This window comes from Triticum urartu, chromosome 4A (assembly GCF_056163025.1).
Source record: "Triticum urartu cultivar PI428250 chromosome 4A, HENAU_Tu73, whole genome shotgun sequence".
NCBI classification, from domain to species: Eukaryota; Viridiplantae; Streptophyta; class Magnoliopsida; order Poales; family Poaceae; genus Triticum; species Triticum urartu.
Genome location: NC_141876.1, coordinates 366,826,164 through 366,970,342, shown reverse-complemented (window position 1 = coordinate 366,970,342; position 144,179 = coordinate 366,826,164).

Sequence of the window (144,179 nt, the reverse complement as noted above, 5' to 3'; positions counted from 1 at the left end):
TAATAGAAGATCTGACAGTTAACCAAACCAAGCATGCTTAACAACTTGGAAATATTTCACCCTGAATAATTGAACATCACATTTGCAGAATTGAACCAAGCAGTTAATTGAACACCACATTGCACGACATATAGAACATATACACTATAGCAGAAGATTGCATGGTAAAAGTAGACAACACAATTCATTAGAATTTGTTAAGTAAAGGCAGTAGCTAGCAAACTGAACATGGGTCCTCATAGTGAGCTAATAAGACAAGCTACTCCTCATTGTCGGAGATATCGATGACGATTGGCTCCTTGGACATGGAAGAGGGCGAGGCCTCCGCATCGTGGGTGCCCTCATTGTAGTGGTGAGTTGCCTAAGCCGCTCCGGGCACCAACCTACTAGCTCTCGAGATGAGTTAAGCACGTGCATGCTAAGGAAACACCTCATAGTCTTCATCGAAGGCATCGACAGTGGCCTCGAGAAAATGCCACGAACTGTTGTTTAAAGCAGCCAACCGCGTCGCGGCGTCGGTGCGCGAGGTGTCAACGGTGGCCTCGACGGCGAGGTGCTCCTCCAAGATCTGGGGGTCGGCACGAATGGCAGGTGCACCATGCCTTCATCCACGCGTGCGGCCGCGATTTGCTTCTCCGCTGCCAAATGCTCCTTGAGGTCCTGGCTATACTGCGTGCAACATGGCTTAGGCCGGTGCTTATTTGGTGGAGGGGTCGGTGATTTGGGTGGAAGGTTTCATGCTCGCGCCGGCGGACAGGGCATGTGGGATGTGGAAGGAGGAGGAGGATGGGGCCGAGTGTCGGGTGTGGATTACCTTCCTGGATAGGCGAGGCCGAGCAGCGTGAAGGAGGGTCGCCGGCGAAGTGGCAGCGGCGCTGCAAGCAAGGAGTGAAGGTTTCAACTTGGACAGGAAGGCCGAAATAGGGGAAATGTGGCTTTTGGTAAGGGGGGCGGGGAGGTAGATATTTCCATGGAAGCCAAAAATTTGGAATCGCTTCAGCCAAAAAACAGGCGCGTAAAGTGTCATCAGACACGGTCCCTTATTCAGACACGGTCCAAAGATATTTTGTGCTGCATCTCACACGATTGGTTATAATAAAATGTGTGGGATCAACTTGATTTTTCGTCTTGATTTGAATTACATAATGGGGTCACAGCGGCCATGGACGGTGTTTCAATTGCTATAACTTTTATCTGCAGTGAACATGCAACTATAGGTGTGTCGTCAAAAAAATTGGAATTATTCAGGGTTCGTTTGGACATTTTTATGCATTAAGTGAGTTCTCAATGCATTTATGTGCATAATTCAAATTTGAACTACATGCACATGCTCCAGTGCATATAAATTGGTTGAAAAATCAAATCTTTCTCCTCGGGTGCATGCTTAGGTCCCATGCAAGAAATGGGAATGAATGTCAAACACCCTGCCACCGTCACTCGGCCGCAAACATTGAGATGCCTGGTTTTTAAATTCTAGTAAATCCAAAACTCGTCTGAAATTCATGAAACTTGGCATGCTATCATGGAGCGGCATCAACATGCCGTGGTACACATTTTGTCCCATATGGGGCAGGTTTGGGTATATGCTTCTCACAAACTGGAGCTTCTCACAACAAGCATGATGGTTTTTGGTAGGGAACGCCCCACCTTTGGGGACGAAACGATATCCATTGCCTGTTATTGCTTTCAAATTTTTTCCTCATGTCAACATAGAACAACATGAGTGCTGTGTGAATTTTTGTGATTTTTTGGGGTTCGTTTGGACATTTTTATGCATTATCCGAGTTTTCAATGCATTTATGTGCATAATTCAAATTCGAACTACATGCGCATGCTCCACTGCATATAAATTGGTTGAAAAATCAAATCTATGTCCTTGGGTGCATGCTTAGGTCCCATGAAAGAAATGAGAATGAATTTCAAACACCCGGGCACTTTTGATTGCCGGCAAAACATTGAGATGCCTGGTTTTTAAATTCTAGTAAATCCAAAACTCGTCTGGAATTCATGAAACTTAGCATGCTATCAAGGAGCGGCATCAACATGTCGTGGTAAATTTTTTATCCCATTTGGGGCAGGTTTGGGTATATGCTTCTCACAAACCGGAGCTTCTCACAACAAGCATGATAGTTTTCGTTAGGGAACGCCCCACCGTTGGGAACGAAACGATATCCATTGCCTCTTATTGCTTTCAATTTTTTTCTCGTGTCAACATAGAACAATAGTAGTGTTGTGTGAATGCTTGTGATTTTTCGGGGTTTGTTTGGACATTATTATGCATTATCTGAGTTTTCAACGCATTTATGTGCATAATTCAAATTTGAACTACATGCACATGCTCCAGTGCATATAAATTGGTTGAAAAATCAAATATGTGTCTTTGGGTGCATGCTTAGGTCCCATGCAAGAAATGGGAATGAATTTCAAACACCAGGTCACTGTTGATTGCCGGCAAAACATTGAGATGCCTGGTTTTTAAATTCTAGTAAATCCAAAACTCGTCAGAAATTCATGAAACTTGGCATGCTATCATGGAGCGGCATCAACTTGCCGTGGTAGAATTTGTGTCCCATTTGGGGCAAGTTTGGGTATATGCTTCTCACAACAAGCATGATGGTTTTCGGTAGGGAACGCCCCACCTTTGGGGATGAAACGATATCCATTCCCTCTTATTGCTTTCAATTTTTTTCTTGTGTCAACATAGAACAACAGGAGTGTTGTGTGAATTTTTGTGATTTTATTGCGTTCGTTTCGACATTTTTATGCATTATCTGAGTTTGAAATGCATTTATGTGCATAATTCAAATTTGAACTACATGCGCATGCTCCAGTGCATATAAATTGGTTGAAAAATCAAATTTGTGTCCTTGGGTGCATGCTTAGGTCCCATGCAAGAAATAGGAATGAATTTCAAAAACCAGGGCACCGTTGCTTGCCGGCAAAACATTGAGATGCCTGGTTTTTAAATTCTAGTAAATCCAAAAGTCATCTGAAATTCATGAAACTTGGCATGCTATCATGCAGCGGCATCAACATGTCGTGGTAAAAATTGTGTCCCATTTGGGGCAGGTTTGGGTATATGCTTCTCACAAACCGGAGCTTCTCACAACAAGCATGATGGTTTTCGGTAGGGAATGCCCCACCTTTGGGGACGAAATGATATCCATTGACTCTTATTGCTTTCAAATTTTTTATCGTGTCAACATAGAACAACAGTAGTGTTGTGTGAATGTTTGTGATTTTTCGGGGTTCATTTGGACATTATTATGCATTATCTGAGTTTTCAATGCATTTATTTGCATAATTCAAATTTGAACTACATGCACATGCTCCAGTGCATATAAATTGGTTGAAAAATCAGATCTGTGTCCTTGGGTGCATGCTTAGGTCCCATGCAAGAAATAGGAATGAATTTCAAAAACCAGGGCACCGTTGCTTGCCGGCAAAACATTGAGATGCCTGGTTTTTAAATTCTAGTAAATCCAAAAGTCATCTGAAATTCATGAAACTTGGCATGCTAGCATCGAGCGGCATCAACATGCCGTGGTAAAAATTGTGTCCCATTTGGGGCAGGTTTGGGTATATGCTTCTCACAAACCGGAGCTTCTCACAACAAGCATGATGGTTTTCGGTAGGGAATGCCCCACCTTTGGGGACGAAATGATATCCATTGACTCTTATTGCTTTCAAATTTTTTCCCATGTCAACATAGAACAGTAGTAGTGTTGTGTGAATGTTTGTGATTTTTCGGGGTTCGTTTGGACATTATTATGCATTATCTGAGTTTTCAATGCATTTATGTGCATAATTCAAATTTGAACTACATGCACATGCTCCAGTGCATATAAATTGGTTGAAAAATCAAATCTGTGTCCTCGGGTGCATGCAAGAAATGGGAATGAATTTCAAACACCAGGGCACCGTCGATTGCTGGCAAAACATTGAGATACTTTGTTTTAAAAATGTAGTAAATCGAAAACTCGTCTGAAATTCATGAAACTTGGCATGTTATCATGGAAGGGCACCTGACATGCTGTGGTATTTTTCGTGTCCATTTTGTGAGAAGGCGCACTCGAATAATGATAGCTAACAAAGGCATTTTGAAAAAAATAGCTGCCACTTTAATATCTCAAACATTTGTATAATTCAAACCGTGTGCGTTCGGTTAACCATTCATGTGACGCCACATGTCTTGGTTCTAATGGCTATAGTAGGTGCCGTGTGGATAGCTGCTTGACTGAACAGGAGGCGTGCGAGTGCAGTCTGGTGCGCAGGCTCACCAGGAAGCGTACAAGCTGTTTAACACTGGATCTATGCATCTCTTCAACGCAAACGGTTCAGATTATGGTATGCAAATTAAAGCCAGAATTTGGCGCTAAGCCCAAGAGACACTGTGATTTGTCAAAATATGCAGCTAAAAATTAATAGTTCTCACCGGGATTAAGCATAGATTTCATTCATACAAGAAATTAAGCAGTCGTTCTCACCGGGAAGCGAGACAGCCTTGGACTGCTGCCCGCCTCGCTCCCACTGGTCTATATTAATGGCGCCGCCGAGCGGCCGCACCCCCCATCCTCGCCACACACACAATTCCTCTCTCTCTCTGCCCGCATCCTCGACGCCGCTCTGAGTCCTCAAATCCGTCAGTGTATGAGGATGCCGCCAAAGCACCCCATCGGAGGGAGTGGCGACGCCGGGGCTGCTGAAGCATCGGAGCACGGCGTGAATATGGAGACAGAGGTTTCCGTCTGCGCCGACGAGGTGGAGAACGAGGCTGCCAACAAGCGGAGGCAGGTCATGAAAGAACCACAAGCGACTCCAGCAGGCCTAGACTTCATCAAAAACCTCCTCGATGATATGTTGATAGCCATCATATCCCTCCTCCGAATCAAATATCCGGTGACGACAGCCGCCCTTTCCCGACGGTGGCACACCCTATGGCTCTGCACACCTGTCGACCTCCTCGATGCCCACAAGCTCTGCCATGGCTATTGCCAAAGTTTGGACGCGTTCTCCCTGATCCTCGGCAATCACGATGGACCAATCAAAGGCCTTACCGTGGACAAGTTCCGTTCTAATGGCAAGGAACGAGCCAAGCTTGACGAGTGGTTCCAATCCCGCGCCATAGATCAGCTCGATAAGCTAAGTTATAATGAAGGGCATATGCGCTTGCTGCCAACGTCCGCGCTCCGCTTCACGCCCATGCTGCGCCTTGCCAAGTTCATGAACAGCCATCCCCCCTTAATGACGCGCCCGCTCTTTTTCTACCATGACTGAAGCACCTCGAGCTCGTCGCCGTCCGCATCTGAAAGGATGACATGGAGCGCCTGCTCCGCGGCTATACTGCACTCGAGTTCCTTCGTCTTCAGGCGATGAATTGGTCGAGTACCTTGCACATCACCTCTAGGACTCTCCGGACTATTTATGTGTGTTGCTGGTGCTGCAATGAGAGATCACAAAAGGTGGACCACAATATGGTCATCCAGGACACACCTTCACTTGAGAGATTACTTGTACTTGATCAACAAGGTCCAACAAGAAGCAATGTCATTTCTGTGCCAAAATTGAAAGTGGTGGGCTACTCGTCTGTCAAATACTACAAAATTCAGGTACAGTAGTCACCTTATATACCTCTCCTTCTTGATGTCAATGTTATTTCTAGTTTTGAAGATGTATGTTCGTCTGTCATCCAGCGAAGCTTCACTCAGACTCTGGGCATAGTGAAGGTCTTGGCACTGGAATCTGTCGTCCCCAACCTGGACCAAGTTTTCAGTTGCCTGAGATGCTTTCCGTGCTTGAAGAAGCTATATATCGAGATGATGTTCCTTTCCTGTTAAATGTTAACCATAAGGGCGTTCAATTTTTTGCACCTTTTCTCAAGTTTACAATGACAATGTACTACGATTTTTGAAGGAATTTTCGAGGATTTAAGGGCATACACCACCACCCCATATTGGTTGCTTCATTCATATGGCTACAAGTATTTCTCCTTTGGATTCATCTGTACTTGTTTTCTTAGGGAATTTTCATCCAATCCAACCTCTTGTGAAGAAGGCTACATGTTTCTAGATTGTAATAAAATGCCCATGTTAATCATGCCAGATCAAAGATGGCACATTGGTACATTTTACAAATCCAGCAAACCAAATGGGCGTAGAGCAGTGTTCAAAACTGCATGTAGGCACTAACAGGTTCTCTTATTTTGTAGTGCATATTAGGCCCGGTGGAAGATGTTTATAACGACAATCACATCGAAATCCTGGATCTGCATCTCTCAAATATTAGTTTGAACTCCTACTGAGGGACCCCACTGGAGATTACACTCGCCAGGTTCTTTCTTGCCAGAGCAAAGGTGTTGAGGGTACTGAGATTGAACATGCATTTAATTAGGAAAGATCAACAGTATGATTATCAGAGCCGACAGGTACTTTGGAATGGAAGTGCTATTGGGGAACGTAGCATAAATTCAAAATTTTCCTATGTGTCACCAAGATCAATCTATGGAGTCATCTAGCAACGAGGGAGGAGTGGATCTACATACCCTTGTAGATCGTGCGCGGAAGCGTTCAAGAGAACGGGGTTGATGAAGGCGTACTCGACGTGATCCAAATCACCGGAGATCCTAGCGCCGAACGGACGGCACCTCCGCGTTCAACACACGTACGGAGCAGTGACGTCTCATCCTTCTTGATCCAGCAAGGGGGGAGGAGAGGTTGAGGAAGATGGCTCCAGCAGCAGCACGACGGCGTGGTGGTGATGGAGCTGCAGTACTCCGGCAGGGCTTCGCCAAGCTCTATGGAGGAGGAGGAGGTGTTGGAGAGGGAGAGGGAGGCACCAAGGCGTGGGTTGAGAGGCCCTCCTTCCCCCACTATATATAGGGAGTCCAAGGGGGGGGGCACCGGCCCTAGGAGATCCAATCTCCTAGGGGGGTGCGGCCAAGGGAGGAATCCCTCCTCCCCAAGGCACCTAGGAGGTGCCTTCCCCCTTTGGGACTCTTCCCTTCCTTGAACCCTAGGCGCATGGGCCTCTTGGGGCTGGTGCCCTTGGCCCATATAGGCCAAGGCACACCCCCTACAGCCCATGTGGCCCCCCGGGGTAGGTGGCCCCACCCGGTGGACCCCCGGGACCCTTCCGGTGGTGCCGGTACAATATCGGTGGCCCCGAAACTTGTCCCGATGCCCGAAATAGCACTTCCTATATATAATTCTTTACCTCCGGACCATTTCGGAACTCCTCGTGACGTCCGGGATCTCATCCAGGACTCCGAACAACATTCAGGTTACTGCATATACATATCCCTACAACCCTAGCATCACCGAACTTTAAGTGTGTAGACCCTACGGGTTCGGGAGACAAGCAGACATGACCGAGACGTCCTCCGGTCAATAACCAACAGCGGGATCTGGATACCCATGTTGGCTCCCACATGTTCCACGATGATCTCATCGGATGAACCACGATGTCAAGGACTTAATCAATCCCGTATGCAATTCCCTTTGTCTATCGGTACGATACTTGCCCGAGATTCGATCGTCGGTATCCCGATACCTTGTTCAATCTCGTTACCGGCAAGTCTCTTTACTCGTTTCATAACACATCATCCCGTGATCAACTCCTTGATCACATTGTGCACATTATGATGATGTCCTACCGAGTGGGCCCAGAGATACCTCTCCGTTTACACGGAGTGACAAATCCCAGTCTCGATTCGTGCCAACCCAACAGACACTTTCGGAGATACCTGTAGTGCACCTTTATAGCCACCCAGTTACATTGTGACGTTTGGCACACCCAAAGCACTCCTACGGTATCCGAGAGTTGCACAATCTCATGGTCTAAGGAAATGATACTTGACATTAGAAAAGCTTCAGCATACGAACTACATGATCTTGTGCTAGGCTTAGGATTGGGTCTTTGTCCATCACATCATTCTCCTAATGATGTGATCCCGTTATCAATGACATCCAATGTCCATGGTCAGGAAACCGTAACCATCTATTGATCAACGAGCTAGTCAACTAGAGGCTTACTAGGGACATGGTGTTGTCTATGTATCCACACATGTATCTGAGTTTCCTATCAATACAATTCCAGCATGGATAATAAACGATTATCATGAACAAGGAAATATAATAATAACTAATTTATTATTGCCTCTAGGGCATATTTCCAACAGTCTCCCACTTGCAGTAGAGTCAATAATCCAGTTCACATCGATATGTGATTAACACTCAAGGTCACATCCCCATGTGACTAACACCCAAAGAGTTTACTAGAGTCAATAATCTAGTTCACATTACCATGTGATTAACACTCGATGAGTTCTGGGTTTGAACATGTTATGCTTGTGAGAGATGTTATAGTCAACGGGTCTGAATCTTTCAGATCCGTATGTACTTCGCAAATCTCTATGTCATCTTGTAGATGCAGCTACTACGCTATATTTGGAGCCATTTCAAATAAATGTTCTACTTGGAGCTATTCTAAATTGTTGCTCCATTATACGTATCCGGTATCTCTACTCAGAGCTATCCGGATAGGTGTTAAGCTTGCATCGACGTAACTCTTTACGTCAAACTCTTTATCACCTCCATAACCGAGAAACATATCCTTATTCCTCTAAGGATAATTTAGACCGCTATCTGGTGATCTACTCCTAGATTACCTTTGTACCCTCTTGCCAGATATGTGGCAAGGCACACATCAGGTGCGGTACTCAGCATGGCATACCGTATAGAGCCTATGACAAAAGCATAGGGGACGACCTTCGTCCTTCCTCTTTCTTCTGCCGTGGTCGAGCCTTAAGTCTTAACTTCATACCTTACAACTCAGGCAAGAACTCCTTCTTTGACTGATCCATCTTGAACACCTTTAAGATCATGTCAAGGTATGTATTCATTTGAAAGTACCATTAAGCGTTTTGATCTATCCTTATAGATCTTGATGCTCAATGTTCAAGTAGCTTAATCCAGGCTTTCCATTGAAAAACACTTTCCAAATAACCCTATATGCTTTCCAGAAATTCTACGTCATTTCTGATCAACAATATGTCAACAACATATATTCATCAGAAATTCTATAGTGCTCCCACTCACTTCTTTGGAAATACAAGTTTCTCATAAACTTTGTATAAACCCAAAATCTTTGATCATCATCAAAGCATACATTCCAACTCCGAGATGCTTACTCCAGTCCCTAGAAGGATTGCTGGAGCTTTGCATACTTATTAGCATCTTTCAGGATTGACAAAACCTTCCGGTTTGTATCACATACAACCTTTCCTCAAAAAAATGTCGAGGAAACAATGTTTTTTGACATCCTATCTGCAAGATTTCATAAATAATGCAGTAATCGCTAATATAATTCCAACAGACTCTCAGCATCGCTACGAGTGAAAAAATCTCATCATAGTCAACTCCTTGAACTTGTCGAAAACATCTTAACGACAAGTCAAGCTTTCTTAATGGTGATACCTACCATCATTGTCCGTCTTCCTTTTAAAATCCATATGTACCTAACAGCCTTACGACCATCAAGTAGTCCTCCCAAAGTCTACACTTTGTTTTCATATATGGATCCTCTCTCGGGTTATATGGCCTCGAGCCATTTTGGAATCCAGGCCCACCATCGCTTCTCCATAGCTCGTAGGTTCATTGTTGTCCAGCAACATGACTTCCAAGACAGGATTACGTACCACTCTGAAGTAGTACGCATCCTTGTCATCCCACGAGGTTTGGTAGTGACTTGATCTGAAGTTTCATGATCACTATCATAAGCTTCCACTTCAATTGGTGTAGGTGCCATAGGAACAACTCCCTGTGCCCTGTCACACACTAGTTAAAGAGACGGTTCAATAACCTCATCAAGTCTCCACCATCCTCCCACTCAATTCTTTCGAGAGAAACTTTTCCTCGAGAAAGGACCCGATTCTAGAAACAATCCCTTATTGCTTTCGAATCTGAGACAGGAGGTATACCCAACTGTTTTGGGTGTCCTATGAAGATGCATTTATCCGCTTTGGGTTCGAGCTTATCAGCCTGAAACTTTTTCACATAAGCGTCGCAGCCCCAAACTTTTAAGAAATGACAGCTTAGGTTTCCCTAAACCATAGTTCATACGGTGTCATCTCATCGGAATTACGTGGTGCCCCTTTTAAAGTGAATGTGGTTGTCTCTAATGCCTAACCCATAAACTATTGTGGTAATTCGATAAGAGACATCATGGTATGCATCATATCCAATAGTGTGCAGTTATGATGTTCGGACACACCATCACACTATGGTGTTCCAGGCTGTATTAGTTGTGAAACAATTTCCACAACGTCTTAATTCTGTGCCAAACTCGTAATTCAGATATTCATCTCTATGATCATATCATAGATCTTTTATCCTCTTGTCACGACGATCTTTCAACTTCACCCTGAAATTACTTGAACCTTTCAATAATTCAGACTCGTGATTTATCAAGTAAATATACTCAACATCTACTCAAATCATCTGTGAAGTAAGAACATAACGATATCCACTACATGCCTCAGCACTCATTGGATTGCACACATCAAAATGTATTACTTCCAACAAGTTGCTTTCTAGTTCCATTTTACTGAAAACGAGGCTTTCAGTCATCTTGCCCATGTGGTATGATTTGCATGTCTCAAGTGATTCAAAATCAAGTGAGTCCAAACGGTCCATTTGCATGGAGTTTCTTCATGCATATACACCAATAGACATGGTTCGCACGCCTCAAACTTTTCAAAAATGAGTGAGTCCAAAGATCCATCAACATGGAGCCTCTTCATGCGTTTTATACCGATATGACTTAAGTGGCAGTGCCACAAGTAGGTGGTACTATCATTACTATCTTATATCTTTTGGTATGAACATGTGTATCACTATGATCGAGATTCAATGAACCATTCATTTTAGGTGCAAGACCATTGAAGGTATTATTCAAATAAACAGAGTAACCGTTATTCTCCTTAAATGAATAACCGTATTGCGATAGATATAATCCAATCATGTCTATGCTCAACGCAAACACCAATCTCGATGGTAGAGGGAGTGTGCGATGCTTGATCATATCAACATTGGAAATACTTCCAACACATATCGTCAGCTCACCTTTAGCTAGTCTCCGTTTATTCCATAGCTTTTATTTCGAGTTACTAACACTTAGCAACTGAACCGGTATCTAATACCCTGGTGCTACTAGGAGTACTAGTAAAGTACACATTAACACAATGTATATCCAATATACTTCTATCGACCTTGCCAGCCTTCTCATCTACCAAGTATCTAGGGTAATTCTGCTCCAGTGGCTGTCCCCCTTATTACAGAAGCACTTAGTCTCGGGTTTGGGTTCAACCTTGGGTTTCTTCACTAGAGCAGCAGCTGAATTGCCGTCTCATGAAGTATCCCTTCATGCCCTTGCCCTTGTTGAAACTAGTGGTTTCACCAACCATCAACAATTGATGCTCCTTGATTTCTACTTTTGTGATGTCAAACATCACGAATATCTCAAGGATCATCATATATGTCCCTGATATATTATAGTTCATCACGAAGCTCAAGCAGCTTGGTGGTAATGACTTTGGAGAACCATCACTATTTCATCTGGAAGATCAACTCCCACTCGATTCAAGCGAATGTTGTACTCAGACAATCTGAGCACAAGCTCAACAATTGAGCTTTTCTCCTTAGTTTGCAGGCTAAGAAAATCGTCGGAGGTCTTATACCTCTTGACGTGGGCACGAGCCTGAAATCCCAATTTCAGCCCTCGAAACATCTCATATGTTTCGTGACGTTTCAAAACCGTCTTCGGTGCCTCAACTCTAAGCCTTTTAACTGAACTATCACGTAGTTATCAAAATGTGTATGTCAGATGTTCGCAACATCCATAGACAACGTTCAAGGTTCAGCACACTGAGCGGTGCATTAAGGACATAAGCCTTCTATGAAGCAATGAGGACAAACCTCAGTTTACGGACCTAGTCCGCATAATTGCTACTATCAACTTTCAACTAAAATTTCTCTAGGAACAGAACTAAAGCGCGAGCTACGACATAATTTGCGAAGACCTTCTGACTATGTTCAGGATAATTAAGTTCATCTTGTGAACTCCCACTCAGATAGACATCCCTCTAGTCATCTAAGTGATTACATGATCCGAGTCAACTAGGCCGTGTCCGATCATCACGTGAGACGGACTAGTCATCATCGGTGAACATCTTCATGTTGATCGTATCTACCATATGACTCATGCTCGACCTTTCGGTCTCTTGTGTTCCGAGGCCATGTCTGTACATGCTAGGCTCGTCAAGTCAACCTAAGTGTTTCGCGTGTGTAAATCTGTCTTACACCCGCTGTATGTGAACGTTAGAATCTAACACCCGATCATCACGTGGTGCTTCGAAACAACGAACTGTCGCAATGGTGCACAGTTAGGGGGAACACTTTCTTGAAATTATTATGAGGGATCATCTTATTTACTACCGTCGTTCTAAGTAAACAAGATGCATAAACATGATAAACATCACATGCAATCAAATAGTGACATGATATGGCCATCATCACTTTGCTCCTCTTGATCTCCATCTTCGGGGCTCCATGATCATCATCGTCACCGGCATGACACCATGATCTCCATCATCATGATCTCTATCATCGTGTCTTCATGAAGTTGTCTCGTCAACTATTACTTCTACTACTACAGCTAACGATTAGCAATAAAGTAAAGTAATTACATGACGTTTATGTTGACACGCAGGTCATAAATAAATTAAGACAACTCCTATGGCTCCTACCGGTTGTCATACTCATCGACATGCAAGTCGTGATTCCTACTACAAGAACATGATCAATCTCATACATCACATATATCATTCATCACATCCTTTTGGCCATATAACATCACATAGCATACCCTGCAAAAACAAGTTAGACGTCCTCTAATTGTTGTTTGCATGTTTTACGTGGCTGCTATGGGTTTCTAGCAAGAACGTTTCTTACCTACGTAAAGACCACAACGTGATATGCCAATTGCTATTTACCCTTCATAAGGACCCTTTTCATCGAATCCGATCCGACTAAAGTGGGAGAGACTGGCACCCGCTAGCCACCTTATGCAACTAGTGCATGTCAGTCGGTGGAACCTGTCTCACGTAAGAGTACGTGTAAGGTCGGTCCGGGCCGCTTCATCCCACAATACCGCCGAATCAAGATTGGACTAGTAACGGTAAGCATATTGAACAAAATCAACGCCCACAACTACTTTGTGTTCTACTCGTGCATAGAAACTACGCATAGACCTAGCTCATGATGCCACTGTTGGGGAACGTAGCATAAATTCAAAATTTTCCTACGTGTCACCAAGATCAATCTATGGAGTCATCTAGCGATGAGGGAGGAGTGTATCTACATACCCTTGTAGATCGCGCGCGGAAGCGTTCAAGAGAACGGGGTTGATGAAGGCGTACTCGACGTGATCCAAATCACCGGAGATCCTAGCGCCGAACGGACGGCACCTCCGCGTTCAACACACGTACGGAGCAGTGACGTCTCCTCCTTCTTGATCCAGCAAGGGGGGAGGAGAGGTTGAGGAAGATGGCTCCAGCAGCAGCACGACGGCGTGGTGGTGATGGAGCTGCAGTACTCCGGCAGGGCTTCGCCAAGCTCTATGGAGGAGGAGGAGGAGGTGTTGGAGAGGGAGAGGGAGGCACCAAGGCGTGGGTTGAGAGGCCCTCCTTCCCCCACTATATATAGGGAGTCCAAGGGGGGGGGGCGCCGGCCCTAGGAGATCCAATCTCCTAGGGGGTGCGGCCAAGGGAGGAATCCCTCCTCCCCAAGGCACCTAGGAGGTGCCTTCCCCCTTTGGGACTCTTCCCTTCCTTGAACCCTAGGCGCATGGGCCTCTTGGGGCTGGTGCCCTTGGCCCATATAGGCCAAGGCGCACCCCCTATAGCCCATGTGGCCCCCCGGGGCAGGTGGCCCCACCCGGTGGACCCCCGGGACTCTTCCGGTGGTCCCGGTACAATACCGGTGACCCCGAAACTTGTCCCGATACCCGAAATAGCACTTCCTATATATAATTATTTACCTCCGGACCATTCCAGAACTCCTCGTGACGTCCGGGATCTCATCCGGGACTCCGAAAAACATTCGGGTTACTGCATATACATATCCCTACAACCCTAGCGTCACCGAACCTTAAGTGTGTAGACCCAACGGGTTCGGGAGACAAGCAGACATGACCGAGACGTCCTCTGGTCAATAACCAACAGCGGGATCTGGATACCCATGTTGGCTCCCACATGTTCCACGATGATCTCATCAGATGAACCATGATGTCAAGGACTTAATCAATCCCGTATGCAATTCCCTTTGACTATCGGTACGATACTTGCCCGAGATTCGATCGTCGGTATCCCGATACCTTGTTCAATCTCGTTACCGGCAAGTCTCTTTACTTGTTTCGTAACACATCATCCCGTGATCAACTCCTTGATCACATTGTGCACATTATGATGATGTCCTACCGAGTGGGCCCAGAGATACCTCTCCGTTTACACGGAGTGACAAATCCCAGTCTCGATTCGTGCCAACCCAACAGACACTTTCGGAGATACCTGTAGTGCACCTTTATAGCCACCCAGTTACATTGTGACGTTTGGCACACCCAAAGCACTCCTACGGTATCCGGGAGTTGCACAATCTCATGGTTACTTGACATTAGAAAAGCTTCAGCATACGAACTACATGATCTTGTGCTAGGCTTAGGATTGGGTCTTTGTCCATCACATCATTCTCCTAATGATGTGATCCCGTTATCAACGACATCCAATGTCCGTGGTTAGGAAACCATAACCATCTATTGATCAACGAGCTAGTCAACTAGAGGCTTACTAGGGACATGGTGTTGTCTATGTATCCACACATGTATCTAAGTTTCCTATCAATACAATTCCAGCATGGATAATAAACGATTATCATGAACAAGGAAATATAATAATAACTAATTTATTATTGCCTCTAGGGCATATTTCCAACAAGTGCCTCCAAAAATGCCAAACTTCGTATTGGAAGAGCATATGGCAAAGCAATTGGAAGTTATTGTGTCAAACCCATACATGACTTGTCAGCGGCTGATCCCTTTTCAGAAATGATGCAGCTTGCAATGTTTGAATTTGGGCGTTGTAATCTTTGAATTTGAACCTTGCAATATTTATGGTATTTGTTATATTGAACCGTTTTGTTCTCTTGTCTCAACGCAAACACTTCATCCGGGTGAATCGCATGTCGTACATCGCACACACCTTGATCTGGCTGACCGTTTCTTTTGTGTTGCCTAATCACAAACAGTTCATCCGAGTGAACTGTATGTTGTACATCGCACAAACCTTGATCTGGCTGACCGTTTCTTTTGTGTTGGATAATCACAAACAGTTCATCCGAGTGAACCGTATGCTGTACATCGCGAACACCTTCATCTGGCTGCCTATTTGTTTTGTTCCTCCTCATCGAAAATGGTTAATTGAACTGAACCGTATGCCCTGAATCACACACGCAACTAAAATCAAAACCGTGTTTGATCCATCCATCATCGCAAAAGTTTTGCACCTTTTTTGACGGGTTTTTTACACCACTGTTTGCGATTATTGCATGATGTCTACTACACAACCCTCTTCTTGTAGACGTTGTTGGGCCTCCAAGTGCAGAGGTTTGTAGGACAGTAGAAATTTTTCCTCAAGTGGATGACCTAAGGTTTATCAATCCGTGGGAGGTGTAGGATGAAGATGGTCTCTCTCAAACAACCCTGCAACCAAATAACAAAGAGTCTCTTGTGTCTCCAACACACCCAATACAATGGTAAATTGTATAGGTGCACTAGCTCGGCGAAGAGATGGTATACAAGTGCAATATGGATGGTAGATATAAGTTTTTGTAATCTGAAAATATAAAAACAGCAAGGTAAATAATGATAAAAGAGAGCGAAAACGGCATTGCAATGCTAGGAAACAAGGCCTAGGGTTCATACTTTCACTAGTGAAAGTTCTCTCAACAATAATAACATAATTGGATCATATAACTATCCCTCAACATGCAACAAAGAGTCACTCCAAAGTCACTAATAGCGGAGAACAAACGAAGAGATTGTTGTAGGGTATTAAACCACCTCCAAGTTATTCTTTCTGATCGATGTGTTCAAGAGTCCATAGTAAAATAACACGAAGCTATTCTTTCTGTTCGATCTATCCTAGAGTTCGTACTAGAATCACACCTTAAGACACAAATCAACAAAAACCCTAAGGTCACCTAGATACTCTAATGTCACCTCAAGTATCCGTGGGTATGAATATACAATATGCATCACAAAATCTCAGATTCATCTATTCAACCAACACAAAGAACTTCAAAGAGTGCCCCAAAGATTCTACCGAAGAGTCAAGACGAAAATGTGTGCCAAACCCTATGCATAAGTTCACGAGGTCACAGAACTCGCAAGTTGATCACCAAAATATTCATCAAGTAGATCATGTGGATATCCCATTGTCACCACAGATATGCACATGTAAGACATACATCAAGTGTTCTCAAATCCTTAAAGACTCAATTCGATAAGATAACTTCGAAGGGAAAACTCAATCCATTACAAGAGAGTAGAGGGGGATAAACATCATAAGATCCAACTATAATAGAAAAGCCCGTGATACATCAAGATCATGTCGAATCAAGAACACGAGAGAGAGAGAGAGATCAAACACATAGCTACTGGTACATACCCTTAGCCTCGAGGGTGAACTACTCCCTCCTCATCATGGAGAGCGCCGGGATGATGAATATGGCCACCGGAGAGGGATTCCCCTCCTCCGGCAGGGTGCCGGAACATGTCTAGATTGGTTTTCAGTGGCTACGGAGGCTTGCGGCGGCGGAATTCCCGATCTAGGTTATTTTCTCAAGGTTTCTGTATTTATAGGAATTTTTGGTGTCGGGAACATGTCAGGGGGGTCCCCGAGTTATCCGCGAGATAGGGCGGCGTGCCCGACGGGGGGGGGGGGGGGGGTAGGGCGCGCCCCCACCCTTGTGGACGGCCCGGGACTCTTCTGGCCGAACTCTTTTACTTCGGGGGCTTCTTTTGGTCCATAAAAAATCATCAAAAATTGGCACGTCAATTGGACTCCGTTTGGTATTCCTTTTCTGTAAAACTCAAAAACAAGGGGAAAAATAGAAACTGACACTGGGCACTAGGTTAATAGGTTAGTCCCAAAAATCATATAAAATAGCATATAAATGCATATAAAACATCCTAGATGGATAATATAGTAGCATGGAACTATCAAAAATTATAGATACGTTGGAGACGTATCAAGCATCCCCAAGCTTAATTCATGCTCGTCCTCGAGTAGGTAAATGATAAAAACAATTTTTTTGATGTGGAATGCTACCTAACATATTCATCAACGTAATCGTCTCTATTGTGGCAAGAATATTCAGATCCATAAGATTCAATACAAAAGTTTAATATTGACATAACAATAATAATACTTCAAGCATACTAACCAAGCAATTATGTCCTCTCAAAATAACATAGCCAAATAAAGCTCATCCCTACAAAATCATATAGTTCGGCCATGCTTCATTTTTGTCACACAAAATGCTCCCATCATGCACAACCCCGATGACAAGCCTAGCAATTGTTTCATACATTAGTATTCTCAAACTTTTTCAACTTTCACACAATATATGAGCGCGAGCCATGGACATAGCACTATGGGTGAAATAGAGTATGATGATGGAGGTTGTGTGGAGAAGACAAAAAAAGGAGAAAGTCTCACATCGACGCGGCTAATCAACGGGCTATGGAGATGCCCATCAATTGATGTCAATGCGAGGAGTAGGGATTGCCATGCAACGGATGCACTAGAGCTATAAATGTATGAAAGCTCAACAAAAGAAACTAAGTGGGTGTGCATCCAACTTGCTTTCTCACGAAGACCTAGGGCATTTTGAGGAAGCCCGTCAATGGAATATGCAAGCCAAGTTCTATAATGAAAAATTCCCACTAGTATATGAAAGTGACAATATAGGAGACTCTATATCATGAATATCATGGTGCTACTTTGAAGCACAAGTGTGGTAAAAGGATAGTAGCATTGCCCCTTCTCTCTTTTTTCTCTCATTGTTTTGTTTTTGTTTTGTTTGGGCCTTCTCTTTTTTTATGGCCTCTTTTTTTCTCGTCCGGAATCTCATCCCGACTTATGGGGGAATCATAGTCTCCATCATCCTTTCCTCACGTGGGACAATGCTCTAATAATGATGATCATCACACTTTTATTTACTTATATCTCAAGAATTACAACTCGATACTTAAACCAAAATATGACTCTATGTGAATTCCTGCGACGGTGTACCGGGATATGCAATGATTCTAGAGTGACATGTATGAAAAATGAATGGTGGCCTTGCCACAAATACGATGTCAACTACATGATCATGCAAGGCAATATGACAATGATGAAGCGTGTCATAATAAACGGAACAGTGGAAAGTTGCGTGGCAATATATCTCAGAATGGCTATGGAAATGCCATAATAGGTAGGTATGGTGGATGTTTTGAGGAACATATAAGGAGGCTTATGTGTGATAGAGTGTATCATATCACGGGGTTTGGATGCACCGGGGAAGTTTGCACCAACCCTTGAGGTGAGAAAGGGCAATGCACTGTACCGAAGAGGCTAGCAATGATGGAAGGGTCAGAGTGCGTATAATCCATGGACTCAACATTAGTCATAAAGAACTCACATACTTATTGCAAAAATCTACGTGTCATCAAACCCAAAGCACTACGCGCATGCTCCTAGGGGGGTAGATTGGTAGGAAAAGACCATCGCTCATCCCCGACCGCCACTCATAAGGAAAACAATCAAAGAACACCTCATGCTTCAAAGTTGTCGCACAACGGTTACCATACGTGCATACTACAGGACTTGCCAACCTCAACACAAGTATTTATCAATTTCACAATTACTCAACTAGCACGACTCTAATATAACCATATTTATATCTCAAAACAATTATCAAGTATGAAACTTCTCATAGTATTTAATGCACTCTATTATAAAGTTTTTATTATATCCCTCTTGGATGCCCATCATATTAGGACTACATTCATAACCAAAGCAAACTACCATGTTGTTTAGAGACTCTGAAAATAATATAAGTGAAGCATGAGAGTTCATCTATTTCTTCAAAATAAAACCACCGCCGTGCTCTAAAAAGATATAAGTGAAGCACTAGAGGAAACGACAAACTACTCCGAAAGATATAAATGAAGATCAATGAGTAGTTGAATAATTATGCAACTATGTGAAGACTCTCTAATATTTAATAATTTCATATCTTAGTATAATTCAAACATCAAGCAAAACAAAATAAAATAAAATGACGCTCCAAGCCAAACACATATCATGTGGTGAATAAAAACATAGCCTCAAGTAAAGTTACCGATGAACGAAGATGGAAGAGGGGATGCCTTCGGGGGCATCCCCAAGCTTAGGCTCTTGGTTGTCCTCGAATATTACCTTGGGGTACCTTGGGCATCCCCAATATTAGGCTCTCGCCACTCCTTATTCTGTAGTCCATCGAATCTTTACCCAAAACTTGAAAACTTCACAACACAAAACTTAACAGAAAACTCGTAAGCTCCGTTAGTATAAGAAAATAAACCACCACTTAGGTTACTGTTGTGAACTCATTCTAAATTCATATTGGTGTAGTATCTATTGTATTCCAATTTCTCTATGGTTCATTCCCTCCATTACTACTCATAGATTCATCAAAATAAGCAAACAACACATAGAAAACAGAATCTGTCAAAAACAGAACAGTCTGTAGCAATCTGGAGGTTTCGAATACTTCTGTACCTCCACAAATTCTGAAAAATTAGGAAGACCGGGAAAATTTGTATATTGATCTACTGCAGTTGGAATTGGTATTTTATCACTCACTAGTAAAAAATGAAAATTATTCTCATGAGTGCATACTTTCTGTTTTTTTCCAGCAAGATCAAACAACAATCACTCAAGAAGATCCTAAAGGCTTTTCTTGGCACAAACACTAATTAAAACATAAAAACACATATAAGCATAGGCTAGATAGATTATTTATTACTAAATAGGAGCAAAAGGCAAAGAACAAAAATAAAATTGGGTTGCCTCCCAACAAGCGCTATCGTTTAAAGCCCCTAGCTAGGCATGATAATTTCAATGATGCTCACATAAAAGATAAGAATTGAAACATAAAGAGAGCATGATGAAGAATATGAATAGCACATTTAAGTCTAACCCACTTCCTATGCATAGGGATTTTTTGAGCAAACAATTTATGGGAACTGTAATCAACTAGCATAGGAAGGCAAAACAAGCATAACTTTAAAACTTTAAGCACATAGAGAGGAAACTTGATATTATTGCAATTCCTACAAGCATATATTACTCCCTCATAATAAATTTCAGTAGCATCATGAATGAATTCAACAATATAACCATCACATAAAGCATTCTTTTCATGATCTACAAGCATAGAATTTTTATTACTCTCCACATAAGAAAAATTCTTCTCATTCGGAATAGTGGGAGTATCATAAGAAACTCGAATACTATTAATTGTTTCCACATTAAAAGAGTAATGTTCAGAAAAAGGGTAATCATAATCATGACAAGTTTTTTAAATATAATCATCACTACTTTTTATAACATAAGTATCATCACAATAATCATCATAAGTAGCAACTTTGTTCTCATCATAATCAATTGAAACCTCTTCAAAGATAGTGGAATCATTACTAAATAAAGTCATGACCTCTCCAAATCCACTTTTATAATTATCACAATAAGATTCAACATCCTACAAAATAGTGGGATCATTACTTCCTAAAGTTGACACTCTTCCAAACCCACTATCATCAATATAATCATCATAAATAGGAGGCATGCTATCATCATAATAAATTTGCTCATCAAAACTTGTGGGAATAAAAATATCATATTCATTAAACATAGCACCCCCAAGCTTGGGACAAACATTAATTGCAGAAAATAAATTGTCAAACATGTCATTGTCATCAAACATAGCATCCCCAAGCTTGGGCCTTTTCATATCATAAGAATAATCACTCTCATCATTAATAGTATGGATAGCACCAATAGTATAGCAATTATCATCATCACAATGAGTAATAGGAGAAACATCATTTGGGATGGATACCTTTTTACCTCTTCTTCTCCATATTTTCTTTTTCTTCTTCACATTATGTGTGGGTTTAATCCTCTTTTTGGATCTCCTTATTAATGAGATTGGTTGAATAGAAGGCTCCTCCTTGTTACCTGATTCATCATAAGAAATAATAGGAGCATATTGGGAAGTCTCTTCCCTTTCATTAGTAATCTCTTCATCTTCTATTTGTTTTCTTGTCTTTATGTAATTGGAAATATAAGGATTTTCAATGCAATTCACCGCACAATACATATAAATTTCCTCTAGATCAAAATCAAGAACTTTATCAAGGACAAATTCTGGAAGATCCTTAGTTATACATTTCATTTCTTCGTAACCCACAAGCAAACTAAGTTCATTATGATGTGCAAGGGAAATCAAGTCATCACAATTTTTGGACACGATTCGATCATGAAATTTTTTGCATTGGACATTTAAATGACCACGTTCATTGCAAAGTTCACAAGGATGGCTAAGAAAATTTGAATTTTCAGCACAAACATCCATCCTTTCCTGCCACCATTTAGTTTCTAAATACTCATGCCTCTTGCAAAATCTATCTTCCCTATTTGGTGTATACTTGCAAACTCTATGCACTCCATAAAAATTGAGATGCTTATAAGAGACATTTTCATCATGACTAGTGCAATCATCATTAGTACTATGGATATTCAAAGAGTTCCTACTAACAACATTGCAATCAAGCTCATCATTCAAAGATTTAGTGCCAAACATCTTAATGCATTCTTCTTGTAGCATTTTGGCACAATTATCGGAATCCTTATTTTCACGAAAGACATTAAAAAGATGAAGCATATGAGGCACCCTCAATTCCATTTTTTGTAGTTTTCTTTTATAGACTAAACTAGTGATGAAACAAGAAACAAAAAGATTCGATTGCAAGATCTAAAGATATACCTTCAAGCGCTAATCTCCCCGGCAACGGCGCCAGAAAAGCGCTTGATGTCTACTACACAACCTTATTCTTGTAGACGTTGTTGGGCCTCCAAGTGTAGAGGTTTCTAGGACAGCAGAAAATTTCCCTCAAGTGGATGACCTAAGGTTTATCAATCTGTGGGAGGCGTAGGATGAAGATGGTCTCTCTCAAACAACCCCGGAACCAAATAACAAAGAGTCTCTTGTGTCCCCAACACACCCAATACAATGGTAAATTGTATATGTGCACTAGTTCGGCGAAGAGATGGTGATACAAGTGCAATATGGATGGTAGATATAAGTTTTTTAATCTGAAAATATAAAAACAGCAAGGTAACTAATTATAAAAGTGAGCGAAAATGGTATTGCAATGCTAGGAAACAAGGCCTAGGGTTCATACTTTCACTAGTGCAAGTTCTCTCAACAATAATAACATAATTGGATCATATAACTATCCCTCAACATGCAACAAAGAGTAACTCCAAAGTCACTAATAGCGGAGAACAAACGAAGAGATATTGTAGGGTATGAAACCACCTCAAAGTCATTCTTTCTAATCGATCTATTCAAGAGTCCTTAGTAAAATAACACGAAGATATTATTTCCGTTCAATCTATCCTAGAGTTCGTACTAGAATAACACCTTAATACACAAGTCAATCAAAACCCTGATGTCACCTAGATACTCCAATGTCACCTCAAGTATCCGTGGGTATGATTATACAATATGCATCATACAATCTCAGATTCATCTATTCAGCCAACACAAAGAACTTCAAAGAGTGCCCCAAAGTTTCTATCGGAGAGTCAAGACGGAAACGTATGCCAACCCCTATGCATAAGTTCACGAGGTCACGGAACTCGCAAGTTGATCACCAAAACATACATCAAGTGGATCACATGAATATCCCATTGTCGCCACAGATAAGCACATGCAAGATATACATCAAGTGTTCTCAAATCCTTAAAGACTCAATCTGATAAGATAACTTCAAAGGGAAAACTCAATCCATTACAAGAGAATAGAGGGGGAGAAACATCATAATATCCAACTATAATAGCAAAGCTTGCGATACATCAAGATCGTGTCGAATCAAGAACACGGGAGAGAGAGATCAAACACATAGCTACTGGTACATGCCCTCAGCCCCGAGGGTGAACTACTCCCTCCTCATCATGGAGAGCATCGGAATGATGAATATGGCCACCGGAGAGGGATTTCCCCCCTCTGGCAGGGTGCCGGAACGGATCTAGATTGGTTTTCGGTGGCTACAGAGGCTTGTGGCGGCGGAACTCATGATCTAGGTTATTTTCTGGAGGTTTCTGTATTTATAGGAATTTTTGGCGTCGGGAACAAGTCAGGGGATCCCCGAGTCATCCACAAGATAGGGCGGCGCGCCCGAGGGGTAGGGCGTGCCCCCACCCTCGTGGACAGCCCGGGACTCTTCTGGCCCAACTCTTTTACTCCGAGGTCTTCTTTTGGTCCATAAAAAATCATCAAAAATTGGCACGTCAATTGGACTCCGTTTAGTATTCCTTTTCTGTAAAACTCAAAACAAGGAAAAAAATAGAAATTGGCACTGGGCACTAGGTTAATAGGTTACTGCCAAAAATCATATAAAGTAGCATGTAAATGCATATAAAACATCCTAGATGGATAATATAATAGCATGGAACAATCAAAAATTATAGATACGTTGGAGACGTATCATTGCATCGCACACAGTTTCGTCGAAGGGTCTCCGATCGTAGTGTCGCGTTAGCAGCATCCTGTAGTAGTGTATATCCATCGTATCATCTCTTGTGTCAAACATTGTTCCCACATATACACAATTGCTATGTTGGTTTGAGCATTTCGGATAGTGGCCATATCATATCATACCAAAAGAAAGCTTGTAAGCAAAAGAGGAGATACTAAAGAGCTTGTAAGCAAGAGCCATAGCATCATACTACATTGCATAACAATGTGCCATCATTGATCATCCTAGATCATTGTGAGTATAACATTGGGAACCATACATACATAGCATACTTGGGATGGAAAGTCGGTACGTGCTGTCTCTCATAGGCTATGAACAAGTTTGTATCTGCCTATTGAGCAATCGTGCTAGCGTCTCTCTAGTGTTGTGCAATAAGAGCATTTTTCGTGGATTCCTCATTTTGAGCTCAGTTCTTGGTTGCACGACCCCCCTTATTGATCAGTGTGTGCGTTTCCATGTGCCATTCATTGCTATTAGTCTACTTGTTTCACTTGCAAATTTGTGAATCTTACTCAACATTATCAATATATTGGACTAACATTTGCTTGAATTTTGTCCCACTTCTCCTAACCAAGCCACTCGATAAGCTTTACTTTGTAGGTGTGAGTGAACAAGTCGAGTACCAATTCCACTATTCTCTCAGTTCACATTGAGTGAAACGGGATACACCCTCAAATTTGGGGAAAAGGTAGCTTGGTATTGTTTATCTCATTTCCTACTCACATTTGCTCAAGTCTTGTGATGGATAGGCAATGCACATCATCTTCAGTCTCCGACCGCATAGAGCGACTAGCCATCGACATACGACACTTCGAAGCAAGGAAAAGGGACTACCTCGACAACAAGTTGGACGCCCACATGGATGACATCCGACACATGTTGGCCCACTACAAGTCTTATTCCCCTTCATCATCTTCAAGGCGGAGATTCTCAAGTCGTGAATATTCGGAGTGGCCATCCAATGCAAGTACCACGCGGCACCGTCATCATCTTCGTGATGACCACCAAGACACCTGCAAGCCACATGTGCATGACGACGAAGAGGGCCATCAACTACAAGTTCAAGCACGAAAACATCACCACCAAGAGGAAGCTACGACTACCACCACCACTTCGGCATCTTCGCCAAGTGTTATCAAGGCATCTTTGCCAATGGGCGTACGACATCCTCGCCTACTTCCCACAAGTAGGCCTACATAGACATCATCAAGTCCAAGGCGCCCACCTACAAGTGAGAGCGAAACTTCCATTTTCGAAAGCCCCTCAAGAAAGATGACCGAGCATGGGAAATTCCCTTATATCATGGACACAAGCTATGAGGTGCCACATCATATGGGCCTCATACAAGATGACGACAAGACGGTCGAACAAGGGCCATCCCCTTTGACCATGGCGAAAATCGTGAACCTCTTCGACAACATGAAGATGACACCCAAGTGGGACTCATACTCCGAGTCAAGCTATGAGACCACATGTGAGGCCGTCTCTCTAGTCTCTGAGAGTGGTTATTTATCACATCCTATGGCATTCCTCTTTGGAGGCGTTATGGAAGACGAGGTTGAGCATGGTGACATTTGCACCTACATATCTTTGACACCCACATATGACGAGATGCCCCAATTTCCATGTGAGGAGAGCCACCAGCCCATGAGTGATATGAGTGACTCCACCATATGTGACATTGAGTGTATTTCCTATGAGTGGATGAGTTTGGCCACCACTATCCCCACACACGAGAGCATGCCACACATCCTATGTGAGATTGAGAGCCATTTGAGTGACTCCACCAACCATATGAGTGAGAGCATCCTAGCGGGAGTGAGTGAGACACAACACTTAGTGAGTGACGTAGTTGAGAGGGCACGTGAGACCACTATGATTTCTAACGACTTAACCTCTACTCCGAGTATGTTTTCTTCTTTGTTGCTAGATCTCCTAAAAGACGAATTGCCAATCCTCGACGAGTCCATACCTCCAACGGACAAACAGATGGCCATAGTGGAAGATGATGCACCACCCACATGGTTCCATTATGATGACGATGACCACAAATTAGTCTTCACCACCTCATGAACACCACATGAGTGGAATGAAAAAGGTAAAATAGGTGATGGTGCTTCTCTTGTCCCAGTAGTGCACTATCTTCACATCGATTGCTTGCATGATGATGGTCACCTTATGGATTCACCACATACTATGTCTTCTACATGCTTAGATGTGCCACATATTTATGATGAATATGATGAGCATGTTGAATTTCCTAGTTGTGATGTTATCCTCCATAGGATATCATGTGAAAATTCTTTTGATCACGTCATGTTTGATAATCCGTTAAACTTGTCATATGTTATGAGTGAGATCTCCCATATTGCATCATTACAATCTCAACATAGTACCTATGCATGCCCCATAAAAATAAATCCCATTTGCACTTATGGCATAGATGAAAATATGATGGTTATTGGATTTTGCTTCTCTTGCGATGATATTGCTAAACTACCTTTGCAAAATTTGTGCAAGTCATCCCATATGCCATGCCATGATCCTGAATGTAGTTCGCATGAGTCCATCCCTTGTGTGCCCCATATGCATACCATTCATGACAATGCTCTAGAAATTACTAGGGATATACCTAATACTTTGTGTCTTTCTACTTGTGAGCTGCGTTGGGATTTCCCGGAAGAGGAGGGGATGATGTAGTACAATAGAGATAAGTATTTCCCTAAGTTAAGAACCAGGGTTATCAGTCCAGTAGGAGAATCACGCAACACCTTGTTAGTAGTACCTACACACAAAATAACAAATACTTGCACCCAACACAAACAAGGGTTTGTCAACCCCTTGATGATTACTTGCGAGATTAAATTTTGCAGTGATAGATAGATAGATAAAACACAAAATAAAATAATTAAAAAAATCGCAGCAAGGTATTTTTGGATAGTATATGTCCCTTTTTGTCACTGGGATTGAGCACTGCAAGATCAAACCCATCACAAAGCACCTGTCCGATTGCAAGAAAAATCAATCTAGTTGGCTCAATAGATGGGAGAGAAATACAAAGCTATAATAATCATCCATAAAAGAGTTCAGAGAGGACTCAAATAATATTCATGGATAATATGATCATATACTCACATTTCATCGGTTCCCAACAAAGACACCACAAGAAGTGATTACATCGAATAGAAATCCAAGAACATCAAGGAGAACATTTTATTAAAGATCAGAGAGAGAGAGAGAGAGAGAGGGAGCCATCTAGCTACTAACTATGGACCCGTAGGTCTGTGGTAAACTACTCACACATCAACGTAAGGGCAGCAAGGTTGATGTAGAGCCCATCCGTGATTGATTCCCCCTCTGGCAGAGTGCCGAAAAAGGACTCCAGATAGGATCTCGCTGAGGGAGTCCTGGATTACGGGGTCCTCGGGTGTCCGAGCTATTTGATATGGGCCGGACTGATGGGCTGTGAAGATGCAAGCAGAAGACTTCCCCCTGGTGTCCGGGTAGGACTCCCCTATGCGTGGATGGCAAGATTGGTGTCCAGATATGTTATTTCCTTCCCTTACAAACCGACTCTGCACAACCCTAGGTCCCTCCGGTGTGTATATAAACCGGAGGGTTTAGTCCATAGAGGCTATCAGAATTCTCATAGGCTAGATAGCTAGGGTTTAGCCATTACGGTCTTGAGGTAGATCAAATCTTGTAACCCCTATACTCATCAAATACAATCAAAAATGACGTAGGGTTTTACCTCCATTAACTAGGCCCGAACCTGGGTAAACATTGTGTCCCACTTGTCCCCTGTTACGCACGATCCTCAAACGCATAGTTCGGGACCTCCTACCCGAGATCGGCCGGTTTTGACACCGACAATGGTGCTTTCATTGAGAGTTCCACTGTGTCGTCAACAGTAGGATCGATGACTTGACTTGTCGTCGGCGACCATGTCGTCAACAGTAGGATCGATGACTCGACTTGTCGTCGGCGACCATGTTGTTCCCTGGTTAGCTCTTTGTGTTTGGCGGCTTCACTCTATGTGCCAATTCAACTGGTCACCTCAAGCAGATCGACTGCTATGCCCCTAGGCATCAGATTAGGTTCGGAAGCTTGAATTACATCGCTGATATCCGAGGAGACTTGATCTTCGAAGGATTCTCGGCCTCGGCCGCAGCTCCTCATCTACATGAAGGAAGCCCGTCGGATCCACCATCACATTCCGCTCAGGGATCGACTCTCGTACCCACCCTGACCTTAAATCCAGGGCGGTCCACTTTGTCCAAAGACAAGAGAACAAACCTCGCCGGACTCTCCCCTTTTACGGAGTTACCTGCCGGAGACCCCAAGGTGACCATGCTGTCGGCAGGCCCGGAGTCCAACGGGACTCTCCCTGTCATCGGGAAGCCGAACTCATCTCTATATGTCAACTCCGCACTCTCGAGGTTTACATCTATCGAGCCCGATCAAGAGGTGATTACAGGACCCAGCTCCACAAATCCTTAGTCACATGTCCAGCTTTCACTCCTAAACGAGGCGCTGGAACTAATGGGATCTCTCGCTGACGGTGTCCTGGACTAGGTGGTACTCACCATGTCGTCTCCTGACCAGCTGGTTCAGGCCGAGGACCCCCATGAAGGTTCACTTATGGGCCACTTTGGGCAGCCCATGCCGCATACAAGGAGAATTCCACAAGACTTCGCACCCAAGACAAGGACCTCTCTAAACCCTAGGCCTCTATTGTGTTATAGAAACCGAGGCCAGGCTAGTCAATAGGACATCTCATATTCATTAGATCAATCTCGTGGTAGATACATGTACTCTGTACTACACCCCATATGAATACAATCAAAAGCAGGACATAGGGTTTTACCTCCATCAAGAGGGCCCGAACCTGGGTAAAATCCCGTGTCCATGTTACCATCACTCCAAGATGCCTAGCTTAGGACCCCTACTACGAGATATGCCGGATATAGAACCGACATTGGTGCTTTCACTAAGATCCTGCTGGCGGTCGCCACGGTGCGATGGGAATTCGGATTGTCTCCGGCACGATCTACGCATCGGAGCCGAGCTTTATTGTCGATGTCGGCATCTTTGTCGCCAGCTCGACTGGTCACCTCGGTTGGACCGAGGACCGCACTCCACGTTAGATCGTCAATATCAAACGGATACTTTCATCATAATAAGCTCCAATCTCAACCGAGATAATGGAAAAGTCGTCCATGGAGCCTGGGGGCTCATTGTCAACATTGCCCTTGTGTGATCGCACAGTTTTTTATGTACTTCAGACTTGTTATTGCTGCCACCGTCTCCTCGAGAGTCGATTTGACGAACCCTTTGATGCAATTGCACGGAATTAAGGATACAACAACCCTGTAAAATTTCGTCGCCTTCCGATGGAGGAATCTTCCGCGATCTATGACAAACCTGAGGCATGTCGAGTCTGGACTGGAATCTAGACGAGTTTAGGGCGTGGTCTCCAGAGCCTAGCTCAGAGGCTATTTGTAATATCCAACCATTCATATTCTGTGGAATTTCGATATCTACCACCTCTCAAAATTTCAGCTCGATCCGACCGTTCAAACACCGGAAACATTTCGATTAGTGCATCACTTTTCGTATCTATTTGATGCGCGAATACAAATCCGACCTAAGTTCATCTTTCTTCGTGAATGGGATATTGGACAACCTTTTTGGAAGAATCTCTTTCTAGGGTATTGTGTTTTGTTTCCGAATACATGCTCACAAATTTTACTCCTTTTCAGAGGTTATCTTCACCGTCGCGCCGGTGTCAAACCAACCCTTGCTCCACGTCTGCCGGCCTGTGCTAGACAAATTGTCACTTCATCAAGCCGAGCCCAACCTTATCGGATCATCAGCTCAGCAAGCCGAACAAGAGTTCGGCATCGCGAAGGCTAAATCATCACCAACACCATCGCCCCACGGATCGCATGGGTCAGGCGCGCCGACATCGCCGCTCGGTCACTTCATCAATCCGGTATTGATCGCGTCACATGTTATGACCAGTGTCGGCATGGCCGAGCCATGGCTTCTTCAAACCGATGTCTGCCACGCCGAACCGCTTCAACACCTCGACTGGCACGGCGGCCGCAACGTCACCTTACCGACCTGCTCTGTCACCTCGGCTGGACCGGGAGGTTCGCCATCTCTTCATCAACCTACTCTAAAGACTTCAGTGTCACTAGCCGACCAGCTTCGTCATGTTAGCTGGACCGGGGGCTTCGCCTTGCCGCGTCCCAGCCGAGCATGCGCACACAACATCAAGCTAGTGCTGACACTAGTACTATTACTCGATGCAAATCCATGAACGCCCGCGTGCGTCTCTTTGGATTGCTACAACAAATAAACCAGGTGCTATTATTCCAATTTTTTTTTGCTTTCATGGGCTTATTTTTCCTGAGGAATATTACTCTGGTTTGTTCCATCCTCCGTACATAGGACTGTCAAATGCTGGTCGCATTAATGATGGTTGCCTGATGGTTCGGTCAGTTTCCCGTCGCTAATTCAGCGAACGCCGCATCGGGAACTAGGACCGCCCTACGAATTCAGCCTTTGCCATGCCGACGCCCCGCATCGACATTTGCTTCGACGCCAGGCCACATCCCTTTAAAAATTAATTTGCATAAATTTTAATTATGCGAGGATTTTTGATATATTTATATTATTATTGTTTGGACTACACTATCCGGTAATCAACTTCGACTGCGTCACGTGGTCACGTCAGCAAGCCGACGTCGTTATCCCAATCGGCATAAATCGGCTCGCGTGATCACCTTGTTGGTCGAATTGCCATACCGGCATGTTTGGTTTCCTCGGAGACTTTGGCATCGCTGAGAGAGTTGTACCTCATCGAGTGTTTGGCACACGGGCCATATTTCTTTTATTACTCACTTTGCATAAATTATTAATTATGCAACGTTTTTTTAATTTATTATTATTACTATTATCTTTGGATTGCACTATTTTCTGTGCACAGGTAAATGATTCGGGTTGGGCAGCGCTGTGACCTCGGCATACCAACGTACCACGCCACCTCGGCTGGACCGGTGGCTTTGTCATCACTTCATTAAACCACGTAGGGGACTTTGGCGTCATACTGCCGGCCTACTCCGTCGCCTCGGTCGGATTGGGTGTTCCACCTTGCCACATTGGCAGTGCTATGTCACCACTTCGGAATGCCGAGCTCTTTGCTCTGCCACATCGGGACCAACTTCGGGGCTGGGACCTCGTCCCACCGTAAGCTCGGGCTGCGCATCAACACCGAGCTCATTAACCAGCTAAGTCGCTTTCATGCTTAGTTTTTTTAATTCTTGTTTGGTTCGACCAAACTTTATATTTATGTTAGACAAAAAAATTAGTTTGTTAAAAATTTTAGTTGTTAAAAACACTTCCTTTACCCAAGTTAACTAGGGGCTCTTAAATTTGTATGAGCCATTCTATAATAATTGTTTTCTTCCTAGTAGTTGCAAAGTCTTTTTCTACCACTCCTTTCTCGGCTCGAGTGTGTGGTCAATAGACGGATAGCCTGTTTTCTCTCTAATATCGCTCGAGTTTAGTTCGCTAAACCGGCCGAACGAGCAGTGCTCCACCTTCGGGAGAGGAGGTTGCAGCCGTAGGCTGACCCGCTTGATGTCTTGAGATTGGATGTGTCTTATTAATGCATGACAGAAGCACAAAAATAAGACCAATTTTCGAATTGGCACCATATGACTTGATTTAGTTCGGGCGTAAAGTTTTTACTGAAGTTTTTGGTTTTCCAAGCCTATGTCACTTTCAAACTATTTGTGTGTTTCCAGCATAAGTCTCGTAGTGCAACACCGGACACCCTTAGAGATTCGGCAAAAACTCTCTCGTATATTGCTATATATTCATCTGTTTCGAATTGTGTCTTCCGTCAATAGTTGGGTTGTCCGGCTCCTGTGCTTGCCTTCTATGTTTCGCTTTGTTCGGCTAGCTGTGCAAAGGGAGAACCACTGCGATTGTGCTTGCAGCTCGAATGGTTAAGCACCTCAGTGGGGAAAGCCAAAAACTGACTATCACAATGGGCGTAAACTGGTCAGCAATCGGATGACGATGTCAAACTATAGATCGATACCGATTACTCCATGTTAAACGATGGGCCTTTCATAACATTGGCCGAAGTGTTAATGGCTAGACTTCAGTCGGTGCCGAACACTAACCGGGGGCTCGTAGCTAGCTTCCCCGGTTTAAAGCTCCTATGACCAAGTGAAAGTTATAAAGCCCGCATATCTGATTACCTTGTTTCCGCTAACACAACCGCCTCCGGGCACCGAGACGTCGGCTAAGTGTTATATTGTTACTGCAGAAACACCTTGCGTAGTGATACGTCTCCAACATATCTATAATTTTTGATTGTTCCATGCTATTATATTATCTGTTTTGGATGTTCAATGGGCTTTAATATCCTCTTTTATATTATTTTTGGGACTAACCTATTAACCGGAGGCCCAGTGCCAGTTTCTGTTTTTGCCTATTTTAGAGTTTCGCAGAAAATGAATACCAAACAGAATCCAAACGGAATAAACCTTCGCGATGATCTTTCTTGGACCGAAAGCAAACCAGGAGACTTGGAGTTGAAGTCTGGAACGCCAGAAGGCGACCACGAGGCAGGAGGGCGTGCCCAGGGGGGTAGGCGTGCCCCCACCCTCGTGGGACCCTTGTAGCTTCACCGACGTACTTATTTCGCCTATATATACTCTTATACCCTAGATTGATCGCAGAGAGCCACGAAACCACTTTCCACTGCCGCAACCTTCTGTACCCGTGAGATCCCATCTTGGGGCCTCTTCCGGCGATCTGCCGGAGGGGGAATCGATCATGGAGGGCTTCTACATCAACACCATAGCCTCTCCGATGAAGCGTGAGTAGTTTACCACAAACTATCGAGTCCATAGTTATTAGCTAGATGGCTTCTTCTCTCTGTTTATTCTCAATACAAAGTTCTCCTCGATGTTCTTGGAGATCTATTCGATGTAATACTCTTTTGCGGTGTGTTTGCCGAGGTCCGATGAATTGTGGGATTATGAACAAGATTATCTATGAATATTATTTGGTTCTTCTCTGAATTCTTATATGCATGCTTTGATATCTTTGCAAGTCTCTTCCAATTATCAGTTTAGTTTTTCCTACTAGATTGATCTTTCTTGCAATGGGAGAAGTGCTTAGCTTTGGGTTCAATCTTGTGGTGTCCTTTCCCACTGACAGTATGGGCAACAAGGCACATATTGTATTGTTTCCATCGAGGATAAAAAGATGGGGTTTATATCATGTTGTTGGAGTTTATCCCTCTACATCATGTCATCTTGCTTAATGTGTTACTCTGTTCTTATGAACTTAATACTCTAGATGCATACTGGATAGCGGTCGATGTGTGGAGTAATAGTAGTAGATACAGAATCGTTTCGATCTACTTGACACGGACGTGATGCCTATATTCATGATCATTGCCTTAGATATTGTCATAACTATGCGCTTTTCTATCAATTGCTCGGCCGTAATTTCTTCACCCACCGTAATACATGCTATCTTGAGAGAAGCCACTAGTGAAACCTATGGCCCCCGGGTCTCTTTCTTATTATATTGCATCTCTTTTATTTACATCGCATCTCGTTTACTATTTTGCAATCTTTACTTTCCAATCTATACAATAAAAATACCAAAAATATTTATTTTACTATCTTTATCAGATCTCACTTTTGCGAGTGACCATGAAGGGATTGACAACCCCTTTATGGCGTTGGTTGCAAGGTTCTTGATTTTTTGTGCAGGTACTAGATGACTTGTGCGTTGTCTCCTACTAGATTGATACCTTGGTTCTCAAAACTGAGGGAAATACTTACGCTACTTTGCTGCATCACCCTTTCCTCTTCAAGGAAAAACCAACGCATGCTCAAGAGGTAGCACGTAGTATCTACAAAGGGGTAGAAGCCGACGATGGGCCACTTTCAACTGATAAACAATCGCAACAGAGTCAAAATAAACATATATCATCAGTGTTTGTATTCAGTATACAAGCGTTGCCTTCTATAATTATCATTATAAAGCCATAAATATGCATCAATTTGACTTAAGATTTTGGCCAAGCTAGGTTGCGTGGCTCCTGTGCTTACCCCTACATTCCTGATTGTTCGGCTAGGCGGTAAAGGGAGCACCTCTGTGATTGTTACTATCGGGTCATCCGAGTTAGTACCTCAAACTGGGTCAAGCCGAAAGCTAGCGATCTTAAAGGAATTGGTCGGCAACGGCGGAAGTGAAAATTTAGGTTCACTAAAGACCACATAGTTCGGGAAATTTCCCCAAACTAAATCCTCAATATTTTTCTCCCACATTGATCGGAGGTGAGGTTTCATGATCATGGTCGGTAGGACAACCCAAAAGAAAGGAACGATAGCGGGACTATTTTCTTTGGAAGATGTTTTTTACATTACATAGTAATATAACATTCTCTCCGCATAAATTTATTTATAAAACCATATGGTCGGATTACCTTGTTTGTTGTAAATCTTTGCCCTCATAAAGGCTTTATAAAGTGCGACAAACACTCCTCGGCTACTGGCCGAGGAGGTTGAAGCCGATGGTCAGTCAACAAATTTTTGTACAATGCAGATTCGAGCATTAATAATGTAGAGTACGTGGATACGTAGAATAATTACACATAATTTGTGATTTTACTCCGGATATCGATCCTTAATTTGGCCACCCATGCCCACATTAAGGCTCGGGGGCTATTCGGCTTCAGGCTTATCATTTACTAATATTAAAGGGGAACATTGATCCCCTGATCTGGTGTGTTGCCACCCGACCAGTGTCTCGAGGGCTACTGCATTGCCTATTCAATACAGAAAATTCAAAGTGCTAAGTGTTCGACTTGACCAAACTATGGGCAAACGCGTCTTTGGACAACTATAGGTACCCTCTAGGACTTATCTGGCATCAAGCTAATATATTACAGTGACTTCTCAAAATCCTCTCTCAAGGGACCGTTCGCCAATCACTATTTCCTCTAATATATTACACCGTGTTTCTATTCCGAAGTATGCTGCCGAGCTTGGAATTGATCCTCAGGCCGATTTCATGAATCGACTTGAGTCTCAGGGGCTACTGGGGTCAGCGGTTTGATTTTATCCTTCAGGTGCACCCTGGATAATAGGCCAATACGCACCTTGAGGGCTACTGGCTATACATCTCGTCAGAGAATACATTGCAAAAATCAGAATTAAATTCATATAAATCAGCCTATGGCCGAGGTGGTGCACCACGTCGGATACAGTCCGGCGTTGGAGCCCAGATACAGTACAATGTTGGTGCTCAACTGCAAAAGATACCTCGGAAGTAGTCCGGCATAAAGTTCGGTTGTAAGTGGCTGGCTCCATAGAGGGCATCTCAGACATTAAGCTCGGTTCTACCCTTTTAACTTTTTCAAGACCGAGGTAATCTATGACACTTCGCAATAGTCTGACATTGGAGCTCGGATACATTCCGGCATTGGAGCTCGGAAGCGGTCCAGCGTTGGTGCTCGGCTGAAAAAGATATCTCGGATGCAGTCCAACGTTGGAGCTTGGACGCAGGAGGACACCGCCACATGGGAACAACTTCAAACCCGAGGTGTGGCATAAAAAACAAGGCATTGCTAAAGGCCGAAAACTTAAAGGGGCTCCTCGGATACCCGACATGTAGACTCTTCGGATTCTCTTTGGTGATCCTCAAGATCAAAGATGTGAAGATCTGTTGAACCAGTTTTCAAGACCGACGACCGAAGATGAAGAACAGTTCGGAAGAATCTAGGAGAATCCCCAACTTGAAGACCGGTCCAGGGGGCTACTGACGGTGTCCTGGACTAGGGGGGTACTCACCATGTCGTCTCCCGACCAGCTAGATCGGGCCGAGGAACCCCATGGCGGTTCACTTATGGGCCACTTTGGGCAGCCCATGCCGCATACAAGGAGGATTCCACAAGACTTGGCGCCCAAGATAAGGACTCCTCTAAACCCTAGGCCTCTGGTGTGTTATATAAACCGAGGCCAGGCTACTCAATAGAACATCTCATATTCATTAGATCAATCTCGTGGTAGATACATGTGCTCTGTACTACATCCCATATGAATACAATCAAAATCAAGACGTGGGGTTTTACCTCCATCAAGAGGGCCCGAACCTGGGTAAAATCCCATGTCCATGTTACCATCGCTGCAAGACGCCTAGCTTAGGACCCCTACTACGAGATATGCCAGATATAGAACCAACACTCGCCATCATGGAAGTGCCACTTACAAACTACGCCCAACCCGAACTAGGGGCTGAGAGCGGGGAATTTTGTGTCCCACCCACCACCCACTTAATAGCCACTGTTAAGGACCTAACCGACATGCTAGACGACGCCTCCGAAGACATAGATGGTATGGACGACGATGCCAGAGCCGAACAAGGCCAAAACCCGCCCATCACTGGGCGTTGGATGGCCACTTCTACCTACGACGTGTACATGGTGGATACACCCGAGAAGAAGGACGGCGATGGCACTCAAGATCCGATTAAGGACAAGCCCGTCGAGGCGCCACCTAAACACCGACGTCAGCGGCGCCACTCACGATCTTGTCGTGAAAAGGATAGAAATACTGGCACCGAAGGTAACAACACCCCGGATGACGTCGAAGACCCCGACCACCCCGTCGAGCCTGCGTCCGAGTAGGATGAGTGGGAAGAGGGACAGGTCAACCCCGACGAACTCGCTGATCATGAGGATTCAGAAGATAGTAATTATCTACTGGCCTCCAAAGAGGACGTTAGCCTCAGCAACGAAGATTTCATCGTGCGAGAGGAACCCCTCGAACAAGAACGCTTCAAGCGATAGCTTATCGCCATTGCAAGGAGCCTGAAAAAGAAACAACAACAGCTTCAAGTCGAACAAGATACGCTCAATGCTAGATAGACCAAGGTTCTGGCCGAAGAATACGGCCTTGAGCGCCCAACAAAGAGCTACCCAAAATGCAAGCTACGACCACAATTCGACGACGAGGCCCTTGAGCCAAATCCATCGAGATACCACCATGTAGATGAACCAGACCGACCACCACGTGGATGGGACAAAACGACTAATTATGCTGAATACCAGCCCGCATCACCCCGCCGTAGAGGCAAAGAGGCATCAGAACCGGGTTACGCATATAACTTACGTCAGGACCTGGACAATAGAGCCGACCATACCAGATGAATCTACGGATCAAGGGACTTTCTCCGACACAAGACAATCATAACCAAGTTCGGGCCGAAAACCAAATACGGACATCATCCGAACTCCGTCGTGATGTGGCCTGATATAGAGGCGCCGCACACCCCATGTGCTTTACTGATGATGTAATGCAGCACCAGTTTCCAGAAGGGTTTAAACCCATAAACATTGAGGCATACGATGGAACTACAGATCTCGCTGTATGGATTGAAGATTTTCTTCTCCACATTCACATGGCCCATGGCGATGATCTCCACGCCATCAAATACCTTCCCCTAAAGCTAAAAGGACTAGCACAGCACTGGCTGAATAGCCTCCCGGAGAGCTCCATTGGTAGTTGAGAGGACTTGGATGATGCTTTGCAAGATAACTTTCAAGGCACATATGTCCGGCCACTGGACGCTGACGACCTCAGTCACATAGTCCAGCAACCTAGAGAGTCAGCCCGCAAACTCTGGACTCAGCTTTAATTAAAAAGAACCAAATTGTTTACTGTCCGGGCACCGAAGCCTTAGCGGCCTTTAAGCACATCATCTGTGGCGAATGGCTCGCCCGACACCTCGGTCAAGAAAAGCCAAAAACTATGGTAGCTCTTACAGCACTTATGACCCGCTTTTGCATGGGAGAAGACAACTGATTGGCTCGTAGAAGCAATAGCACCAGCGACCCCGGCACCTCTGAGGCCAGGGATGGCAATGGAAGGCCACGACGTAACAAAAACAAGCATCAAAACAATAACGAAGAAATCAAGGATACGGCGGTAAACGCCGGATTTGTGGCTCGAAACCCGGTCAGCGGAAGAAGCTATTCAAAGGAAATAGATATGGTCCATCCGACTTGGAAAAAATACTAGATAGGCCTTCCTGGATTCATGGCACCCCTGACAAGCCTGCCAACCACTCCAACAGAAACTGATAGGTTTTTAAATAGGCCGGTAAATAAATACCGAACACAAAGGGAAAGGTCCTCAAAGCGAGGACGATGATGAGCCCCGCTCTCCGAACACAGGGGGGCAGAAGAAGTTCCCCCCGAGGTGAAAACAGTGAACATGAAATATGTTACACACATCCCAAAGAGGGAGCACAAGCGCGCACTAAGGGAAGTCTACGCCGTAGAGCCTGTTGAGGGAGTCCTGGACTAAGGGGTCCTCGGGCGTCCGACCTGTTGGATATGGGCCAGACTGATGGGCTCTGAAGATATGAAGACCGAAGACTCTACCCGTGTCCGGATGGGACTCTCCTTGGCATGGGAGGCAAGCTTGGTGAATAAATATGAATATTCCTTTCTTTGTATCCGGCCTTGTGTAACCCTAGATCCCTCCTGTGCTTATATAAACCGAAGGGCTAGGTCCGTAGATACCCTCGAATAATCATAGCCAGACTAGACTTTTAGGGTTTAGTCATTACAATCTCGTGGTAGATCAACTCTTGTAATACTCATATTCATCAAGATCAATCAAGCAGGACGTAGGGTATTACCTCCATAGAGAGGGCCCGAACCTAGGTAAATCATTGTGTCCCCCGTCTCCTGTTACCATCGATCCTAGACGCACAGTTGGGGACCCCCTACCCGAGATCGGCCGGTTTTGACACCGACATTGGTGCTTTCATTGAGAGTTCCACTGTGACGTTGATGACAGGATCGATGGCTCGCCTTGTTCACAAGGACAATATCACCGCCAGAGGAGCACTAGCCCCGGGCCAAACCCTCCGGCTGGGCGGCTTCACCATGACCGCCCGTTCGGTTGTTGAGCCGACGATGACCTCTCAGGTCATCGAAAATCCCCTTCGTATCGACTCCGAACACTCCAAGCAGATGGATCCAGTGGAGCTTTCATCTTTAAACGAGCTCCTAGATCACATCTCCACCCTGGGGGTCGCCACAGATTACGATCGAATTGGGCTTAAACCCGATGAGAGAGAAATAAAATCTCCATCGATCACCCACCAGATAGCGATAGTCGAGGAGCGAGACGACAACTCTTCATCCATACTAAGGACGGACTATGTTCGGATCTCCGGCTTCGAAGAGCCGGACAGCCACCTGCGAGAAGATGCATCCTGCCCTCTGAACATAGAATCGGACGATCGGCCTAAGAAATTAGTGGATATCCTGGAGCCCGATCTGTTAAGTCCGGAAGTCCTTTAGACTCCGGATCCAAAATTGGGCCAGGGTTTAGATTTAAAACCACCCACCCACCCAAATATAAGCGCTCTCATGAGCATACAACAACAGTCTCAGGAAACGGTCCACCACTTCTGGGCCAGATTCCTTCTTATCAAAGACAAGATTAAAGATTGTGGTGACGAGGAAGCGATCTCAGCGTTCCGCAACAAATTGCATGGACAAAGGAATCCTCAACGCTATCAACCGTCGTTGCATACTACAGTTCGCTGACTTGGCAACTATCGTACAGAAGTATAGCGCAATGGAAAGCGTCTGGAAAACTCAGGCAGCCCGTTGGGAACCGTCGGTACACACTCAGTCCCTCATTCAGGCGAAGAGGGCGCGCCCTTGTAACACGTCCGGTCCAATAGTAAAGAAATATAAGTGCAGTACGAGGCGTGGAACCGTTCTGGAAGGATGGCTTGATGGGCCATGCAAAATACATGCAACACCGAATAACATACCAACACATAGCCTTAGAGCATGTTGGATACTCCGGCAAGTGGCCAAGAGCGGCGAGGATATCCTCACCAAGAATACCCTAGAACAACACTCCCAAGAAGACGACGACCCCAAAGTATTGACGGTCTTCGAGACATTTGCCTCAAACAATAGGCGCAAAAGGGCACTCCGCAAACTCGCCGAAGTCTGTCAAATAGAAGCAATAAACCCTTGGAATGACACGTCTATAACTTTCAATGTCGGTGACGAACCAAAATACAGGACAGTCCGAGCACCAGCCGCTGATACGTCTCCAACATATCTATAATTTTTGATTGTTCCATGCTATTATATATTCTGTTTTGGATGTTTAATGGGCTTATTTATACACTTTTATATTATTTTTGGGACAAACCTATTAACCGGAGGCCCAGCCCAAATTGTTGTTTTTTTTTGCCTATTTTAGTGTTTCGTAGAAAAATAATATCAAACGGAGTCCAAACGGAACGAAACCTTTGGGAGTGTGATTTTAAGAACAAACGTGATCTAGAGGACTTGGAGTGGACGTCAAGCAACCAATGAGGAAGGCACGAGGCAGGGGGCGTGCCCTCCACCCCCGTGGGCCTCTCGTGGCTCCACCGACCTACTTCTTCCTCATATATATACCTACATACCCTGAAAACATCAGAGGGCACCATGAAAACCTAATTCCACCGCCGCAACCTTCTATACCCTTGAGATCCCATCTGGGGCCTTTTTTGGCGCTCCGCCGGAGGGGGCATGGATCATGGAGGGCTTCTACATCAACACCATAGCCTCTCCGATGATGTGTGAGTAGTTTACCTCAGACCTTCGGGTCCATAGTTATTAGCTAGATGGGTTCTTCTCTCTCTTTGGATCTCAATACAAAGTTCTCCTCGATTCTCTTGAAGATCTACTCGATGTAACTCTTTTTGCGGTGTGTTTGTCGAGATTCGATGAATTGTGGGTTTATGATCAAGATTCTCTATGAACAATATTTGAATCTTCTCTGAATTCTTTTATGTATGATCGGTTATCTTTGCAAGTCTCTTTGAATTATCAGTTTGGTTTGGCCTACTAGATTGATCTTTCTTGCAATGGGAAAAGTGCTTAGCTTTGGGTTCAATCTCGCGGTGCTCGATCCCAGTTACAGTAGGGGAAACGACATGTATTGTATTGTTGCCATCGAGGATAAAAATATGGGGTTTATACCATATTGCATGAGTTTATCCCTCTACATCATGTCATCTTACTTAAAGCGTTACTCCGTTCTTATGAACTTAATACTCTAGATGCATGCTGGATAGCGGTCGATGTGTGGAGTAATAGTAGTAGATGTAGGCAGGATTCGGTCTACTTGTCACGCACGTGATGCCTATATACATGATCATACCTAGATATTCTCATAACTATGCTCAATTCTATCAATTGCTCGACAGTAATTTGTTTACCCACCATAATACTTATGCTATCTTGAGAGAAGCCACTAGTGAAACCTATGCCCCCTAGGTCTATTTTCCATCATACAAGTTTCCAATCTATTTTATTTTGCAATCTTTACTTTCAATTTATATCATAAAAATACCAAAAATATTTATCTTATTATTATTATCTCTATCAGTTCTCACTCTTGCAAGTGGCCGTGAAGGGATTGACAACCCCTTTATCGCGTTGGATGCGAGGTTCTTATTTGTTTGTGTAGGTACTAGGTGACTCGTGCGTGGTCTCCTACTGGTTTGATACCTTGGTTCTCAAAAACTGAGGGAAATACTTAAGCTGCTTTGCTGCATCACCCTTTCCTCTTCAAGGAAAAACCAACGCATGCTCAAGAGGTAGCATCCGCCTTGGTCCTCAGTCCAATAATGGACGACTTTCGGCTCACCAAGGTTCTCATGGACGGCGGCAGCGGACTAAACCTCATCTACGAAGATACAGTCCGCAAATTGGAAATAGACAGGAGCCGCATCGAGCAAAGCAGCACGACCTTCCGAGGAATCATTCCCAGTCAGGAGGCACGATGTGCAGGAAAAATAACACTCGACGTGGTATTCAGCACGCCGGAGAATTACCGGTCAGAAGAAATAACCTTCCAAGTGGCCCCCTTCAAAGCGGATATCACGCCCTCTTGGGGCGAGAGGCATTTACATGCTTCCAAGTCGTACCTCATTACAGGTACATGAATCTTAAGATGCCCGGGCCCAACGGCATAATCACTGTCTCCAGTGATCCGGACATAGCACTCCACGCCGAAAATAAAACCGCATCCCTGGCCCTTGAGGCATTATCTGAAGCCCTCGCGGCCGAAGAATTAACCGCACTGCGCTCCATGGCGGACAGAGACGATGTAATCTTAGACAAACGCCCAAATCCACCTCCTTCAAGACAGTGGAAGAAATAGTCAAATTCTAGGTCCATCCAACGGACCCCAATAAGACAGCATCTATTGGGGCATAGCTAGACCCAACGATCGACGCTGCGCTACGGGATTTTCTTCGCGAAAATTGGGATATATTCACCTGGCACCCCTCTGACATGCCAAGAATCCCACGCGAGCTGGCCGAACACAGCCTCAACATATTAAAGGGATACAAACCGGTCAAACAAACACTGTGGCGCTTTTCCGAACCCAAACGCCAAGCCATGGGAGAGGAGCTAGCCAAGCTAATCGAGGCCGGATCCATTAGAGAAATAAAACATCCAAACTGGCTGGCAAACCTGGTGATGGTACCAAAGAAGGATAAATCCTGGCGCCTGTGCATCGATTTTAAAGACCTCAATAAGCCTTGTCCTAAGGATCCCTTCCCCCTCCCTAGCATCGATCAAATCATTGGTGCTACCACAGGACACGACTCATTGTGTTTCCTCGACGCATATTCCGGATACCATCAAATTAAAATGAAGTAGTCCGATCAAGCTGCAACAGCATTCATCACCCCATATGGGCCATTCTGCTTTAACACCATGCCCTTCGGACTCAAGAACGCCGGCGCCACCTACCAACGCATGATCCAAACATACCTGGAGAAACAGATCAGAAGGGCAGGTGTAGCCTATGTGGACAACGTCGTAATCAAGACAAGGCATGTCGAAACACTAATAGACTACCTACGTCTCACATTGGACAACCTCCGCGCATATGACATTAAGCTCAATCCGGAAAAGTGTGTTTTTGGGCTTCATTGTTTCCAATAGAGGAATTGAAGCAAATACAGCCAAAATCCGAGCTCTGTCACAATTGGCTACGCCAACAGATCTTATGCAGGTCCAAAAACTCGCGGGTTGCGTGGCAGCTTTAAGCCGCTTTATCTCCAGATTAGGAGAAAAGGCACTGCCACTCTATCGCCTTCTACGGCGAACTGATCACTTCGACTGGACGGACGCGGCAACAGCCGGACTGGAAAAAAATAAAAACCCTTATAGCGAGCAACCCAATCCTGGCCGTGCCAAACGTCGGTGAACCCATGTTGCTATACATATCGGCAACACATCAAGTGGTGAGCGCCGTGCTCGTCGTTGAACGAGAACAGGACGGACACAAATTCCCGCTTCATAAGCCAATATACTACGTATCCACGATCCTTACACCATGCAAAACCCGGTACCCCCATTATCAAAAAATAGCATACGCGGTCTTCATGGCATCCCGAAAGCTACGACACTACTTCCAGGAGTGTTCGATCACGCTGGCTTCCAAAGTACCACTCAACGACATAATAAAAAACCGCGATGCCACGGGCCGGATTGCCAAATGGGCCATTGAGCTCGTCCCATTTTATATTACATACAAACCACGTCAAGCTATTAAATCCCAAGTACTGGCCGACTTCGTCACCGAATGGACAGAGGCCGAACTCCCTAAAGAGTACGGCACATCTTCCAATTAGGTTATGTATTTCGATGGATCCAAAATGCTGGCAGGGCTAGGAGCGGGCGTCGTTCTAACATCCCCCACTGGAGACATCATTCCATACGTACTCCACATACTATACACATACTCTAACAACGCAACCGAATACGAGGCCTTATTGCATGGTCTCCGGATGGCTGTCTCCATGGGCATACAACGCCTGGAAGTGCGCAGGGACTCAAACCATGCAATATCTCAAATAAATGGAGACTTTGATGCCAAAGATCCAAAGATGGCAGCTTATCGTAATGCCGTCCTAAAAATGTCGGCTCGGTTCGAGGGGCTCGAGTTCCATCACGTGGCCCGAGAAAGTAATCAAGTGACAGACGTTCTTGCTCATATAGGCGCCAAGCGAGACCCCATCCCACCTAATATCTTTCTGGAAAGGCTTTTTAAGCCATCCGTGGTGTGGCAAGGGGAAAGCGGCAACGCTAGTCCGGATCCGAACACAACCCCAGATTCCGAACACACCGATATCATCGGAGGCTCAGCCACTGAAATAACACCATCGACCCATCTCATTACGGCAGCAATCGCTCCATGGAACGAACCCTTCTTGGCCTACCTTAATAGGAAGGAACTTCCTCAGGATCAGAATGAGGCCCGCCACATTATCCGGTGTTCGAAGGCCTACAAGGTTCACGACGGAGAGCTCTATAAGAAAAGCGCTACCGGAGTCCTTCAAAGATGTATCTCCGAGGAGGAGGGGCGGCAGCTCTTGGCTGAGATTCACGCCGGTCTCGGCAGGCACCACGCCGCAGCGCGGGCCCTTGTTAGCAAGGCCTTCCGTACGTGGTTTTATTGGCCGACGGCCCGAGCAGATGCATAGGACCTTGTCCAACATTGCGTCGGATGCCAACTCTTCGCCAACCAAAGACATATGCCACCACCGCCTTACAAACAATCCCCATCACTTGGCCTTTTGCGCTCTGGGGACTAGATATGGCCGGACCCCTTAAAGGAGGAAGCCATAAGCAAAAATATCTGCTGGTCATGGTGGATAAATTCACTAAGTGGATAGTGGCCAAACCAGTTAAAACGGCCGAGTCCGGGCCGGGGATAGAATTCATATCCGGTGTCATACACCGTTATGGTGTTCCACACAACATCATCACTAATAACGTCTCCAACTTCACAGCCGATGAAGTGAGAACCTGGTGCGCTAATCTGGGCTATCAAGCTTGATTACACCTCTGTCTATCATCCACAGACAAACGATCAAGTCGAACGAGCCAATTGTCTTATTATGAGCGGCATCAAGCCTAGACTAGTGCGATCTTTGAAAGATTCAGACAAGCATTGGGTTGAGGAGCTCGACTCCGTACTCTAGGGGTTGCGGACCATGCCCAATCGCACTACCGGATACACACCATTCTTCATGGTTTATGGAGCAGAGGCAGTGTTACCCTGCGACATTATTCATGACTCACCTCGAGTGCGCATGTACGAAGAGAGAGAGGCCGAGCTGGATCGGCAGGACAGCTTAGATGTCCTGGAGGAAGAGCGCGATGTCGCAAAAGCCCGTTCCGCATTTTATCAACAGGAGGCTCGCATGTACCAAAGCAGAGAAGTGCGGGCCAAGACTTATAACATTGGTGAACTTGTTCCATGCCTGCCAGAGAATAAAAAGGACAAACTCAAGCCCAAGTGGGAGGGTCGCTTCATCATCGACAAAGTACTCACCAGAGGAGCGTACCGCCTGCGTAATGTGTCAGACAATCGCCTGGAGCCGAACCCCTGGAACGCGGCCAGACTCTGAAGGTTCTACGCCTAGAGTCGAACTCTTTGTTCGTCCCCTTCCCCCTGTTGCCTCCTTCATATTTTCTCTCTTTTCTTTTTTTTCTTTCTTTCCTTTAACCTTAAAACTTTCGTGCGGTTAGACTGCGCACCCCTGACGCACACATCTTCAAAAATGTAGGTCTATTATACCTGCGGGCTTCTTATATAGAAGCTTGCTATTATTCTCCGAGCATCAAGCTCATTACATATGCATTTTCCCATATGTACGTTTTCTTCGCCATTATATGCATCGATATGACTTTAGTTTTTGCCAAGCTGGGTTGCATGGCTCCTGTGCTTATGCCCTACATTCCCATTAGTTCGGCTAGGGCATAAAGGCAGCACCTCTGCGATTGTTACTGCCGGGTCATCTGGATGTGTACCTCAGACTGGGTGAAGCCGAAAGCTAGCGTTCTTAAGGGATATTCGGTCGGTGGATTAAATATGTTTTTTCGCATTCACTCCATTGTGAACCCCCAGAAGTCATGCATACTGCGATTTTTCAATCACAGTCCGGACATGCACATTAACGCACGCACACCCAGGGAAAGGAACCCCTAACGGAACTATTCTCTCTGGAAGATGTTTCTTACAACTTTAATGTAATATAACATAACTAGCCGGATACAACTTGTCTATTCAAGAAACTATGACCCCTATGCCTAGTTTCCATGCATACCCCGGTCTATTCGGCCGCACGGGTATTCGGAAACACTCCGTAACTTTGAGTCCCGAGGTTGAAGCGAAAAGGTTTGCCATGACAAACGTTTTACAATTCAGCTAGAATTACGTATGTCAAGGAAAGTACATAGTCACTTAGACTCATAAATTTCCTCCTCTATACCATCCAACAGGCTATCTAATTTACAACCCTATTGGGAATATTTGGCAGCTACTGCTACTTGGTCATATACCAAATTAACATGCACTTATTTCCCATCTGACCCTAAAGGTCTGACCTGGGCCATGTGATTCGGATCAAGATTGGTATACCGTGTTTTCACCATGGCCCAGACCTCTCGCGCACCCTCCGGCAGGCCGATATTTTCCATAATCGGATACATCACCGCGCTCCCTTGAATAGCTCTACAAGCTCCTCCATACTTCCTGTAGGGGAGGCGGATGGGCATAAGGCCTTAGCAACACTCGGCATTTCCTGCCGAGCTTGCTCGTGCATTTGCGACAGCCCCTACAGCAGGTCATCCGACAATCTGGACATCTCCTCTTCGGGACGGCCTGTCAGCATACCTGCAAACATAAGTTTGTCAGTACCTTTCATCTCTGAACTATTATAAGGTAAGTTCGGTCACATACTGAACATGCCGCCTCACAGCCTTTTGTTCTCCTTCACGGAGTCGGCCAGTTGGGCCCGCACATCTTTCAGTTCCTCGCCTAGCTGGATGTTGGAATCCTGGAGTTTGTTTTTCTCCTCACTGTCTCGGGTCAGAACGCGCTCGCCTGCAGCATGTAGTCTTTTCGCCTCTTTCTCGCTCGTTTGAGGGGCCTTCAGTTTCTCTTCCAGTTGGTCCAACGACCCTATTATGAGACAAGCAAACAGTATCAGCATAGCTAGCATATAATCATTGTTTATTGATGGAGGGAAATAGTACTAGAGGACGCCTTCTTGAACTTTTCCAGTTCGGTGGTAGCAGCAGTTAGCTGTGTCCGGCATTTTTCTAGCTCTTAGGCTAGCATGTCGTTCTCCTCCGTAAGAACCTGGTTATACAACGATCCCTAAATCATTTGTACCAACTGCTTCAAGTCTCGGGGGCTGCTGGCACATGGTTATCAAATTCGGACTAGGTAAACTTACCTGCAAAACTTTTAAATGCTGCTCGAAGGCTCTATTAAGCCCATCTCGAGCAGCCCGGATGTATGCATTAGCCGTGCTGAAGGCGCCGAACGCCTCTTTTGAGAAGCGGGGATTTCGTAAAATGGCCCTCTGGCGCTGATGATTCATGGCGCTCTACACTTTCGAGTTGGTAACAGACATCTTTCGAGCCCTCAGCAGAAGGACAGTCCGGCGCCACTCCCATATCGGGCCCCGTCTCCTCGGCAGGGACCGAATCCTGGCTATTGGGAGTACTACTGACCGGGTGTCCGGACACAATCCATCGAGCCTTTTTTCTGATACAAGGCAAACTTAGGAGTCACAGTTGGACGCGACTGCTAAAGAACATAGTTGCGAACCCATACCTCTTTGATGAAGGCTCGGCCGTATCTTTGTTTGCCTTCCTCTTTGAAGGCCTGCCCGGCGTGGGGGCCGCTCTCTTTGGAGATGCGCCTGGGGAAGCACGACGCACCGAACGCCTCCCCTTTTGAGCACAGGACAGTGCGGTGGGTGAGGAAGAATGAGAAAACTCTCTTCAACAAGGTGTCTCTAGATTACTTACGTGTGAGGCGGGGAGCAGACCGGGGTAATCGGCGAGATGGGTACATCCGTACCGACATAGTTCGTCTGATAGAATATTCTATCCTCGAGCTCCACAAATATGTCCGATCTTCTTCATATCCGGGGTCAAGATCCCGGTCGCGATACTCTGGCTGAGGGGCAGGGTCATGGATCCCCTCGACAGCTTTTCGCCATTCCTATTATAAGTGGATAGGGTACAACCCATCAAAAATAATTCACGGAGATGAGTAAAATAGTGGAGTTAAAAGCTTACCCAGCTAGCAGGATTATACATGGAAAATCCATCTCAATATTGGAGATGGGTGAACTCCTCCTTCTCCCCTTTATATAGTTTGGCCAATATTTTGGCCAAAGCGGTGGGGGTCTTCGGGCCCTTCCGATCGCAGCATGAGGCATCGTCTTCCCCATTATAGTGCCACATGGCTAGCCCTCTATATTGGAGTGGTTGGAGCCCCCGCGCTATGGAGATCGCCATTACCTCTACTATTGACAATCGTGACTGTGCAAGCATCTTAATCTTGCCCGACAGCAAACTGATCTCTACGCTATCCTCTTCCTTGAGGCTCTGAGGACGCCAGCTATGACATTTATTCAATGGAGCATTTGAAAATTCAGGAAGGCCCATACGGACAAGGTCGGGAAGAGCGACCTCATCAATATAGAACCATTCGGAAGGCCATTCTTTGGAAGCCTTCTTCGTTGTGCCGGACAAGTATCCGGAGCCGGCGATGCGCCACACCTCGGCTCCCCCCACTTCAAATATTGTCACTCCTTGATTACGAGGGACAAGGCAGAACAGTCTTCTCCATAAATTGATATGGGCCCCGCAGCCCTGGAATAGCTCGCATAGAGTGACATAACCCGCAATATGCAAGATAGAGGCGGGGGTGAGACTGTGCAGTTGGAGGCCGTAATACTCCAGCAGACCTCGGAGGAAGGGATGGATTGGAAATCCGAGACCTCATAACAAGAAGGGGACGAAGCATACTCGTTCCCCCCTGGATGGATTGGGGAAGTTCTCCGCTTGAGCCCTGCCATTGAAGGACGTCATCCCTGCTCGTACGGGGACCAAATCCACAGGGGGGGGGGAGAAAGACCTGTGTTTGCAGCTTCACCAGCTGACTATGAGAAACTAAGCATCTCTCCCAATTCCCCTTTTCGAAGTTGTGGGGACGAGAGGAAGAGCTAGGAGCGCTAGCCATGTTGGGGTGGTTTTGGTCCGCAAGCTCTGAGGATCTCTTCCATGGATGGAGGGGATCTGAGATCTATTCTCTTTAAATAGGCACCTTTCTGGTATGGTCAGGGTGGTATATGTAAAAATACCCCGACCTCTTGTATTCCTTCAACACGTGGAAGCTGGAGTCAGGAAGACGCGGAAGCCAAGGGGTGCGACATTAAATGGACAGCCAAATACATCACTTTAAAGTCATAAGAGGAAGAACCCGCCTTGCAATGCCGAAGACTATCTGTATGCCGAACACCTCGTCATTGAAGCCTGGTTCGGGGGCTACTGAGGGAGTCCTAGACTAAGGGGTCCTCGGGCATCCGACCTACTGGATATGGGCCGGACTGATGGGCTGTGAAGATATGAAGACCGAAGACTCTACCCATGTCTGGATGGGACTCTCCTTGGCATGGGAGGCAAGCTTGGCGACTAAATATGAATATTCCTTTCTCTGTAGCCAACCTTGTGTAACCCTAGATGCCTCATGTGCTTATATAAACCGGAGGGCTAGGTCCGTAGATACCCCCGAACAATCATAGCCAGACTAGACTTTTAGGGTTTAGTCATTATGATCTCGTGGCAGATCAACTCTTGTAATGCTCATATTCATCAAGATCAGCCAAGCAGGACGTAGGGTATTACCTCCATAGAGAGGGCCCGAACCTAGGTAAAACATTGTGTCCCCCATCTCCTGTTACCATCGATCCTGGACGCACAGTTCAGGACCCCCTACTCGAGATCCGCCGGTTTTAACACCGACACCCATCGCCCAAAAATTCAACCCATGGTCAGCTTGTTCAATCACCTTTGATCATAGGGACCACCCAACTAGTATCCGCCTTGGAGGTTCGGCGGCCCTGGTACTCGATCCCATCATCGATGGATACCATCTCACTAGAGTCCTTATGGATGGTGGCAGTAGTCTCAACCTGATTTATCAAGACACCATCTGTAAGATGGGTATTGACCCGTCAAGAATCAAACCAAGCAACACTACCTTTAAAGGAGTGATACCCGGCATAGAGGCCCGCTACACGGGATCCTTAACACTGGAGGTTGTATTCGGCTCTCCAGATAACTTCCTAAGCGAGGAATTGATCTTCGATATTGTCCCGTTTCGCAGTGGTTATCATGCACTGCTCGGACGAACTGCTTTCGCCTTCTTCAAGGAAGTCCCACATTATGCTTACTGAAAGCTCAAAATGCCCGGACCACGTGGCGTCATCACAGTCAATGGAAATATGGAGCACTCCCTCCATACCGAGGAGCACAGCGTGGCCCTTGCAGCTGAGGTACATAATGGCTTCATCAAGCCAAACAACTCATTGGCCATTAAGGCCCCTAACAATGCCAAGAGAGTCCGGTCCACATTATAGTATGACAGCTCGGCAGAACCGGAGATTGATTAGCAGTTAAGCCTCTGCCGGTTGCCCCATAAGGATGTGGCATACGTACCGCGTGTGCATAATTACGCACTTAAAATACCTTGGGCAACGTCGGAGGCATACTGCGGAAAAAGGTCTATAGAACGGCTTGACCCTATTTTGTACCTTAACCTTATCTCTTTGTTTTTCTTTAACTACGGGTTCACTAAAACCTGCCTAATCTTTCGTCGTATAGGGGCTACTCTCTAAAGCTCCCCTTTCTTCTAGACGACCATCAACTTCTCCTCTCAAAGGATTTCTCATCAAGGGAAAATGGCGCAGACGTGCAACAGGGCATCATTAGGATCTTTATGAACCACTACCTTTTTTCACACAGCCCTGTGTAAAGCTTTCCCTTGCGTAAGACTCTTGGTATGTGTCGGTGTACAAAAGTAGGGGCTCTCCTTTTGACCCCTTGTGCACGGGCGGTCAGATCCACGCGCCACGGCCACACTTAGCAGGGCAGAGGAGGGAAGCCGTAGAGAAACCGAAGAACCAAGGCAAACAAGACAACACCAAGGCCGAGAGCACAAAGAGCAGAGGGACAAAACAGGTTCCCCCGATAAGACTCTTGCCGGGACAGCCTTAGCGGCCCCGACGAGACTCTTGTCGGGGCAACTTGCCCAACGCCAGCGGAGCGCACCACCCTTGAGCCCACGATTTCCAAAACCATCAACCACGTTGGGCCAGGGCTCGAGAGGCACCTCCAGGGTGGCATGCAGATCTTTGTGTAGACAGAGAAACACTCAGGATCAGATGAGGACCAGAAGACAGCGACCCTCGGTGGGATCCTAGCCGAGGAAGTCCACAAGGCCCCCTGCAAGACCCTTGCCGGGGATGACAGCAAGGCCCCCGGCAAGACCCTTGCTGGGGATGACGGCAACGCCATGGCAAGACCCTTGACGGGCCCCTAGCAAGTCCTTTGCCGAGGGCATCAGTAGGGCCACTGCCAGACCCGTACCAGCCAAGACTACCACCGCTGTTCGCATGCAGCTGCCAGCCCATCCAGCTGGGCAGGCACCTGCGTGGCAACATGCAGCTTCCAGGCCAAATCAGGAGGCACCTGTGTGGCGGCGTGCGGACCTTCATGAAGGCCCTACCACCGCGCCACCGCAGATGCCTACCTGTCTACATGGCACTGCATGAATCACTTTCCTGGGCGCTTGTCGAAGCGAGGAGGAGCGGCGACGGACGGGACGGGCCTCGTTCCCGTCCCGATAAAGCTAAGGGACACCTAAGCGATGCATTAAATGCGTCTTGTCCTGTAATACGGGCGATAAGCTCGTAGTACTGTAGGCCTTTCCACCTCATGTGTGCCACTGTGGCAGCCCCTTTCGACTATAAAAGGAGGCCTATTGCGTACTGGAGGGGGGTTCGGCTCTTTTGAACTACACAGCCACAGTAGCTAGTTCGAAAGCCAAGAACACTGAATACATCCACCAAAGAAGGACTAGGGTTTTACGCATCCTCCCGGCCCGAACATGGGTAAATGATCCCCGTGCTGACTGCTAATCCTGCTCTTCTCACGACCCGCGCCCCGGCAACCGTAGTAGGGATTCTTGTGATCTAATAGGTGTCGTTTCCCACTGACATCTTTGGCGCGCCAGGTAGGGGGTCGCAGTTGTGAGAATCTAGTCTAGCAGTTAGCCTAGCAGTTCTTCGTCGACATGGCTCCCAAGAAGAAGGCGGCCACAGTGGTCGGTTCATCGGGAGCTGGACGGCCCGTACCGGTGCGGGCGAGCAGCAGGCCGGTCGCGGACAGAATCCGAGACGCGACCCACGAGCACCAACATCCCTCTGGCAGTCAGAGCCTGGCGAGCGGCGTCATTCGTGCGCAAGGCGACGGGCCACACACCGCGAAATCCAGAGACGGAGCTGGCCCCCCCGCAGACAGCGTGGAACCCTCCGGGGGCGTCGCAGTACCACCCGCGGGCGGCGCGGCAACCTCCAAGACGCCCACTCCGGCACCCACAGCACGCTCTTCTGAGGTTGTGCGCGACGAGCAGCGTCACCATGCCGGTGACCCTGGACACCGCCATGGGAAAAGTCCTGTGCGTCATCCACGGGACGAAGGAGGCCAGCACGCCTGCCGAAGTGCTGGCAAGGATGGCGCACAGCCGCTAGGGTGTGACAGAGCTCCTTCTAACGTGGTTAGAAGTCGAAGCGCACCATGGTCCATGCAGCTTTCACCATCGCCCACGCCAGCAGAAGCCTTGGCACGCGCGCAGCTGCTCCTCGACTTCCCCCCCTGCTGCGAAGAAGCTCGACGAGTGGAGAGCCACTATCTGGAGCCTCGTCGGCGTCGCCAACAAAGACGAGCCACGGCCGGCGGGGCCCTCGGGCCGGCGCTCCATCGAGCCACTGCATGCTGGCGGTGGAGGGGCCGAAGGCGCCGCGGCCACAGTGCACTCTCCTCCTCCATGCCAGCCACCGCGGATGTTGGTCCATCGTGATGACGCTTGTGATGACATTTCCATACCGTCGCCCGACCCACGGACCCGCCGCGATCAACGCCAGGTTCTTCAGGAACGATCCCATGAAGACGCTCGAACCACCATCGACCGCCGGCACGATACGCGCCACTAGTCAGACAGGCGGGCGGGGCCCACTATGGACCACCCAGCACCGGGAGGCTCCGGCGGCCTACCTTACGAGGTGTGTTACCCAGCCTTTACCCGTGAGCTGCGGCAGTTCCGGTGGCCGTCCCACCGCACGTTCAAGCCCGACGTCGGCAAGAAGTACGACGACAAGACCCACCCGTCAGATTTTCTCAGCATCTACACCATCACGGTGCAAGCCCCTAGAGATCATGACGACAAGGTGCTTGCCAATTACTTCCCGTTGGCCCTGAAACCCAATTACTTGTCTTGGTTGATGCACTTGCCGGCAGATTCCATTTCTTCTTAGTCAGATATGTGCCGCGAGTTCATTGGTGCCTTCACTGGAGGCCACCAAGCTCATGGCCAGGCGAGTGATTTGCATATCATTCCCTAGAAGGAAGGTGAAAACTTGCGCAAGTACATACAGAGATTCAGCCGAGTGCAATACAACATCCCGAATGTTCATCATGTCGCCGTGATCAGCGCATTCCATCAGAATGTGCATAACCGCAAGATGCGTGAAGAGCTGGCGATGAACAAGGTCAAAGACGTGGCCGAACTTTACGTTCTGGCCGATAGATGCGCTGAGGCTGAAGAGGGAAGGAAGTACCCCGGCGAAGACATCGGTGCCGAAACTGACTCTACCGACGAAGACACCGCCGCCCCGACGAAGAAGGGCCGGCGTCGCAACAGGAAATGCAAGGACAAGACCGTGCTTGCCGTCAAGGGACCTGGCGACACCACCGCCGCCAAGAAGGCCAAGGCAGATGACCCCGGCAAGGAGTTTTCCGGGTGTGCCGCTTGCCGGGCCTTGGCGTCTTCCGACAAGCCAAGAGGCTTCGACAAGTAGTACTGCAAGATCCACTGCACCAAGGGCCACGGCCTCTAGAACTGCCGACAAGTTGAGCTGCTCGCTGAAAAGCAATAAGCCGAAGATGAGAGGCGGGACAAGGAGAAGGGTCGGGATGGTGTCGAAGGATCCGACAAGAAGCGTGGCGGCCAAGGGGGTTGCCGCGGCAAGGATAACCAGCAAGAGAGGCCCGCCCAGGGTCGCGACAAGAAGCAGGAAGATGATGATCATGACGAGGACGACGAGTCTGATGAGCATGAGTTCCAGAAGGCTACGGAGGCCATTGTGTCGATGGTGGCGCCTCGCTGTACACTTCTCACTCCCAGCTCAAGTAGTGGGCGCGTGAGATTACAACTACAGAGCCGTCGTTCGACGCTCAGAAGCCACTGAAGTGGTCCAACACGCCCCTCATCTTTGACGCCGAGGACCACCCTGACCGCACGATGCGATCGGGTGTTTGCTGTTGTTGGTCTCACCAACGATACACAACCTCAAGGTGAATAAGATGCTGGTTGACGGCGGGGCCGGCCTGAACTTGAACTCGTCCGTCATGATCAAAAGGCTGCAAATTCCTGATGGAGACCTTGAGGAAATGGGTACGTTTCAAGGGGTCAGCCCGGGGAGGAGCCAGCCGAAGGGGAAGTCACATTGCCCATGATGTTTGGAGGTGAGTTGAACTACAGGACGGAGAGGATCGTCTTTGATGTGGCCGAGATCCCCTTGCCCTACAACCGGATCCTCGGCCGCCCGGCACTAGCCAAGTTCATGGCGGCATCGCACTACGCCTACAATACATTGAAGATGCCTGGGCCGATGACCATCATCACCGTTCCTTCCGACAAGAAGGATGCGCTGATCTGCGCTGACCAACTCTATCAAGAAGCAGTTGCAGCAGCTGCCGCCAAGGCACCTGCTCCTGCCGTTGAGGCCCGGGAGGGAAGAAGAAGACCAGCAAGACCCCTCGCACCCACTCCAGCAAGCGCGACTCTTCGGAGTGTTGTGCTACCATCGAGGACGTGCCCAAGAGATCTACTAGCATGAGGAAGAAATCCAGAGCTGCACCACCAGAGACCAAGAGGGTATCCGTCAAGGAGGATGGCACGGGAGGGGCTTTCACCATAAGCTCCACCCTCGACGGCAAATAGGAAAGCGTGCTCGTCATTTTCCTGCGGGCGAATGTCGATGTGTTTGCGTGGCAAGCATCCGACATCCCCGACGTTCCCAGGGAAGTAATTGAGCACCACCTTGCTGTCTATCCCCATGCACGACCCATGAAGCAGAAGGTCAGGAAGCAAGCTTTGGAACGACATGAGTTCATCACAGAGGAGATCAGGAAATTGGAAGCAGCAGGTTTGGTGAGAGGAGTGCTCCACCCGATGTGGTTGGCCAACCCGGTGGTGGTGCACAAGGCAAATGGGAAGTGGAGGCTGTGCATTGACTACACAGATGTCAATAAGGCTTGTCCTAAGGATCCCTTCCTGTTGCTGCGTATCAACCAGATTGTTGACTCCACGGCCGAGTGTGATCTGTTATCATTCCTGGACGCCTACTCGGGCTACCACCAAATCTTCATGGCAAGAGAAGATGAAGAGAAGACAACATTTATCACCCCATGTGGTACGTATTTGTAACGCCCCGAGCCCGATGTGCCAGGTGTCTTCCAGTTATTCGCTGTTGTTGCCTTGTCATTGCTTGCGTGTCATGCATCTCATATCATGTCATCATGTTGCATTGCATTGGCATACATGTTTGTCTCATGCATCCGAGCATTTTCCAAGTTGTCCATTTTGCAATCCGGCGCTCCTATGTCCTCCGGTGTCCCTTTCTACCTCTTTTCATGTGCGGGTGTTAAACGTTTTCGGATTGGACCGAGACTTGTCATGCGGCCTTGGTTTCATACCGGTAGACCGCCTGTCAAGTTTCGTGCCATTTGGACTTCGTTTGATACTCCAACGGTTAACCGAGGGACCAAAAAGGCCTCGTGTGTGTTGCAGCCCAACACCTCTCCAAAGTGGCCAAAACCCACCTAAACCCCCTTCCATAATCTCGGTCATTCGATCGCGATCGCGTGGCCGCAAACCGCACCTCATTTGGACTCTCCTAGCTCCCTCTACCTATAAATATGTGATCCCCTCCGAAATTCGCGGTCTAACCCTAACCTTCCTCTACCTCGCGCCACCGGACATATTCCCCCGCCGCCGGACATGTCTGCTGCCTCCGCCCTAGCGAATCCCCGTCTGCCACGTCGCCCGACCCCGCCGCCGGTAAACGCACCCCCGCCACGCGCCGCGGAACCCAGATCCGGCCCGCCCGGGCCCAGATCCCGCGCCGCCACCGAGCCGCTCCAGCCCTGCCGCCTATGCTCGCCGCGCCGCCGCCTGCCTCCCTCGCCGGCAGGCGCCACCACTCCAGCGCCACTGCTCGCCACCTCGCCTGCTCACCGCCGGCGACCGCATCCGACCTCGTCGGTCCGCACCTCGGCTTCCCGCTGCGCCCCTCACCGAGCTCCTCTGGCGAGCCCCTCCTCTCCGGTCCAACTCCGGCCACCTCCACTCGCAGCTTCGGCCGGCCAAGTCTCCGGCGAACCTCGGCATCCACGCCACCGATCTGGATCTCAGATCCAAAATCCCCTCGGTTGACTTTCTCCCCCTCTCTCAGATTTATTTTGCTATCTTTGACGCATCATAACTTCATCATCATAGCTCCGATTCGTGCGTGAAGTATATCAAAATGTTCGTCTCGACGAGTACATCATTTCATCTCATTGCATCATTTTCATTTGAGCTCATCTTGATGCCCGAAATGCTATTGGAAGAGGGCTATGTGATGATTACTTCAGATCTGTTTCAGCAAATAGCCTTTTGTCATTTTTTCCATGATTAATGTGTGCATGCTATGATCCTGAGCTTTACATGTGTTTTGATGAATGCCATGCCATCTTTACAGAGGTGCTTGCCATGTATTTTTGTGATATTCGTGGTGACTAGCACAAGCTTGCAAAGTAGCGTAATCGTTGATGCTGATTTCAGGGACTTGGAATTTCACTAAGTCCTTGTTCTGTTTTTGTTGTTATGCCATATGTTCATGTTGTTTCCTAGTGATCCGTGCCTCTTTTGAGGATGATCAGTAAGGATGTTTTGTTAACATTGTGGTGCTATATCCATCCATGTCTTTGTTTGCATTTATGGAGCAACCTAGCTTGAGTCAATCAAGCTCTACTTTTGCTATAAAATGATCATGGCAGATTGTTCACATGTTTAGCGATTTTGCCGAGGATGTTGCTATTGATCCGTGCATACTATGATGTTGATCTTGCCATGTATAGCTCCTATGCCATGTCTTCTTGATGAGTGTATGCTTAGTTTGTCATGCCATGCTCTGTAGTGAGTGCATCGAGCTCGTAAACATGCCTACTTGTTTTGCATGCTCCAGTTTTTCACAAAGTTTGAATCTGTTTATGTTTTTGCTATGTTCACATGCTTGCAATTGTATTTTATGATCCCTTTTGGCTCATGGTCACTAAGGGACCTTTATTAAGTACTTTGAGTAGCTTCATGCCATGCCTTGCCTTGCCATGTTAAGTTCATGTAGCTTGTAGTTTTCATGCTCTAAAGTTTGCTTCCTGATGATAAATTCCTGACATGTTGTAACCTGTTATCTTTTGCACTTTTGCCATGCTTGTTTGAACCTGTTAATCAGTGAATTAGCCATAGCTCGGTGTTCATCTTTTGTCAAACATCATGATGGCTACTTGAGTGATGTAGCATATTTATCTTGATGCATTTAGATGGCTACTTGCTGTTTATCGCAGAACGGTGCCATATTTGTTTTGCTTGCCATTTCCAAACCGTGCATTCGATTCCGGTGATCTTTATATCGATTTGGACCGAAATCAACTCCCCTTTCCACCGGCACCCTTGGATTTCCAAGTTTAGGCTAGGTTCAATCATTCCTTTCCAAATCATGCATATGCATCACATACCGCATCCCGCATATTATACCATGTTCGTGTGTGGTTTGTTTACTATGATGTGTGCTTCTTTCCGGTGTTGCTTCTTGGGGTTGGTTCCGATAACGTCGCATTTGTGAGGACCCGTTCGACTACGCCCGCTTGTCTCCTTCATGGACTTGTTCTTCTTCCTTGCGGGATTTCAGGCAAGATGACCATACCCTCGAAATCACTTCTATCTTTGCTTGCTAGTTGCTCGCTCTTTTGCTATGCCTATGCTGCGATACCTACCACTTGCTATATCATGCCTACCATATTGTTAAGCCAAGCCTCTAACTCACCTTGTCCTAGCAAACCGTTGTTTGGCTATGTTACCGCTTTGCTCAGCCCCTCTTATAGCGTTGTTAGTTGCAGGTGAAGATTGGAGTTTGTTCCATGTTTGGAACATGGATGTTTTGTTGGGATATCACAATATCTCTTATTTAATTAATGCATCTATATACTTGGTAAAGGGTGGAAGGCTCGGCCTTATGCTTGGTGTTTTGTTCCACTCTTGCCGCCCTAGTTTCCGTCATATCGGTGTTATGTTCCCGGATTTTGCGTTCCTTACGCGGTTGTGTTATAATGGGAAGCCCTTGACAGTTCACCTTGAATAAAACTCCTCCAGCATGGCCCAACATTGGTTTTACCATTCGCACCTAGCCTCTTTTTCCCTTGGGTTCTGCAGACTCAAGGGTCATCTTTTTTATAAACCCTCGGGCCAGTGCTCCTCTGAGTGTTGGTCCAAACTGAGTGATGTCCGGAGCTACCAGGGGCAAATCTAGGCTGGCCCACCCGACGTCTTGCTCATCCGATGTGCCCTGAGAACGAGATATGTGCAGTTCCTATCGGGATTTGTCGGCACATCTGGGTGGCTTTGCTGGTCTTGTTTTATCATTGTCAAAATGTCTTGTAACTGGGATTCCGAGCCTGATCGAGTCTTCCTGCTAGAAGGAATATCCTTTGTTGACCTTGAGAGCTTGTGATGGGATAAGTTGGGACACCCCTGCAGGGATTTGAACTTACGAAAGCCGTGCCCGCGGTTATGGGCAGATGGGAATTTGTTAATGTCCGGTTGTAGAAAACCTGAAGTTGATCTTAATTAAAATACATCAACCACGTGTGTAGCCGTGATGGTCTCTTCTCGGGGGAGTCCGGGAAGTGAACACAGTGTTGGAGTTATGCTTGACGTAGGTTGTTCTAGGATCACTTCTTGATCATAGTTGTTCGACCGTGCTTTTGCCTTCTCTTATCGCTCTCATTTGTATTTGTTGGCCACCATATATGCTAGTCGCTTGCTGCAGCTCCACCTCACATACCTTTACCCTTCCTATAAGCTTAAATAGTCTTGATCGCGAGGGTGTGAGATTGCCGAGTCCCCGTGACTCACAGATACTTCCAAAACCAGTTTGCCGGTGCCGATGATAGCGAGCAGGTGACGCAACCAAGCTCAAGGAGGAGCTCAATGAAGATCTTGTCCTTTGTGTTGATTCGTTCTAGTTGATCAGTAGTGGAGCCCAGTTGGGGTCGATCGGGGATTTGTGTAGCATTTGGGGTAGTCTTCTTTTATTTTGGTTCCGTAGTCGGACCTTGTGTGTATCTGGATGATGTAATGCTTTATTCATGTATTTGAGTGAAGTGGCGATTGTAAGGCAACTATGTATCTCTTTCCCATATGTATTACATGGGTTGTGTGAAGATTACCTCACTTGCGACATTGCTTTCAATGCGGTTATGCTTCTAAGTCGTGCTTCGACACGTGGGAGATATAGCCGCATCGAGGGCGTTACAAGTTGGTAATCAGAGCCTTCCCCGACCTTAGGAGCCCCCTGCTTGATAGAATCATTGGCGTTGTTGAGTCTAGAAAAATGTTTTGAGTCATTTAGGAATTATATATCGGAGAGTTAGGAATTCTTTTTACTCCCCAATCCCTTCATCGCTCTGGTGAGGCATCCTGACGTAGAGTTTTGACTTTTCTCTTCTCAAATTTCACTAATTTTTTTATTAGGATCACATGGGTATCTTGGAATCGTTCCGATGGTTTTGTGACGAGAACATTGTTCTTGGTGCCTCCTGACATTTAGGGGTTGTGGTAGTGTCCCAGGGAGTTGATCTCCGAGGTGTTGTCGTCACAATTTTATCGTTGCAGTTCTGGAATACATGAGTTTAGTTTCGCCGACATTGAAAATCTCTTTTATGCAGTTGTTGGTGAGATAACCTCGACGCCACCCAGTACTGAGGCGGGATTTTGGGAGTATTGCCATAACTCGTATAATGGATGCTTTTCGAAGGTTGAGGTAAACGATTTCCGAAGGTTTCTTGGTTATGTGTTGAAGGATGGATACAACTAGATGTAGGATTTGCTAGTGTTGGGTGAGATATTATGCTTCCCCCGTATCCCCAACACCCGATTGCATAACCGAAAAGTTCCGGGAGTTTATAAGTGGGAATTCAAGTAGCTCTTAGGATATCTTTCCGAGAGATGTATGATATGAAATTGGGGTTCGACGTCTAGTGGTCCGCCTATTCACAGTCGGTTTTACAGTGGTCTCGTTGTGTCTTAAAGAGTCCTTGGCTATGCCGACTCGGGGACGCTTCGTATGTCATGTGCACTGCCTTGTACATGATGGTGTTGTACGGTCGAGCTCGTGTAGGCCCCACCACGAAAACTTCAAACGAAATCTCTATCATATGTTTGTTCCGGCTTATTCTGCAAGCCAATCCTTTGTTTGTTTTGAGTTGTGGTATTTGAGTTGCTTCGAAGTCAAATGTTGATTCCATACCTTCCCTAAATGGTGTTCTCATATTTCTATGCGAATACTAGTCCTTCTTGATAATCAAGTTTGCCATTTCAATTTCCTTTCAACCGGTGTGCTTCTCTTCAAGTGGATCCGGTCATTTCAACATCAGCAAGATCTATTACTAGTTCTTCTCAACGGTGTTGTCTTCATCTGTTCCAACTTGACCTTGTTTTTCCCACCCTCCCACCCTTGTTTTTCTTAAAGGATTCAGATTTCTTCATCAAGTATCCATCTTATTCGTGTGAAGCCTCTCTACTCCTTTTCCGTCAATATTCTTATCCGGCGATTCTCATGAAAATTCTAATGGACCTTCAAGCTCATCATTCTCGGTTTTCTTTCTTCTCCGGTGGATTCAATTCAAGCTTTTGGTGTTGATCATATCCTTTCCTCGTTTCAGAAGTTTTATCATACCGGTGCACCTCTTTATCATTCACCTCTCGCTATTCAATTGTTCTGGAGTGCTGAAGATATCTCGAAGATTCGTGTTTCCACTCTTCATTCGTTCAAGCTCTTTCAAGGTTGTAATCTCATTCAAGCCATTTAATTCAACCGGTGCAATCTCTCTTGTCAAGTAATCATTTCAACAGTGTTTCTTTTGAGTGGGCCCTAACCCACAGGTCTTTTCCCAGGATGTTACCCGACTCTTCTAATTTTTCCCGGAGTTATTCTCAAATTCATTTCAAAGTTTGACATAAGAATGAATTATCATCAGTCTAATGCCTTTCTCCAAGATCTATCAAATTCTTATCACCGTTGGCTCAACCTTTAAATTCGTCATTCCGGAGTATCTCAACAATTCATGGTGGTGTTTCTCATCGTCATTCTCGGATTTTGAGGACCGAAGAAGATTTTTCCTCTAAATCTTGCTCTTTTCTCTTCAAGATTCATGACTCTAGCTTCATGCCATCCTCTCATAATTGGTTTTGATTGTGAGAATTCTTTTCACCCACCCGGAGCATTTCATGAGTTGTTTCCATTTATTTCCTCCGAAGGCCATCTTTTCATATATTATTCATTCTCAGCTTTCAGCTCTAGTTCCCCAAATCATACCGGTGCATCATTCAAATATTCTCTAATCAGTTCATGATCTCTTCGTTCTCTTATATCTAAACTCTCTCATATATCTTCGTTCATCTGCTAATTCTTACCGGTGATTCACCCCTACTTCGTTCATTTTCAATTCTTACGGTGGTTCGTTCCAGATTTCTCTTCCTTGTTTATCATATCAATTCATTCGTTGTTCCAATCCTACCGGTGGTTCATTGACGACCTTCCCAAGTTGACGCTACATCTATCTTAATCCTTTCTATGAGAGTAAGTAGTATGCCAAATCCGTTGCTTGTCATCAATTTAAATTGGTGAAGGATATGCATAATGTAATTCTTATTCTTGTTTCATCGAGTGAACTCAATTCCCTATTCTGGAGGCTCATCAATTCCTGATTTCAATTGTTCATCTTCTATTTTTCCCAGAGTTCCAATCTTTTTCAACTATTTCACCACGGAGATTCATCTAAATCGGTACAAGGATTCACCCTGTGTTTTCAACCTCTTTTAACTTCCGTTTGATCATCCTTTTGTTACCGGAGTTCTTCATGGATGTTCCACATGATGGTTCATCAAGGAAATAATCCCTTCTCCAAGTGTTCATTGAGATTCTTTTCTAAGGAGCTCAATCATTCTTCTTCTTGCATTACGGAGTGCAATTCTTTTTAACTTTTCTTTTGAGATGGTGTTATGTCTTTCTTGACAATTTTCCTTCATGTTTCATGATTCAAAAGTTGTCAGGAATGAGACATTTAAACCCATCAATTTCTTCTTTAGATTTATCTTGGGTTATATTTCACCTAAAGCTTTCCCTAAGGACTGTTGCTATTTATGGTGCTTATAAATGACCCAAGTTCTTCATTTATCCTCCCGGTGGAATAAGTTTCCCGTCTCCTTGTTGATATCAATCCAATCCATTGTTTCCGTTTGTGGCAGAATTTCACCTCATAATTTTGAGATGTCTTCCATAAGCCCACAACAAGCTTACTCCTTTTCGTTGTTGATTTCCCAACAACTCCGTTCGACACTTCTCCTAAGTTTGCCTTTTCAAGCTCTTTTGTGACAGAAGTTGGCATTTTCTTCTCCATTCTCCTATTTCAATTATCCATCTTCTATTCTTTCGTTCCAGAGGCATTGCGATGTTGTTCTTTTCACCCATCATTTCATTTTGTCAAAGATCTTGTTCTTTCATGCTTATCCATTTAACCGGAGTGTTGTGCCCTTTCGCTCAAGTTCTTTTCATTTTATCAAGTCTTGCATCCCTTCTCAACCGGACTGTTGTCAAAATTTATTCTTCCATGTTCCTTGTTCCTCTTTTCTAACGGAGTGTTTTCAACTTCGTCATCTCCGTTGTTTTCTTTTCTTGAAATGACTTAACCTTTTCAAGGTTCTTTGGTATCACTCGTTTTTCAAAGAAGCAACTTAGTTTTACCTCTTCTCTTTCTCTCCCGTTTTCCCTCCGGTGCCATTCTAGATCTCGGGATGAGATCCTCTCGTAGTGGTGGAGTGTTGTAACGCCCCGAGCCCGATGTGCCAGGTGTCTTCCAGTTATTCGCTATTGTTTCCTTGTCATTGCTTGCGTGTCATGCATCTCATATCATGTCATCATGTTGCATTGCATTAGCATACATGTTCGTCTCATGCATCCGAGCATTTTCCCCGTTGTCCGTTTTGCAATCCGGCGCTCCTATGTCCTCCGGTGTCCCTTTTTACCACTTTTCATGTGCGGGTGTTAAATGTTTTCGGATTGGACCGAGACTTGTCATGCGGCCTTGGTTTACTACCGGTAGACCGCCTGTCAAGTTTCGTGCCATTTGGACTTCGTTTGATACTCCAATGGTTAACCGAGGGACCGAAAAGGCCTCGTGTGTGTTGCAGCCCAACACCTCTCCAAAGTGGCCCAAAACCCACCTAAACCCCCTTCCATCACCTCGGTCGTTCGATCACGATCGCGTGGCCGCAAACCGCACCTCATTTGGACTCTCCTAGCTCCCTCTACCTATAAATATGTGATCCCCTCCGAAATTCGCGGTCTAACCCTAACCTTCCTCTACCTCACGCCACCGGACATATTCCCCCGCCGCCGGACGTGTTCGCTGCCTCCGCCCCGGCGAATCCCCGTCTGCCACGTCGCCCGACCCCGCCGCCGGTCAACGCGCCCCCGCCGCGGGCCGCGGAACCAAGATCCGGCCCGCCCGGGCCCGGATCCCGCGCCGCCGCTCGGCTCCCGCGCCGCCACCGAGCCGCTCCAGCCCCGCCGCCTACGCTCGCTGCGCCACTGCCTGCCTCACTCGCTGGCGGGCGCCGCCACTCAAGCGCCACTTCTCGCCACCTCACCTGCTCACCGCCGGGTACCGCATCCGACCTCGCCGGTCCGCGCCTCGGCTTTCGCGCCGCGCCCCTCACCGACCTCCTCCGGCGAGCCCCTCCTCTCCGGCCCAACTCCAGCCACCTCCACTCGCAGCTCCGGCCGGCCAAGTCTCCGGCGAGCCTCGGCGTCCGCGCCGCCGATCTGGATCTCAGATCCAAAATCCCCTCGGTTGACTTTCTCCCCCTCTCTCAGATTTATTTTGCTATCTTTGACGCATCATAACTTCATCATCGTTGGTCCGATTCGTGCGTGAAGCATATCAAAATGTTCGTCTCGATGAGTACATCATTTCATCCCATTGCATCATTTTCATTTGAGCTCATCTTGATGCCCGAAATGCTGTTGGAAGAGGGCTATGTGATGATTACTTCAGATCTGTTTCAGCAAATAGCCTTTTGTCATTTTTGCCATGATTAATGTGTGCATGCTATGATCCTGAGCTCTACATGTGTTTTGATGAATGCCATGCCATATTTACAGAGGTGCTTGCCATGTATTTTTGTTATATTTGTGGTGACTAGCACAAGCTTGCAAAATAGCGTAATCGTTGATGCTGATTTCAGGGACTTGGAATTTCACTAAGTCCTTGTTCTGTTTTTGTTGTTATGCCATATGTTCACGTTGTTTCCTAGTGATCCGTGCCTCTTTTGAGGATGATCAGTAAGGATGTTTTGTTAACATTGTGGTGCTCTATCCATCCATGTCTTTGTTTGCATTTATGGAGCACCCTAGCTTGAGTCAATCAAGCTCTATTGCTATAAAATGATCCTGGTAGATTGTTGACATGTTTAGCGATTTTGCCGAGGATGTTGCTATTGATCCATTCATACTATGATGTTGATCTTACCATGTATAGCTCCTATGCCATGTCTTCTTGATGAGTGTATGCTTAGTTTGTCATGCCATGCTCTGTAGTGAGTGCATCGAGCTCGTAAACATGCCTACATGTTAATCTGTTTTGCATGCTCCAGTTTTTCACTAAGTCTGAATCTGTTTATGTTTTTGCTATGTTCACATGCTTGCAATTGTATTTTCTGATCCCTTTTGGCTCAAGGTAACTAAGGGACCTTTGTTAAGTTCTTTGAGTATCTTCATGCCATGCTGTAACGCCCTCGATCCGGCTATATCTCCTACGTGTCGAAGCACGACTTAGAGGCATAACCGCATTGAAAGCAATGTCGCAAAGTAAGGTAATCTTCACAACAACCCATGTAAATAGATAATAAGGGGAAAGGTACATAGTTGGCTTACACTCGCCACGTCACACAAAGTACATAAATAGCATTACAATCATCCAATCACTCATGGTCCGACTACTATACCAAAATAAAAGATCACCCCAACATGCAACATGGTCCCGATCGCCCCAACTGGGCACCACTACTGATCATCAGGGAAAGACACATAGTAACGGCGTGAGTCTTCGTCGATCATCTGGACCGGAGTCACCAGGCCCTGCATCTGGTTTGGAAGTAAACTGTGAGCCACGGGGACTCAGCAATCTCGCACCCTCGCGATCAAGACTATTTAAGCTTATAGGTAAGGCAAGGTAATATGTGGAGCTGCAGCAAGCGACTAGCATATATGGTGGCTAACCTGTTCGCAAAAGAGAGCGAGAAGAAAAGGCAAAGCACGAACGAAGAACTATAGAACATCATGTGACAAACATTACTCCAACACCGTGTTCACTTCCCGGACTCCGCCGAGAAGAGACCATCACGGTAACACACGCCGTTGATTCATTTTAATTAAGTTAAGGTTCAAGTTATCTACAACCGGACATTAACAAATTCCCATCTGCCCATAACCGCGGGCACGGCTTTCGAAAGTTCAAATCCCTGCAGGGGAGTCCCAACTTAGCCCATGACAAGCTCTCACGGTCAACGAAGGATATACCTTCTCCCGAGACATTCCGATCAGACTCGGTATCCCGGTTCTACAAGACAACTTCGACAAGTTAAAACAAATCCAGCAACACCGCCCGAATGTGCCGACAAATCCCGATAGGAGCTGCACATATATCATTCTCAGGGCACACTCAGATGAGCGCTCCATACAACTAAAACCAAACCTCGAGTTTCCCCGAGGGGGTGCTGCACATGACTCTAGTTTGGACCAACACTCAGAGGAGCACTGGCCCGGGGCGGTTTAAAATAAGATGAACCTCGGGCTCCGGAAACCCAAGGGAAAAAGAGGCTAGGTGGCAAATGGTAAAACCAAGGTTGGGCATTGCTGGAGGAGTTTTATTCAAGGCGAACTGTCAAGGGGTTCCCATTATCACCCAACCGCGTAAGGAACGCAAAATCCGGGAACATAACACCGATATGACGGAAACTAGGGCAGCAAGAGTGGAACAAAACACTAGGCCAAAGGCTGAGCCTTCCACCCTTTACCAAGTATATAGATGCATTAAGATAACAAGATAATATAATGATATCCCAACAAATAAACAATGTTCCAACAAGGAATGGTCTCCAATCTTCACCTGCAACTAGCAACGCTAGAAGAGGGGCTGCGCGAAGCGGTAACATAGCCAATCAACGGTTTGCTAGGACATGGTGGGTTAGAGGTTTGACATGGCAATTTGGGAGGCATGAAAAGCAAGTGGTAGGCATCGTAGCATAGGCATAGCAAAATAGCGAGCATCTAGCAAAGCAAAGATAGAAGTGATTTCGAGGGTATGATCATCTTGCCTGCAAAGTTGTCAGAGTTGATTGGATCCTCGAAAGCAAACTCAACGGGCTCCTCGTTAGCGCACTCATCTCCCGGCTCTACCCAAACAAGACAAACAAGCAAAAGGAACACAATCAACCACGTGCAATGCTCCAACAACATGATGCAAACATGGTATGCTATGCGGGATGCGATATGTGATGCATATGCAAGATTTGACAAGGAATGATTGAACCTGGCCTCAGCTTGGAAATCCAAGTGTGCCACTGGAAAGGTGAGGTGATTTCGGTTGAAATCGATATAAAGAACACCGAAATCGGATGCACGGTTTGGAAATGGCAAGCAAAACAAATATGGCACCGGTCTGCGATAAACAGCAAGTAGCCATCTAAATGCATCAAGTTAATTATGCTACAGCACTCAAACATGGCAACAAAATACATGGCAGGGATCCACTCATAAAGCTTGACAAAATATGAACACTGAGCTATGGCCCATTCATCCGTTAACAGGTTCAAACAAGCATGGCAAAAGTGCAATTGATAAACAGGTTTCAGGCTTAGTGAAATTAACACAAGCCTGGAATTTCAGATCAGGTAGCTCACTTTGGAGCACGAAAATTGCTACAGGAACTTAACATGGCAAAGCAAGGCATCACATGAAGCTACTCAAAGCGCTTAACAAAAGTCCCTAAGTGACCTTGAGCCAAAAGGGATCAGAAAATACAATTGCAAGCATGTGAACATGGCAAAAACATAATCAGGTTACAAACTTAGTGAAAAACCGGAGCATGCAAATCTGTTAATGAGTAGGCATGTTCACGAGCTCGATGCACTCACTACAGAGCACGGCATGACAAACTAAGCATACACCCATCAAAAATACATGTTATATAAGCTAGACATGGCAAGAACAACAACATAGCATGCATGGATCAACAACAACATCCTCGGCAAAATCGCTAACAAGTAGACAATCAGCCAGGAATTACGAAATAGCAAAAGTAGAGCTCGATTGACTCAAGCTAGGGTGCTCCATAAATTCAAACAAGGACATGGATGGATAGAGCACCACAATATTAACAAATCATCCTTACTGATCATCCTCAAACGAGGCACGGATCACTAGGAAACAACATGAATATATGGCATATTGATAAAAACAGATCAAGGACTTAGAGAAATTCTAAGTCCCTGAAATCAGCATTAACGAATGCACCACTTTGCAAGTTTGTGCTAGTCACCACACATATCACAAAAATACATGGATAGCACCTCTGTAAAGATGGCAAAGCATATAACAAAACTCATGTAGAACTTAGGAGCATATCATGCACACATTAATCATGGCAAAAATGACAAATAGCTATTTGGTGCAGCAGATCTGACAATTATCTCAAATAGATCTCTTCCAACAACATTTCGGGCATCAAGATGAGCTCAAATGAAAATGGTGCAATGAGATGAAATGATGTACGCTCTGAGACAAACACTTTGATATGCTACACGCCCAAAACGGAGCTACGGATGCGGAGATATAGCATGATGAAAAATGCAATATAATTAGGGTTTGGGACAAAAGTCAACCGATCCAAAATCCTCAGATCCAGATCCGGATCAGCGCGGAAGTCGAGGTCGCCGGAAACACTGTAGCTCGCCGGAGTTCGAGGGAGGTGGCCGGAGAGGGGGTCGGGTCGCCGGATCCGGTGGCCGGCGAGGTGGAGGCGCGCCGGGGCGCGGTGGTGGTGGCCGCGGGCGTCGGCAACGGAGCCGCGGTAGAGGGGCGGCACCGGAAGCTCGGCCGGAGCTCGGGCGGTGATGGCGTGCGGCGGCGGGGCCGCGCTGGAGATGGAGGAGGCGCGCGCGGACGGTGGCGCGCGGGAGCCGGGCCGGGAGGGCCTCCCGCGGGCTTGCCGGGCCGGTGGCGCGGGGGCGGCGGCGCGTGCCAAGTGGCGCAACGGGAGAGGGCGGCGGAGATGTGTCCGGCCGGAATCGGACGTGTCCGGCGCGATGCGAGCAGATTTAGGGTTAGGGGGGAGAAGAAGACCCGTGAATTTCGGAGGAGGACCTATTTATAGGCATAGGAGGAGCTAGGAGAGTCCAAATGAGGTGCGGTTTTCGGTCACACGATCATGATCAAACGCTCTAGATGATGGAGAGGGTTTTGGTGGGTTTTGGGCCAAATTGGAGGGGTGTTGGGCTGCAACACACATGAGGCCTTCTCGGTCCCTCGATTAACCGTTGGAGTATCAAACGAAGTCCAAATGGTACGAAACTTGACAGGCGGTCTACCGGTAGTAAACCAAGGCCGCTTGGCAAGTCTCGGTCCAATCCGGAAATGTTTAACCCCCACACACGAAAAGAAGGTAGAAAGGGCCACCGGAGGAGATAGGAGCGCCGGAATGCAAAACGGACAACGGGGAAAATGCTCGGATGCATGAGACGAACACGTATGCAAATGCAATGCACATGATTACATGATATGAGATGCATGACAATGGCAACAACACACGGAGACAAAAACCCAAACCCGAGGAAATAAAATAACTTAGTGCCGGAAATGGCAAGAGTTGGAGTACATATAAGGTAGATTACATCTGGGGTGTTACAACACTCCACCACTACGAAAGTATCTCGTCCCGAGATCTAGGACTAGAAGAACGCCGGGTACTCAGAACGGAGGTGATCCTCGCGTTCCCAGGTGGCTTCACGGTCGGAATGGTGTGACCACTTGACTTTGAGGAAATTGATCGACTTATTGCGAGTCTTGCGTTTAGTCTCTTCAAGAATATCAATGGGGTGCTCACGATAAGACATATCTTCTTGGAGATCAATGTCTTCGAAGTTGACGGTGCACTCAGGAGTCTTGAAGCACATGCAGAGCTGAGAGACATGGAACACGCCGTGCACATTTGCAAAGTTTGAAGGAAGCTCGAGTTGATAGGCGAGATCGCCTCTCTTGCTGACGATTTTGAAAGGACCCACGTATCTAGGGGCAAGCTTCCCTTTGATACCGAAGCGACGAGTACCTTTCATTGGAGAGACGCGGAGGTACACATGATCTCCGATCTCGAAAGCCAAATCACGGTGCTTACTATCATAGTAGCTCTTCTAGCGCGATTGCGCTGCTTTGAGGTTATCACGAATGACTTTACACATTTCCTCTGCCTCTGTGATTAAGTCATTTCCCAGAAGTTGACGTTCACCGGTTTCAGACCAGTTGAGAGGAGTACGGCACTTCCTGCAATACAGAATTTCGAATGGGGCCTTGCCCGAACTTGCTTGAAAACTGTTGTTGTAGGAGAATTCAGCATATGGAAGACAATCTTCCCACTTCATACTGAAGGAGATCACCCAAGCCCTGAGCATATCTTCGAGAATCTGATCGACACGCTCGACTTGACCGCTGGTTTGAGGATGGAAAGCTGTGCTGAAGCGGATGTTGGTGCCCATGGCCTTCTGAAAAGAATCCCAAAACTTGGAGGTAAAGATGCTGCCACGGTCTGAAGATATCACCTGTGGAATACCGTGCAGCGAGACAATCTGAGAGGTATAGAGCTCCGCCAGTTGAGCTGTAGTGATAAACTCTTTGATAGGCAGAAAGTGAGCCACTTTAGTGAGTTTGTCGATGACAACGAATATAGCATCACTGCCACGCTTGGACTTTGGAAACCCAGTCACGAAGTCCATCTCAATGTGGTCAAACTTCCATTCTGGACTGGCAAGAGGTTGGAGGAGACCAGCTGGCCTTTGGTGTTCTGCCTTCACTCTTCTGTAGACATCACATTCATTCACGAATTTAGCAATCTCGTGCTTCATTCGAGTCCACCAATAAGCCTGCTTAAGGTCCTGATACATCTTCGTACTCCCAGGGTGGATGGAGAGGAGTGAATTGTGAGCCTCGTTCATGATAACTTTACGAAGGTCACCTTTGGGCACAACAATATGATCCTCGAAGAAGAGAGTATCGTCGTCATCAAGGCGGTAGCACTTGTACTTGGGTTGACTCTTGGCAATCCCAATCTTCACCTTCTTCACCATAGCATCAAGAAGTTGAGCCTCGCGAATCTACTCTTCCAAAGTAGGAGAGACTTGAAGGTTGGCGAGGAAACCTTCAGGAACAACTTGCAGATTGAGTTTGCGGAAAGCTTCACAAAGCTCGGGTTGGTAAGGCTTGATTATCAGACTGTTGCAATAAGCCTTCCTGCTCAAAGCGTCAGCAATCACATTGGCCTTGCCTGGAGTATACTCGATACTCAGATTATACTCTTGAATCATTTCGACCCAACGAGTCTGCCTGAGGTTGAGATTAGGCTGAGTGAAGATGTACTTGAGGCTCTTGTGGTCAGTGAAGATGTCCACTTTTTTCCCAATAAGAGATGTCTCCAAGTCAAAAGAGCATGCACAACTGCCGCCAACTCGAGGTCATGAGTGGGGTAGTTCTTCTCGTTGGGCTTCAACTGGCGAGAGGTATAAGCCACAACTTTCTTCTCTTGCATCAACACTGCACCAAGACCTTGAAGAGAGGCATCGCAGAAGACCTCGAACGGTTTGGATTCATCAGGAGGAGTCAGAACTGGAGCAGTGACCAATTTCTCTTTCAAAGTGTTGAAAGCAATGTCACATTTCGGAGACCACACGTACTTGACGTGCTTCTGGAGAAGGTTTGAAAGAGGCTTCGCAATCTTTGAAAAGTTCTCAACGAACCTTCGACAGTAGCTTGCGAGACCGAGGAAGCTGCAGAGTTGCTTCACGTTCTGAGGTGGTTCCCAATTCACAATTGCAGACACCTTCTCAGGATTCACCGCAATGCCCAAGATAAAGAACCTCATCGAGCCAAAACTCGCACTTTGAGAACTTGGCGTAGAACTAATGTTCCCTGAGCTTATCGAGCACCAAACGCAAGTGCTTGGCATGATCTTCCTTGTTCTTCAAAAAGACCAGAATGTCGTCGAGATAGACCAAAACGAAGTCATTTGTGTAGGCGTTGAAAATGAAGTTCATCATGCGAGAGAAAGTCGGAGGAGCGTTGACGAGGCCAAAAGACATGACAGTGTATTCATATGAACCATAGCTTGTTCTGAAAGCCGTCTTGGGAATATCTTGCTCACCGATTCGAATCTGGTGATAACCCATACGGAGATCAAGCTTGGAGAATACTTGGGCACCTTTGAGTTGTTCGAACAGCTCATTGGTGTTGGGAAGTGGATACTTGTTCTTGATAGTCTTCTTGTTCAATGGATGGTAGTCAACACAAAGTCGGTCTGTTCCATCCTTCTTCTTCACAAAAAGTACTCCACAACCCCACGGAGAAGAACTAGGTCGGATAAGACCCATACGCTCTTGAATATCGAGTTGCTTCTTCAGCTCCTTCAACTCTTCAGGTCCGAGCTTGTAAGGACGCTTGCAAACTAGTTCCGTGCCAGGCTCAAGATCGATGACGAATTCAACTGGCCGGTGCGGAGGCATTCCTGGAAGCTCTTCTGGAAAGACGTCTTGATATTCGCAAATGACTGGAATTTGCAAGATGGCATCTAGTTCACCCTTCTTATTGAGAGAAAACAGACGGATGGTATCATCATGAGCGGCAAAGACAATTACATCCTCATATGAATGAGTCAATTGAATCTGCCTGGCAGCACAATCAAGGTGCGCCTTGTGCTTAGAAAGCCAATCCATTCCGAGAATAAGATCAATATCCGAGTTACCAAAAACCACCGGAGAAGAAAGAAACTTGTAGTCGCCCAACGTGATAGAGATATCGGGAGCAACCAAACTAGAAGTCAAAAGCTTGCCGGGAGAAACAACTTGCATGACTTTGGGCATGACCTCAGTATCAACATTGTGCTTCGATGCAAATGGGCATGACAAGAAAGAATGCGATGCACCAGTATCAAAAAGTACTTTTGCAGGAACATCGTTAACAGGAAGGTTACCCATGATGACATCCGACGAGTCCTCTGCCTGAGCTGCATTCATCAAGTTGACCTTGGCGTGCTTGGGGTTATGTTTGACCACAGCTGTACTTGCCGATCTCACAGGAGGAGGATGAGGGAGACGCCTCTGATTGAAGCATTTGTTGGCATAGTGACCCTTCTGTTGGCACTTGTTGCACGTGACCTCTGAAAGCGGACAGTGATACGGAGCACTCGATCTTGGAGCTTGAGACGAAGTCTTGTTCTGAAAGCCAGGGTTGGGTGGGTGGGAAGATCCACTACCACCTTTGCTCTTCTGTTGAAAAGGCTGACGAAACGGAGGAGGAGGAAGCCAATACTTCTACTGCTTAGCCACTTGAGTAGAGGAAGAAGGAGTAGCATCTCTGACTCGCTTCTTGGAAGCATCACACTTCAGTTGAGCAGCCTCTTGCTTCAATGCCATGTTGTAAAACTCATCGTACCTCCTGGGCTCAAAGAGAACGAGAGCTAGCTGGATTTCTTCTCTGAGACCACCCCTGAACTGGTATAGCATGCTCTTCTCGTCAGGGAAGTCCTGCTTAGCAAAGCGGGCGAGCTTCTGAAACATCTTGTTGTAGTCATAGACAGACATAGAGCCGTCCTTCAGGTTGCGGAATTCCTCACGCTTGCTTTCAACCACGCTCTGAGGAATATGATGAGCTTTGAAGTCTTGACGGAATTCATCCCAGGTAATCACACGGCCTCCTCTGGAATCTTTGTACTGCTGAAACCATTCTGCAGCTTGGTCTTTGAGTTGGAAGGAAGCGAACTTGACAAAGTCCTCAGGCCCGACGTTACTGCACTCGAAATGCTTGCATAGGTCCACGAGCCAATCGTCAGCGTCAGTTGCCTCAACACAATTGCTGAAAGTCTTTGGCTGGTTAGCAAGGAACTGGTTGAGTGTAGCAAAGTGATTCTGATTGTTGCCTTGGTTGCCTTGGTTCGCTTGGTTGCGCTCTTGAAGAATTTGCATGATCAACTACGTGTTTGCATTGGTAGCGGTCATCACAGCTTGCCATGCCTTCGGAGGAGGAAGTGGTGGTGGCGGATCAGGATTCGGAGTCGTGCGCGTTGGAGGAGCCATCCTGAAGAGGTTGACATCCATTAGCACATTGACAGATAAAAATTGAAGCTGAATCAAACGGGTTGAAATTGCAACATATAGTCTTCACATCCGAACAAAATGAACGAATGCACTCCAATTGAAATGGTCACATATCCATAAATGAGAAGCCACTTAGAATTTAGGTAGAGGAATAAAATCAACAAGGTACGGAACAAGAACGAATACTCGGTAAAGATCACCCAATCTCAAACCAAATATCCGTGGAAGAAGAACTAGAGCTACAAGAATTCCCACCTATGAAACTCCCGAACCTTTCCGATTATGCAATCAGGTGTTGGGGATACAGGGGAAGCATAATCTCTCACCCAAATCTAGCAAATCCTACATCCAGATGTATCCATCCTTCAACACATAACCGAGAAAACTTTGGAAATTGTCTACCTCAACCTTCGAAAAGCATCTGTTATACAAGTTATGGCAATACTCCCGAACTCCCGCCCCAGTACTGGGTGGCGTCGAGGTTATCTCACCAACAACTGCATAAAAGAGATTTTCGATATCGGCGAACTAAATCAAGTATTCCAGAACTGCAACGATAAAATTGTGACGACAACACCTCGGAGCTCAACTCCCCGGGACACTGCCATAACCCCTAAATGACAGGAGGCACCAAGAACAATGTTCTTGTCACAAATCGATCGGAACGATTCCAAGATACCCGTGTGATCCTAATTTTTTTTAGTGAAATTTGAGAAGAGAAGAGTCAAAATTCTACGTGAGGATGCCTTACCAGAGCGATGAAGGGACTGGGGAGTAAAAAGAATTCCTAAACTCTCTGATATATAATTCCTAAATGACTCAAAACATTTTTCTAGACTCAACTCGTCCGCTAATTCGATCAAGCAGTGGGGGCTCCTAAGGTCGGGGAAGGCTCTGATTACCAACTTGTAACGCCCTCGATGCGGCTATATCTCCTACGTGTCGAAGCACGACTTAGAGGCATAACCGCATTGAAAGCAATGTCGTAGTAAGGTAATCTTCACAACAACCCATGTAAATAGATAATAAGGGGAAAGGTACATAGTTGGCTTACACTCGCCACGTCACACAAAGTACATAAAAAGCATTACAATCATCTAATCACTCATGGTCCGACTACGGTACCAAAATAAAAGATCAACCCAACATGCGACATGGTCCCGATCGCCCCAACTGGGCACCACTACTAATCATCAGGGAAAGACACATAGTAACGGCGTGAGTCTTCGTCGAACTCCCACTTGAGCTCAAGCGCATCATCTGGAATGGAGTCATCAGGCCCTGCATCTGGTTTGGAAGTAAACTGTGAGCCACGGGGACTCCGCAATCTCGCACCCTCGTGATCAAGACTATTTAAGCTTATAGGTAAGGCAAGGTAATATGTGGAGCTGCAGCAAGCGACTAGCATATATGGTGGCTATCCTGTTCGCAAAAGAGAGCGAGAAGAGAAGGCAAAGAATGAACGAAGAACTATAGAACAACCTGCGACAAACATTACTCCAACACCGTGTTCACTTCCCGGACTCCACCGAGAAGAGACCATCACGGTAACACACGTCGTTGATTCATTTTAATTAAGTTAAGGTTCAAGTTATCTACAACCGGACATTAACAAATTCCCATCTTCCCATAACCGCGGGCACGGCTTTCGAAAGTTCAAATCCCTGCAGGGGAGTCCTAACTTAGCCCATGACAAGCTCTCACGGTCAACGAAGGATATACCTTCTCCCAAGACATTCCGATCAGACTCGGTATCCCGGTTCTACAAGACAACTTCGACAAGTTAAAACAAATCCAGCAACACCGCCCGAATGTGCCGACAAATCCCGATAGGAGCTGCACATATCTCGTTCTCAGGGCACACTCAGATGAGCGCTCCATACAACTAAAACCAAACCTCAAGTTTCCCTGAGGGGGCGCTGCACAGGACTCTAGTTTGGACCAACACTCAGAGGAGCACTGGCCCGGGGGGGTATAAAATAAGATGACCCTCGGGCTCCGGAAACCCAAGGGAAAAAGAGGCTAGGTGGCAAATGGTAAAACCAAGGTTGGGCATTGCTGGAGGAGTTTTATTCAATGCAAACTGTCAAGGGGTTCCCATTATCACCCAACCGCGTAAGGAACCCAAAATCCGGGAACATAACACCGATATGATGGAAACTAGGGCGGCAAGAGTGGAACAAAACACTAGGCAAAAGGCCGAGCCTTCCACCCTTTACCAAGTATATAGATGCATTAAGATAACAAGATAATATAATGATATCCCAACAAATAAACAATGTTCCAACAAGGAACGGTCTCCAATCTTCACCTGCAAAGATAGAATAGTATGAAAACTCTACCGAATATTCTATGGATCCTTTGTCCAGCTTTTCAAACCAGATAGTGGCTCAGGGGCTACTGTCTATATGCAGGTATATTCCTCTATACGAAACAAAAAATGTTTTAGGACATTACTTCACATAACTCAAAGCCTGTCAGTGGGCTATGGAAGGCTTCATTCAGTCTGCTCTTAGTAGAATCAACCTTCTCTACTACCGCACCCATCAGGGTGTGATGCTCCTCCATGATGGAACCACATTGCAGTGCTTCCGTTAGTGTGTTCGGCGCCTCTGGATTAGTGGAGGTCGCCAATGGAGTGGATGTTCTTCCCCCTCGGTTGAACGAAGCTGCTCACCTAATCCCGGAGCCGCATTGGTCTCCGGAAAGGTGTCCGGCTGGGCCCCGGATTGTTGGGGATCCCCACCGTCGTTTGCCATAGTGGTCGCCTCCCTTATGTCTTCGGCGACCGAGTTATTACCCTTGGGCGCCTTCTCGACAGCCTCGCCCGTCCCTCCGCGGCCTGGAGAGGTCCTTCGGGACAACATCTTTGTGTCATCCATGGTGACAGGTGGGGAGGCATGTGGAGGCATCTTGCTCTCTGCCATCTCGGGCGGAAGAGAGCTCCCCTCCGATAACGGAGTGTTCGGAAGCTCGCATGGACGGCTGAAGAGCACATAGAAAAATATCTTATATAATATAAAGGGAGGACTAAAAATAAACAATGAGTGTCCAAACACTTCGATGCCACCAGGGGCTTCACCCTAGGTAGCTTCTTGCGGATTTGTTCGGACTCTGAGTACGAACTATCCTGGAGGACGATTTCCCCCCTCTTGGACGCCTCCCCCTCCGGGTCTTCGGAGGCCGTCCTCTTCTTCTTCCTCCTCTTGCGAGGGCAGTTGCTTTCCGCTTCGGCCTCTTCTTCTTCCCCGTCTCCCTCGTGGGAGGAGAGGGCTTCGGTTTCTCCGGGAATGACAATTGAAGGACGTTTGTGGCGAGGGCCGCCCTTGGCCGCTTTGCCGTTCTTCTTGGCCTTCTTCTCCGGCACTTGATACGGCGCCGAAACCAGCATCTCCGTCAGCTGGGGAGTGGCCGGATTCTCTGGTAGTGGCGCCGGGCAGTCGATCTGCTCCGCGTTCTTTGTCCAGCCCTGTGTGAAAAGGGGGAAATATAATTTTTATCATATCTGAAATGCTAATTAAATAAGTCTTCAGAAGGGTCACGCTTACCGCTGAGGCTGGGTTCTCGATGTCGAGCCCGATGTCCTCGATCTCCATGGGCCAACTCTTTTGGGCCTTGAAAGGCTGCTTCCATATATCTTTGTGTGTGGTGCTGAAGAAGCGCTTCAAGGTCCGGGGCTCATCTGGATTGACCTCCCACATATGGGAGGCCCAGAGTTGACAGGGGAGGACATGGCGGAAGAGCATCACCTGGATCACGTTTGTGAGTCTGGTGTTTTTGCCCAACACATTGGAGATGCTCTTTTGCAGCAGCATCACCTCTGGCTGGGACTCCCAATCAAGGCCCTTGGCAGTCCATGAGGTGAGTCTCGTTGGGGGTCCAGATCTAAAGTCAGGGCGGCCTCCCACTTGGCATCGCGGGGTTCGGTGATGTAGAACCACTCCTGCTGCCACACCTTGACTATCTCCACAAAAGCCCCTTTGGGCCAGAAGACGTTGGGAAGCTTGCTCACCATAGCGCCACCGCAATCCGCATGCTGCCCATCGACCACCTTCGGCTTCACATTGAAACTTTAAGCCACAGGCCAAAGTGTGGGGGTGTGGAGTAGAGCCTCGCACACGACAATGAACGCCGAGATGTGAAGGAAAGAATTTCAGGTAGGATCATGGAAATCTAGTCCGTAGTAGAACATGAGGCCCCGGACAAAGGGATGAAGGGGAAACCCTAGACCTTGGAGGAAATGGGGGATAAACACTACCCTCTCGCCGGGCTCCGGAGTGGGGATGATCTAATCCTTTTTGGGAAGCTGGTGAGCGATATCTGCAGGCAGGTAGCCCGCACCTCAAAGCTCCTTGACGTCCTTCTTCGTGACACACGAGGCCTCCCACTTTCCCTTAGAACCGAATCCAGACATGGCTGGAGAGGTTTGTGGTGGTGGGAAAGATTGAAGTTTGGCCGCTGGAGCTTGAAGATGGAAAGGCAGGAGCGAGAAGAAGGCGTGAGTGAAAAAGGAGGATTCTTTACCCTCTTATAGGCAGTGAAATACCAAACGCCCCCCTCTCGAGCCTTGAAACTTGCATGTTCCCGAATAGATTGTGCGAATGGCGCAGTTGTTTCACCCGAAACCATATTAATGGGAATCCCATAATGGGTGGGCACAATCTCTGTTTTGACAAGACGTGCCAATGGAGGCTATGCCTCGACACCCGAAATGTGGGTATGAAAATGGTTCGAAATGTTAAAGAGCCAGATGTGATGCTTCACTGAAAAAAGTTGTCAGTAAGAGATAGTGTTTCATTTTGATACTTCGCCTTCGTGGCTAAGGGTTGTAACAGTTATGCAGAGCCAGATATAGTTCCTTTGTTTAGGAAATTGTTGCAAAGTGTTTCATGAGGAGGAACCAGCCTTACAATGCCGAAGACAATCACGTGCCGAACACATCGTCATCAAAAACTGGTTCAGGGGCTACTGAGGGAGTCCTAGATTAAGGGGTCCTCGGGTGTCCGAGTTATTTGATATGGGCCAGACTGATGGGTCGTGAGATGCAAGCACAAGACTTCCCCCCGGTGTCTGGGTAGGACTCCCCTATGCGTGGATGGCAAGATTGGTGTCCGGATATGTTATTTCCTTCCCTTAAAAACCGACTCTGTACAACCCTAGGCCCCTCTGGTGTGTATATAAACCAGAGGGTTTAGTTCGTAGAGGCTATCAGAATTCTCGTAGGCTAGAAAACTAGGGTTTAGCCATTACAAGCTCGAGGTAGATCAACTCTTGTAACCCCTGTACTCATCAAATACAATCAAGTGGGATGTAGGGTTTTACCTCCATTAAGAGGGCCTGAACCTGGGTAAACATGGTGTCCCACTTGTCCCTTGTTACCCTCGATCCTCAGACGCATAGTTCGGGACCCCCTACCCGAGATCAGCCGGTTTTGACACCGACACTCACGAGAACAGGAACTTGTGGCAACGGAAGAAGTGTTTCGGGTGGCTCTCTATTGGTTTCTTGAATTTAGAGAATTTACACAGGCAAAATTAGGTCAAATGGAGCAAAGGTGGGCCCATAAGGCACCAGGGCATGCCTACCCCCTGGGTGCGCCCTGGTGGCTCGTGGCCACCTCCTTCATCTTTTGGCCCTCTCCCGAAGCATTTACTGTCTCTTTTGTCCAGGAAAAAATCTCCAAAAAGTTTTGTGGCATTTGGACTTCGTTTGGTATTGATATTCTGTAAAACAAAAAACATGCAAAAAGTTGGAACTGGCATTGGGCACTAAGTTAATAGGTTATTACCAAAAATGATATATAATTTCTTGTAATTGCATATAAAACATCCAAGATTGATACTATAATAACATGGAACAATAAAAAATTATAGATACGTTGGAGACGTATTACGTCTCCATTATGTCATCATAATAACAAACCTTTCAGGATGGATGACATGTTTCTATATCTTGCAAATCATTTATTTGAGCATTTCATAGTTTGTGCTAACCAACACATGCACATGCGCATCATAATGGATGATGTGTACATATATCACGCGCACACAATTATTCCTTTGCCTTTGTTTTGTGTAGGTACTCAAGAATACTTGTCAACTTCACATTCCCATGAGTTGAAAAAACGAGCTCTTGAGGGAAACAGTGATTTTGGATCCCGTGGATTACCCTTACCACTGTTCCCTTTGTTCAAGGACTTCACACATTACTCTTACTTGGCTCTCACACGGCTATGGGTTATATACCACTTCTCTCCTTATGCCCATTTTACCGTGTTCACCTTGCATGATATGAATCTTTCCATGATTTTGCCATGCAATTGTGACCCTTGCTTGCACTTACATATGATTCACCATTCTACTACTACTATGTGTATTTGCATGCTCGGTGGAGATCCTTGTTGCTATTGCCATGTTCTATGTGTGCCCCATGATATTGAGCATAGTTTGCTCATATCTTGTTTTCATGCTTTTCCTCTCTCATAAAACATTGTAGTGAGTGCAACCATGCTATGCTTATTGATCTTGGAGACTTGGACATTTTACTTGTGATGCATGCTTGTTTGTTTGAGCCTAATATATTTGGTTGTACTCGTATCATATGCTTCCATACCATGTCACACTACCTTGTCCTTTCTTATGGTAAGAATGATAAAGACACTTGTTGGGTATCTCACCACACAAATGATAGGTTTTGCATTCACGCTAACCTCATTTGTTTTTCAAAGTGTTTGTCATGTTCTTTCATTTTGAAGGATTCACAAGGCAGTACTGTCATGAGCTATCTTGGTCAAGTGAAGGCATAAACGTTGCACGACACCAACATCTTAGGGAACCTCATCGAGCAACCAGACATCTTGGAGTGCTTTGATCACACCATACCATACACTTCGTCCAACTAGAAGTCCATCCATGCCTACTGTTTACATGGAGATAAGGCTTACAATCCAAGCTTAGATCTTTCCCAAGGGGTAGGGGTTGATGCAGAGTATCCTACTATCATCTCCATGTACACCTCCATAGCACCTCAAGCCACAAGTGGACCTGTCAGACATAAGGTGAACCCACTCCTCTTTGAGTTTGACATGAATATCCATTGGACTTGGTTACTACCTCACCATGGAACATTGCACATCTTTAGGTACGAGGGAGACCCCCACCATGGAGCTAAGGAGCCTGACCTTGTCCAAGAAGAGGAGCGAGAATAGAGCAAGCAAGAAGGAGTCCAGCAACTAGAGGAAGAAGCACGGAGCAGAAGACCACGTGCGTACGGCCTATCCAAAGACTTCCTGGATGCCCCATGCGCACGACCCCCCTAGCCCCCGTGCACATGGGCCCTTGCTATAGCTGTTGACCTCCCTGTGTGCATGGACCTGTATCGTGCCCACGGGGGTAACTTAGCTTGTGTGCATGGGCCTGCCTGCGAGCTAGACGGGGAATGCCCCTTTTTCCCCTCCTCTTCATCCCTCGCCTCTAGCCACCTTTATATTTTGTACCTAGGCCATTTGTTAGGGTAAGCAAAGTACATGATATGATCTTGAGAGCTTTGCTCCTATCTACCCTCCCCCGTAGAGATCAAGACCTCCTAGGAGAAGATCCCTAGTGGATATCAAGACCCCTACCAGGGAAGGATATATCTAGATCATGAATACCTCATCTCCTCTTGGATTTGGGATGAACCTTAACATGTATCCTTGTTCCTCTTGTTGTTCTTGTACCTTTGTGGATCTTGTGTGGATTTGAGTCTAGTGGATGTGTGATTGGGTTTGTTCTTGAGTGTTCCTCTTGTGATTTCTTCGTGTTCTACATGTTCTTCAAGAGGAGATGAACACTTAGGGTGTCCGCCGTCCAATAGCATGTTAACGGGAGTGAACCAAATCTGCAAAAATAAAGAAAACTGGCGGCGACTGTGTAACCTGGAGAAGCTAGGATTTCCGATTGCGGAGCCGAGCCCGCTGGCGTGTGAGTCCCGCTTTAAAGCTTCCTATTTTTTGAGGGCCTGCTTTAAAGCTTCTAGAGAGGATGGATGGACTAAGACCAATGACAACCCGTGGGTGATGGCCCACAAGTATATGAGACCAATCGTAGTCCTTTGGATAAGTAAGAGGGTCGAACCCAACGAGGAGCAGAAGGAAATGACAAGCAGTTTTCATCAAGGTATTTTGTGCAAGCACTGAAATAATCGGTAACGAGTAATTTTATAGCTAAACAATTTGTAACAAGTGATAAGTAGCAATAGTAACTAAAGTGCAGAAAGATAGCCCAATCCTTTTTGTTGCAAAGGACAGGCCAGAACGGTCTCTTATAATAACCTAAGTGTTCTTGAGGACACACGGGAATTTCATCTAGTCACTTTCATCGTGTTTGTTAGATTCACGTTCGCTACTTTGATAATTTGATATGTGGGTGAACCGGTGCTTGGGTGCTATTCTTACTTGAACAAGCCTCCCACTTATGATTAACCCCTCTTGCAAGCATCCGCAACTATGAAAGAGGAATTAAGATAAATCTAACCATAGCATTAAACATGTGGATCCAAATCAGCCCCTTACACATGTAAACTAGGGTTTAAGCTTCTGTCACTCTAGCAACCCATCAACTAATTACTACTCCACAATGCATTCCCTTAGGCCCAAAGATGGTGAAGTGTCATGTAGTCGACGTTCACATGACACCACTAAAATAATCAACAACATACATATCATTAAATATTGAACGAATACCAAATTCACATGATTACTTATGACAAGACTTCTCCCATGTCCTCAAGAACAAAAGTGACTAGTCTCACATCATATTCATGTCGAAGATCAGAGGGGTATTGAATATCATAATTGATCTGAACATATAATCTTCCACCAAATAAACCAACTAGCATCAACTAGAAGATGTAATCAACACAACTAGCAACCCACATGTACCAATCTGAGGTTTTGGTACAAAGATTGAATACAAGAGATGAACTAGGGTTTGAGTTGAGATGGTGCTGGTGAAGATGTTGTTGAAGATTTGTCCTCCCACGCTGAGAGGGTTGTTGGTGTGGACGATGGCTTCGATTTCCCCCTCCCGGAGGGAAGTATCCCCGACGGAATTGCTCCGTCGGAGAGCAAAAGTGCTCCTACCCAAGTTCCGCCTCAGGACGGCGGCACTCTATCTCTAAAGTCCTCTCCTTAATTTTTTGTATGGAAAATGGGCTTATATACCAGAAGATGTGTAAGTGCATCTAGTGCCACCACTAGTTGGTTTTGGAGTATTGACGACAAACCTGGTTGAGGGACTAATGTGTTTGTGAGAATTGCAGGATAACACAGGTAGAAGTCCCTCATTGATTCGGTTTTCCTACCAGAGATGACCCCTAAAAATGTATGAAGACATTGAAGTCAAAGGTGGTATGTGAAGACATTCACATTGAAGACTATGACAAGAGAAGACATCGCGTGAAGACTATGGAGCACGAAGACTTAGTTGTTTCGTCGTTCTTTTTCTTCTTTGTTGAGTCATAGGAACCACCGTACTGCTAAGTGGGGTCCAAGAGAACCAGTCAGAATGACTGAAGTGATGCTTAACCAAAATCCTATGTCTTCGAGCGAAGACAATGAGAGCAAATCTTATCCAGAGCTAGATAAGTCAGCTTTGCTTGTAGCCCAAGTAAAGTTGCCATGTGTGTTTGAAATCTAACCGTTGGAACACGTGTCAGTTCCTTAGTGACACATGGTCATTTCGGACAAATCAGGTCGGGTTGCCTAGTGGCTATAAATAGCCCACCCCCTACAACCATAAACGGTTGGCTGCTCAGAGTTAGTGTACGGCTTTTGTCGTTTGAGAGCAACCCACCTCGAAGCCTTTGAGAGAGAATTCCTTGCAAGGATAAAGCCCTAAACACCCAGAGCCAAAGAGTGTTAGGCATCACTTAAGTCTTCCTGTCTGTGTGATCTGAAGACTTATTACACTTGAGGACTGTGAATCCTCCAGCCAGTTAGGCGTCGCGTTCTGAGCATCCAAGAGTCATTGTGGATCGCAGGTGTACGAAGTCTCTGAAGGTTTGGAAGTCTGCCTTGAAGACTTACCAGAGTGATTGGGCCAGGACTGGGTGTCCATAGCTCAAGGGGAATAAGGTGAAGACACAGTCTTCTGAGTTGAATCTCAGCCTCCCTAACCATACGTACAGTTGTCACAGCAACTGGAACTGGTCCAACAAATCATTGTCTTCAATGAGTCACTGGTTCTATCCTTCCGATCTCTTTATTTACAGTTCGTCCTTGAGAAGTCATTGTCTGTTTGCATTATCTTTTGTCTGCACTGAGTGACTGCTTGTTTTGATTGGCTTCATACTATCTTCCTACCTGATCCATACTGCCTAGCTGCCATTAGTCGTTGTGCTTTCACTTCATTGAATACTTGACTATGGCTTGCTTACTGTAGTCTACCTTCCGCTGCATGGTAATAGGTTTATTTCTATTGTTTGTCTTTGAAACTCCCATGTTTTGAAGACTTTCTTAAAAATCGCCTATTCACCCCCCTCTAGTCGATCACTAGAACTTTCAATTGGAATCAGAGCAAGGTACTCCCTTGTTCTGTGTGATTCGGTTTAACCACCTGGAATTTTAGCTATCTCGACTGCAGGGATAATCAAAGTCTCTGCTGCGTGCCCAGTCTTCGATGGAACTGAATATCCCTACTAGAAGAATAAGATGCGCATGCATCTTGAAGCCATTGATGTCGACCTCTGGTATGTCATCAAGAATGGCGTTCCCAAGGCTGGTGAAGGAGTCACCGTTGCTGATGTCAAGAAGTTTGTTCAACTGGACTCCACTGCCAAGAACATCATTTGTGGTCATCTGACCAAAGGACAGTATGGCCGTGTGAGTGCTCTGGAAACATCTAAGCTAGTCTGGGACTGTCTCTCCAAGGTCAATGAAGGCGTCTCAACCCAGAGAGATCAAAGAATCAGTTTCCTTCGCAACCTCTTCAGCCGCTCCAAGAGAAACGACAATGAGAATGTTCAGCTCACGTTTGATCGACTCACTAAATCACAAATGAACTTCAAGGCCTTGGCGCTACTGAGATCACCAAGCATGAAGTCGTCAAGACACTCCTGAGATCACTTGACAGCTTGTTTGACACCCTAGCCCTGATGATTCAAGAACGTCCTGACTTCAAGACACTCGATCCGTCTGACATACTTGAAAGGCTCAACACACATGAGTTGCAGCTTTCTGAGAAAAGAGACATCTACGGTCCCAACTATGGGCGAACTCGTGCCCTGAAGGCAAAAGCTGTCTCCTCATCGGAAGAAGAATCTGACAACAGTTCTGATGATCCTGAAGACATTGGAAAGGAGCTTGCTATGCTTGTGAAGAAGTTCCAAAAATTCACCAAGAAGAAAGGCTTCAGAAAGTCTTCATGATCAAGCTCTAGGAATGATGAAGCTTCTGCTCATGACTACAAGAAGAGAACATGCCACAAGTGCAAGAAACCTGGCCACTATATCTCTGAGTGTCTGCAGTGGGACAATGAGAACAAGAAGAAGAAGAAGAAGAAGAAGAAGAAGAAGAAGAAGAAGAGCAAGGAGCATGATTCTGACGATAAGAAGAAGAAGAAATACTCAAAGTCTTATTCCAAGTCTTCCTCAAAGTCTTCATCACACAAGAAGAGCTCACCTGGCAAGGCTCGTGCATTCGTTGGCAAGGAAATGGATTCAGAGGAGGAGTCCGCTTCTGAGGAGGCGGAGGTGGAGTCTGAGGAGGAGTCCGATTCTGGCGTTGCAAGTATGGCTACAGCATACGTTGCCAAGTCCATCTTCAACACTGAAGACAATGGCTTCATCGCCGACACCGATGCAAATGACAAGGACTGCTCCGCTCCCACCTACTGCTTCATGGCACGCGGTGCCAAGGTAAACACACACACACTACTCACTATCAAACATCCAGTGAAGATGACTCTGATTGTGGTTCCAAACCCAGCTACAAAACACTTGCTAAAATTGCAACTGAACAATAGAAAGCTATGGAACATATTCAAAAACTGTTAGACAAAAGCGATGACCTGTTAGATGCTGAAATGACTCGATCTCAGTCCTTAATTGAAGACATAAAAAATCTTCATATTAAGTATGAGGAACTTGAAAGTCGTTATAAAACGCTCTCAACAACTCATGAAAAGCTTTCCTATGATTATCTTCAAAGGAAGCAAGATCTTGAGAAATTGAGAGTGGCTAATGAAGATCTTCAAAAGGAAAACGAGTCACTTCACGCCAAACAGATCAGTTCTGCTCAGGAAGGATTTGAACCACCATGTCTTAAATGCATTGAGCGTGACAATGCTACTTCTGTTGCTGGATGTTCTACTGCTGCTAGCATTGCGATATCTTCAACTATTGATGTGGTAACTAACCCCTCTGCTGAGGATACCACTGCTATTGCTAATGAAAATGCTAGGTTGAAGACATTGCTTGAAACAGGGATGTACAAAAGTCTCAAAGGGCATCAGAAACTATGTGATGTCCTCAAAAGGCAGATCCTGAACCGAAACCCTAGGAAAGAGGGTCTTGGGTTTGAAAGGAAAATAAATGCTGATGGCTCTTACTGGAAACCTAAGCAGTACCCCAAAACCACATGGGTTGCTGCAAAGGAACCTTTAGTGGATCCATACACCCTGTCTGGCTTCACTTGTGATAATCCCATTGTTATTGATGAATCCTTTGATGCAAACTATAAACTGTTTAAGAATCAGAATGGTGAAGTGTTTGCCAGGTATATTGGTAGTAACTGCAGGAATGGGCCACCTATGAAGAAAGTCTGGGTGCCGAAAAAGTGGTTGGAGAATCTTCCTGTGAATGTCGTTATGACACCACAAGTGAAGAAGACAAACCGCAGACCACATGCTTCATATGGTCCAAAGGCTTCATACAGACAAAGGACTCACATGAGTCGCAGTAATGCAAATGTTTTGCAGGGAAACCATACTCAGGCCTATGAATATGAGTGTGTTTCATCAAGCCGCCATGTTCATGAGACCAAGAACTACTCCGCTTATTCTTATGTGTACTATTGTCCACCTGCAAGACTATTTGCTAGGGCTCCAAAGCCAAAGTTCTCAGATGCTGCACTTAGACTGATTGCTTCGAAGCCACCCTTGAAGATGTGGGTGGCTAAGAAAGCTTAACTCTCTTTTGCAGGGAAGGGTCTCCAGCCAAAAATCAAATTCGTCTGAAGCTATTGTTGGGGACCTTAAACATATTGTAGGACGCAAGATCAAATGCCCAAATGGTCTTATTATGTATTTTGTTCCTGAATCGCTTGCTACTTGCCCTATCAGTCCTAACCTCGATCTAAGCTTTCATAATCCACTTGCTCGTCAAATGTTTATGCTTCACAATTCTCTTCGTGAAGCCTATCCCCCTAACTGCACTGTAGGGTATGACACCAGCTGCTTCAGAATGGATTATTGATAGTGGGTGTACTAATCACATGACTGGCAAGCGAAGTCTTCTCATGGACTCAACTTTACGTCCATCTGACAAGAGTCACATCACATTTGCTGATACTGGTAAAAGCAAGGTATTGGGTCTAGGTAGAGTTGCAATCTCAAGGGATCAACACATGGATAAAGTGATGCTTGTTGAATCTCTTGGTTTCAACTTAATGTCTGTCTCAATGCTTTGCGATTTAAACATGATTGTGATATTTGGAAAATATCGTTGCCTTGTTCTAATGGAATCTGACAAGTCTCTAGTCTTTGAAGGGTATCGAAAAGATGATTTGTACATGGTAGATTTCTCAGCAGGACCACAGCTTGCCGTATGTCTTCTAGCAAAAGCTTCAGAATGCTGGCTCTGGCATCGGAGGCTAGGGCATGCTGGCATGAGGAACTTACACTCTTGCAAAGAAGAAACATGGCATAGGCATCGAGAACGTCAAGTTCAAGAAGGATCACTTATGCGGTGCCTGTGAAGCAGGAAAGATGAGGAGGGCCAAGCATCCCTCGAAGACAATCATGACGACGACTCAACCCTTCGAACTGCTCCACATGGACCTCTTCGGTCCCACTCACTACTCAACTCTTACTACTACTGCTTGTCTCTATGGCTTTGTCATTGTTGATGATTATTCAAGATATACTTGGGTGCATATAATCCTCTACAAGACTGAAGTGCAGGATGTCTTCAGACGCTTCGCCAATCGATCCATGAACAACTATGGCATAAAGATCAAGCACATCAGAAGTGACAATGGCACTGAATTCAAGAACACTGGCCTCGACACCTATCTTGATACTTTGGGCATCTCTCATGAATTCTCAGCTCCGTACACGCCGCAGCAGAATCGTGTCGTGGAACGCAAGAACCGAACACTTATTGAGATGGCCCGGACGATGCTCGATGAATACAAGACTCCAAGAAAGTTCTGGCCTGAAGCCATTGATACTGCATGCCATATCATCAACCATGTTTATCTTCACAAGCTTCTGAACAAAACATCCTATGAGCTCCTCACTGGTAAGAAGCCAAATGTCAGTTACTTCAGAGTATTTGGTGCCAGGTGGTGGATCAAGGATCCACATCACACTTCAAAATTTTCACCGAAAGCACATGAAGGTTTTATGCTTGGATACAGAAAGGACTCGCACTCCTACAGAGTCTTCAACCTCTTTCACTATAAAGTGGTTGAAATTGTGGATGTGCAGTTCGATGAGACTAATGGCTCGCAATGAGAGCAACTACCAAATGTGCTAGATGAAGTTCCATCCAGTGAAACCATCAAGCTCATAGGAACTGGAGAAATCATACCGTCTGAAGCTCAGCCTGAAGAGGAACTAATCATCTCTGCACCTGATCAACCTAAAGACAGTGCTCAGCCTGAAGACAATCCTTCTAACGATGACAATGATCAGCAAGAGCAAAATCTACGTCCTATTCATCCTCATGTTGCAAATGAAGTACAGATTGAGAGAATAATCGATAGCATCAATGCACCAGGTCCACTCACTCGTTCAAAGGCAACACAGCTAGCAAATTTTTGTGGGCACTTCGCATTCGTCTCAATATCTGAACCTAAGAAAGTTGATGAAGCATTCATGGAACCTGAATGGATTCAAGCTATGCAAGAAGAGCTTCAACAGTTTGAGTTGAATAATGTATGGGAACTGGTCAAGTGTCCTGATCCTCGTAAGCACAATATCATAGGCACTAAATGGATATATCGCAACAAGCAAGATGAGCATGGTCAAGTTGTCAGAAACAAAGCTCGTCTCATTTCTCAAGGATACACTCAAGTTGAAGGAATTAACTTCGATGAAACATTTGCTCCTGTGGCTAGGCTTGAAGCTATACGCATACTGCTGGCCTATGCAAATCATCATAACATTCTTGTGTATCGAATGGATATGAAGAGCGCTTTTCTCAATGGCAAGATTGAAGAAGAAGTGTATGTTGCACAACCGCGTGGCTTTGAAGATCCAAAACATCCTGACATGGTTTACAAGATCAACAAGGCACTATATAGCCTCAAACAAGCCCCTCGAGCTTGGTATGACACACTCAAAGACTTCCTGAAGAGCAAAGGCTTCAAACCTAGTTCCCTGGATCCCACTCTCTTCACGAAGACATATGATGGTGAACTGTTTGTGTGCCAAATATATGTGGATGACATTATCTTCGGCTGCACCAACCAGAAATACAGTGATGAGTTTGGATATATGATGCAAGAGCAATATCAGATGTCCATGATGGGTGAGTTGAAGTTCTTCCTTGGTCTTCAAATACGACAGCAACGCAACGGCATCTTCATATCTCAAGAGAAATATCTCAAAGATTGCCTGAACAAGTTTGGAATGCAAGACTGCAAAGGCTACACGACGCCAATGCTAGCTAAACACCATCTGGGTCCCGACGACAATGGTAAAGAGTTCGATCAAAAGGTATACCGCTCCATGATTGGTTCTTTGCTTTATTTATGTGCATCTAGGCCAGATATCATGCTTAGTGTTTGCATGTGTGCCCGGTTCCAAGTGGCACCAAAGGAATCGCATCACTTAGCTGTGAAGCGAATTCTTTGATATTTGGCTCACACCCCAACACTAGGATTATGGTATCCAAAGGGCTCAGAGTTTGATCTAGTTGGATTCTCGGATGCTGATTATGCTGGTGACAAGGTGGATCGCAAGTCTACATCAGGCACACGTCACTTTCTGGGACGATCACTTGTATGTTGGTCTTCAAAGAAGCAGAACTGTGTATCTCTCTCCACTGCTGAATCTGAATACATTGCTGCTGGATCTTGCTGCGCTCAGCTTCTATGGATGAAGCAAACACTCAAGTACTATGGCATTCATCTGTAGCAAGTGCCACTCTACTGCGACAACGAGAGCGCCATCAAGATTTCTAACAACCCAGTTCAGCACTCGAAGACAAAGCACATTGAAATTCATCATCACTTTCTCAGAGATCATGTCATGAAGGAAGATATTGATATCATACACGTCAACACTGAAGAGCAATTGGCAGATATCTTCACAAAGCCCTTGGATGAGAAAAGGTTTTGCAAGTTACGGTGTGAGCTAAATATCTTGGAATCCTCAAATGTCCTGTGATCGGGCACACTTTCTAACACTTATGCATGTTGATGACTTAGATGTGCAACACGCGAAGTAACGTATGTCTTCAATCAATGAAGACTTACATTCTGAGTGTGAATACATTAATGTGGAATTTGACTTCGGAGCGCCATGATAATTGTGTGCCATGTCTGGGTCTAATACTTCCTATATGGTGGGTAACGCCACCACCAAATTCTTCCCTAAGAAGTGTTTCTCACATGGCATTACATTTGCAAAGTCTTCACTTTATGTTTGTCTTCAGTGTTAACATGTCTTCATGTTTATCTTCAACGTACTGATTTGGTTTCTGTCCTCTACAGCATTCACTTATAGCTATGGCTTTTTCTTGCTGAATCTTTTGAACTAAGTGAATGTGATCGGACCCTAACCCCTCTATGCTTCTTTCCTAAGTCTATCTATCCAAATCATATGCATTCTATTGACACTGTCAAAATGTCTTCTCTGCGTCCTTGTCAGCAGAAGACACAGAGACAAACATTAATCCGTTTTCAATGCTAAATTCTTCCACCTGAAACCCGGAGAAGTGGGAACGACCACCCGACAATCCAGACGTGCGTGGGAACGTGGAACAACCTCCAATGTGTTGCATAATAGCCATGTGTCCTTCAGATGTGAACCGCCAGGGGCACCTGTGTAATAATACTGTGCCGTCCCTGTCCCTATAAATACACACCTCACCATAGTCATTATCTCTTCTTCCACTCTCGCACAAACCCTAGCGCCACCGCTAGCCCTCGACAACACCGGCGACAAAGTGCTTAGCTGCCGCGACCTCACCGACACCGTCCTCACGCCGGCAGCGGACATCGTCTTCTCCGCCGTCGCCGTAGGTGTCCTCCATCGCCAAGTTAGGGCACGGACGATCGAACTGCTCGGCCTCCTCTCCCACTCCGTCTAGCAGTTCCTCGTGTGGTAAATAAAATCTCCTTTTTACAGTCCTTTTGATCCGATAGATTCATCCTTTTCAACCACAAGTAGTTTCTCTTCACACAAGTTGGATCTATCTCATACTGCATCTCATAACATGCCTAGTATATTCACTTATGCTTCACAAAGTAGTTAGATTCCTCACTTGTACTTATTCGTGGATTCATACAAATCTGGAACCAACTCTCTACCTATGAGTGAATGTCTTCGCACTATGAGGTCAATGTCTTCTAAACTGATTTATCTTCAAAAATCTTCTGAGAATGCATATGACCTCTTCCCCTTCCCTCGCACCTTTAATGCTGTCACAGGTACATGTCCGTGGGAGAATCCCTTGGTTCTCATAGTCTGCATTCATTTGCAGAGTTCTTACAGCATCATATAAATTCTCCAGAAGCCAGTTCTTGTCTGACCAGTAGACGGAAGACTTTGACAGCTTTGAAGCCTTTCAGTCTAAACTTCATGGCACCAGAAAAATCTGCAAGGAAGGGTGGCAGACAGCGCCGTGGTAACACCTCAAGAGATCTGCCTCCTGACCTCTATGAGTTGTACAAAACAGATCCGGAGGAGGACTACAATCAGCGGAAAACTTGAATCCAATGGATTCGAAGATATTGGGCAGAACAATGGTTCAAGTACAGGTTCGTGACCCGGGAGTATGTTGAGAAGAATGCCATCAAGCGACCGTGGGGAGACATCCTATACAGAAATCTTCAACCCAGGTCTAGAGCTGAAGCCATTGAACAAGGCTTCTATCCCTGCATGGTCCATGGACCACAGCCTGCAGATGCAGACCCATCGTCATTGCTATGGTGTCGTGACGACAATCTGTTCAAGCGCAACCTTCAGTTTGCCAGGAACTCAGCCAAAGAAAACAAGAAGTCGCGGGGATTAGACTTCCATCCAGGTCCCTCTGCTCCTCGTGCCGATGGCTCACGTGAAGCTGAACCCAATCTTGTTGGGCCCTTCTACAACCTAGAAGGTCTCATCACTCATATTATGGTTCAAGGGACCGCCATGGATGAACCTGCAGACGACACTAAATCTGACGAAGCGCCTGCACCATCGAAGCCAAAGAAGCTGAAGAAACCAAAGGCTTCGAAGCCTGCCCCTGCACCAAAGGTTTCATGGGCGAAGCCTCTGGCCACTGCACCTCCTGAACACAGTGTGCAGTCTGAAGATCTGTCACGCATCTCCAAGCCCTCCAAAGTGAAGATGCCCATGCAGCCCACAAGCCAAGCACTGACCCCTGCTGCTGTTCTGTGCAATGAGAATGACGCCATTGATCTGTCTGGCGACAACGACCTTGGCGATGACGCTCTTGAGCAGTTGATCAAGAGCAAGCAAGAGGTAGAAATCTTCAATGACCTTCCTCTCTTTGATGTTGAAATCGTCAACACGTTCATTGATGAGTGGTTTGACAGCCCAAATGTTAGCTTGGATAATCTTCAGCTTCCCATTGGCCTCGGCGTCGCCTTCCACGGAGCCATTGCTGCTGAGCTGGCTCTAGCTCAGAAAATTGTCGAGCTGAAGCATAAGATAGATTATGAAAAAGCTCAGTTCAAGAAGCATATGGCCAAGCTCAATTTTGAAGACATTCAGAACTTCCAGGTCATGATGCATGAGCTCAAGGAAGCATTCCGAACCAAACGCGAAGAAGCCAAAGGTTCTCGTGAGCGCATGAAGGATGTTGCTGCTAAATGTGTTCAGGGATACAATGAAGCTGAAAAGCGCAAGGCCTTGGGGCGACCAGGCATCGACCCCAGGATGGCGGCAAAGAAGAAGAAGAAGCCAGTTGTTGCAGAACCCGAAGCACCAAGGCAGGAAGTACATCCAATTGTCTTCCCAGCCAGTATGACAGGCTCGAAGCCTAAGGTCCCCACAGTGGCTTCAGAACTAAAGAAAACAAGGGCAGCTGAAGCTGAAGCCAGAAAGCGCAAAACCAAGGCCACCACTGATGATGCTCCTCCAACTAAGAAACGCAAAACCAAGAAGAGAGATCGGGATGCTCCCACAGAGCCCCTTGAGGTCGAGCCAATCTCAGTGGCTCGTCCTGCGTTTGAAAATCAAGAACGCCAAGTGGTAGTTCATGAGCCTGCTTCCACAGAGGCTCATGAAGGTGAAGACAATCCAGCTGTTGACCCCACCGCAGCTGAAGACATTGGTCCTCACAACAATGTTAAATATGATGAAGTCCTTCCTCAGATCGAGCACCAGTTGGTATCATCGCCTGTGCTTACACACAGCGAACTCGTCAGCATTGGTCGTCCTCTGACGCCAACTGCTCAGGATGCATCGTGGACTGATCACCCACAACGACAAGACACCCAATTTCTCCCCAACCACAAGTCACCTCACCCGTGCAAGTTGACGATGACTTTGAGGCCCAGCAAACTCCATCTCCGCAACCGTCGCCAGCATTACGCAGGCTCCGCAAAGGACCGAGGCCCCAAGTCACTCCCACTGTGCACGTGTCAGAGTCTGAAGCCAAAACCGCCAAAGACATTCTGGCTGCATCAGCCGATGAAAGAGAAGAACCAAGAGTTGAAGTCGAAAGAGTTGCTACACCCCCGTCCCACCAAGATGTTGTTCTCGAGGAGAACGTGTCCGACCCTCCAGCTTCTGAAGTGGAGGTTAAAAATCCTGAGGTGGCCACCAACATTAACACTGAAGCCAATGACGTTGTCATGGCTGAAGCTAATGTGGCGCCTGAAGCTACTACGGTGCTAGAAGTACAAGCTCTTGAAGCCACTGTAGCGCCCGAAGCCACTGCTGAAGCACCTGAGGTGCAAGCACCTGAAGCCAATGTGGCCCCTGAAACCCATGTCAACGACAATGCCAATGCTCATGTTCCCCCTCCAAGACCTCACACCATTGAGCTGGCATTTGATCGTGGTCAGCCTGTTATGGTCCGATGGCCCATTCTGACTCCTCCACCTATTGCGGGTCCATAATTTGACTATCATGTCGAGCACAGACCTCCCGTCCAGAAGCCCAAGCCAAGACTTCCATGATTCCCAGGCACTGCAAGTTCACATGGGGTCTTCAATGTGAATGGCTTCGTGGCACACAACACCTTCTTCAACAACACCAAGAACCCTTGCACCAAACCTCGCATTTCATCAGATCAATTCTGGAGCTATCAGCAGCGCAGCTACTATTCCTGCGTCTTATACAATCAAGGGCGCATATTTCCACATATGCGTCTCGACACTGAAGCTATAGCTGGCCTGCCCTGCCTTGAAGAAGCGTTGGATTGCTTCAGAGATGCTGGACTTATGCAGTTTGTCACAGATAAGGAACACTGGAATGAAGAGCTTCTGTTATAGTTCTATGCAACTCTTCACATTCGAGGCTACAACAGGGATCCAAAGACTTGGGTCCTTGAGTGGATGACAGGCAATGTCCGTCATGAAGCCAAAGCTCTTGATATCATTGAGCTCACAGGCCTGCCCACTCCTGGTGAATACTATGAGCCAGGTTGTCAACAACACCAGAATGCTTTGGAGAGCATTTTTCACAAGCTAGAACCCAACATGAGTCAAATGCTAAGCACGATGAAGCCTTTGCCTCACGATGCTGAATACCCGTCTGAATTCTTTGTTGAAGACCTAGAGTATCTGCCTCGCACCATTTACCATATCATCAGAAAGACTCTATGGCCTGTTAAAGGACATTCATCTGCAGCGAAGCTTGAAGGAGCAATGAAGACTTTGGTCTTCTATATCTTCAATGGCATCAACTTCAATGCTCAAGACTTCTTCATCGGGCAGTTGGCTACATCAGGCTCTGACATTTTTGGTCTGAAGTTTTATGCTCCATGGGTAATGCACCTTATCAAGCTTCACTCTGCAATCAACTATCAGCTGTCTGCACGCAATCATCTTGTCTTCTTGCCAAAGGTTGATCTGTCTGTTGAAGCTATTTACCCAGAGCCTGCTAAGGATCCCATTTATCTTCACAATGTTGATCACCAAAGCTTCACCCAGCCTATTGAAGGAGTTCAAGCAGTTTCTCGTGTTTATCCCCTCGCTGGCAACACACGTGCCCCTCGTGCTCAAACTGACGCCACAGGAAGCACAATTGCACAAAGGCCTCGGAGGCGTTCTCGTGTTCTCAATGACCGAGAGCTTCTCGTCGCACTACACCGGAAACAGGACAAACATCATGACTGGCTTAAGCGTCAGATGCAAAGCCTCTTGGTGGATGTCAACCGCATTCACAATCTTGCCACCAAGAATGCCTTTGTCACTCATGAAACCTGTCGGAGGTCGTGGAAGAGTTTGACATTGCTTAGTGCTGAAGCTGATCTGCAAGACGATGGCTTCACCGAACGAGTCAAGTTTGACTCAACTCCTCCCAGGAATGCTCACTTGCGTCGGACTCCCTCACTTGAAGACTCTGACTATTCGTCCTCAGCTGCGAAAGTGAATGCCAGAGTCATTGATGACCAAGATCATGCAACTTCGCCTCCTCCAACTTCAGCGCGTATCGACACTGCCCCAAGCTCTTCAGCACGCCCGGACCTCAACGATGACCCTACTGCCTCGCCTGCACCTCATGGGAACGAGTAGGCGCTCTATGTCTTCAAACCTTTTTCGTCCTTACTGACAAAAGGGGGAGAAGAATATGAGTTGATAGTCTTCAAGCGGGTCCATATGGGTGGTTGCTTTACCTTTTGCTACTTTTACCAAGTGCTTACAACTCTTGCTTGCTTTTCGATACATTTGGTTCTTTGAGTTGTAACACTTAAACTCGATGGTCGTCTGCTACTTATTTGCTATTCTGTGATGCGATGATAAATTCCGCACTTAGATCATTTTGCAGATGTCCATTTTTCATTATGCATGTCATTATCTTTGTTACATCATATCATGCATGATGAATTGTCATCATAGGTTGAAGAGGATCTCCACAAGTACAACCTGCCATGTGCATTTGCATTCCAAGAGCAAAATACTTATATGCACATCTTCAGGGGGAGCCTTTGCAACTTATGAAGACAATACCCTATCATTTACAAGTTCACATATTTGATTCCCCGTTGAAAACTTCAACCATTTTGTCATCAATCACCAAAAAGGGGGAGATTGTAAGTGCATCTAGTGCCACCCCTAGTTGGTTTTGGAGTATTGACGACAAACCTGGTTGAGGGACTAATGTGTTTGTGAGAATTGCAGGATAACACAGGTAGAAGTCCCTCATTGATTCGGTTTTCCTACCAGAGATGATCCCTAAAAATGTATGAAGACATTGAAGTCAAAGGTGGTATGTGAAGACATTCACGTTGAAGACTATGACAAGAGAAGACATCGCGCGAAGACTATGGAGCACGAAGACTTAGTTGTTTCGTCGTTCTTTTTCTTCTCTGTTGTGTCATCGGAACCACCGTACTGCTAAGTGGGGTCCAAGAGAACCAGTCAGAATGACTGAAGTGATGCTTAACCAAAATCCTATGTCTTCGAGCGAAGACAATGAGAGCAAATCTTATCCAGAGCTGGATAAGTCAGCTTTGCTTGTAGCCCAAGTAAAGTTGTCGTGTGTGTTTGAAATCTGACCGTTGGAACACGTGTCAGTTCCTTAGTGACCCAGGGTCATTTCGGACAAATCAGGTCGGGTTGCCTAGTGGCTATAAATAGCCCACCCCCTACAACCATAAACGGTTGGCTACTCAGAGTTAGTGTACAGCTTTTGTCATTTGAGAGCAACCCACCTCGAAGCCTTTGAGAGAGAATTCCTTGCGAGGATAAAGCCCTAAAAACCTAGAGCCAAAGAGTGTTAGGCATCACTTAAGTCTTCTTGTCTGTGTGATCTGAAGACTTATTACACTTGAGGACTGTGAATCCTCCAGCCGGTTAGCATCCAAGAGTCATTGTGGATCGCTGGTGAACGAAGTCTGTGAATGTTTGGAAGTCTGCCTTGAATACTTACCATAGTGATTGGGCGAGGACTGGGTGTCCTTAGCTCAAGGGGAATAAGGTGAAGACACGGTCTTCTGAGTTGAATCTCAGCCTCCCTAACCAGACGTACAGTTGTCACAACAACTGGAACTGTTCCAACAAATCATTGTCTTCAACGAGTCACTGGTTCTATCCTTCCCATCTCTTTATTTACAGTTGGTCCTTGTGAAGTCATCGTCTGTTTGCATTATCTTTTGTATTCACTGAGTGACTGCTTGCTCTGATTGGCTTCATACTATCTTCCTACCTGATCCATACTGTCTAGCTGCCATTAGTCGTTGTGCTTTCACTTCATTGAATACTTGACTATGGCTTGCTTAGTGTAGTCTACCTTCCGCTGCATGGTAATAGGTTTATTTCTATTGTTTGTCGTCGAAACTCCCATGTTTTGAAGACTTTCTTAAAAATCGCCTATTCACCCCCCCTCTAGTCGATCACTAGCACTTTCAAGACGGGAACCGGAGGCTGGCTAGGGGCTCCAGAAGCCACCAAGGCGCGCCCATGGGGGGTGGACGCGCCCCGGTGCCTCGTGGAGGTGGCCCCCTCTGGTACTTCTTTTCTCCAATATTTTTTATTTATTCAAAAATAAATCTCCATGAAATTTCATCTCATTTGGAGATGTGTAGTATAGGTATCTCTGACATAGCTTTTTCAGGTCCAGAATTCCAGCTGCCGGCAATCTCCCTCTTCATGTAAATCTTGCATATTAAAAGAGAAAAGGCATTATAATCTCTCCACAATGTGTTATATTGATTAAAACAGTATAAATGACAGTAGGAAAACATGATGCAAAATGGACTCATCAATTCCCCCAAGCTTAGACCTCTCTTGTCGTCAAGCAAAAGCCGATATCGATAATCAAGTCCACATGTTTAGAGAGACGGGTGTCGATAAAAACAAAATACACGCATAGTAGCATCATGATCATTATTATACCAGCAATATTTATTATCATAGAGCTTCTCATGAGCAAGTAACAATTCATCACAACAAATAAGTATAAGGTATAAACTTTCTTGAAAACTAACAAACTATGTTCTCAGTCAACAACGCAATTCCAATTCATCATATTTTCAGGAAGGGTCTCATGACGGAGCTTTTTAGCAAGTCCACATACTCAACCATCATTTAGTCTTCTATGATGGCTAACACTCACAACGTATATATGGAGCAAAAAGTTTCAGCCATACGCATATAAAGATAGGGGCTTATAATGTCGCCTCCCAACTTATTCACCTCAAGGGTGATGTCAACAATAATAACTCATGATCAGTCATATCTGACTAGATATATATAACTAGATCTTTCCCCACCACTAGATGCTTACGAAAGAGAAAACTAAAAAGGAATAGAGGAGAACACTATTGACTCTTGCGTAAAAAGTAAATACATAAAAGTAAAAGATAGGCCCTTCGCACAGGGAACTGGGTTTAAGGTTTTTGGATGCACAAGTAGTATCTCTACTTGGTGCGGGTTTTTGGCTAGCAAAGATATTGGGCAAGCATCACATGTTGGAGGATCTATGACAATATAACTTCCGTGTGAATATAAGCAAACATAATTCATTATGTTGTCTTCCTTGTCCGATGTCAACAATTTGGCATAAAATACTTAATGGGGGCTCACAATGATAAAGATGTCCAAGATAGTGTATTTGCATGTGAATCTTCTCTTATGTTATTAATTTTTTCATGAATTGCATCATTGACCAATGCTATATTTGTCAAGTTTTAATAAATTTTAGCACTTATACTTTTCCTTATGTAATGTCATTACTTTCCATAAGATTAACATATGATCTTTTTCATTAATTTCATTGCTAGGGTTGCAACATGAAAGTAAAGAAGCAAAAACTAAAACTACTCTTTATTATATAACTCTCAACTCAATTACATAGATAGATAGATCATGAAACTAGCACTCGAATATAGATCATACTAAACTTTTATTCCACTAAATCACAAAATAACTAAGGATCAAACTAAAGATAGATAAAGATAATAAAAGTGACGGTGATATGATACCGGGGCACCTCCCCCAAGCTTGGCGCAAGCCAAGGGAAGTGCCCGTACCCATGTGCTCAAGTTTCTTTCTTAGGTGATGGTGGTGATGTGGTGGGTTTGTCCTTCGGTTTCTGCTTGAGAACACAGTTTTCTTCCTTCAACTTGCTAATTCTTGCTCAAGCTCCCCTATCTTCTTACACAATACGTTCTTTCTTTGTTTGGGAGACTCGACTTCTTGAACTCCACATGCATATCTCCCGGTTGAGGTGGAGGGGTATCATCTTCATCCGAGATTGCTTGTTCTGTTCCCTTCAAGTTGACATCTTGCTCCTCCTCCGTGAACCATCCATAGGGATCTGTGTCCCCATAGATCACTGGATTTGCAACATAGTGCGATACGAAGCTCTCTCCCTCTGAGTCTTGGGACGACATGCTTTCAGATCTAACAGAAAAATAGCACGAAACAAGAACATAGGATGTTTCCGCGATGTGGTGGTCAAAATGTCTGGGACTATATATAAATAATTTTTATCTTGCAAAACAAGTATTCCAGAAGAAAACAGAGTCGGGAAGGCTCACGAGGGGCCTACAAGCCACTAGAGCGCGCCTAAGGGGGGTGGGTGTACGCACTGGTGCCTCGTGGGCACCTGTGGGTCCCCTCGGGTGTTTATTTTTTTGTATTTTTTGCAATATTCCAAAATTGACAAAAGTATTTTTATGGAATTTTTGGAGTCGGTTTACTTACTATATCACATACCTCTTCCTTTTCAGGATTTTGGAGTGTTCTTAAATGTTAATAATGTTAGTTTCAACATTAATAGGCGTACCTGAGATATAAGGCTTAATTCTTTGTCTACTGGCCACCTACAGATTAGTTTCTTTGGCGTTATTGATCTTAATAGCTCCAGAGCGATAACCTTCCTCGATGATATACAGTCCTTCCCATTTCGAGAGAAGTTTTCCTGCAAAAAATCTAAAATGAGAATTGTACAATAGAACATACTCACCCACTTTGAATTCCCATTTTTTTTATTCTTTTATCATGCCATCTTTTAACTTTTTCTTTAAATAATTTGGCATTTTCATAATCTTGGGTTCTCCATTCATCTAACGAGCTAATATCAAATAACCTCTTTTCCCCCGCAAGTTTGAAATCATAATTGAGTTATTTATTGCCCAATATGCTTTATGTTCTAACTCAAGAGGTAACTGACATGCTATTCCATAGACCATTTTATATGGAGACATACCGATAGGATTTTTATAAGAAGTTCTATAAGCCCATAATGCATCGGCCAGTTTCTTAGACTAATTCTTTCTAGATCTATTGACAGTCTTTTGCAAAACTTTATTTTTCTATTGCTCAATTCAACTTGACCACTAGATTGAGGGTGATAGGGAGATGCAATTATGTGGTTGATATCATATTTAGCAAGCAATTTAGGGGATTCACCATGACTAAAATGTGAACCACCATCTATCATTAAATATCTAGGGACTCCAAACCTCAGGAAAATAACTTCTTTAAGCATTTTAATAGAAGTGTCATGATCAACACTACTAGTTGGAATAAATTCTACCCACTTAGTAACATAAGAGGAAGGAAAAGGCCCCATATAATCAAATCCGCAAACATCAAACAGTTCAATAACAAGTCCATAATTCATAGTCATTTCATGACGTCTACCGATATTACCAATTCTTTGACATTCATCACAAGATAAGACAAATTTACGAGCACCCTTGAAAAGAGTAGGCCAATAAAAACAGATTGTAATACCTTGTGTGTAGTCCTGTCTCCCGCATGGTGTCCTCCGTAAGCCTCGGAGTGGCACTTCCATAGGATTTGTTCCTATTAATGCTCAGGTATACAAAGATGTTGGTCTTCCCAGAAGTAGTGTCTTAAATCAAAGGAGAACCTTTTCTTTTGTTGGTATGTGAAAGTAGGTGGTATAAATTTAGCAACAATATAATTAGCATAGTCTGCATACCAAGAGTATTATGAGAAGCATATATGACAACTAGTTGCTCATCGGGAAAACTATCATCAATAGGTAGTGGGTCATCAAGAATATTTTCTAATCTAGACAAGTTATCAGCTACGAGATTCTTAGCTCCCTTCCTTTCAGCAATATGCAAGTCAAATTCTTGTTGCAGTGGAACCCACCTAATGAGTCTAGGTTTAGCATCTTTCTTTTCCATAAGGTTTTTAATAGAAGCAGGATCAGTGTGAACAATTACTTTAAAATCAACTATGTAAGATCTAAATTTATCACAAGCAAACACAACTTCTAAAAATTATTTCTCAGTAGTGGCATAATTTCTTTGAGCATTGTCTAGAGTTTTGCTAGCATACTGGATAACATTTAATTTCTTATCAACTCTTTGTCCTAGAACAACACCAACAACATAATCACTAGCATATCATCGCACACAATTTCAAAAGGCAAGTTCCAGTCAGGTGGTTGAATAGTAGGTATAGAGGTTAAGGCTTTCTTAAGTGTGTCAAAGGCTTCTACACAATCATCATCAAAAACAAATGGAACATCTTTTTGCAAGAGATTAGTAAGAGGCCTAGAAATTTTAGAGAACTATTTAATAAACCTCCTATGGAAACCACCATGACCAATGAAACTTCTTATACCTTTAATATCTTTAGGACATGGCATTGTCTCAATTGCATCAACTTTAGCTTTATCCACTTCAATGCCTTGTTTAGAAATTTTATGCCCCAAGACAATACCTTCATTCACCATAAAGTGGCACTTCTCCCAATTCAGTACAAGATTAGTTTGTTCACATCTCTGCAAAACTCGATCAAGGTTGCTTATGCAATCATCAAAAGAAATTCCATAAACGGAAAAATCTTCCATGAAAACCTCAACAATCTTTTCTCACAAGTTAGAGAATATAGGAGTCATACATCTTTGAAAAGTAGCAGGTGCATTGCACAAACCAAAATGCATACATCTATAAGCATAAGTTCCAAAAGCACAAGTAAAGGTGGTTTTCTCTTGGTCGGGTTGTGATACAAGTATTTGAGAGAAACCAGAATATCCATCAAGAAAGCAAAAGTGTGAATGCTTAGACAATCTTTCTAACATATGATTAATAAAAGTTAAGGGGTAATGTTCTTTTCTAGTGGCTTTGTTTAAGTTTCTAAAATTAATTACCATCCTATAACCAGTTACAATTCTTTGTGGAATAAGTTCATTTTTATCATTGGGAACAATGGCAATGCCTCCTTTCTTAGGGACACAATGAATGGGACTTACCCATCTACTATCAGCTATGGGATAGATTATACATGTTTGTGCAAGCTTTAATATTTCAGTTCTTACCACCTCCTTCATCTTAGGATTTAATCATTGTTGATGATCGACAACTGGTTTAGCATCAGGCTCCATATTAATTTTGTGCTGACATAGAGTGGGACTAATGCCCGTAAGACCATCAAGAGTATGTCCAATAGAATTATGGTGCTTCCTCAAAGTTTTCAATAATCTCTTTTCTTCATACTCTAAAAGGTTAGCACTAATAATAACATGATATATCTTCTTTTCATCAAGATAAGCATATTTCAGTGTATCAAGCAATTGTTTTAATTCAAATACAGGATCAATTTTAGGTGGAGGAGGACCTCCAATTGTTTCAACATGCAAATTGTGTTTATGAATAGGTGGTTGACCAAAGAACATTTTATCTATTTCATTTCTTTCATTCTTGCGCATATCATTTTCATGGTCTAGCAAATATTACTCTAACGGATTAGTAGGAGGTACGGCAATAAAAGCAAGATCAATAATTTCATCTTTACTAGACGATTCCTTATCACGATGTTGTCTATGGAACTTAGAGAAATTAAACTCATGAGATATGTCGTGGAATTGTCACGGCAGATGTCCTAGTGGAAGGACTTAATCGTGGAGCCATCGCAACTAGGAAGCTTAAAGGGGTTAAATGGGACAAGGGACATGAGGGTTATACTGGTTCAGCCCCTTGCGGTGAAGGTAAAAGACTAATCCAGTTCGAGGTGGTATTGGTTATGTTTCGATTACTAGGGAGCAAATCTGCTTGACCTAGCTTTCGATCTGATCTGACTTACCCTGAATCGCCGCCGGGTCATCCCTTTATATAAAGAGGCTGCCCCCGGCGGCTCATAAAATCCCGTCCGGCTCATAAACAGTGTCCGGCTCGGTCTCTAACTATTCCTGCCTTACAATGCAAGTTATGTACATATGGAAGTTTATCTCTGCGGGCCTTGAGTCACCTTTGGGTCTTGGGACTTTAATTAAACTGCCATCTTCCAGAGCTGTCTTGGGCTTCATGAATCGCCATAGGTATAACCCGGCCCCTCCTGGGTCGGTCATACCTAATAGTTATATCCTCAACATTAGGCCCCAGATTGATTTGATCTGGTTCATGTCAATCTTCAACACTTATAAGAAATCTTCTGCTCTTTATTGTGCGGAAATTTGTAACCCGCCATGACGTCATCTTCAGGATTTTGTGATAATCCGCCATGACGTTATCTGCCATTACCTCACACTTCATCCACATATCTCAACGGATCTTTATCTTAATGATTACACCGAGAATCAAGGCGTCCTGGTAGCTGGATGATCATATTTTCGGCCTCGTCGTATTTCGCACCTGCCTGTTCCCTGTCTCCTTATAAATAGGATCTGAAAACCATCCCTATTTTTCTCCTTCTTCCTTCTTCCTTCTTTCTCTCGCAACCCCTCTGCTCCTCGAGCTCCACCGCCACCGCAGAGCACCTCGTCTCATCAACCTCGGCCGCTGCATCAACCTGAGTCGATCCAGATAACGACGGTGACCCTCTGCAGTAGATATGCAGCTGTAAGTTTCTGCCTTCTCATGCCTTAGATCCGCATTAGAGTTTGCGAGCTTCTCTGTGTTCTTCGTAGTTCATTGTAGTTCATCTTCCACGTTGTACCACGAGCTTCTTTGATCTGAAAATGGTGTTAAACCAATGCAGTAGTTGTTTTATTTCACTTTCAGTATCAGTAGATCCCCTTTCCTGGAAGAAAGATCTTGTGCAAGCTCATGAACTCATCTATACTGATTTTTAGGTCTAGATTTATTTTTCTTTTCCTAAACAGCCTTTGATCCAAAATAATAGCTGCAACCTGTGAAACTTTTTTATCTTAGTACTTAGCCAACATTTCGTTAATGGCAACTCTTGAGTATCTTTATTCATGGCGGCTTACCATGCCGGCTTATTTTTCCTTGATATACCATTAGCCCTTATTTAAGCCGCCATTATACATCTGTACTGCATTCATTAGCTTGTAATTCTACCAATTAATTTGAGCCGGCAAATTGCTTCATTTTAGATTGTCTTTTCGCCATGCCGCTGAAGACGACGACAGTTTGCAACTGGGTCACTTCCATAGTCACTACGGGTACTCTAAAGGATTTTGTCACTGTCGGATATTTACCAGAGAAGAGTGTCATGTCTTACCGCTCCCCTGACCCAGCCAAAGAAAAACCTCAGCCAAGGGATGGTGAAATCATCGTCTTCACTGATCATATGAACCCGGCTCAAAAGTCTTTAGAGATGTTCTGCACTTTTCAAGCTTCATCCACAAGACATTGGACCCAATTCCATATCAAACATCTGTAACTTCCAAGTTTTCTGCGAGGTTTATCTTCAAGAAGAACCTACTGTTGAACTCTTCCGAGAATACTTCTATTTGAACCGCCAGAATGAGTACACCAACGGCTCTAGCTTGGAACTTGGCGGGATTTCGATTCAGCGCAGACGGGATGCTGTCTTTCCTCTAGTAGTCTTGCCAAGCCATCCCAAGGACTGGAACCAAACCTGGTTCTATTCCAAAGATACGTCGCCGTCTGACGAAAAACAAATGCCTGGTTATCGCGTGGAGCATCTTGACGCTAAATATTCACTCCCTGATAAACTTTCTACCGCTGAACGTAAGAAACTTATCCCAACAATTAAAAGGTTTCAAGCCTTGCTGGGAAATGGCTTAACTAGAGTTGACTTGATCCGCTGTTGGATCGCATGGCGGATCATCCCTCTGAGATGCCGATCTGACTTGATGTGCAACTATACCGGAGGAACAGATGATCCATTACGTCATAGCTCCCTACGTCTGACCGAAGAAGCCATTGTTGAAATGGCGACCACCCTCGTCAACAGAAAATATGAAGACTGCAACAAAGTAGGGTTGAATCCTTTCTGCAAGCTTAACCCGACAGCAGAGGTAAATCCTCTTGAATCCTTTTTCCTCAGCAGTTAAGTATTTGCAAGAGTTTCAACATGCTATTTTTCTGCAGGCTAAATCTGACTTTTGGAAGGCCAAATATGATCATGAGGCTGCTAAAAAAGCTAGAGCCACTGCAATAGCCGCCAAGAAAACCGCCAAAAAATCTAAGAAGAAAACAATTGCTTCTGACTTATTCCAGTTGGATGACATCTCTGAGTCGGAGGTAGCCCTTAACTCTCTTGGCCTGCTTTTTAACAACCTTATTGACACTGACTATTATCAGGAGGACACGGGGGCCAGCCAGGCAGTTGAAGAAGAGGTAACTATTATTTCCTCCGACTCAAAACCTTTACCAAGGAAGAAACTTCGGCGGGTAACCCGGAAAGTAAGGTTTTCACACCCCTTGGCTTATTTAGATCCTCATTTTTTTTGAAACAACAGCAACATGAGAGCCGCCGTCAGGCCCGGACGAGTGGAGATGACGAGTTACCCTCCGGCTTATAGAAAACTCCTCGGAAATGCCAAAATGAGGTTCTTTTACATCTTAACTGTGATGAACGAGTCACTTTTATAAGTCACTCAACTATAATTCCACTTTTGCAGGAGATTGCTCGTTCCTCCTCTGGTGATTCTTCACAAACTCAGCTGTCGGCTTTTAAGACCGCCCCCGGGTAAAGATAACTATCCTTCCTCTGCACCTTTATGCCCGTATCATTATACTAACTCATCAAATTCTTCTTAGTGGTCAAGCAAAGCCCAAGAAAGCAAAGGTGGCAAAACCGGTCGAGGATCCAAAAGCCGCTGAACCGGCGCAGCCGACTCTTGCCCCGGAACAAACTAAAGCACCCGAAGACCCTACTATCATCGTTCAATCAGATCTTCCTGAGCCATATGTTGACGAAACCATTCTTAATCCATCCACTCTTGAACCATCAAGCTCAGCTAACCCGCCAGAGACTTACGGCAATGATGTTTTAATCACTGGTACAAGATTCATTGAACCGGGTAATCCGATTGTGCTGGCAAGATACTCCGGAAAGCAAGAAGTCATGGAGAGGTAGAAATTAAGTTTTGATGTCTCCCACTACTCCCACCTGAGTATTGGTGAAGTACTATCTGGCTATCTTAGCCAAGTCAACTCCATCTGTGACTCAGAGATTGAAATGGTCAAACAGATGTACCAAAAATATGAGGTATGTTCTCTGGTTTATATAAGTTATGTACCCTGGCAGCCCCCAAGTCTGCGGAGTATGATAAGAGTGAATGATCTGTAGACTTTTAATAGACTTATAAGCTTTTGCCTTAGACTCCTTTCAATTCACGGTTTACAACCAAACCGGATGCTAATAGATTTTTCAATTTGCATGTGTAGTCCCCAAGGGCCGGTTTAATCAGTATGAATGAGCTGGTCCTAGTAGCCCATATGGAAGAGACAAATACTTTGGCCAGATATCTTTATGAGCATGCTGAGGCTATCAATAACATATCCGGCTTACCTTTGGTAGGAAAAACAGCAAAATGCATTAGCCCCCAAGTGCCAAGTGGTCTTTCTTGCAAAACACTTGGGACTTCTGGAAAAAATCAAATTCCTTTGACAATAAAATTGCGCTAACAGACATTAGCCCCCAAGTGCCAAGTGTTATTGCTTGCAAAGCACTTGGGACTTGATTTTATAATCCGCCATGAAACTAAACAACCTTATTCTGTATGCAGGCTGCAACCGCAGAACTGGAAACCCAATTGTCTGAAGCCAAGACCCGGCTATTGACTCAGGAGACTGAAACAAAGAAAACCGAATCCAAACTCCAATTGAGTGTGTCTGAAGCAGAGAAACTGAAGATCAGTTTTAGTGCAGAGAAAAAGGCTTGGGCCGATGAGAAGACTGCCCTGATGCAGCATGCTGAAATGGCCGAGGCGGCTCTGATAGAAGTTACCGCTGAACTCACCGGTTTAAAGAACTGTGTGTCTCAGATGGTTTCTGCAATCTTCGGTAAATCACCTTATTACTTACTCAAAGTCTATATTTGTCACCATAATGTAAGCCGCCTACTTAACTCATTGGGAAAACATCACAGGTCCCCGGAGCAGCAATCTGAGTCAAGATAGTCTGATAAAGCTCAAGGCGGTTTACACTCTTGTGGAGCAATTGTATATTGGAGCTCAGCGAGCTCTTGCTATTATCTCCCTAGCGAACCAAGGACCAAACTTATTGAGTGATGTCTTGAAGAAGCTGTCCATCTTACCCGCCAGGTTTTAGGAAGTCAAGCATTCTTATGCAAGAGCCGGAGCCATAACTTCTTTGAGCCGCTACAAAGCCTGGGTACCGGAGTTAGACCCGGCGGACGTAGCCAGGGGGTACCCTAGCCTTAAGGAAGATGGAAGCCCCTTTGACCAAGAAGACTTTGCTGCCTGTGTGAAAGAGATTCGTCCTCATGCCACCATCATTGCTGAAGAAACCAATCTCACCAAGTATCAGCCGGGTTTTGATGTAGAAAATAAGAAGATGGACACTCCTTCATATAAAGTGACGGACTTAATCCCGCCGATTCGGCAGCACACTTTCGCCCCTGAAATTGACCCGTCTGGTCTGGTTGATGATGAGGCTGAGTTCGTCGCCCATCATGGCTTTGATTGGTCCAAACCCAATTTCCAAATGGTGGAGCGGGACGAAACGACAAGGGATGAGTCGCAACCATCCAGTCAACCCGGCCAGGATTCATGAACTGACTCTAGTTTATCATCTGCTATGTGTGAGAGTAAAAAACAGTATTATCCTTTTGGGCTCCAAGCGCCTTGTAATAGGCTAGCTTAAAACTTCATGTTCTGCTTATGCCATCGTGCATATTGTGTTGTGTACAACACTTTTATCCGTCATGTGAAGATATGTTTTACATCCTTTACAATATCCGTAGTGTTAAATCTGTTCCTGCATGCAATATATGAAAATTGTCCTAGCGGTTTATTGCCGGACGGGTCATAACGCTCAATACACAACCAAGGAAACCAAGATAGTTGTATAACCCAGGCTGGATGCAAGAATAATCAACATGAAATATATCATTCCTATGATATTGAATTATATTGGTGTCTTACCACAAGGTGGGTCATAATATCGTACATACGACCATTAATATTGAAAAAAGAGACATAGATAAGCCTGTTATGAATTTTAACTTTGAAACACAACGGCCATATTATACCTGTGATTTTGAATTTGCACTGCCAGCTCATGTGACCCGAACAGTAAGGGTGATAACCCAATCTTTTAGAAGCCAACACTTCCACATGTATGATAATTGTCGTACACTGGCGACTTATCGTCAAAAACCAATCCGGGTTAAATTGAAACCATACTTATACTTAGATCTAGACGAAAAAGCCGCAAAATAAAAAACAAAGATTGTTTTTTGAAAACTTAAGCCAAATAAAAAGAAAAATTTGGAGGCTTCTTATTCGAATACGATCAGTAAACCGGACCAAAGGGGTTAAGCTAGGATTCGAATATGATCATGTAGCCCCCAGTGGCTTTGGCATTGCGCCGGTCAAGAGGGTACCGACATCTATGTTCTCTTTGGTTCGAATACGACCTATGTTTGAACAGGAAGCCCCCAAATGACCTTGAGAATTTTTTAACAACTCAGATTCGAATACGATCAAAGTCGGACCCAAAAGGGGTTAAGCTATGATTAGAATACGATCAAGAAGCCCCCTCGTGAGTTTGGCATTGTGCCGATCAAGAGGGTACCGACAGCTATGTTCTCTTTGGTTCGAATACGACCTATGTTTGAACAGGAAGCCCCCAAATGATCATATGGTTTAACGGCTAGATTCAAATACGATCATGAGCCGGACCAAAGGGTTAAGCTGGATTTGAACACAATCAACCCCCAATTGGTCGTTTTGAAATTATAATGATGAAGACATATGATTATTGAGGATGAAAAGGACAAAGGTCCTGCTTTATTACTTATCATATATACAACTTCAAAATATGTACATCATGAGAGCTGATGGCTCAAGTATAGTAAGGCCGAAGATGAGCGATATTCCACGGCCGGCGGGTCTCTTCCTCTGACTTACATGAGTCTTTGTGCTCTCGAACATCGATAAGATAGTATGACCCATTGTTCAAATTCCTGGTAACCACAAAAGGTCCTTCCCAGGGTGGGGATAACTTATGTGCATCAGTTTGATCCTGGATGAGCCGGAGCACCAAGTCACCTTCTTGAAAGGGTATGTACTTAACTCGACGGCTGTGATAACAGCGCAGGTCTTGTTGGTAAATAGCCGAACGGGCTGCTGCTAAGTCACGCTTTTCATCCAACAGGTCAAGTGCATCCTGACGGGCTTGTTCGTTGTCAGCTTCAACGCAAGCCGCCACACGGGGCGAGTCATGACGGATGTCACTAGGTAGGACTGCCTCTGCTCCGTAAACCATGAAGAAAGGCGTATAACCCATAGACCTGTTAGGGGTAGTATTGATGCTCCATATCACAGAGGATAACTCCTCCACCCAACAACGCGGCGTCTGTTGTAAAGGAACCATAAGCCGGGGCTTGAGACATTTCAATATTTCCTGATTGGCTCTTTCAGCTTGACCATTGGATTGGGGGTGAGCTACTGATGAAACATCAATCCAGATATGCTCACGTTGGTAGAATTCCTCCATAGCACCCTTGGACAGATTAGTACCATTGTCAGTTATAATGCTATGTGGAAAGACAAAACGAAAGATCACCTTTTTCATGAATTGAACCGCCGTGGCTGCATCACACTTACTAATCGGCTCTGCCTCAACCCACTTTGTCAATTTGTCAACTACCACCAAAAGGTGTGTCTTTTTATCTTTGGATCTTTTGAAAGGTCCAACCATGTCGAGCCCCTAGACTGCAAACGACCAAGTAATTGGAATCATCCGCAATTCTTGAGCCAGCATGTGTGCCCATCGTGAGAATTTCTGGCAGCCATCACATTTACTGACCAGATCCTCCGCATCAGCATGAGCCGTCAGCCAGTAAAAGCCATGACGGAAGGCTTTGGCTACAAGGGACTTTGAACCGGCATGATGGCCACAATCTCCTTCATGAATTTCACGAAGAATTTCTTGACCATCCTCAGGAGAGACACATTGTTGAAACGCCCCTGTAACACTGCGATGATATAACTCACCATTGGCAATTGTCATTGATTTAGACCGCCGGGTTATCTGTCTAGCCAAGGTTTCATCCTCAGGCAACTCGCCCCGGGTCATATAAGCCAAATATGGCACTGTCCAATCTGGGATGACGTGAAGAGCCGCCACCAATTGTGCTTCCTAGTCTGGAACAGCCAGGTCTTCCTCCGTAGGCAACTTGACAGAAGGGTTATGCAGAACATCTAAGAAAGTGTTAGGTGGCACCAGCTTACCCTGAGACCCCAGCCGGCTTAAAGCATCGGCCGCTTCATTATTTCTGCGATCAATGAGTTCCACTTGATAACCTTTGAAGTGTCCAGCAATGACATCAACCTCACAGCGATAAGCCGCCATGAGAGGATTTTCGAATCCCACTTGCCAGATACTTGCTGAGCCACCAAATCTGAGTCGCCAAAGCACCTTACCCGGCTCAAGCTCATCTCCTTAGCCATCCAAAGACCATGGAGCAAAGCCTCATACTCAGCTGCATTCCTAGTACAGGGAAACATCAACCGTAGCACATAACAAAATTTGTCACCTCGAGGGGAAGCTAAAACAACTCCAGCCCCCCGAGCCCTCTAATTGCCTGCACCCATCAAAATGAATAGTGCAATAGTTGTTGTCCGGCTTCTCTTCAGGCATCTGCAGCTCTGTCCAATCGTTGATAAAGTCCATTAGTGCTTGAGACTTGATGGCAGTGCATGGCACATACTTTAAGCCATGAGGCCCAAGTTCAATGGCCCACTTGGCAACTCATCCCGTGGCTTCTCTATTTTGAATGATATGTCCTAAAGGAGCAGAACTAACCACAGTGATAGGATGACCCTGAGAATAGTGCTTAAGCTTCTGACTCGCCATGAACACCCCATAAGCAAGTTTCTGCCAATGTGGATACCTCTGTTTGGACTCAATAAGAACCTCACTAACGTAATAAACCGGCCGTTGAACCGGATGTTCCTTGCCAGCCTCCTTGCGCTCTACTACCATAGCCACACTGACAGCACGTGTGCTAGCATCCATATATAACAATAATGGCTCCTTGTCAATAGGAGCAGCAAGGAGCGGTGTCTCAGCGAGCTGTCTCTTTAGTTCTTCAAAGGTGGCGTTAGCAGCATGACTCTAGACAAAATCGTCTGTCTTCTTCATCATTTGATACAGCAGTATGGCCTTCTCACCTAACCGGCTTATGAACCGACTTAAAGCAGCAATACGACCCGCCAAACGCTGAACATCATTGACGCACGCCGTCTTAGCCAAAGAAGTTATTGCCTTAATCTTCTACGAGTTAGCCTCGATGCCTCTGTTAGAAACCAGAAAACCCAAAAGCTTGCCCGCTGGTACTTCGAAAACACACTTGGCCGGGTTAAGCATAATCTTGTAGACCCGGAGGTTATCAAAGGTTTCCTTTAAATCATCTATCAAGGTCTCCTTCTCTCTGGACTTCACCACAATATCGTCCACATAAGCACGAACGTTGCGCCCAATCTGATTGCGAAGACATTTCTGCACACATCGCTGATAAGTCGCCTGGGCACTCGTAAGCCCAAAAGGCATAGACACATATCAGAAGGCTCCAAATGGAGTAATAAAAGCCATCTTATCCTGGTCCTTAACTGCCATCTTGATCTGATGATAACCAGTATAAGCATCCAAAAAGCTCAAATGCTCACAACCCGCCGTAGCAATAATGATTTGATCAATACGAGGGAGAGCGAATGGATCAGCAGGACAAGCCTTGTTTAAGTCTGTGTAATCCACACACATACGCCATGTGCCGTTATTTTTAAGCACGAGCACCAGGTTAGCCAACCATTCTGGATGAAAAACTTCAATAATGAACCCGTCCGCCAAGAGCCAGGCCACTTCTTCACCAATGGCCTTGCGCCTCTCCTCATTGAACCGCTGAAGAAACTACTTGACCGGCTTAAATTTTGGATCAATATTGAGAGTGTGCTCAGTGAGTTCTCTCGGTACACCCGGCATGTCAGAAGGTTTCCATGCAAAGATGTCCCGGTTCTCAAATATGAACTCGATGAGCGCGCTTTCCTATTTGGGATCCAGATTAGCACTGATATTAAACTGATTAGATGAGTCACCTGGAACAAAATCGACAATCTTGGTGTCATCAGCCGACTTGAACTTCAGCACCGGCTCATGTTCTGTAGTTGGTGTTTTCAAAGATGTCATGTCCGCCGGGTCAACACTGTCCTTGTAGAACTTCAACTCCTCTGTTGCACAAACAGATTCGGCGTAAGAAGCATCGCCTTCCTCACATTACAAGGCTATCTTCCGACTCCCATGCACTATGATGGTGCCCTTATGACCCGGCATTTTAAGCTACAAATAAACATAACACGTCCGTGCCATGAACTTGGCATAAGCCGGTCGTCCAAACAGGGTGTGATACGGGCTCTTGATTTTGACCACCTCAAAAGATAACGTCTCAGCCCTAGAATCATGCTCATCTCCAAAGGCTACTTCCAGTTCAATCTTACCCACTGGGTACGCCGACTTACCAGGCACCACTCCATGGAAAACAGTGTTGGACATCTTAAGATTTTTGTCAGTTAACCTCATGTAACGGAAAGTCTCATAATAGAGGATGTTGATGCTACTGCCTCCGTCCATGAGTAATTTAGTGAATTTATATCCACCAACCTGTGGTGCCACCACCAAGGCCAGGTGACCCGGATTGTCAACCCGGGGAGGGTGATCTTCCATACTCCATAGAATAGGCTGCTCAGACCATCTCAAATAACGAGGGACTACCGGCTCAACAGCATTCACAGCCCTCTTATGAAGCTTCTGGTCCTGTCTGCACAAACTGGTGGTGAACACATGGTACTGTCCACTATTCAACTGCTTTGGTTTGCTCTGATATCCAGATTGCTGCTGCTACTGACCTCCCTGGCCAGATTGCTGATTATAGCCACCTTGATTTCCTTGAGAGCCTTGAAAGTTGGAATTTGAACCGCCACCCGGGCCATGAAAACCGCCGCCACCTGAGCCGCAGCCCGGCCCATGATTTCTATTGAACATGTTAGAGTTCCTGAAAGCCTTCATGATCGTACAGTCCTTCCATAGGTGAGTGGCCGGTTTCTGCTGAGTACCGTGCCTTGGACAGGGCTCATTTAACAGTTGCTCAAGAGTAGGACCTGACCCGCCGGACCGAGGAGGTGGCCTCCCCTTACGTCGCTGATTGTTACCCTATGCATTGGTGTTAGCCACAAACTCTGAGCTACTATCAACCTTACGCTTTATTATTTCCTCCTTGATTCGTCGGGTTATGCTAATGACCCTTGGCATTGCCATTCTTCTTCCCCTTCCCCGTCTTCTCATCGTCAGACTCGGGATCCTTTGTACTATGAGAGTCGGCGTACTTGACTAGAGCCTCCATTAGCTGGCCCATGTCATTACAATCGCGCTTGAGTCGCCCCAGCTTCTGTTTCAGAGGCGTAAAACGGCAATTTTTCTCCAACATTAAGACTGCAGAGCCGGCATCCATCCTATCAGATGAATGTATTATGGCTTTGACCCGGTGCACCCAATGGGTCGTGGACTCACCTTCCTCTTGCTTACAATTAGTCAAATCCACAATTGACATGGGCCGCTTGCATGTGTCTTTGAAATTCTGAATAAACCGGGCTTTTAATTCTGCCCTTGAACCAATGGAATTGGGTAGCAGCCCCTTCAACCAAGTGCGGGCTGTTCCATCCAACATCATGGTGAAGTACTTGGTCATTGCGGCGTCACTGACCTCCAGTAGTTCCATGGCCATCTCATAGCTTTCAATCCATGCCCCTGGCTGTAAATCAGCCTTGTAATTAGGCACTTTTCGAGGCCCCTTGAAATCCTTGGGCAAACACTCATTTCGCAGAGCCGGCACCAAGCAAGGGACACCTCCAATCCTTGTGGTCACGCCTGCCTCAATAGAGGTCGTCGGATGAACCAGAAAAGACTGGTGAGCCGCCCGCTGAGCAGCCTGCTCAGCTGCCTGTTGAGCTGCCCGTTCAACCTCTTGGCGAATCCTGTCCTGGACAACCAAGTTAAGAGCTCCATCACGCGCCGGGTCATGCCCGCACAGCTGGTCACGGTGCTGGGCGTTGCTTGAAATGGCTGCTGAATCTATGTGCCTGCTATAACTCGGGCTCCGGCTTGGGCGAGGGGTCGAATGAACCCTGTCTCGACTATAAGAATATGCCTCCTGCTGCGCCAGAGCCATCTGAAGGAGTTCTCTGACCCTTTGGGTTTCAATCGTCGTCGGAGACTCACCCTCTGCTGGGAGAGCCGCCAATCGCGCCGCCGCATCGATCATGTTCTCCAAAGGGTTAGAATAATGACCCGGTGGTGTTGCTACATAAGGAGGTGGAGCAGTATTCATACGAGGAGGTTCCATCACCCATGGCTGAACCGGCGCCCCAGCCCCGGGCGTTGCAACCCGGTTTACCTCTGGCGGGTTACTGGGGCCTGCACCGGGCATGCGGAAGAGGTTTCTAGGATCATAAGTCAGAGGCAGACGGGATTGAGCCTTCTGGTGTCTTCTCCTCATGACCTCATTTGATGCGTTCAGATCCATCGTAAGTTGGAAAGCCTCTGATTGAATCTGCTGAGCTCGAGCATCCAAAGCCGCCCACTCCGCGGCCATCCTGACGTCCTCCGCTACTAGGTTTTCCCTGGCTTGTGCTACCTCCTCATGTAACCGTGCCACTTCTGCATCATGCTAAGCCTGATCCGTGGGGTTAACCACGGTAGTTAACAGGGTTGTCATCCTATCCATGAGATCCATCAGTACCTGAGTCGGCGGGCGCGCAGGGCCTCCTGCCCCGGCCGCCGCTAACCCGGAGGTTATTGCTACCGTAGTCGTAGAGTTTTGAACGGGTTGCGTGCCATTCATGAACATCCCTGCCCTGCTTGGTGTCTCAAAGGGGTCCGGAATACTGCTACCATCGGAACAACCCCCAAGCCCACCGTCTTGCAATTGATACAATGAATCCGTCTCACCTGTGGATGACCCACTGTCAGAGCAGATGGCCGTTTCACCGCCAAACACAGATCCTTCAGAAAATTCTCCTCCATGGATGCACCCCACGAAGGCACGCTTCATGGCAGTCTGAGTTCGGGCGGGTCTCGCGCACTGAGCCTTCTTGATGATGTCGGTGCAGATGTCCGGCTCAGGGCCCGGCTCGCCGATCTGGCCGATGAAGACATGGATTCTGCCGAAGGGGACCCGGCACCCGTACTCAACTGAGCCGGTGTCGGGGCCCCAGCCCGCGTCGTCGATGTAGAGCTTGCCGCGACGACTCTTGGTCATCCGGCCCACAACGTATCCCTTGAGCCCTTCGAAGCTTCCCTTCAAGAACTCAAATCCACCGTGTGTAGGCCCCACGGTGGGCGCCAACTGTCATGGAATTGTCACGGCATATGTCCTAGTGGAAGGACTTAATCATGGAGCCATCGCAACTAGGATGCTTAAAGGGGTTAAACGGGACAAGGGACACGAGGGTTATACTGGTTCAGCCCCTTGCGGTGAAGGTAAAAGCCTAATCCAGTTCGAGGTGGTATTGCCTATGTTTCGATTACTAGGGAGCGGATCCGCTTGACCTAGCTTTCGATCTGATCTTACTTGCCCTGAATCGCTGCCGGGTCGTCCCTTTATATATAGAGGCTGCCCCCGGCGGATCATAGAATCCCGGCCGGCTCATAAACAGTGTCTGACTCGTTTTGTAACTATTCCTACCTTAGAATGCAACTTATGTACATATGGCGGTTTATCACTACGGGCCTTGAGTCACCTTTGGGTCTTGGGCCTTTAATTAAACCACCATCTTCGAGAGCTGTCTTGGGCTTCATGAATCGCCATAGGTATAACCCGGCCCCTCCTGGGCCGGTCATACCTAATAGTTATATCCCCAACAAGATATATCACCGAAGTTAACACTGAGAGTTTCTTTAGAGCAATCAATCTTAGTATTTACAGTTTTGTAGAAAGGTCTTGTAACATCCCAATTTTCAATTTGGATGTTATACATAGATCATCATATGCATATCATATTTTTATTTGCATTTGGTTGTGATCCTAGAAATCTTAAGCAACTTAAGGACCCAAAGAGAGAGTTGGAGGTTTCACATATTTTCATATTTGAATTTATCTTCAAATTTGAACAGAGGATCAATTTGATTTTAATATTTTCTCTCCAATTATTTACAACAATAAAAAAATGAGAGAAGATAATATGACTTCTTCAACAGAAGAGAAATATTGAAGAAGAAAATTTTCAAATCAAATCATTATTTTGTTTGCATTCTATTTGCTATTTTATTTGAATTTGAGAAAAGCATGCATTTTTTGAAAATTACATTTTAATCCAGAAAAATGTTCATCTTGTCCTAAATATTAGGTTTGGACGGTGAAAATTGTTTCTGGAATTTTTTACTATTTTATTAGGATTTTTTTGTTCGTGGCGAATTTTATTTAAAAAAAGAGTTCCTAGATCGGCCCCGCTGGAGCCGGGCCACGGCCCGGGCACCACGCCTCGTCCTCGTGCTCGCGTCGGACTCTCACCGGAGTCTGGGTCGGAGCCGCGCCGCCGCCCCGCTTGCCCCTCCCGCAAACTGGACTCACCCCCGTACTATAAATGCCGCCCCGACCTCTCTCTACTCACCCCGCCCCGCCGTCGCGAGCGCCGCCGCCACCGCAAGCCACCGCCCGCGCCGCTGCCCTGTGTCGCTTCCCCGCCACGCTGTCGCCAATGCCGCCGCGACAAGCAACCGCCGCTGCCAAGCCACCGCCGCCTTGTGTCGCCGCCGCCGCCGCAAGCCGCCACCCACGCCTCGTCTCATCGCTGTCGCCACGTCGCCGGAGCCGTTGGATCTCGCCACAGCCTGCCAGATCCCACCATCGGTTTTCTCCGGTTAAACGGTATAAAAACCGTTCGGTTTTTCCCGATTTATTTCTTTAGATTGGTTTTTTGTTTTTGTTTTAGCCTAATTAGTAAACGCTCACTGGTTAGATCGTTTTAACGAACGGTTTTCGTTCGTTAGACTCTGTTAGAAAACGTTCGTTCGATAGATTTTTCTTTTTTAGTTTTATTTTCAGCCAGGGACCTATCTGTAATAACTTTAATCGCATATTTGTCCCTGAACTTCAATCCTCTGTTACTTTTTGCTGGTTTGTCCAAATCCAGTGAAACCAACGCCAAAATCTTCGTCTTGTTCCCATCTTTCCAGATAATCAGCTTGAACATGATTTTGAAAAATTAAAATTTGGGTTCAAGCAGATTTGATTTTGAACTTCTTTTGACCGTAGTTTGAGTTTCGTAGCTCCGATTCGATTGATTCTTTTTGCAAATCAAAGCTCTTCACTTTAATTTTCAGTTTGGATCTTTTCTTTTGGGTTTTACCTTTGCATCCATGTTTGAGTGCTTATGTATGCTATTGTTTGTTCACGATAGAGTTTCCGAAGTGAGAGGCTTGCTACTACGAATCACTAGGGTTTTTCGATCGTCGGCAAGGTAAGTAACACTGGTGTGCACCGGTCCTAAACAAACGGTTTAAAACCCCTTTCCATGACGGCATCTAGAACCGTCGCCAAGTGAGTGTGGGTGATATGGGGGTCCTTCCCACATGACCCAGAAACCGTCACGGATATGCCCTACTGGCACACACGTCCAGAAAAATGAGGTCGTGTGCAACCGGCGAGCACTCAAATACGAAAATACATACAGTAGAGCTAAAAATACAATTATATAGTGAAATTGTTTCTGGTCGCAAGTACATCCCACACAGTCATTCCCTGCCAAATGTTTTTGTTCGTATGCACATCCCACACAGTCGCTCCAAGGAAAACGTTTCCGTTCACAGGTACATCACACACAATTTTTCCCGTTAAATCGTTTGCGTTATTGAATGTATCACACATAGTCCGTAGAAGAAACTGTGTGGCAAAGGTTGTCCATCACACACCGTTTTTATGTGGTAAACATTTGCGCAAGGTGGCCTAACGCAAACAGTTTTCAAGAGAAAGTCGTATGTGATTGTTCATTGATCCAACACAGTTTATTCCTAGAAACTGTGTGCGTTGCCTGAGGTCATCACCCACGGTATTTTTTCAACAACCGCTTGCAATAGCAAAACACAATTAGCAGGCTAATTCGCCATTAGCAGGCTAATATCTGATTATTCATAATGCATTTATTAATATAATTGACATTTCATGTTAAGCACACAATATATTTCATTTCCATATTAAGGAAGCAGAATTTCATAATTGAAATACATGAGAGTACAACATGATATAGCTTCAGCACTCAGCAACCCCATTACACAATTGCACCAGCAACAAGTTCCACATGCAACATGTAGAACCTTTCAAAATTAGCAACATAGACAGTATACAGACAGATGCATCTCATCTGGAAAACTGCTGAAGCGGAAGGCGAATATTGAGCCTTCATTCATGTTAAAGGTCTTCGCAACTTTAGGCCAATGCCTATGGATGATTGACCGTCTGTCCTTCATCCTCTTCAAGAACACTTCAATATTGAACCGTGGGTTTTTATGAAAACCTTCCTCGCTTCCTGACCATAGAGGTAGTTTGAGAGGTAATCATCAGTGAACTGCTTTGGAAAGGCGTGAAAACAAGGATGTGCATAAGAATCTTCTCTATATTGGAAATGGGGCAGAGGAATAAAAAAGGCAAGGTATAATAGTTAGTACCATCTTGTAGTGAACTGATGTCGTCTTCATTGTGCAGACAAAGATCTTGTTGTTTTTTGTCGCTAATTTCTTTATCCTAACAATCTTTCTGAGTTTCTTGATTTGATTGATATTCATGGACAACTCATTTCCCCATATGCAAAAAGGGTCGAATAGTGGGCGAAAACCTCTGACAAAAGGACCTAAATGTGCAAGACCAAATTGTTAAAAACTAAAATATTAGAATGGTTCCTACAATTGCACAATAACGTGCTAACCTCGATTGTAAACCTCGGTGCTTCTAGATGTTTCCCTACAACACATATAAGGTAGTTAGTCATCAGGTTAAGTAAGGGTTCACATGCTATCAGTAAAATATGTTGATGAAAAATAAGCACATTGCAAATTCATCAGATTAATTGAAGCCACACAGAAAACCCATTTACCCAAACCAAGGATGATTAAGAAATAGGAAATATAGCACTTGTATATGTTTCTCATGTATTAAGTGCAGCAAAATTGGATTTATTCCTCACGTGCACAACAATACGAAATTCTACCCACGACAATTGGACATCGCGTTGCAAAATTGAACCAAGCAGTTAACTAAACACCACAACAAATGAACCAAACATTAACTGAGCACCACATTGCACAATATAACATTGAACCAAGTAGTTAACTAAACACCACAACAAATGAACCAAACATTAACTGAGCACCACATTGCACAATATAACATACTCCTAATAGAAGATCAGAGAGTTAACCAAACAGTTAACTATAGCCAATTGTAGCAATTGTATTTGTTTCTCATGTATTTACTACAACCAAATTCAATTTATTTCTCACATGGTATACAATAGCAGAATGCACCCACAATTTTGTAAAGATAAATTCGATTTATTTCTCACATGGAAGACAATACAAAATTGCAGCCTGAAGAATTGAACATCACATTTGCAAAATTGAACCAAACAGTTAACTGAAGATGACAACTAATTAACAAAATAGTTAATAAGTGAGCACCACACTGCACGGCATATAGAACATATACACTAGAGCAACAGATTGCATGGTGAAATTAGATAGCACAATTCACTAGATTTTGTGAAGGAAAGGCAGGAGCAGCACACGCAACGGGTAAACCGAGCATCCTTAACCGGCGTAGCTAGCAATTGGCAAGGTGCTCCTCCAAGATCTGGGGGTCGGCACAAATGGCAGCCATCGTGACCTCATCCGCGCGTGCGGCCGCAATTTGCTTCTCCACTGCCAAATGCTCCTTAAGGTCCTGGCTATACTACATGCACCATGACTTAGGCCGGCGCTTATTTGGTGGAGGGGTTGGTGATTTAGGTGGAAGGTGTCACGCTCGCGCCGGCGGTCGGGGCATGTGGGATGTGGAAGGAGGAGGAGGATGGGGGTCTGGTGTGGATTACCTTCCTAGATAGAGGAGGCCGGGCGGCGTGAAGGAGGGTCGCCGGCGAGGAGGTGGCGGCGCTGCAAGCAAGGAGTGAAGGTTTCAACTTGGAAAGGAAGGTGGAAGGAGGGGAAATGTGGCTTTTGGTAATGGGGAGGGGGCGGGGAGGTAGATATTTCCGCAAAGCCGATAATTTGGAATCGCTTCAGCCAAAAAACTAGCGCGCAAAGTGTCATCAGACTCGGTCCCTTATTCTGAACTATGTACGATATGTGGACATCACAAACGATTCAGATAGCTTAACCTGTGTGTGATTAGTTTGAACGTCAAAAGTTTGTTTCGAATTTCCATGGTTACAGTGGTCATCCATGTCATTGCATAATTTGGGTACACAAAGGAGACTATAACACACCCACACTCCTTAATCGAGCAAGTTCAGTAATTAAACAGAGCTGGCTGACCTAAACATTACTCTAACAAATTAATGACCGACACTCTTAATTAAACAAAACATAGAGTACTACTATGGCTGGTGCTCGTCGATCTCCGCTGCCGTCTGCATGTCCAGCTCGCGCCTGACGGTCTCCTGGGGAAGGGGCTCCATGGCATCCATCGCACCATACTCGGCAAGCATCTCGCCATCCGCATCCGCCATCTCTATGGAAAAGGCCGCCGTGAGCTGGGCGTCGGCGGACGCGATGTGGGCTTGGACGGGCTCTGTCGTCGCAAGGTATGCGGCGGAGGAACGAACGGCTGCTCGAGCGCTCTCGGCAATTTCCAGCTCTTCGGCCGTGGGTTGCCGACCGTTGTCGGAGAAGCTTCGTTCGATTTGTGTGGAGACCACCAGGAGCTGGGCGTGGGCGGCCTCGACATGGTCATGGGTGGCCTCCATCCGGGCTAAGGCCGCCGCTGCAGAATGGACAGCTACTGTGCCGCTCTCGCCAGTTGCTATCCCCGAGGAAGATGTTGCTGCCGCCACCTGAGAAGCAACAGCGGTCGTTTGGGCTGCCTTTGCCGCCTGGTCGCAAATTGCGGCCGTGCTCATGCACCTTGTGAGCACGTGCATGGAGGCTACAGCCGCACTCTCGCAGGAGCGGGCCACCGAAGTTACCCTCACGACGCGGGTCCATGTGCCCATCTTTCACCGATGATGATTGAACAGTGAAATGATATTTGGGGAGCGAGCTAGTGTGCTTGAGACGCCAGCTACGGACTGTAGCCGACGCACCTTCTCACATAAGCCATAGGCGTACTATACACCGACGGTGCTCCAAGATATTTTGTACTACATCTCACATGGTTGCTGGTAATAAACTGTGTGTGATCTACTTGATTTTTCATCTTGATTTGAATTACATAATGGGGTCATAGCGGCAATGGACGGTGTTTGAATTTCTAGACCTTTTATCTGGAGTGAACATGCAACTATATGTGTGTCGTAAAAGAAATAGAATTATGCATGGTTCATTTAAACATTTTATACATTAAATTGGTTTTCTAGCCATTTCAGGTGAACAATTCAAATTTGAACTACATGCACATGCTCCAGTGCATATAAATTGGTTAAAAAAACAAATTTGTGTCCTTGGGTGCATGCTTAGGTCCCAAGCAAGAAATGGGAATGAATTTCAAACACCAGGGCACCGTTGATTGCCGGCAAAACATTGAGATGCCTGGTTTTTAAATTCTAGTAAATCCAAAACTTGTCTGAAATTCATGAAACTTGGCATCCTATCATGGAGCGGCATCAACATGTTGTGGTACACATTTTTTGCCATTTGGGGCAGGTTTGGGTATACGCTTCTCACAAACCGGAGCTTCTCACAACAAGCATGATGGTTTTCGGTAGGGAACGTCCCACCTTTGGGGACGAAACGATATTCATTGCCTCTTATTGCTTTCAATTTTTTTCTCGTGTCAACATAGAACAACAGGAGTGTTGTGTGACTTTTTGTGATTTTTCGGGGTTCGTTTGGACATTTTTATGCATTAACTGAGTTTTCAATGCATTTTATGTGCATAATTCAAATTTGAACTACATGCACATGCTCAAGTGCATATAAATTGTTTGAAAAATTGAATCTCTATCCTTGGGTGCATGCTTAGGTCCCATGCAACAAATGGGAAAGAATTTCAAACACCAGGGCACCGTTGATTGCTGGCAAAACATTGAGATGCATGGTTTTTAAATTCTAGTAAATCCAAAACTCGTCTGAAATTCATGAAACTTGGCATGCTATCATGGAACGGCATCAACATGCCGTTTTACAAATTTTGTCCCATTTGGGGCAGGTTTGGGTATATGCTTCTCACAAACTGGAGCTTCTCACAACAAGCATAGTGATTTTCGGTAGGGAACGTCCCACCTTTGTGGACAAAACGATATCCATTGCCTCTTATTGCTTTCAAATTTCTTTCTCGTGTCAACATAGAACAACAGGAGTGTTGTGTGATTTTTTATGATTTTTCGGGGTTCGTTTGGACATTTTTATGCATTAACTGAGTTTTCAATGCATTTATGTGCATAATTCAAATTTGAACTACATGCACATGCTCTAGTGCATATAAATTGGTTGAAAAATCAAATATCTGTCCTTGGGTGCATGCTTAGGTCCCATCCAAGAAATGGAATGAATTTGAAACACAGGGGCACCGTTGATTGCCGGCAAAACATTGAGATGCCTGGTTTTTAAATTCTAGTAAATCCAAAACTCGTCTGAAATTCATGAAACTTGGCATGCTATCATGGAGCGGCATCAACATGCCATGGTACAAATTTTGTCCCATTTGGGGCAGGTTTGGGTATATGCTTCTCACAAACAGGAGCTTCTCACAACAGGCATGATGGTTTCCGGTAAGGAACGTCCCACCTTTGTGGAAGAAATGATATCCATTGCCTCTTATTGCTTTCCAATATTTCTTTCTCATGTGAACATAGAACAACAGGAGTGTTGTGTAACATTTTGTGATTTTTCGCGGTTCGTTTGGACATTTTTATGCATTAACTGATTTTTCAATGCATTTATGTGCATAATTCAAATTTGAACTACATGCACATTCTCTAGTGCATATAAATTGGTTGAAAATCAAATATGTGTCCTTGGGTGCATGCTTAGGTCCCATGCAAGAAATGGGAATGAATTTCAAACACGAGGGCACCGTTGATTGCCGGCAAAACATTGAGATGCCTGGTTTTTAAATTCTAGTAAATCCAAAGTTCTGTTAACCATTCATGTGACGCCACGTGTCTTGGTTATAATGGCTGTAGGAGGTGCCGTGCGGACAGCTGCTTGACCTTGACTTAACGGGATGCGTGCAAGCGTCGTCTGGTGCGCAAGCTGACCGAGAGGCGTGCAAGCTGTCCTTGAGTGCGCAGGCTCACCAGGAAGCATGCGAGTTGTACGCTGTGCAGTCTCACTCGGAAGTGAGACCTTTGACTTCCATGGCCTCCCGCCTTGCTCGCATCCTCTCCATTAATGGCGCCCAAGCCGTAGTTTAATTCGCTTTTTAAATATAAAACACTCATCGCAAACGTTTTAGTTAGAACACCCGTATGCAAACCGACAGCTTCCCTAGGAAGCCAAGAGAAAATGTGTCGAGCAGGATTTCTGTGGCTCTTGATCGCAAACGTTTTAGATAGAACACTCGTATGCAAAGTGAGAGCAGCGCATGATTTTTGCATCCCTTCAACGCAAACAGTTGTTTTGGATGACCCGTGTGGAACCACGTACAAACAATTTGGTAACATTTGTCAATCCTTGTAACACTGTGATTTGTCAAAATATGAAGCTCAAAATCACTAGCAGTATCTAATTTTTGCAACTAAAATTCAGTAATTAAGCATAGATTTCATTCATAGATTAAGCAGTCGTTCTTAATTTATACAAACAGTTCAACTCGATAGCTGAACTGACCAAACTTTTGCCCAATTGTTTCCACACACGTACTGAAATAGCTAGTTCAACTATATGCCAGCTAATTTTAAGTACGTTGTACAGTTCCACCACATCTATAGTCAGATGAACTGAACAAAATAGCCCCTAAATACTACTACTACAGCGGAGGGGCTTTGTACTACTTCCGACGGCTTCTCCTCTGCCAAGCGCGCTCAGTAAGAGGCGGCGGAGGAGGAGGCTACCGACGAGCTGGGCAACCGCAATGCGGTGCCTGCCGCTAATGCATCTTGAGCGACGCTTGCCTCGAACGCCCTCTACCGCTCCAGACGACCCCTCTCGAAGCGGTAGTTCTCCTTGTAGATCTCCTAATTCCTCGCCTCTGAGGTGGCGTGTGCCGCTGCCACTACGGCAGTAAGGCTCTTTGCATGCTCGACGAGGCGCTCCTCCTCCTCCCGCGGGAACTCGGTGTAGCGCGCAAGGTCGCTGTTGCATGTGCGGGCATCCACCTCCGCCTCCCACCTTCGGGCGGCGGTGGCCGTGCGGGTGATGACACCGGCGGTCAACGGTGGGCTGGCAGCCATGGCGGCCGATGACGGGGTGGCGGCCATGACCACCACCTCCCGCCTTCGGGCCACGGTGGCGCGGCAGGTGATGGACACAGTGGCCGGCAGTGGGGTGGCGGCCACAACGGCCATCTCCTACCTTCGGACCGCGACAGCGGAGCAGGCGATGGCCCTGGCTTTCAATGGTGGTGCGGCGGCAACAGCGGCCGGCAACAGCTGTCGACGGGCACCGGCGGCGGAGCGTGCGGTGGGTGTTCCATGCACACCCAACAGGGACGCCACGCGCACTACACTGCGCCGGGGACTGCGCCACCGCCACGGTGTAGCCTCCCACCTAGAGCTGTCCTCTGATGACGGCGGAGTGGCCGAGCGACGATGACGGACCGGTGCCATTAGCGAATGTGGGAGAAGCAGACGAGATAAGCTACAGGGATGGAGGGGAAAATGCGACGCAGGACTCGCCGGCCGTGAGGGTTTTTATCGCTAGCGGGTAAGCATTGGGATTTTGGGGGATTTCACCGAGTCAGGCAGGAAGCTTGCGCGGGAACCTGCGAGGTTGCGCGGGAACGGGCTCTGCTCACGTCCCGCCGCGCGCGCTCTGCTCTCGCGTCCCTTTGGGTGCTCTACCCTCGTCCCGCCACGTGCGCTGCCAGTGTTTTAGGCTGGCGCACGATCACGCATGTTCATGTAAAAGCGGTTGCGCCGGGCGCGGCACGACGATGCAGTTACCCACTGCAAAAACTGCCATGCGGACACGCCGAGAATCCACGCCGCCCGGCCCCCTTTTATTCATGCAGCCATTTACCTTCATCTCTCGTCTCACACGTCACAATAAGCACACCCATGAGGACACATACAGAGAGGACATCCAGCGGTTCCAATGGCGCTCCCCGTAGCTCCAATAGCGCTCCCAGTGGCCGATGATGACAAGAGTGGGAAGTTCACTATGCATCACATAGTGGACACCCACATGAGGGGGAAGGCCCTCTCAGTGGTGTACACGAACGATCCGGTCTCGGTGGAGAGCTCCATCCAAACTATGGAGCAGTTCCTTATCGAGGACAAGTACTGAGTGGTCGGCTTCCACCTCGAGTACACCATCGGTCGTGCCGGGCACGATCAGAAGGTTGTCATCGCCTAGTTGTGCATGCGACATGACGTCATTGTCTACCACATCCACCTTGCCACAAGGCCTTGCGAGCGTTTCTCCAGGTTTATCAAGAGCTCCGACTACAGTTTCGCTACGGTGGACACCACCAACGATCGAAAAGCGCTCAAGGTTTTGGACTTGACACTAGTACAGCAAGCTCCTGAACAAATGGTTTAAAACCCCTTTCCGCGACGGCATCTGGAACCGTCGCCAAGTGAGTGTGGGCGATAGGGGGGTCCTTCCCACACGACCCAGAAACCGCCGGGGATATGCCCTCCTGGCACACACATTCGGCAAAATGAGGTCGTGTGTGACCGGCGAGCGCCCAAATATGGAAATACGTACAGTAGAGCAAAAAAATACAATTATATGGTGAAATTGTTTCCGGTCGCAAGTACATCCCACACAGTCAGTCCCCGCTCAAATTTTCCATTCATATGTACATCCCACACAGTCGCTCGAAGGAAACGTTTTCGTTCACATTACATCACACACAATTTTTTCCCGTTAAATCGCTTGCATTATTGAATATATCCCACATGGTCCGTGGAAGAAACTGTGTGGCAAAGGCTGTCCATCACACATAGTTTTCATGTGGTAAACGTTTGCGCAAGGTGGCCTAACGCAAACAGTTTTCAAGAGAGTTGTGTGTGATTGTTCATTGATCCAACACGGTTTATTCCTAGAAACTATGTGCGTTGCCTGAGGTCATCGCCCACGATATTTTTTAACAACCGTTTGCAATAGCAAAACCAAATTAGCAGGCTAATTCGCCACTAGCAGGATAATTATTAATCTAATTGACAGTTCATATTAAGCACACAATATATTTCATTTTCATAACTGAAATACATCAGAGTACAACATCATATAGCTTCAGCACTCAGCTACACCATTACACAACTAGATCAGGACCAAGTTTCACATGCAACATCTATAACCTTTAGAAATTAGCATCATAGACGGTACATAGATAGATCTATCACATCTGGAAAACTGCTGAAGCAGAAGGCGAATATTGAGCTGGCATTGATGTGGAAGGTCTTTGTAACTTTAGGCCAGTGCCTCTGGATGATTGACCGTCCATCCTTCGTCCTCTTCAGGAACACTTCAATATTAAACCATGGGTTTGAGAGGTAATCATCAGTGAACTACTTTGGAAAAGCCTGAAAACAAGGATGTGCATAAATATCTTCTCTATATTGGAAATAGGGCAAAGGAACAAAGAAAGGCAAGGTATAATAGTTAGTACCATCCTATAGTGAACTGATGTCTTCTTCATTGTACAGACATAGATCTTTTTGTTTATTGTCGCTAATTTCATTATCCTAACAATCTTTCTGCATTTCTTGACTTGATTGATATTCATGGACAACTCATTTCCCCATATGCAAAAAGGGTCGAACAGTGGGTCAAAACCTCTGACAACAGGACCTACATGTGCAAGACAAAATTGTTAAGAACCTAAATATTAGAATGGTTCCTGCAATTGCACAATAATGTGCTATTAGACAACGAACCATGCACGTGCTAACCTCGATTGTAAACCTCAGTGCTTCCCATTGTTTCCCCGCAACACATATAAGGTAGTTAGTCATCAGGTTATGGAAGGGTTCGCATGCTATCAGGAAAATATGTTGATGAAAAATAATCACATTACAGATTCATCGGATTAATTCAAGCCACAGGGAAAACCCATTTATCCAAACCAAGTATGATTAAGAACTCGGAAATATAGCACTTGTATATGTTTCTCATGTATTAAGTGCATCCAAATTCGATTTATTCCTCACATGCACAACAATACAAAATTCTACCCACGACAATTGGACATCACATTGTAGAATTGATCCAAGCAGTTAACTAAACACCACAACAAATGAACCAAACATTAACTGAGCACCACATTGCACAATATAACATTGAACCAAGTAGTTAACTAAACACCATAACAAATGAACCAAACATTAACTGAGCACCACATTGCACAATATAACATACTCCTAATAGAAGATCAGATAGTTAACCAAACAGTTAACTACAACCAATTGTAGCAATTGTATTTGTTTCTCATGTATTTACTACAGCCAAATTCAATTTATTCCTCACATGGTATACAATAACAGAATGCACCCACAATTTTGTAAAGATAAATTCGATTTATTTCTCACATGGAAGACAATACAAAATTGCAGCCTGAAGAATTGCAAATCACATTTGCAGATTTGAACCAAACAGTTAACTGAAGATGACAACCAATTAACAAAACAGTTACTAAGCGAGCACCACACTGCATGACATATAGAACATATACACTAGAGCAAAAGATTGCATGATAAAATTAGATAGCACAATTCACAAGAATTGTGAAGGAAAGGAAGGAGCAACACACACAACGGGTAAACTGAGCATGCATAATCCGCATAGCTAGCAAATGGCAAGGTGCTTCTTCAAGATCTGGGGGTCGGCATGAATGGAAGCCATCGCAAGCTCATCCGCGCGTGCGGCCGCGATTTGCTTCTCCTCTGCCAAATGCTCCTTGAGGTCCTGGCTATACCGCGAGCACCATGGCTTAGGCCAGCGCTTATTTGGGGGAGGGGTCAGTGATTTGGGTGGAAGGTGTCGCGCTCGCGCCGGCGGTCGGGCAATGTGGGATGTGGAAGGAGGAGGAGGAGGAGGATGGGGGTCGGGTGTGGATTACCTGCCCCAATAGGCAAGGCCGAGCAGCGTGAAGGAGGGTCGCCGGCAAGGAGGCGGCGGCGCTGCAAGCAAGGAGTGAAGGTTTCAACTTCGAAAGGAAGACAGAAAGGGGGGAATGTGGCTTTTTGTAAGTGGGAGGGGCGAGGAGGTAGATATTTCCACGGAAGCCGAAAATTTGGAATCGCTTCAGCCAAAAAACTGGCGCGCAAAGTGTCATCAGACACGGTCCCTTATTCAGACACGGTCCGAAGATATTTTGTGCTGCATCTCACACGGTTGGTTATAATAAACTGTGTGAGATCTACTTGATTTTTGGTCTTGATTTGAATTACATAATGGGGTCACAGCGGCCATGGACGGTGTTTGAATTGCTAGACCTTTTATCTGCCGTTATCATAAAAGAATTGGAAATATTCAGGGTTCGTTTGGACATTTTTATGCATTGACTGAGTTTTCAATGTATTTTATGTGCATAATTCAAATTTGAACTACATGCACATGCTCCAGTGCATATAAATTGGTTAAAAATCAAATATGTGTCCTTGGGTGCATGCTTAGGTCCCATGTAAGAAATGGGAATGAATTTCAAACACTGGGGCACCGTTGATTGCCAGCAAAACATTGAGATGCCTGGTTTTCAAATTCTAGTAAATCCAAAACTCGTCTGAGATTCATGACACTTGCCATGCTATCATGGAGCGGCATCAACATGTCGTGGTACAAATTTTGTCCCATATGGGGCAGGATTGGGTATATGATTCTCACAAACCGGAGCTTCTCACGACAAGCATGATGTATTCGAAAGGGAAAGTCCAACCTTTGGGGACGAAACGATATCCATTACCTCTTATTGCTTTCAAATTTTTTTCTCGTGTCAACATAGAACAACAGGAGTGTTGCGTGAATTTTTGTTATTTTTCATGGTTCGTTTGGACTTTTTTATGAATTAACTGAGTTTTCAATGCATTTTATGTGCATAATTCAAATTTGAACTACATGCGCATGCTCCAGTGCATATAAATTGGTTGAAAAATAAATTATGTGTCCTTGGGTGCATGCTTAGGTCCCATGCAAGAGAATGGGAATGAATTTCAAACACCGGGGCACCGTTGATTGCCGGCAAAACATTGAGATGCCTGGTTTTTAAATTCTAGTAAATCCAAAACTCGTCTGAAATTCATGAAACTTGGCATGCTATCATGGAGCAGCATCAACATGCCGTGGTACACATTTTGTCCCATATGGGGCAGGTTTGGGTATATCCTTCTCACAAACCGGAGCTTCTCAGAACAAGCATGATGGTTTTCGGTAGGGAACGTCCCACCTTTGGGGACAAAAGGATATCCATTACCTCTTATTGCTTTCAAATTCTTTTCTCGTGTCAACATAGAACAACAGGTGTTTTGTGTAAATTTTTGTGATTTTCCGGGGTTCGTTTGGAAATTTTTATGCATTAACTGAGTTTTCAATGCGTTTTATCTGCATAATTCAAATTTGAACTACATGCACATGCTCCAGTGCATATAAATTGGTTGAAAAATCAAATCTATGTCCTTGGGTGCATGCTTAGGTCCCATGCAAGAAATGGGCATGAATTTCAAATACCGGGGCACCATTGCTTGTTGGCAAAACAATGAGATGCATGGATTTTGAATTCTAGTAAATCCAAAACTTGTCTAAAATTCATGAAACTTGGCATGCTATCACGGAGCAGCATCAACATGCCATGGTACAAATTTTCTCCCGTATGGGGCAGGTCTGGGTATAAGCTTCTCACAAACCGAAGCTTCTCACAACAAGCATGAGGGTTTTCGATTGGGAACGTCCCACCTTTGGGGACGAAACGATATCCATTACCTCTTATTGTTTTCAAATTTTTTCTCGTGTCAACATAGAACAACAGGAGTGTTGTGTGAATTTCTGTGATTTTTCAGGGTTTGTTTGGAGATTTTTATGCATTAACTGAGTTTTCAATGCATTTTATGTGCATAATACAAATTCGAACTACATGCACATGCTCAAGTGCATATAAGTCGGTTGAAAATCAAATATGTGTCCTTCGGTGCATGCTAAGGTCCCATGCAAGAAATGGGCATGAATTTCAAACACCGGGGCACCGTTGCTTGCCAGCAAAACATTGAGATCCATGGTTTTTAAATTCTAGTAAATTCAAAACTCGTCTGAAATTCATGAAACTTGGCATGCTATCATGGAGCAGCATCAACATGCTGTGGTACAAATTTTGTCCCATATGGGGCTGGATTGGGTATATGCTTCTCACAAACTGGAGCTTCTCACAACAGCCATGATGTTTTTCGGTAGGGAACGTCCCACCTTTTGTGACGAAACGATATCCATTTCCTCTTATTGTTTTCAAATTTTTTTCTTGTGTCAACATAGAACAACGGGAGTGTTGTGTGATTTTTTGTGATTTTTCGGGGTTTGTTTGGACATTTTTATGCATTAACAGAGTTTTCAGTGCATTTTTATGTGCATAATTCAAATTTGAACTACTTGCGCATGCTCCAGTGCATATAAATTGGTTGAGAAATCAAATATGTGTCCTTGGGTGCATGCTTAGGTCCCATGCAAGAAATGGGTATCAATTTCAAAAACCGGGCACCGTTGATTGCCGGCAAAACATTGAGATGCCTGGTTTTTAAATTCCAGTAAATCCAAAACTGGTCTGTAATTCATGAAACTTGGCATGCTATCATGGAGCGGCACCAACATGCCGTGGTACAAATTTTGTCCCATAAGGGGAAGGTTTGGGTATATGCTTCTCACAAACCGGAGCTTCTCATGACAAGCATGATGGTTTTCGGTAGGGAACGTCCCACCTTTGGGGACGAAACGGTATCCGTTGCCTCTTATTGCTTTCAAGAAAATTTCTCGTGTCAAAATAGAACAACAGGAGTGTTGTGTGAATTTTCGTGATTTTTCGGGGTTCGTTTGGACATTTGTATGCATTAACTGAGTTTTCAATGCATTTTATGTGCATAATTCAAATTTGAACTAAATGCGCATGCTCTAGTGCATAGAAATTGGGTGAAAAATTAAATATGTGTCCTTGGGTGCATGCTTAGTTCCCATGCAAGAAATGGGAATGAATTTCAAACACTGGGGCACCGTTGATTGCCTGCAAAACATTGAGATGCCTGGTTTTTAAATTCTATTAAATCAAAAACTCATTTGAACTTCATGAAACTTGGCATGCTATCATGGAGTGGATTCAACATGCCATGGTACACATTGTGTCCCATATGGGGCAGGTTTGGGTCTATGCTTCTCACAAACCGGAGCTTCTCACAACAAGCATGATGGTTTTCGGTAGGGAACGTCCCACCTTTGGAGACGAAACGATATCCATTGCCTCTTATTGTTTTCAAATTTTTTTCTCGTGTCAACATAGAACAACAGGAGTGTTGTGTGAATTTTGTGATTTTTCAGGATTCGTTCGGACATTTTTATGCATTAACCGAGTTTTCAATGCATTTTATGTGTATAATTCAAATTAGAACTACATGCACAAGCTCAAGTCCATATAAATTGGTTGAAAAATCAAATCTGTGTCCTTGGGTTCTTGCTTAGGTCCCATGCAAGAAATGGGCATGAATTTCAAACACCGGGGCACTTTTGATTGCCAGCAAAACATTGAGATGCCTGGTTTTTAAATTCTAGTAAATCCAAAACTCGTCTGAAATTCATGAAACTTGGCAAGCTATCATGGAGCGGCATCAACATGTCGTGGTACAAATTTTGTCCCATATGGGGCAGGTTTGGGTATATGCTTCTCACAAACCGGAGCTTCTCACAACAAGCATGATGGTTTCGGTAGGGAACGTCCCTCCTTTGGGGACGAAACGGTATTTGTTGCCTCTTATTGCTTTCAAAAAAATTTCTCGTGTCAACATAGAACAACAGGAGTGTTGTGTGAATTTTTGTGATTTTTCGGGGTTCGTTTGGACATTTGTATGCATTAACTGAGTTTTCAATGCATTTTATGTGCATAATTCAAATATGAACTACATGCGCATGCTCCAGTGCATATAAATTGGTTGAAAAATCAAATATGTGTCCTTGGGTGCATGCTTAGGTCCCATGCAAGAAATGGAATGAATTTCAAACACCGGGGCACCGTTGATTGCCGGCAAAACATTGAGATGCCTGGTTTCTAAATTCTAGTAAATCCAAAACTCGTCTGAAATTCATGAAACTTGGCATGCTATCATGGAGCGACATCAACATGTTGTGGTACACATTTTGTCCCATATGGGGCAGGTTTGGGTATATGCTTCTCACAAACCAGAGCTTCTCACAACAAGCATGATGGTTTTCGGTAGGGAACGTCCCGCCTTTGGAGACGAAACGATATCCATTGCCTCTTATTGTTTTCAAATTTTTTCTCATGTCAACATAGAACAACAGGAGTGTTGTGTGAATTTCTGTGACTTCTCGGGGTTTGTTTGTACATTTTTATGCATTAACTGAGTTTTCAATGCATTTTATGTGCATAATCCAAATTTGAACTACATGCGCATGCTCCAGTGCATATAAATTGGTTGAATATCAAATCTGTGTCCATGGGTGCATGCTTAGGTCCCATGCATGAAATGGGTATGAATTTCAAGCACCGGGGCACCGTTGATTGCCGGCAAAACATTGAGATGCCTGGTTTTGAAATTCTAGTAAAACCAAAATTGGTCTGAAATTCATGAAACTTGGCATCCTATCATGGAGCGGCATCAACATGCCGTGGTACAAATTTTGTCCCATATGGGGCAGGTTTGGGTATATGCTTCTCACAAACCGGAGCTTATCACAACAAGCATGATTGTTTTTGGTAGCGAACGTCCCACCTTTGGGGACGAAACGGTATCCGTTGCCTCTTATTGCTTTCAAAAAAAAATCTTGTGTCAACATAGGACAACAGGAGTGTTGTGTGAATTTTTGTGATTTTTCGGGGTTCGTTTGGACATTTGTATGCATTAACTAGGTTTTCAATGCATTTTATGTGCATAATTCAAATTTGAACTACTTACGCATGCTCCAGTACATATAAATTGGTTGAAAAATCAAATATGTGTCCTTGGGTGCATGCTTAGGTCCCATGCAAGAAATGAGTATGAATTTCAAACACCGGGGCACCGTTGATTGCCGGCAAAACATTGAGATGCCTGGTTTTTAAATTCTAGTGAATCCAAAACTTGTCTGAAATTCATGAAACTTGGCATGCTATCATGGTGCGGCATCAACATGCCGTGGTACAAATTTTGTCCCATATGGGGCAGGTTTGGGTATATGCTTCTCACAAACCGGAGCTGCTCACAACAAGCATGATGGTTTTTGGTAGGGAACGTCCCGCCTTTGGGGACGAGACGATATCTGTTGCCTCTTATTGTTTTCAATTTTTTTTCTCGTGTCAACATAGAACAACAGGAGTGTTGGGTGAATTTCTGTGATTTTTCAGTGTTTGTTTGCACATTTTTATGCATTAACTGAGTTTTCAATGCATTTTATGTGCATAATTCAAATTTGAACTACTTGTGCATGCTCCAGTGCATATAAATTGGTTGAAAAATCAAATTTGTGTCCTTGGGTGCATGATTAGGTCCCATGCAAGAAATGGGTATGAATTTCAAACACCAGGGCACCGTTGATTGCCGGCAAAACATTGAGATGCCTCTTTCTAAATTCTAGTAAATCCAAAACTGGTATGAAATTCATGAAACTTGGCATGCTATCATGGTGTGGCATCAACATGCCGTGGTACAAATTTTGTCCCATATGGGGCAAGGTTTGGGTATATGCTTCTCACAAACCGGAGCTTCTCACAACAAGCATGATGGTTTTCGGTAGGGAACGTCCCACCTTTGGGGACGAGACGATATCTGTTGCCTCTTATTGCTTTCAAAAAAATTTCTCGTGTCAACATAGAACAATAGGAGTGTTGTGTGAATTTTTGTGATTTTTCGGGGTTCGTTTGGACATTTGTATGCATTAACTGAGTTTTCAATGCATTTTATGTGCATAATTCAAATTTGAACTACATGCGCATGCTCCAGTGCATATAAATTGGTTGAAAAATCAAATATGTGTCCTTGGGTGCATGCTTAGGTCCCATGCAAGAAATGGAATGAATTTCAAACACCAGGGCACCGTTGATTGCCGGCAGAACATTGAGATGCCTGGTTTCTAAATTCTAGTAAATCCAAAACTCGTTTGAAATTCTTGAAACTTGGCATGCTATCATGGAGCGACATCAACATGCTGTGGTACACATTTTGTCCCATATGGGGAAGGTTTGGGTATATGCTTCTCACAAACCGGAGCTGCTCACAACAAGCATGATGGTTTTTGGTAGGGAACGTCCCGCCTTTGGAGACGCAACGATATCCATTGCCTCTTATTGTTTACAATTTATTTTCTCGTGTCAACATAGAACAACAGGAGTGTTGGGTGAATTTCTGTGATTTTTTGGTGTTTGTTTGGACATTTTTATGCATTAACTTAGTTTTCAATGCATTTTATGTGCATAATTCAAATTTGAACTACTTGCGCATGCTCCAGGGCGTATAAATTGGTTGAAAAATTAAATCTGTGTCCTTGGGTGCATGATTAGGTCCCATGCAAGAAATGGGTATGAATTTCAAACACCGGGGCACCAATGATTGCCTGCAAAACATTGAGATGCCTCTTTTTAAATTCTAGTAAATCCAAAACTGGTATGAAATTCATGAAACTTGGCATGCTATCATGGTGCGGCATCACCATGCCGTGGTACAAATTTTGTCCCATATGGGGCAGGTTTGGGTATATGCTTCTCACAAACCGGAGCTTCTCACAACAAGCATGATGGTTTTCGGTAGGGAACGTCCCACCTTTGGGGACGAGACGATATATGTTGCCTCTTATTGCTTTCAAAAAAATTTCTCGTGTCAACATAGAACAATAGGAGTGTTGTGTGAATTTTTGTGATTTTTCGGGGTTCGTTTGGACATTTGTATGCATTAACTTAGTTTTCAATGCATTTTATGTGCATAATTCAAATTTGAACTACATGCGCATGCTCCAGTGCATATAAATTGGTTGAAAAATCAAATATGTGTCCTTGGGTGCATGCTTAGGTCCCATGCAAGAAATGGAATGAATTTCAAACACCGGGGCACCGTTGATTGCCGGCAAAACATTGAGATGCCTGGTTTCTAAATTCTAGTAAATCCAAAACTCGTCTAAAATTCATGAAACTTGGCATGCTATCATGGAGCGACATCAACATGTTGTGGTACACATTTTGTCCCATATGGGGCAGGTTTGGGTATATGCTTCTCACAAACCGGAGCTGCTCACAACAAGCATGATGGTTTTTGGTAGGGAACGTCCCACCTTTGGGGACGAGACGATATCCATTGCCTCTTATTGTTTTCAATTTTTTTTCTCGTGTCAACATAGAACAACAGGAGTGTTGGGTGAATTTCTGTGATTTTTCAGTGTTTTTTTGCACATTTTTATGCATTAACTGAGTTTTCAATGCATTTTATGTGCATAATTCAAATTTGAACTACATGCGCATGCTCCAGTGCATATAAATTGGTTGAAAAATCAAATATGTGTCCTTGGGTGCATGCTTAGGTCCCATGCAAGAAATGGGAATGAATTTCAAACACCGGGGCACCGTTGATTGCCGGCAAAACATTGAGATGCCTGGTTTCTAAATTCTAGTAAATCCAAAACTCGTCTGAAATTCATGAAACTTGGCATGCTATCATGGAGCGACATCAACATGCTGTGGTACACATTTTGTCCCATATGGGGCAGGTTTGGGTATATGCTTCTCACAAACCGGAGCTTCTCACAACAAGCATGATGGTTTTTGGTAGGGAACATCCCGCCTTTGGAGATGAAACGATATCCATTGCCTCTTATTGTTTTCAATTTATTTTCTCGTGTCAACATAGAACAACAGGAGTGTTGGGTGAATTTCTGTGATTTTTCGGTGTTTGTTTGGACATTTTTATGCATTAGCTGAGTTTTCAATGCATTTTATGTGCATAATTAAAATTTGAACTACTTGCGCATGCTCCAGGGCATATAAATTGGTTGAAAAATCAAATCTGTGTCCTTGGGTGCATGATTAGGTCCCATGCAAGAAATGGGTATGAATTTCAAACACCGGGGCACCGTTGATTGCCCGCAAAATATTGAGATGCCTCTTTTTAAATTCTAGTAAATCCAAAACTGGTATGAAATTCATGAAACTTGGCATGCTATCATGGTGCGGCATCAACATGCTTTGGTACAAATTTTGTCCCATATGGGGCAGGTTTGGGTATATGCTTCTCACAAACCGGAGCTTCTCACAATAAGCATGATGGTTTTTGATAGGGAACGTCCCACCTTTGGGGATGAAAGCATATCCATTGCCTCTTATTTCTTTCAAATTTTTTCTCGTGTCACATAGAACAACAGGAGTGTTGTGTGAATTTTTGTGATTTTTCGGGGTTCGTTTGGACATTTGTATGCGTTAACTGAGTTTTCAATGCATTTTATGTGCATCATTCAAATTTGAACTACATGCGCATGCTCCATTGCATATAAATTGGTTGAAAAATCAAATATGTGTCCTTGGGTGCATGCTTAGGTCCCATGCAAGAAACGGGAATGAATTTCAAACACCGGGGCACCGTTGATTGCCGGCAAAACATTGAGATGCCTGGTTTCTAAATTCTAGTAAATCCAAAACTCGTCTGAAATTCATGAAACTTGGCATGCTATCATGGAGCGACATCAACATGCTGTGGTACACAATTTGTCCCATATGGGGCAGGTTTGGGTATATGCTTCTCACAAACCGGAGCTTCTCACAACAAGCATGATGGTTTTTGGTAGGGAACGTCCCGCCTTTGGAGATGAAACGATATCCATTGCCTCTTATTGTTTTCAATTTATTTTCGCGTGTCAACATAGAACAACAGGAGTGTTGGGTGAATTTTTGTGATTTTTCGGTGTTTGTTTGGACATTTTTATGCATTAACTGAGTTTTCAATGCATTTTATGTGCATAATTAAAATTTGAACTACTTGCGCATGCTCCAGGGCATATAAATTGGTTGAAAAATCAAATCTGTGTCTTTGGGTTCATGATTAGGTCCCATGCAAGAAATGGGTATGAATTTCAAACACCGGGGCACCGTTGACTGGCCGCAAAATATTGAGATGCCTCTTTTTAAATTCTAGTAAATCCAAAACTCGTATGAAATTCATGAAACTTGGCATGCTATCATGGTGCGGCATCAACATGCTTTGGTACAAATTTTGTCCCATATGGGGCAGGTTTGGGTATATGCTTCTCACAAACCGGAGCTTCTCACAATAAGCATGATGGTTTTTGATAGGGAACGTCCCACCTTTGGGGATGAAAGCATATCCATTGCCTCTTATTTCTTTCAAATTTTTTCTCGTGTCACATAGAACAACCGGAGTGTTGTGTGAATTTTTGTGATTTTTCGGGGTTCGTTTGGACATTTGTATGCATTAACTGTGTTTTCAATGCATTTTATGTGCATAATTCAAATTTGAACTACATGCGCATGCTCCAGTGCATATAAATTGGTTGAAAAATCAAATATGTGTCCTTGGGTGCATGCTTAGGTCCCATGCAAGAAATGGGAATGAATTTCAAACACCGGGGCACCGTTGATTGCCGGCAAAACATTGAGATGCCTGGTTTCTAAATTCTAGTAAATCCAAAACTCGTCTGAAATTCATGAAACTTGGCATGCTATCATGGAGCGACATCAACATGCTGTGGTACACATTTTGTCCCATATGGGGCAGGTTTGGGTATATGCTTCTCACAAACCGGAGCTTCTCACAACAAGCATGATGGTTTTTGGTAGGGAACGTCCCGCCTTGGGAGATGAAACGATATCCATTGCCTATTATTGTTTTCAATTTATTTTCTCGTGTCAACATAGAACAACAGGAGTGTTGGGTGAATTTTTGTGATTTTTCGGTGTTTGTTTGGACATTTTTATGCATTAACTGAGTTTTCAATGCATTTTATGTGCATAATTAAAATTTGAACTACTTGCGCATGCTCCAGGGCATATAAATTGGTTGAAAAATCAAATCTGTGTCCTTGGGTGCATGATTAGGTCCCATGCAAGAAATGGGTATGAATTTCAAACACCGGGGCACCGTTGATTGCCCGCAAAATATTGAGATGCCTCTTTTTAAATTCTAGTAAATCCAAAACTGGTATGAAATTCATGAAACTTGGCATGCTATCATGGTGCGGCATCAACATGCTGTGGTACAAATTTTGTCCCATATGGGGCAGGTTTGGGTATATGCTTCTCACAAACCGGAGCTTCTCACAATAAGCATGATGGTTTTTGATAGGGAACGTCCCACCTTTGGGGATGAAAGCATATCCATTGCCTCCTATTTCTTTCAAATTTTTTCTCGTGTCACATAGAACAACAGGAGTGTTGTGTGAATTTTTGTGATTTTCCGGGGTTCGTTTGGAAATTTGTATGCATTAACTAAGTTTTTAATGCATTTTATATGCATAATACAAATTTGAACTACATGCACATGCTCAAGTGCATATAAGTTAGTTGAAAAATCAAATCGGTGTCCTTGGATGCATGCTTAGGTCCCATGCAAGAAATGGACATGAATTTCAAACACCGGGGCACCGTTGATTGCCTGCAAAACATTGAGATGCATGGTTTTTAAATTCTAGTAAATCCAAAACTCGTATGAAATTCACGAAACTTGGAATGCTATCATGGAGTAGCATCAACATGTCGTGGTACAAATTCTGTCCCATATGGGGTAGAACTACATGCACATGCTCCAATACATATAAATTGGTTGAAAAATCAAAGCTGTGTCCTTGGGTCATGCTTAGGTCCCATTCAATAAATGGGCATGAATTTCAAACATCGGGGCACTGTTGATTGCCGGCAAAACATTGAGATTTCTGGTTTTTAAATTCTAGTAAATCCAAAAATGGTCTAAAATTCATGAAACTTGGCATGCTATCATGGAGCGGCATCAACATGCCGTGGTACAAATTTTGTCCCATATGGGGCAGGTTTGGGTATATGATTCTCACAAACCGGATCTTCTCACAACAAGCATGATGGTTTTCGGTAGGGAACGTCCCACCTTTGGAGACGAAATGATGTCCATTGCCTCTTATTGTTTTCAATTTTTTTTTCTTGTGTCAACATAGAACAACAGGAGTGTTGTGTGAATTTTTGTGATTTTTTGGGATTCGTTCGGACATTTTTATGCATTAACTGAGTTTTCAATGCATTTTATGTGCATAACTAAAATTAGAACTACATGCACATGCTCCAGTGCATATAAATTGGTTGAAAAATCGGATCTGTGTCCTTGGGTTCATGCTTAGGTCCCATGCAATAAATGGGCATGAATTTCAAACACCGGGGCACCGTTGATTGCCGGCAAAACATTGAGATTCCTGGTTTTTAAATTCTAGTAAATCCAAAACTGGTCTGAAATTCATGAAAGCTGGCATGCTATCATGGAGTGGCATCAACATGCCGTGGTACAAATTTTGTCCCATATGGGGCAGGATTGGGTATATGATTCTCACAAACCGGAGGTTCTCACAACAAGCATGATGGTTTTCGGTAGGGAACGTCCCACCTTTGGGGACGAAACGGTATCTGTTGCCTGTTATTGCTTTCAAAAAAATTTCTCATGTCAACATAGAACAACAGGAGTGTTGTGTGAATTTTTGTGAGTTTTTGGGATTCATTTGGACATTTGTATGCATTAACTGAGTTTTCAATGCATTTTATGTGCATAATTCAAATTTGAACTACATGCGCATGCTCTAGTGCATATAAATTGGTTGAAAAATCAAATATGTGTCCATGGGTGCATGCTTAGGTCCCATGCAAGAACTAGGAATGAATTTCAAACACCGGGGCACCGTTGATTGCCGGCAAAACATTGAGATGCATGGTTTTTAAATTCTATTAAATCCAAAACTCGTGTGAACTTCATGAAACTTGGCATGCTATCATGGAGCGGCATCAACATGCCATGGTACACATTTTGTCCCATATGGGGCAGGTTTGGGTATATGCTACTCACAAACCGAAGCTTCTCACAATAAGCATGATGGTTTTCGGTAGGGAACGTCCCACCTTTGGGGATGAAAGGATATCCATTGCCTCTTATTGCTTTCAATTTTTTTTCTCGTGTCAACATAGAATAACAGGAGTGTTGTCTGAATTTTTGTGATTTTCCGGGGTTCGTTTCGAAATTTGTATGGATTAACAGAGTTTTCAATGCATTTTATGTGCATAATACAAATTTGAACTATATGCACATGCTCAAGTGCATATAATTTGGTTGAAAAATCAAATCTATGTCCTTGGGTGCATGCTTAGGTCCCATGCAAGAAATGGGCATGAATTTCAAACACCGGGGCACCGTTGCTGGCCGGCAAAACATTGAGATGCATGGTTTTGAAATTCTAGTAAATCCAAAACTCGTATGAAATTCATGAAACTTGGCATGCTATCATGGAGCAGCATCAACATGCCGTGGTACAAATTTTGTCCCATATGGGGCAGGTTTGGGTATATGCTTCTCACAAATCGAAGCTTCTCAGAACAAGCATGATGGTTTTCGGTAGGGTACGTCCCACCTTTGGGGATGAGAGGATATCCATTGCCTCTTATTGCTTTCAATTTTTTTCTCCTGTCAACATAGAATAGCAGGAGTGTTGTGTGAATTTTCGTGATTTTCCGGGGTTCGTTTGGAAATTTGTATGCATTAACTGAGTTTTCAATGCATTTTATGTGCATAATACAAATTTGAACTACATGCACATGCTCAAGTGCATATAATTTGGTTGAAAAATCAAATTTGTGTCCTTGGGTGCATGCTTAGGTCCCATGCAAGAAATGGGAATGAATTTCAAACACTGGGGCACCGTTGCTGGCCGGCAAAACATTGAGATGCATGGTTTTGAAATTCTAGTAAATCCAAAACTCGTCTGAAATTCATGAAACTTGGCATGCTATCATGGAGCAGCATCAACATGCCGTGGTTCAAATTTTGTCCCATATGGGGCAGGTTTGGGTATATGCTTCTCACAAACCGGAGCTTCTAACAACAAGCATGATAGTTTTCGGTACGGTACGTCCCACCTTTGGGGATGAGAGGATATCCATTGCCTCTTATTGCTTTCAATTTTTTCTCGTGTCAACATAGAATAACAGGAGTGTTGTGTGAATTTTTGTGATTTTCCGGGGTTCGTTTGGAAATTTGTATACATTCACTGAGTTTTCAATGCATTTTATGTGCATAATACAAATTTGAACTACATGCACATGCTCAAGTGCATATAATTTGGTTGAAAAATCACATTTGTGTCCTTGGGTGCATGCTTAGGTCCCATGCAAGAAATGGGAATGAATTTCAAACACTGGGGCACCGTTGCTGGCCGGCAAAACATTGAGATGCATGGTTTTGAAATTCTAGTAAATCCAAAACTCGTCTGAAATTCATGAAACTTGGCATGCTATCATGGAGCAGCATCGACATGCCGTGGTTCAAATTTTGTCCCATATGGGGCAGGTCTGGGTATATGCTTCTCACAAACCGGAGCTTCTAACAACAAGCATGATGGTTTACGATAGGGAACGTCCCACCTTTGGAGACGAAACGATGCCCATTGCCTCTTATTGTTTTCAATTTTTTTTCTCGTGTCAACATAGAATAACAGGAGTGTTGTGTGAATTTTTGTGATTTTTCGGGATTTGTTTTGGACATTTTTATGCACTAACTGAGTTTTCAATGCATTTTATGTGCATAATTCAAATTAGAACTACATGCACATGCTCCAATACATATAAATTGGTTAAAAAATCAAAGCTGTGTCCTTGGGTCATGCTTAGGTCCCATGCAATAAATGGGCATGAATTTCAAACACCGGGGCACTGTTGATTGCCGGCAAAACATTGAGATTCCTGGTTTTTAAATTCTAGTAAATCCAAAACTGGTCTAAAATTCATGAAACTTGGCATGCTATCATGGAGCGGCATCAACATGCCATGGTACACATTTTGTCCCATATGGGACAGGTTTGGGTATATGCTTCTCACATACCGGAGCTTCTCACAATAAGCATGATGGTTTTTGAGAGGGAACGTCCCACCTTTGGGGATGAAAGCATATCCATTGCCTCTTATTTCTTTCTACTTTTTTCTCGTGTCACATAGAACAACAGGAGTGTTGTGTGAATTTTTGTGATTTTCCGGGGTTCGTTTGGAAATTTGTATGCAATAACTGAGTTTTTAATGCATTTTATGTGCATAATACAAATTTGAACTACATGCACATGCTCAAGTGCATATAAGTTAGTTGAAAAATCAAATCTGTGTCCTTGGGTGCATGCTTAGGTCCCATGCAAGAAATGGACATGAATTTCAAACACTGGGGCACCGTTGATTGCCTGCAAAACATTGAGATGCATGGTTTTTAATTTCTAGTAAATCCAAAACTCGTATGAAATTCACGAAACTTGGCATGCTATCATGGAGTAGCATCAACATGCCGTGGTACAAATTCTGTCCCATATGGGGCAGGTTTGGGTATATGCTTCTCACAAACCGGAGCTTCTAACAACAAGCATGATGGTTTTCGGTAGGGAACGTCCCACCTTTGGAGACGAAACAATGTCCATTGCCTCTTATTGTTTTCAATTTTTTTTCTCGTGTCAACATAGAACAACAGGAGTGTTGTGTGAATTTTTGTGATTTTTCGGGATTCGTTC